Here is a 144,179-nt window from a genome sequence, read left to right on the forward strand (position 1 = left end):
GTGTGGGATTCTGCAAAGGCCCATTTGTTGTTGTTGCTCTTGAGAACAAAGCAAAAGAAGAAGTGGCAGCTGGAGGAGCAATTTTTGTCCATCAAGGGCTATTGAGAGTTCAATTATTTATCTTGTGAAGTGTTCCAAGGATGTGGTCAGCTCATCAGGGTTGTAATGCATGGAGTGAGAGGACATGTGCATGGAGCATAGGGAGGAGGATGTTGTTGTAATGTGAAAAAAGTCAGCTAAAGCTTGTTTCCAGATATCAGTACTCCCACGGTCTCAGTGCAGTCTATGAAGTATTGGAATAGCAAAGCACATTGTTCATTTCTCTGCTGGTGAGGATGGACAAAACTTTGACTGTACGGCACTTGACTAACTTAAACTGAAGGCACCAACCAGCCACAGATAAGAATATGTTTATTCATTATTTTGTTAAAAAGAGTATAGATATATCAAGTCAGACATGATAGCCGGTCAGTGGTGCATGAGCGCAAGCCTGGTGACAACGTGCACCCCAAGACAAAAGCCATTATTGTAAAAGGGGTTCATGCAAATGTTAAGTCATTTTTGAGTTAACAGGCTAGATGAAGTAAATAAAGTGTCAGGAAAATCTGAGGAAATTCCATTTCAGCTTAACCAACTGAAAAACATAAATAGAAACTAATAATTCCTTTTGTTTGTGTTGACTTTTTCAACAAAATGTAGCTCTTAAATAATACAAAGCCTTAAAAATGTACACAATCTGATTTTAAATGTAAAAACCATTCCTTTCTCTCTTCAAGTTGTAAATAATGTGTATAATATTGTTCTTCATTAATTGTTAGAGTGATAGAGGACCAAATGGATTAATAACAGACTTATTTATCTCCAATCTAAACCTCAATCCCAGTACCTCTCACTTCAGGCTTGCACTAAGATGCAGTAAAAGGCAGCAGCAAATGGAGAAAGTTTGACAGGGAGAAGAGACAGGGTAGCATGTTCATCAGTGTCCTCGATGACATCACTGAGTCTTTGTGGTCCATCCTGCCATGTAAAATGCACCATGCAGCATTTGCAGTTAGATCATACCAGATCTATGTTTATTCCCAATCTAATTTAAAAAAAAATACATGAATAATTAATTTTATATTACGTGTTTTATATTATTTTACCCTCTTGGTGATCATATTTTTTATGGCATTGGGGGTTGTACCTAGCTGGCTTAGCTGGTTAGCTTGTGGCCGTTTTTCCATGGTTAACTCTGGATCGTTATGCTGTATCTCCTCCCTGAGTCCACCCTGAATGTGCCAAAGCAACAACACTCAAAAATTCTTACGATGCTCACAATTTGTAGAGGTTCTGAATAAAAAAGTACCAGAATATTATTACTGGCCAGCTCAGTAGTGCATTAGATATTTTGGCCGTTTATATAAAGGGGGAGTTAAGAAAAAAAGGAAGCTGTCATCTACATGCACATGGTGTGTTGTTTCAATAGTCCTTCAGCTTTAAGCCCCCTGTCAAAACCAAAAGTGCCCCCCAGACTGTCTCTGTGAAAGATTTTTACTCTTTCAACCATAAATAGATTATAGTTTTAAGTCAACTTGTAAAAAAAAAAAAAAAAAACATGCAAAAAATATCCACATCCATTTGAGTTAATGCAGACAAAGTAGAAGTGCCCATACAGAAAATGAGACCCAGTGAATTGCAAGCAATTGTTACAGTAGTCTGTGAGCCTGAATCCATCACTAGTTTATTCGCAAAAACAGATCACTTTCAAAATTTCTGGTAATGTCCATCCATTTCTCTCAGTCAAATGGACTCTAGAGGAGTGACTGATTTTACACTGAACTCAATAATCCATAGTCAGTGCAGCTTAAGCCATGGAACTGCACTGCGCGTATGTTAACGCTATTAAATCACCTCAAATGTCTACATGATTCAATCTTTTTCGCAGTGGACGACAACTGAATTGAATTTCCCCAAAGTGGCTGTCCATTTCCTGTCTGCATGTGACGAGCAGCTAGGGGAATTCATACCCACTCTTGCATTCACTTATCTCCTGTATTATATTTAGTGCACAGCTGTTCACACATTTTTCAAAAATTTCAGAAACTACTCACTCTTGTTGCATGAGAATTGAACAAGGAACGTGGGTTAACATTTACCATTTCCAAATTTACACACAGAACTGCATTCATTAATTATTGCCATCTCACATTGTTTTTTTGGGTTTTTTTTGTTTTGTTTTTTTTTGTTTTGTTTGTTTTGTTTTTTTGTTAAACATTTCTTTTTTTTTTTTTTTTTTTTTTTTTTTTTTTTTCATCTGCACATGGTTGAAGCTCTTTCGTGTTTGGACAGTGATACAGTATATTTTCTGTATTTAAACAGCAGACCTGATCCAGTCCCTATATTTTTGCAGTACAGCCAGATGAGGCCCTGGCCTTGTACAAGCCTGTCAGTGGCACTCTATAGCACAGCAGCTCTTAGTGGCCGTGACTCCATGACCTGCTTTCCCGCTCAATCGTGAATAGCTGCTGGCACCTCTCTCCAGCCTGTCTAGTAGATCAGGAGCAAGTCTAAAGAGATACAATGTTTTTTTCAGAACCATTACGATTTTCCTTGATTATGTTATTATACTATATGCTATGTTCACATGTTTCTGCACAGTTTGACAATGCCCTCCAGGTCAGGTATAAGAATAACAATAGACGTCTCCTTCTGTGTTCCTCAAAGACTCTTTGTATTGTTCTGCTACTCTCCATGCTAATCCTCAGCATGAATTAAGAAAAAAAAAACAGAGAAAATATATTTAGCGCTTCTCCTCCAACAACATTTGTATGAGGTGTGGGAACACTGAAGATACTGCATTTGAAAAATGAATTAGGGAAGTCATCAGTGAGAGAAATTATACTGGTGCATAACACTCAGATTTGTGAAAACCTTTTGGGAAAAAAAATGTGTGCTGTCCGTATAATAACAGTGATCACTGTTGATAATAATTCCATTGCTATAGTACAAGCTCTATAATAATTTGTTAGTTAAAACCTTCCACTGTGACTACAGCTGGAGATGGGGTGAGACTGCCTATGTACGTGTAGGCTGGGGAACACTGATTCCTTTTGACAGACTGGGCCTGTTTGCTACCTGCTTAATCCCCAGCATTTTAAAATGGTGTTTGCAATAAACTGACTGAAGGGAATAGAGCATCTAAGAGCCAAAGAAATAGAGAGCTCTATAGGTTTGATTGGCAGGCCCTGTCAGTAAGTCTCTTCCAGTAAGAGGCACCTGCCTCAGCCCTAGTGGGATCCCTGTTCCAAAGTGAAGCGCAAAGGCATTGTCTTAATTATCCCCCTCCCCAACCTCCACCACCATGTCTAAAAAAAAAAAAAAAAACACAATTAACGGTAAGCGTTTAGGGGAGAGAGATTATTTACTGGGGCCCATCCAGTGGAGACAGACGCTCACTGGTCCTGAGAGACAAGCATGTCCGTCAGCTTGGGATAGCCAAGCAATCCAATTAAAGCCTAGATCTTTCAGGCGGTCAGTGCTGGCCGATGGTGTTCATCATCCAACAATGACATTCCATTAGTTTTTCATTTGAATCCATTGTACCCTCAAAACCAAGACAACATGGAATGATGTGCAAAACATATAAGACCATCAGTAGTTTGCACCAAGAAACTAACCATAAAATGGACAGTAACACATTGATTACACTTGTTTATTTATGAGACAAGGTGGGTGTAGAAGAAGAAGGGCTATAGTGGTGTTTTTACCGTATGTGTGGAGCCTAACAGACTGGAGTCTGTAGGTGTATAGGTATCACTGGTTCCTAGCCATCTACATGGGAGGTTGACCATTCTGGCATGAACAAGGGGGATTCTTATTAAGACAACAAAAGGAATGGGGGGATGTGACAGCGGGAAGATTCCAGTGCTCTCTATAGTATGCGGACTTCACTACAGACCCTCCAGGCTGTGGCGAGAAAGATTGCTGCGATTCAAAGAACGGGACTTTACTTTTAGAAAGGCAAACCAAATGAGAGTCTGGGCCTTGGGTCCCCAGGTCAGCTAGCAGGTGGGAATGAGATGAAGCAGAGGGGGAAAAACAGGATGGCAGAGTGGGGACGTCACATCTGGGCTGAATTAAGAAGGTAATACGACGGGCCCAGAAAAGTGTTTGAGGATCTGGGAGGCAGATCTCCTTTCTTTAGGAACAGCAGGTTAGTGTGTCAGCGGGGAGTCCAGATGAGAATGATTAGAGCTGGCCTTTGAGGAGCAGGTGCCTCCTCTACCTCCGCTGCTAAGCACTGAATGGACTGTCATTAATCTTACATTGTCATAAGGCATTTAAGCAGGTGATATTTTATGAGCTGGTCAAATTCAGCCCAATGTATGGTTTGTCTCAGATGTAGATTTTTCCCAATATTGGGTGGTATTGCATTATAGTCAACAAGCCTTGAAGCTGAAACAGAATTCTGTTAGCACCCAGTGATGGAAGAAGAGAAAAAGCAGTCAAGGACCTCTTAATCACTGTAAGTGGATTACCTCACCTAACATTACCTCATGGTTGAATTTGTGAACACATTATTTGACGATATCACAATATAAAATCCTTTGGCCAGCTGATTTAACATCCCCTGACCAGTCACTGCCAACCATTAAGAGGGAGACACATACACTGACAAAATCCTCCAAGAAGCCAAGAGTAACAACAACGTCTCCTTAATAGTCTCATAATTTCCCCTATGGCTCTATCATATTCACTGTCTCCCTTTGCTCCCCCCTCTGTGCCTGCTCCCTATAGCAGGGACAGACACATTTGAGAATTGATTCAGCGCTACATTAAGTAATCTAGTAATCATTTACTCCAACTGTTTTTTGGAGAAACAGAGGCATATTAAACAGGCATTAATGTCACTATGAGAAGAGGGGAATGGCTTGGGTGCAATGTGAGAGCTATCTGACTTGGACGGCCCATGTTTGGGTTTTGCTCTCGGTTACTTCCTCGAGCCACACAATGAAGTGGAAGATCTCTTTTTCACGCCACCATTTCCACCCCATTTCTTTGCATTTCTCTGCTATTGTTATCACTGTCTTCAAAACAGTTCAGCCAGCCATGAGGTTGTACCCAAAAACCAACGCGTGCATCTGCTCACAGGCAAGCAGGGAGGAGCAGCTATGGACAAAGACATCTGCGTGAGAACCACAGTGTAGGGGTTTGTCAGCATAAAAGGCAAGAAATTACCAGTGATACGCAGTCACAATTTTAGTTACACGGAGTGGGCACGGCTTTGTTTTTCAAAGTTTTTAAATGGGTCATTTAAAGGACCACCTCATTGTTGTTTTCATATTCAGCATATTACGATCAATTTCATTATTTTGATGCTGCTGTGACCGGCTGTGCAGAGTGCTAGATTATTGAATTATCATAGTTTTAGTAGTAAGCTATGCACTATTGCTTTGTCAGTTTTCTAAAAAAAAAATAAATAAAAAATATGCTGCTCTCCGTCCTGCAAGTTACCTTAAGTACTTTAATAAGAACTGTATGGTCTGGACAGCTGTGAGCTATCTTAAACCTTGGCCAAAGACGGGGAGATGGAAAAGAAATCTAAGCCGAAGGCATTCTAGTTTGTGCAGCTTTATAGACTTGCCTCAAGTGCACTGAACAGACTTTTTGATGTAAGAGAACGAAAAGGGATACTCTTATCTGGTAATGGCCTTTGAAATAAAACAAAAGGGTTGCCTTTTTCTGGAAAATTTGGGAAATATGACAAAAGAGACGATTATTTTCTTTTAAAAACTGACTGTCAGAGCACATGATACAAAATGATGTCTGAACTGGCAGCCAGTCAAGTTTCGAATGCATGTTGCAGTTATGAAATGTTTGCATTTTGAAACATGGGTGTAAAAATGGCATATTTAAATGCTTCATTTCCACATACAACAACAAGTCCTCAAAAATATATATGTATAGAACTATAACTCACATGCTCACACTGGTGAGAATATAATATTCATTGATATATATATATATATATATATATATATATATATATATATATATATATACATAGCTCCATCACAGAAGTATTTGCTGTGTTCATATTTATCACAAAAAGAAATAAACGTGACTTTTAGCAGCTATCTTAAAAAGCTTCAGCTATGCAAAAGTTTTGCCTTAATGCAGTGCATTATGCCGTATCCTCATGCGTAGGTTTAGGGAACACTGAGGTGTGGGTGCAGATCAGTAATGATTTACAAATAACAATAAATGGAAGAATGAACAAATCAATAAATCAGTAGATCTCTGGATATTTGAGAGGCAACCTTATTCCTTTATTTATCTGGGTGTTTTATTTGTTTTCAGCTCTCCAAGGCAGGAGCAGGAATCCCAAATTATCCAGGGGGTTAGGGGGCGCAGTGCCCCTGAGCCCCTAGCCCCATAGCGGAGGTAACGTATTCAATGGCCTGGGGCGAGTGGAGGAGAGGAGCGGCCCTGCTGCATACTGATGGCAGGGAGAGAAGCCAGTAATTGGAGCTGCAGAGGAGAGGGGAGAGGAGGGCAAGCACTGGGAGATGATGGCTTTGTTTTCTCTCTTCCTGTCTGTGCCGCTCAAACTCCTCCCCCCAGACCTCTCTCTCCCTCACACTCTCTAAGTAGAGATATGGAGGAATTGAATGGAGATACTTGCTAATTGGTCTCTTGCTGCTTGCTTAAAGGTCTGCAGACATTCTTTTTTATTTGCCTATTGAAACTAATAAACTATGTCCATGTGTGTGAGGTAATTGAAGGATTACACAAAGCACTGTGTAGTTCTAATGGTAGCATGGCACTAAGGGAAAGTGTGAAGGACTGCTTCTGAAATTATGAATCACCATGGTTTTAAAAGATGTAGTTGTTAAAATTGAATGGAGGAGCCCTTGGTAAAAATGAATGCGTCCTTAAAAATCTAACAGTGTTTATAATAATATATCAAAGCTTGACCGGATCATTTTCTGCTTTATTTCACTCTCTTGTTACAAAACATATGCATTACATCCCTGAGAGGCAATTTAAACTCAGCTCGTGTCTGACTCTGAGGTTGTAAATTGGTAAATATCATTTTAATCTGAGCACATCTCAGTTAATTAGGAAAATTATTTTGACAAACTGTTTGAAGCTGGTATAAGAGCTCAAGCCAACATGGCAATCAGGCCCGTTCCTTATGGTGGTGCTCCCTCATGTGGGTAGGGAACGCTGAGTATGCCGTTATACATTACAGTACATCACTATCAAATCAGTCATGCAGAAGGTGGCCTGGAAGTAAATCTGTAGCCAGCCATTGCAGTCTACATACTTTGCCTGAAGAGGTCTGTTCTAAGACTTGCACATTATCACCACAGTGTCCTCTGTTGACACAGTTAAGCGATGTGAAATATACTGGCAAATGGCCTGAAAGGATTGGAGGAAGGAGGTTGTGGTGGCATGTTGAAGTCCTTGCTGTCGGCCAGTCTGCCCTTAACAGGTTGAAGCCAGAGCCCACAGGTCATTGGAAGGACGTGAGCAAGTGGAGCTTTCATTTCCTGTCAAAGAGGACCAGGGAGAGGCTTTCCAAGGCATCAGTCGCAGGCTAATTGGGCCCCGGTGGGTGACACTGCAGCATCATAAATAAAACAAACACAGTTGTGGCGTTTCTGCCACTGGACTGTTTAAACCTTCATCACAGAGCAAGCAGTTCTGATGAAACACCCAATCTAATTACTCTGGTATGGGGCTGTTATCTTTTCTGCTTTGCTGTAATTGATCCTTTTTTGTACATGCATTTATGTTTTTAATCAGAAATGAGAGCATGCATTGCCTGAGAGCTTGAAAACCTTGTAGGAGCTGGTAATTAGCCGCTCTGGTTAATAGGCCTAACTGTGCTCCGGTGCTACATGACTCTCTGGTCTCATAATCTGACAGAGCTCGGAGAAGGAGGCTGTGCTCTGAGGTGATACACATGTGGTTAGTCTCCTCGCTGCTTGCTCCTACACACACCACAGCCCTCTTCACACTTCAGCCTTACAGTCGGCTTTGGTGTCGAAAATTACATAGTTCAGACTGCACTCACTAATCAAACCTCCTTTAACTAACTTCCTTTAACAAATCTTCTTCTGACTTCTGACCAATGTATGACCAGTGTCGTGGTCGTATCAGTTTTAGTCACAGAACAACTACACTAACAAAGGTTGAATAAAACAGATGCTCTGAAGCACGGTGGTTTTTACTCCTGTACAAGGAACAGAAATACTGAAACATACAACATGTGTTTTCCATTTATATCTGAGATGTTTGAGCAGAAATACTTCAGTATTTCTGATGAAAGTAGTGTGGCCTCTTTATTATGTATGTATGTGTATGTGTGTGTTTGTATATCCGCATGCATGCTAATTTGGATAAATATACAGCTTGCCCTGGGCAGTGAATTATGAATATGGCTAATAATACACATTTAGTCTCTTGCTTAGTTTAAATTCACAATAGATCAAAATACATCAAATCTTGATTGTCATATTGTGCATTCGCCATTCAACTGGGTCTGAGATTTCACTTTGTTATTCAGCCAGTGGCTCCTTCCTTGGGACCATATATCCATATTCATTCAGAACCTATAGAATGTGTCAAATAGAGGTGTCCTAATTGTGTCCTTGATGAAAGGCTATTAATATTGAACACTTTCACAGTCACCCATGTGCCAGCACTGAGAAAATGTGTTTTCCCCCTCTTTCAGTGAGACAAAAAGCAGATCTGTTCATATCTCTAATGATACCTGATTCCCCAGGGGTTAGTGGCGAGACTAGCTGTGGCTTTAGCAGATTCATCAAACAAAATATGGTGCTCTTTCCTCAGGAGGCTGAGAGTCACATTGCGTTATATCACTGTTAATTAGAATGAAATATGCAGTTCAATTATTCTTTGTATTGTTGCCTGACGCATGTGCTCATGCTAAGTATAGAGCACTGATGTAACACCAAATGTTAGAAAGCTTAACACTTTATTTCCTTTCCTTTTTTCAAAGTCTCAGTCCTATTTTCTTTCCTTTTTTTTTTTTTTTTTTTTTTTTTACAGAGTATCCATATTTCAGCTTAACATAATAAGCCCATAACTATCCCAACAATGGCTGTAAATACAAAACACTGAAGAGTTTGAAGGTTCTTGTAGTTCCCCTAAGCAGTTCTGTCATGATTATGGCAGTAGTTGGCCTGATTGGCTGGGTGGCCGGGGTGTCTGTTCTCATGTGACACTGTTTCCGAGGCAGGCAGTAGCTGTCCTCTGGCCCATGTCAGTACCCACAAACCCCTGATCCAGGAGCAGCAACTGTCAGGCCTGCACCTGTAACACTGAGACCTTGTGTCCCCACATCCACAAACGCAAGGCTGTGCTCAGACATGCTTTGCATTTCACCGGCACTCACGGCCCAAGCAATACTCCAGAGATTGGCCATGATCCCAGCTGTTGGCTTCATTTTAATGCACTCTGAATAATATTAAAGCAGAATCAGTTGAATTTATTAATGCAGCTTGCCCCTTGGAGAGATGCTTTTAAAGGCCAATGATTTAATTTCAGCTCTTAAAGGCCATCTTCTATTCTTGATGCTATAAAGAATTATGGCTTTTGCCATGTCTTAACACCAATGTGTACTGTGGGCCACGGAATGAATTATTAGTAAACTGGGGCTCCTGAAAACAGCTGCCATTAGCAGTCATTTTTCTTATTGTTGTTATCTCAGTCATATTTTCACCCCCACTCCTAGCGACAACATCAATCCTTTAGTCAGGTATAGTTACAGTCTAGAACAAACATAAAAAAGCCGGCTACAGCATCTTTTCAAAAGCTCCCCATGCAGCCTTTTCAGGTAAATGTGCTTATACAGGCAGAGCAATCAGTAACTGTGGACAACACAATCTGGCATGTCATTTGGATTGTATTACTGCTGAGCTGATGCCAGGAGAATCTACACTTTATTAGTGTCAGAGTCCTGTCTCAAGGCAGACCCTAACCTCTGCACCTTTAATTTAGGCCACTTGGGTCTTAGAGCATAGCCACTAATCTCTGTGACCTGCTTTTCAGGTGGTACAACCAGCCCAAATAACACACCCATAAGTGCTTTAACATGTGTAAGTCAACTACGCGTTGTGCTTTTGTCACTTTGTCCTACTGTGAGCATAATGTCTCTCAGATACGAGGTCAGAGAACCTTAACGGTATTGCTCATGTAACAATTACTAAGGAGGTGCTGAGAATAGTGGCTTATTCAAATGAGGCTTTTTGCTATGCATCTCCTTGTAAAGCTGGGTAGACCTGCAACTGAGAGAAAGGGTGCAGTGTTCTCTGTCTCTGCACTTGGTAGTTTGACACCCGCTTCGGGGCTGTACATCAGAGGAGCGACTGCTGAAAAAACAGGTTGTATGGGTCCTTGCACACAGCCTGCCTGTGGTGCTGCCTGAAGGACTGCCATGGAAACAAGGAGTGTGACAGGCTCTGGGGGGATCCGCCACAGCTGCAGGCACTTCCTTTTTGACAGGCTGATGAAGACATCACTGCCACACCATGCACAACAACAACAACTAGTGTAGAAAAAAACGTGATCAGACAATGTTAACTGCTGTGTGGCTCAAATGTTCATTAGCAAGCTTGTAAAGCATCCAGGGATTTTCTCTACTGCATCCAGGGACCATATTGCACAGTGACTTCCTCTGCAGAGATCGGTAGCTTTCCCAGGAGAAAATACATTGATAAATTATTCCTTAAATATGATTACACCTCTTTAAAGAGGGCTGTATTTATGTGTGTGCCCATGTGTACGCAAGTAAGAAAGCAAATCTGTGTGTTGGTGCATGCAGAGAGGATTCAGCGATTGTTGTAACCCTGTCAGACTCTTCTGTTTGATCCGATGACTAGGAATGATATTACACAGGGAACATCCAAGTCCACAACCTCAGTGCCACAGATTTGACAGCTTGGAGGCAGGCAAACATATTCCCACATGACCTCTCATAATGTCACTGGCAGCATTTGCCTCAATAATATTAGTACTCATGACACAATATTATTTCAACTTAGATCTTGCCATGCACCAAAGTCCAACAAAATGTGTCGTGTCTGACATTAAAGGACTTGAAATTTTCAGTCTAACAGGACTGCATATTTCCATTATTAGTAATTCAGATGGTCAATTTCTTATATTAACGTTAATTTACATTGGAGAGATTCAGATGTCCTGATGTGGCAATTTAGATGTTCGCTGAAATTTCGATTAAAAGTACCCTGGGAGTGTTGCGTAATTGTCTTCACCTCTTGGGGACAGCTCATTGGGTCCCGTCAGTGATCTGTTTGTACTCCGTCCCACCACACCCCCACCGTCCACCCCATCTCCAACTCATGCCCTCCTCCTGACACAGCCCAAGCCAGCCCCCAGCCCCACTGGAACCAAGAATGCAGGCGGGTTTCAGCCAGTGTGTGGGATTTAGCTCGTCAGAAGCTCAGGGTCACCTCCACACCCCCTCACTTTGAAATGGACCCCTGGTGGCAGCTCCTGGGAGAGACCAGTGATGTCTCTATCAGCCTGTCAAAAGAGATAGCCCGGGGCTCCACCAGGTCCCCCTGAGCCAATCAAACTCTTCACAAAGCACAGACGGATGCTCTTTCACCAGCGTGCTACTGCAGAGGAGGGGGGCACCCGGCTGGGATGCTTAGTCCCCCTGTCGGGTTAGAACAAACTCCCATTGCTGTGGCCCAATCCCTACTTCAACCCAAATTCAATCTAATCGAAGAATCTTTTAAAAAAGGAGTTTCTCAGTCACCACTCATCTACTATGATAGCGACATGAGAAAACTGTACAAAATATGGCATTTCCAGTGCGGACTGAGGCAGCCATGGTCCAGAGGCAACTCTCATTTTTCCATGCTAACAATTACATTTACTTAAAGTTAAAGTTCAACTGGTAGACATATGCAGAGAAGCTTGCATATCCAGTCAATTAAGCAGCATGAACTTTTGCTATGTAAATATCATGGGACGGATTCATTTTTATCTCAGCAGTGGTAATTATGTGACAAGTAATGAAAAAAACATTCAGCATAATATCAAAGACAATACTATTATGTCTTTGAAATGTCTCTATGAAATTTGCTCAATTGTTGTGAAAAAATAAAAATGGCAAAAGGCCGTCTCAACTGATTATCTCTTTGTATGTAAAGTTAATATTAATGCACAAATTGATGGAAAAGGAGATATTGTACATCCCTCCACTTGGAGACCCATTGTGGGGAGACACATGGAAAAACCTGTGTGTGTCTCTGTATGTGTGTGTGTGTGTGTGTGTGTGTAACCATTAGATAGGCGAGGTGATTTTAATGGAAATGTAAAGCACTAAGTGCTGAGGATGGAGAGAGTACTCTATGAGATGAGCTCTTTCTCTCTCATCTGGACCCTGTTATTGTGAGAAGGCAACAAAGCAATGCATTAGGAAGCACACTGGAACTACACAGCTTTGATGTGAGCTCGGTAACCAAGGCGCAGCGGTGGCCGGTGTGTGAGCTCTGTTCCAATGGCTGTGTTGTGTAATCAGATGTGTTTACTGTGTATTCAAGTAAAGAAGTGGTGTAATCCATCCCCACTACAGTGCAGTTATAGAAAAAAAATAATAAAACACAGGCTAAAACAACAGCTCAAACTGATCAAGATGTTATTTTTATTCAATATTCTTGAAAATCCTCCATTTGATGATACACAAGGCTACTACATAAAAAAAACATATGAATAGAACTTAAAAAATATATGTATAAATCAAACATAACATTTCTGGACGTTTTATCCTTTTTCTTCAGTTTTGAAGAAAACGAAAAGCAAAAGAAAAAATATGTGTGTGTGTGTGTGTGTGTGAGAGAGAGAAAGAGAAAGTAAATGTGAAAACTGATATATATATATAGAGATAGATAGATAGATAGATATACATATAGATATAGATATATATATACACAGCAAATTACTGAAAGAAAACATTAGTAAATGCTAAAAGTATTATTTACATCAAATTCTGGAAATAAAAAGGATAGTAAAATTATTTTCAATTGGAGAAAATATATATTGCAGAATTCCGCATGATTATGAGAAAATGCATTGACTTCTTGACCTTTAATTATATTAATACACACTCAAAAAAAAAAAAAAATCATAGTTTTCCCTTAAATTCTTAGGCTTATGTGTTAACTTTATATTAAGAGAAATTTCTCAGTTTCACCAAAGTCAATAAAAAGCAAGACAGGAGAGGTTTAAGGTAAGCCAAACACTGTGTCTTTCATTCCTCTTTTAAATTGTATCCATGGATGAAGGCTGAGCCTTGCAGCGGCCTCTTTTCTTTACCTCCGGGTCTGTGATTGACAGCGCCATGTGCTGCCCTCCCAGCCGCTGCAGTGCACAGCCCCTGTCAGGGGGGTGGCAAACACACAAGCCAGAGAGCGGCTGGCTGCCCCTCAGCAGCAGGGGGCAGGGGGTAGGGTGGTATGGTGGGGTGCTCGAGGTCACGGGCTCTGCTGGCACTGGAGCATTGTTGTCAGGCGGACTGGGCCGTACCATTTTCAAAAGGAGACGAGCCTTTCATCCAGCATGTCCGCGGAGCTTACCTTTTCCTCCGTGGCTGGCTCTGGGTGGTGGGCGCTCTCAGCTCGCTGTACTGCACCTGTAAAAACAAACAGGAGTTTGGTCAGAGGCAGGTAATCCGAGCTCAGTGGAGCGCACAGTAATGGCTCCCCTGAGGAGAGCTGGTGCAGGGGAAAGCGAGGCAGGCTCGCCTGTAATGAATCATTTTTTAAACACAGGAGCAGAGGGGATTAATCACAGGGAGGAAGGATTTGAAGAGTCAAGGGTTTCGTACCAGCGTACGCCCCCCTCATCCTCCGCCACAATCACAATATTAGAAACAGACATCAACTGTTGAAACAACCTGCCAGGCCAGTGAGGGAGTTGTAAACTGCATAATCACTCACTGCAAGTTATGTCCCCTTAAGAAAACTTTGTAAAAGGCTAAGAATAGCCTCAAGTATGTGTTGTTTAGCTCGAGGGACAACTAACATTGGTGGATGTGTAACTTTCTCTGGGGCTGTCCGGGACCTCAAAATTTGACTTTGATTTACTCAGAAAAAAGACCTGCAATATGACATTTGAACTTAGAAGTTTGTTTCTAATTTTTCAGCTATGTCTATAGAATTATGCTGAATACTAAACATAATTTGAATCTTTTTTTTTTTTTTTTAGAAATTCTTTTATGTTCAAATGGATTTGCAAAATAAATATGTCGTAAAATGGTGTTATCTTTGGCTCTCAAGCAATAAAATGCAATTGTCCATTTTTTTCAAAACTGCCATCGCTATCCAAGGAAGATTGATCATAAGGGAAATTGAAAAGGATAAGGGCTTGAATTTGAAAACTTGCTTTTGAAGCATGGTTGCTGAACTCAAACAATACGGTGAATCTGTTGAATAAAGGTAAGAACTCTATGCTAATTAGCTAGTCTCGATTATTAGAATGGGAGATGGAATGTGGGAACAAAGTGACTGCCGTCTGCATCAGAACATGAAACTGTCCTCAGAACTGACAGATGCTTCTTATTTCAGGACAGACACGCTGTTGTCAGAAGTCCCCGTTTGAGGCAGACTTTGTAGATGTGCACAGGCACTAATTGCCAAGTCACATTTGCAAGAAAGACAGGAGTCAATTTTCAGCCTTTGTGCTGCATTTGTGTCCACACCTATCTGAGCATTGAAGTTCTAAGTCAACAAAAACAAAATGTGTGGTCTATTGTTTTGGGTCTCCTGTGTATATGATGTTAAGGTTATTTTTCACAGTACATAATGAAACGTACTTATGATGAATCTTAAGGATGTTTTGTTTTTTATGATTGGAGCTATTTTCAAGATGTAGTTTCTCTTTTAAACCAGGCTAAAAAGTATTGTTTCCATGGGATTTGAAAGTGAGTCATTTTCAAAGCTTGAACATTGTATCCCATTGGGAAGAGGACATACAAAGGATTCTGAATCAAAATTTATTCACCATCTTGTTTTGCCAACTCAGTCAGCCAAATCTCAAACAACACAGCCTCCCTCCAACAACATCACAGAGAAATCAGCAATGGCTTGCAGCAGGAGGACATCAAGGGTGCAGCAGAGAAAGAGACTGGGGTGAGAGTGTCTTTCCAGATCCAGACTGTCAAGCTTTCTGGCTGAATCCTGTCTGGTGAGTACCTGGGAGATGAAGGCACTGTATGGCACTCGATTTCCTGGCCAAGCGAAATTCTCAGTGAGAGAAAAGCAAGCAGCCAGCACCACTTACAACACCCTGACAGCTCTCCTCAGCTCTGTGATGTAAATGCAAATGACATATCAGCCATGGCTAATATATAATCACATATGGCACCCAGCAGGATGACTAGGGCTCACGACTACATTAATTGACTCTCCCGCCCCAAAGTGACTGAGGCCACGTCAGAGTCTCTGTGCTAACACAACAGCCAGACACGTCAGGAGCCCTCTGCCAGCCCTTGGCCAATCACCAACCTTAATGTCACAGAGCTACAATCAGAGAGACAAAAAATTGCTAATCATGGACAAGGCTGCAGCGATGTGGCTGAGGACAGATCAGAGTGTCTCCACACTCAGGCACTAGGGCGACTACATCAAACTGCACTGAGGAATAATTGGGCCAGGGGTGCTTTAAAGGCGAGAGTCCATTAATAATCAAACAAAGCCAGAGGATATATTTCCTCAACACTTGGGAATTCTGTTAGAGCAAATAATGCAGATATCTTCAGGGAATTCCCTCCCTATCTGTATGTAAAATTGGACCCTTACCTTTTGAACATCAGACGGCACCCTCTTGAGGAAATCCAGTATTTCATTATTGTCAATAGTATGCGGGTTGCGCAGCTTCTTGGTAAATTTGTTAACGCCTGTGAAAACAAGAACACATTAATAAATAAAGGTGTCATACCGACTAGCATATTTTTACACTGGAAAAAAAAAACAGAGAGTTGTGTAACCCTATCCATGTGTAGTGTTTCCACCAATGTGTCTGAAATTGCACTATGCAATGCTATTTCAATTGATCCCTGGGAGACAAATTGAATTCCAGACAGGCCAATACAATGGGGACTTGTTCACATGGAGCAATAGATAAATAATGTCATCTATTATTTTAATTGAAATATCAAGCACACATCCATGAGAACTTTTCAGATGAGACTTCTAGTTTGGCAGCTCAGCACATTTTACTGTATGATGCCAAAGGTGACACGGGTCACTTGGAATACATTAAATAGCCAAGAGCAGCAGCACAACAGCAACTCCACCTCCAACCATAATACTTTTCATTTCAGTGTGCAGAAAGAGTTTTCTTTTCAAATGTGTTGATTTCTTCAATCTGATCATTTCTTGCACATCTATATTTACTTTTCACATGGCCGCATACCACAGAGAAAAAAACCTATCTCTGGGGTCCTGTTGTAATGGGACCATTATATTCACAGCTTGGTACTGCCTGTACCTCAATGTGCAGGCAAAAAACCTAAGGACTTAAATATGTGCAAACAACTTGAAAGGCTTGCCTTGCAACCACAGAGATGGGGGTTAACTGGGGAGGCAGAAGAGTATTTCAGAGTGTGCGTTTTTGTTTGATATGATGGTTTTTTGGTATTGATTGTGTTGAAGGCAGTGTGGAAGTACAGTGGTTGTGGGCTTACAGCTGGAGGAGGAGAGCTTGTTAAGGGCAGCATCTCTCCCTGACCACTGAGATGACTGTCTATTCTGTATGACTACAGCAGATAATGAGAGGCTAGACCAGGAGCCTACAGACTGCCCAAGGACATCATGTATTATATACAGCTTGATACTCCACCTCTTCTTTGTTTTCACACAAACCCTAGGCCTTGCCTCTGCTGGGCTCGGCTACATCAGCCCACACTGTGCAGACTGAACCTCTGCAGCCGTCTGATCTCTGTGCATTTGCAGAGGTGTAGGGATGGCTAAGTTGTTAAATTACTGCACTTCATTAAATGTTGGATTTGTAGTTGGGAAATATGCATACAACATGTCAACTGTAACTCCGCTCTGCAATACTTAGTGCATTTGGTATTGTAATTTTAGAACTTACCCCATATCAGCACAACGTAGCGGAGTGGGATATGATATAATACTGCTGTGGCCACAAACAGCACCAAACAGGCCAGACAGGACAAGAACGGGACAGACCAGTTGAATATGCTGTGGACAAATTAATGTATCATATTATTTAGAATATCTATTCAAATATCATTGGCAAAAAAAATCTGAGATTAATAAAATCAGCAAATACAAAATGGTTAAATTACTTCTTGATTCGTTCTCCCATGCTTGCAATTTCATCCAAAATGGTCTGAACAGTGAGCACTATTTCCTGCACCATATGTATCTTCTCCATCAACCCTTTTTTTCCGGATTCCTAAAAAATAAAATAAATAAAGTTTAAAAAAAAAAAAAAAAAAAAGCAGACACTGATGAGGTGCACTGTATGTCAATTGTTGGGCAGAGTAGACAAAGACCAGTTTATCTCTGCTGTGCTATTATGTGTGATTTATCTATTGAATGGCCTATAATGAGCAAACACTGTATATCTTCAGACTATGCTTTTGAAGATGAGACAGACTCAGTGCTCAGAGGCTGTTATGTGGATGGCTGTGAGATTTCAGCTTTTGTCCGGAACACACAATAGAGCTGTTGCACAAGTGCAGCACAATCAAGATTCTCCGGCAGATGAAAAGTACACAAAATGGCCATCTGCAATCAGGCAGACGAGGCGACCTAGAAAAAAAGTGCAGGGGGCCTCACAACTTAGGAGAGACTCCATTCCACCAACCTACACAGGGCAAGTTTGAACTTGTTTTTACAAATCTGTCAGTCCCGGCTTTGAACAGTCTCCCTAACCTATCCTAACACTTCTAGGCATGAGAGAAATGCTTCACCTCACTCACAGCACCGGTTGGATGTTTTCTTGCTCACACTCTCACTCATGGGATTCTTGTTAAATCCTACATTGCAGATAACATTTGATTTGCTTTACTTTGTTTTAATGCACTGACATAATGGTGACTGGGTGTGAACTGACAGATACTTGTATACCAGGTGGACTTGGCAAAGCAGTAAGTCGATACTGGAGGGTACTGGAGGGGTTGTTCTGTCTTGAAATGAAATAAATGTGATCACATCAAGGCTGGAAATGGCAAAGAGTGTGTGAGGCCTTCCAGAGGCAGAAGGAGAGACTGGAGATAACACAAGTAACACAAACTAAAGAGGGCTGAGAAGCCTCACATCAAAAGGAGGAAATAATGACAGGAATGATGACAGAGGGCGGGAGAGGAAGAGTGAAAGGGAGAACAGGAATGAAAGTGTGGGGGGAGGGCCCTGTCTGATGGACTCTAACAGGAGGCTTGAGGATGTCTATGTGTTTATGTTATAAGGCAGCCGAGTCCCAGCGTGTGTGCATTGACAGCATCCAGACAGAATGCCTTTATCAGAGTTCCATGAGGCAGCCCTTGGGAACACTCTGTCTGCCAGCACAGAGAGACTCCCTACCGCCAGTCCCAGTCTCCTCCACGAAAGGCGCAGGAAGAGAGCAGTTCCCACACTAGCAGAGCCGCCCCCACCGGGCTCAGATCTGGACAGACACTGAAGGTTCTGCACTCTCCAAAAAAGGAGAAACTATCTAAAATATGCTGTCTTTGTGATAGCTAAAGAGATTAACATCTTACGATCTCATTGTGGGGAGTGAGGAGTATACCGGCCTTTATGTATCATCTTACTACACACTGCTACATGGGGGCAGAGCAAACCCTCAACCGCTACATAATGTCCATGCAGGTCCTTTACTACACATTAGGTGTTAATTGAGCTCTTTGTCCCAAGTTTTCACTGAAAGCAGGGAACACTGTTTGAGCCAGCTAAAAGCCATTAAAATCCATGTTGGTGAGTTCCTGATGGACCCAGAGCGCCATACATGGAGAAATGATATCTCGCTAGATATGGAGCCTCATCAGTTAGGCTCAGATTCCCTTTCATGTTTCCATTTAAACTTGTTTAAGGGACCCAATTACATGAATTAGAATTCAAACCTAATAAGAGATATGAACCACTATTTAACTGCAATGGATACACGCAAGGAAAATTTAGCCAGAAATACAGCTCAGGCAGAAAAAAAGAGACAACACTGTGGCTTTCATTTCTAAAAGAAAAACAGACCAATAGATGTACTCTGAAGTATGCATCAAGAGGCTGAGCTCTCATGATTATCATTACTCATCTCCTTTAAGATTCTTGAAATCCTCCATCTCCTTAGCGACCAACACTGAAGTCCTTCCTACATTAATCATTTGATGATATTCTTTATCTTTGTTCATTTCTCTTTTCAGCCTGTACAAGAGTACATAATTCTCCTAGAACACAAAAATAAATATAACAGCTTCCACTGAAATGGAAAGGGATTGGTAAACTGGGGATGGACTATATGAATCCTAAATGTCTACTGATTAGAAAACCTGTGTCAAATCATATTCTCATTTCAGATAAAATTGTAAAAGCTTCCTTTTAAGGTGCTGTAATGGAGAACAAATTTGATCTCCTGCACAAAGGTAAACATACTCTCGTAGGCATGTGGGGCATTATCAAAAGCTGGGAAAAGCTCATTTAGCATCATTTTAATTAGAATAAATGGTGCCAAATTTGAATATTCAGTCAAAGCTTGACTGAATATTTTCTAGTGACTTTTTCAACAAAGACAAGAAGTGCATCTAATTGAAAAACACCTGTGTTCCTGGGAAATCGTCTCATATGGTATTAAAATGAGCCTAAAAAACAAATTGATGCACAACACAAAAAGCACTTGGAGGCTTTTATGTGTTAGTGGGTCCATGCGCCGTAGCTCTCGTAATGCATCGCCACAGATTATGACATGGGCAGTCTGTCTGACTGGTGCTCTCAAGGAGACCCAGCGGTGACTGTGGTCTATGGGGTGAGAGATAGAGTAACCCCCCAGCTCAGTCTAGCACCCCCCGCTACCCCTCCTGCCCCCCAACTCCCCTGGGCTGTGCTATGGGAGCAACTCTACCCCAGACCAGCACTGCCAGCCGGGGGCAATGGCAGGGCTTTTTCATCTTGCCTATTCATTTGTATTGGAGATCTATGGACTTGTTTTGCCTCTCTGTTTCTTTATGTTATGATTAAATATTGTCTATCTGCACAATTGATACCTAAGGCCAAAGGGAAGTCACTTTGCCCACACATAATTTGTAAGCTGTCTCTTTCCCTGAGGACAGATTTGTTCACAAGGAGAGGATCTGTTCTGTATTATACTGCTGTAACACTGCCTTGCCTTTCGTCTCTCTTTAACGTCATGCCTTCATATTCTTGGTGCTCTGTCTGAGGTTTACATATTTCCTTCCTCAAGGGGAAAAAGGGGGATAAAAACATATTTGAGTGGTAATCATAACCTTCTCAGAGGGAAAAGCTTTTATTCATGTTAGAGAAAAGACTAGGGGGGAAAAAAGCAAAGCTTTTGAAGTCTTCAAATTTAACACTGATCACTCTTTAACCCCAAATATTTTTAAAGAAGACTTTGATAGGAGGTGTGAAGCTACACTGCTTGATCTTACTGCATGATATCACATTCAAGTGACAGCAAGACCATAACAAGACTTTCAAATAAGCCACTTTAAATTAAAGCTGACAGCTTAAAACAAACATGGGTGACTGCTTAATTAGTAAATGAAAGGAGATATTTCATTTCCTCTTAGTGTGAAAGGGCTTAGGAGGCTCATGCAAAACCTTTCCAAAAGCCTTAAGAGGCCAGTGTTGAGTTCTGAAACACGAGCAGAGAATTCAGAATTTCTCCAACCATTTAGAAAACATTGCTGTTTCTCAAACTGCAGTAAGAGCACAAACACTTCTATTATGTACAGAGAGTTTCAGCAGTAGTGTAAAGACACTGATATTAATGATTCTATGAAGCAATGACATTGTTGAATTCAGTGCATAAAAGCAGCAGTGCCTGATTCAGTATTCATAAAAACATTGAATTCTCCATAGCACTGCTGTTTGTTTAAGCACCAGGTTCCCTGTTCTTTGCGACGATGGCAAGTGCAGCTTCCCACTTTGTGTGTGCACACATATCATGCGAGTTTCATCTGTGAATTAGCCCATCCTTTCAGACAGGATTTGGTGGATGGGCCTGTGTTTTTAAAAGAAGCTGGCTTTCTTCGTAGCCCCAGGTCATCACAACAGAATATATTGAGCACATTATGGATATGAATCCTGGGCCTAGACATGCAGCGCAAGGGTCACTGCTTGGAGGCTTTGCGTTAGTTCCACACTTCATTGCCATAAAGCAATAATACACATCCCTGTTAACTCTTTCCTTTTCACAGAAAACAGTGGGATCAGTGTAATTGAATATGTGCTGTGAGGTAGTACAATTTTCAGGGTGCTTCAAAATTTCTTGTAGTAATAATACTATCCCATGAAGATATATTACTAAAAATGACAGTGTTGATTTCTTACAAATGAGCAACTGTGAAAGTGATTGATAAACCTTTGAGGACCGAATTGCTTTATTGCTGTGTTACAGCTCTTAGCTTGATTTGTTCTGGGGGTAACAGGTCATTCTCAATGTAACCATTCCATTTAGACGAGTCTGGTAGAAAAATCTGCTGATATTATCCCCAACAGCTGCACAAACCTCAATTAATGCCACAGTTTAAATTTGATTTATAGATTTTCAAAGGGCTGGGATATCGCAGCAGAGTGACATTGTTTGTAGAGTGACATTGAATACCCAGAGGAGCAGAATAAAGTGCTGAATGGAGAGGTATGTGCTCACATGCTATTACTGTTTCATAGATACTGTCCTCCTTTCTGTTCATTCTATTCTTGGGTAGAAGTTAGCTTCTGAGAAAAAACTGTCATTTTAATTGTGCAAAAGTCCCAACTAGAACCTGTATGACTGCCATACATCTCTACTTTTTACCAGGCTATTGTATATGTATGTGTATACAAAAACAATGATCTGTGGCATTTGTTGATCCAGGAGTTTGTAATCAGTATCAGCATGCACGCAATTTTGTTTGTTTGATTAAGTCATCAAGAGGGATATATTATGAGGCTTCACTGTGCTACTGATATAATAAAAGTATGAGTTTTGTGCAAAGTGTCCAGTAATGTCAATATGAAATTTGGAACAACCAGTGTTGACAGTAAACTGTTTATTAATTCGTGCAGAAAACTGAAAAGTGATAATGTTCTACTATAATATATTATCCCTTAAAACGATGGAAAGAGACAAGATAAAATACCTTCTCATCTTCTTCTTCATCATCAGCCATGCTCATGTTCACCTAGGAGAGAATAAAGGGTACTGGGTGATTTCAAATGAACGGGACATGTGGGCACTGGAGCATTTTTAACAAACACCTAGTAATGAAATTTTCTTCGAGTACATTCACCCCTATTGGGAGAGGCCGGTTTCCATAGAGACTGCATCACAAGGGTGACCTCACACAAAAGGAGAGGTGAAAGAGGGCCTTCCTCACAAGAGCACTGTCACACCAAAGCAATCTCATTTCTCCACAACATAACCACACAGAAAAACAGAAAAAGGAAAGGGGGAGGGAAAAAAAAACATTTAATTTCAATGCTGTTGCCTAGATCACTTTATATCAAGTCATCCCTGACCCCGCTGCAGTGCACACTGTGACATTGCCTGGGAACAGAGCTGTGTCATTGCCGGCCAGAGGGTCACAGAGAGGTGACAGTGTCTCCACACTGGATATGAGGGTGAGCCTGGGTTTTAACATTGCCCAGGGACAACATCTTTGCCAGCAGCCATAAACACAATCACTGGGCTGGGGATGTTGCTCTGGGGAGGGTGTGTGAGCAGGCCAGGCCCCTAGCTGGCCGTTGAGATGGCTTACAACATAGTGAAATTGGGGGGCAGTCAGAAGTGTGAACAGCATTAACCTTCACAGACATGTGTAGGGCAAACATAATTTCCATAATAGTGGATAGAGAGGAGATAGTAGCATGTTCTGGAGAGGGCTATAGCCTTGTCTTTACAAGAGCAGTGAAACCAGCCAGTACACCAATACACTATAAACATGCAATTGCAGTGATTTAATTTTAATGGTGGTTTTGCTGATTCACTGGGCCTCTGGAGACGTTGCGGAAACTAGTCTAACAATGTGGAATTGTGCCACAATCAACCCTTCTGTGCTGTGCATTTAATTAAACAGCTCCTGGGTGTTTTAAAAATGTATTAGCAATAATTCCATTGTACTATACTGCAGATGTGTAATTGTAGCAGTTGCAAGTGGACATAGATAAAAAAAAAAAAAAAAAACTGGCAAACTGTGAAAAAAGTATTAAACCATTAGCATCTCACCAGTGGTGGGCTAGCAAACAGCCCGAGCTGGCGCTGTAACAACATGCCTCTATAGATCTGAGTGGATGAATCGTGCAGCGCTCAGAGCGCACGTCACTCACCAGGTCCTGGTTGGAGGTGACCCTCCCTGTGGTGAGCTGGAAGTAGTTCCAGCCTATGAGGAGAAGCAGGAAGAGGGGCAGCATGAAGAGCTCCCAGTGCCATACCGTCACCAGGAAGATCTGAGGAGACAAGAAGGGATAGTATAGAGCACAGACCATCATACCATGGCATTATATCCTCACTATCAAATCTCAACAAGCTTCTCCCAGAAAAAAAAAAAAAAAAAAATTCTATGATCTTCTCTCTCTACAAATCGCTTCACATCCCACTATAGCTCAGTCACCATTCTTAAATATGCAGACGACACAACTATAATTGTACTTATAACCACCGACATCAAAGACTGATACCGAGAGCAGGTAGCCCCAGCAGTCAACAACCTCGAGCTCAACACATCTAAAACTCAAGAACTCATTATAGATTTTCAGGCACAGACCCCTCCCAAAAAAAACCCCACACGTCTCAGGAGAACCCATAACCATCACTGACTCATTCAAATTTCTTGGCACACACAGCAGCATCACACTCAAATGGAACATCAATACAGACCACATCACCAAAAAAGCCCAGCAAAGACTGTTTTTTTTTTTTTTTTTTTTTTTTTTACAGCCATCATTCAGAGCCTACTCATCCATAACAGTTCGGTACAGCAGCATGGACAGTCACACACAAAAACTGCAGTGAATTGTCAATAAATCATCTGAGATTATTGGCACCCCAACTCCCATCGGTTGAATCACTATATCACAAACGCACAACCAAAAGAGCCAATAAATAAATAAATAAATAAATAAAAATCTCTGACCCGTCTCACCCTGCTCGCCACCTCTTCCAGCTGATGCCCTCTGGCAGGCGCTATGGGTCCCTGCCCCCCCCAAATCATGCCGTTTTAAAAACTTCTTTTTTTCCTCACTGCAAGTTGAACGTTTCTCTCTAACCCTGACCAATGTACCTAGACATAAAACTCCTACAGCAGTCTTGTAAATATTATCCAAGAAATTTGTCTTGTGGCAATATGTGATTTCTGTCTGTTGTGCTGATCATTCTGTCCAAAGTGATGGTGATATCTTCCTGTTTGTGATGTTACAGACACTACCGGAACCAAATTCCAGCGACCATGGTTGTGTGATCCTTAATATATGATTGATTGACTGATTGATAGATTGATTTATCCAGATCGCAAATCTTATGAAAGCACTACAGACTGTAAATCCACTGCGATCTACAGCTGATGGCAACACTTTTCACTAACGGTTTGAAAGTAACAGACATTTGGGGACAATTTTTAATATCTTTAAATCCTATTTATATACTCCAATAACACAGCGCTGGCAAAGCGCCTCGCTGCTGAACAGAAAGTATGACATGGGTAGGCATGGTATGCTGTCTTTTAACTAGCACATCAAATCCTCTTAGACTCAGAGGCAGTGAGGGTCTCTGACTAGGCACATATGGCAACTGGAGGAGCATTTGCAACATTTACCCCCTCCGTGGTGATGATACTGAGAAAAGCCAAGACCCCTGGTAGAAATAAGATGGATCACACTGAATGAGTAATCCCTCATAATTCTGTAAAGGAGTGGTGCTAAGCACGTTGCACAACACCCACTGCATTTCACAGCAGAGCACTAATTGGACGGCTGCATTTAAACCCATTTAGTGACAGCCTAATGAGTCTGTCTCCAACTGAAATTATCAGGAATGTGTGAGGAGGATCACACCAGCAACTTGACAGGAATGAAATAAAAATGTTCCCCACAGCAAGTTGAGTCTCAAAATCTATTATAGTGTGATTATGTGCCAATATACGCAACATATGGTCCACATATATAGAGCGCATAGTCCTGTCATTCTTTGTACACTATGTTTTCTGTAACTGCATCCTCTGCATGAGTCACATTCATTCGACTTGTTTTTCTCAAGTTTTTATTTTTGACAAAGTTTGTTTGTTTTGAAACTTTGAATACGGCTGCTATTCTAAACCACTGCTACTGTATGGTAGCACAGTGCAGTCTAAGCTCAAAGAGCTGGAGGCTGCTTGGAGTTGGAACAATATGTTAGAGTTAAGCCTGAGACAGGATGTGAAGCACTGGGGCCTTCAGGCCCCAATAGCAGGCCTGTAAACAGCAGACTGCTCCTGTCATAGCAACCAAGCGGAGTCCGTGCATGTTGCTCTGGGGGCCAACCTACCTACTGCCACACCAGGCCTAGGTTCAAACGGCCACCAGGGAAACGTGAACCGTGAGTAATGCACACAACACGGTGGCCTAACTGCCCTAGGCTTCACCACTGTACCGCTTATTATCCTTCAATACAATCCGGGAGATGGTGGATGAACAAAAGCAACATGCAACAGCACAGTGGGCTGGCCAAGATGTAAAGAAATAATATGAACAATATGTTATTGTTATTTTTCTATAACAGCTCATTTGAATTATACAGCCGCAAACTAGAGCTGGTGGGGGAAAAAAGGTAAACAATGAATATGCATGATGTGCAGAGGTAGCTGCAGTGCGTCTCCTCTCGGTTATGAATAACCTACGTCATATGTTGTCACCTCAGTTCCCATGAGGCTATTCTAAAGCGACGCTCTCCTCACCCCAGAGGAATTCAGCTGGCTGGTGGACAGGTAGCCTGTCATATCCCCAGCATTCTCATAAAAAAGGAAAAAGAAAGGGGGAAAATGTGCCTGGAAACTGACATGAGCCCAGCAGGAATGTTGAACCTCCTTGCCCTCCCTGCAAAAGCTGCTACATTAACCACTAAAGTCTAATTGCTTGGTCTCTGTCTTCCTGTGCAAGTCAACAGAGGGAGCCAATTCATTTCCGCCCAGGGAGCCGGCAGAGAGAATCTGTCACAGGTATTCATAATCGCCCACTAATGCAAATTTCTGCTCACCACGTTCTGGCTCAGTGGACAAGATAAAAGCCTACAGAAATACAATGCCTTGTGTCTAAACTGAGTGCTTAAATGAGGGTATAAACCAAAACTGTCAGAAATATCTTCTCAATTCCTCCCTCATGGTATGTCAGCCCATGTGTGCAGGATTTACATGCTTTTTTAACACTAATAAAAACGTTAGAGAGAAACATCTGGGAGAACCTCTCAGATTCCTTCACTCAGGTGCGCAGACTGAGAGTTTGCCGTCAGATATCCCTCAGTAATGAGCAGAGGCAGGACTATACCTTTTCCTTGTCTTCTTGCATTCTCCAGAGCCTCTGTGAAATGGAGACGGAACTAATTCCGCACTAAGTGGTTTATGTTTTATTAGCAAGCAGCTGAGTGATTAAAGGACATGTCGGACAAAGTGCAACCTTTCAAGCGTAAATGTAAATTTGTATAGAAAAAGAATCCACATTTTAATTGCTGGCAAAGTTAGGCTCCATTTCTGTCTTGCGGGCCTGACTCCATTTTTTTCTTCTTTTCATCCGTCAACAAATTACACATGACAAGTAAAACCTTAAACACTACAATGCTAATATCTAACATGGGTGGTAAAACAGTCATTTATTTAAGCAAAAGGACATAAAGCAACAAACAAAAGGAGGGGAGGCAATAATTAATGATATACACGAGCATTTAGGTTTACACACAGCAGAATTGGATAATGAACGACTTGTAATTGAACAAGTGTTAGTATGTGTGTCTGGGAGGAGTGTCTCTAATGTAGGAAACCTCCCTTGACAAACACCATTTAGCTGAAAAATGTCTGTATGATTATGCACAGGGTGTCTAGGGGGAAAAAAAAGAATGAATTAATAAAACTATTAGCGCACGGTGGAGTAGGTGATGGAGATGCACTCTCCTTAGCCACCTGTAAGCGCCTGGAGAAGGGGCAACCCTGGGCAGAGCAATTCTGCCAGCAGGGTTAAGAACAGCCTGACAGATTTGTTTTATAGTGCCATTAATATGATTCCACTAAATGCATTCTGCGCTTTCTCATGCAGATCCCCTGGCCAGCAGAATCCAGCACCTAATAATAAAGCACTCAGCGATTAAAAGTGTGAATAAAATAACTTAAAGCTGAGCAAGCATGGCAGCTCCCACCACCCACACTCTCCCAGGAGGGGGTGAGATCGTAGCAGGAACAAAGGGACAAAGACACCCTCACTAAGAGTTTCTACCATCCTGTAAATTGATTAATAGAGGAGGGGGTGGCCCAGTCTACCAACCCAAACTACTGACTGGCAGACTTAACACCAGACTGCAAGGCTGCCAAATGTTCCTCTTACACCCGACAGCAGATAAGAGGCTGTAAATACAGGCATCACATCAGCATGGAAAACATAAAACTGTATATCAACCATACAATGTTATTGCATGCGGGGCCATGCGAGTACATTACCTGAGCCGTAAAAAATAAAAACAAAAAACAACAAAGTTAAAAAAAAAAAAAAAAAAAAACTTCTTTCCCTTATTATTTACTATGCAGCAGATTTCAAGAATGCCCATATTTTTTAAATTATCCGCAGTCCAAAAACAGAGAGGATTTAATCTTGGCTGTATCTACACTATTTCTCTTCAGTTGCACTCCACTTGGAAAGCTAAACAAAGCGAGGAGAGCGCCAGCCAGCATTATGAGGGTCAGTCAAGGGGGCTGTGGATGGGTGCCAAATTACGTGAACATATACTGAAAGAGTTTAACAAGACTGACTACAGGCTGCAGGGTTTGTGTATGTGTGTTTCTCTCTGTGTATGTGTGTGTGTGTGTGTGTGTGTGTGTGAAAGAGAGAGCGAAAGAGAGAAACATGGAGAATCCATGTTTGTGAAAACATAGAATATGTAGAATTTGGCAATACAAATCTAAATAATAATACAAGCGGGTACAAAATCTTGCATAGTCTTCACTCTGATATAGATGGACTTTTTCTGGGTGAAATCAAGGGCAGTAAAATTAATCTGCATTACTTCCTCAATTAAAATACAAAAAAGAGATTAATAATGAATCAAAGGCACAAGTGGCAGCTTAGCTCACGCAGGTCTTTTTCTTTTTTTTTTTTTTTCAGTCGGGCTGGAACACAGTCTGGCTGAGGGCTTATGCTGGGGATGGGAGCGGCAGGCTTTAAAGTAGCTGTAAACGCAGAGCAATGAGACATGTAATTTGTGGTGAGCTTGGGCCAGTGTGGGGACAGGCTTTCAGGGGGTGTCAGAGGCAGAGGAAGCACAGATAAGATTTCTCTTCAGGGCAGGTAGAGTGTGTGGGCAGCCATGGTGCTCTGAGCTAACACTGAATAAATATTTCACATACGCTCAGCTCAAGTCTTATCGACTGGGGAGAGAGAGAGGGAGAGAGACAGTGGAAGAGGGAGAGGGGGAGAAAGAGAGAGAGAGAGAGAGAGAGGCTGCATTCTACTGAGAGTAATAAAACAGGGAATCTCATTTCCCTCTTGAGCAGGGCTAAATCAGCTGTAGCAGCTCTGGAGTACAACACAATTTACAATTCATTTTAAAAAATCAAATACTGATATACTAGCCGTTATATTTATTTTGCTTAGTTTTATGCTTATTTTTTCATACTGGTGTCACTTTTAAATGAAAAGCATATGCAAGAAAAGTCAAAATTTTAGCAATGTAATTTATAAACCATAAACATTTACATTTATAATGTAATTTCAAAACTAAACAATAAAATAGTGTAATTTAGTGTATTTTGTATAATTTAGTGTAATTTATTTGAGTGAATTAAGTTATTCACTAATTATCCTGTTTGGTAAACAGAAGGCTAGCCATTGAGGAATGATAACAAAATGCGGCAGCTTGTAAGGATGCATGCACAATACAGTGCAATAGTGATAGCAGGCTCTTTATCAAAGCACTGAGAAAAAGCAGCCGTGCGAGGCAAAGCATTAGCATTTGCTCACAGGGCCGTCTCTGGTCGTTGTCTCCCCGCCTGTCTGACACATGCCAGGGCCAGAGCAGTGCCAGTACGGGGCTGGAGCAGGGCGGTCAGCGGGGGCCCTGTGGTGCCTGTCAGTGGTGGCTACTCTGACCCTGCGCTCCGGCACTGGCCACGAGTGTTTAATCCGTGTCGGGAGCGTTAACACTGAGCGACCTCCTGGGTGACAGATCTGCCATGCGAGCCTTTTCCCCTGAGGAGGTGGGGAGGGAGTGGCGTGGACTCTCTCTCCCTGTCAGCTCAGCTCACACACACGTTAACGTGCCGGGGCCGAGACCGGCCCTAGAACAGCCACACACAGGGGCGGACAGGTCGCCGGCTCAGCTGCCTGGGGAGAGGTGTCCTCTGTGACTAGGAAGGTGGTGAGTATGTTAGAGGCAGTCATTATGATACGGCACACACAACGGGGTTAAACACGGAGCGCACTTCATCTAGGCTGAAAATAAGTACAATACAACACACAGTGCAACAGAGGCACAGACAAAACCGTGCTGTTGAAGTGCCAGCACAGTTATTTAGTGCAGTGAGCTGTTATTCAGCCTCTTAATGTGTTTAGACTTAAAATGTACATTATGCTACTTCATAAATTTAAACAAAAATGAATGTGGTCAGGTTAAATTGAATTAAATGTGTTGTCAGAACTGAAATCCATATCTTAAAGCATATCGGGCACTTTCGAAATGGGCACAATTCTGCAGCCATAATGAGGTGAATATTAACAGAGAAAGCTTATTAATACCACTAATACGGGGACATGCTTCAAGGTTACATGCTCTGCATTCAGCAAGCTTCAAGAGCTGACAACTGACACATAGCCATTCAGGGCAGCTAAATAATAACGCTGTGTCAAATCAGAAGGCAATGCTGAGCAGTTTACAGGTACCAATAGCGTATCATTTAATAATTAATAGATCTCAGACTGTTTTCAAAACCATGAATATACACACACACATCACCATCACTGCCATCTTTTTTCTCTCTCTCTCTTTCACTCTTCTGGATACATTCCCACTACACGCTCTGTGAGAACTCCCACAGCCATGGAAATGGAGAGTATAACCCCCATGAGACCAAAGAAATCCACTCCTTTAAGGCCTCAAACTTTTTCAAACAGAGAGAAAACAGATGCAAAGCAGAAACAAGCAGACAATTCACAGACGCGCAGACTACCCTCGCCACTCTCACAAAAGCACGGCCACACTGCATTGCAGTAAACCGCAAATGGGCAGATCCAACACTCACAAAACATCTCATTTTCAGGGACAGTGTTAACAAGAACAATTATGACAACTCTGATTATGGCTTTGATCTTGGCCATGCTGGTATTCTGGTTAATGGCCCCAACTGCCATGGCTCTACACAGGTGGTCTCCTGAGACCTCTGGAGCCAGATCTGACCCTGTCCTGCCCTCATCTGGGGAGACGATGATTCTATCAGCCCAAAAAAGAACCCGTTGCAGCTGCCAACTGTGTTTACAGCTGCACCGCATCAAACATTCATCAAATGCCATCTTTACAGTCTGTGATGTGAGGCAATCAGCATTTCACAGGCTGTCAAATGATGTCTAAAGCGGTTGCTACCTGGCAGTGTCAAAAAGAAAATGGTTCAAATACTCACATAAGGTATACAGGTTTCTTTCTAGTCTAACTCCTGACAGATGAGGTACCTCATATGTTAAAATATTAATTCTACTTAAATACTTAAAGCGGTCTAATGACAGCAAAGCTCAAAATCAGCTTTCAAGTGTAAATGATCCCTTTTCTTTTTTTAACTTTCATCCATTTCATCTAAATCAAAATTGTTCTCAACTTTAAACTTCTGAAACAGATTAATTTGGCTGGCTAATACATGCTCATTTAGCTTTTTTTCCCTCTTTTTTTTTTTTTTTTTTTTTGGAAGAAACTTGTGTCTCTCGGTCTAATGCACAGAATGGAGGATTTCACTCCAAGTTGTTCCCACGAACGGTTCCTGTTGGGAAAAGTAACTGATCTCCTTAGCACCTCCACTCGCACTTCCAGCAGTGCTATAGCTCCATCTACAGGTCCCATCCTTGTCTACAGGAAAGAACTCTGGGTGACCCCTCTGCAGTCAGTGCTGATGTATAGCACATTCATCTCGCTCAGTCTTAGTGAAAAGCACATCTAAAGGCCGTTATTTTATGAAGATTTTAGCTGTCACATTTTCTCTCTCGCAGAGAAAGGAACATGCTGTTGTCAAACTCCTGAAAAGCGCAGATCCTAGGCTCATTACTGTAGCATAAACAAGCAGAGAAAAAAAAAATCCAAATTTCTTGTTTGTATTTCCGTTCACTGATGAAGATGTTTATGAGGATTTGCCAGAACTTTGTTTAAATGCGTGAGAAAGAATTTTTTTTCTTCTCCTTTTTTTTTTTTTTTTTTTTTTTTTTTTTTTTTTACATTACCTAATTAGAAAGGCGCTATTTTAAAACTACAACCCATGGGTGGAAAACTGAAGGAAACTTCAAACAGTACGGACTCTGCTTGCTGAGGAGATTGCACAATCAAAACAGGTAACCTCCAGCACCTGCAAACAATGACAATGCTGCATGACTTTCCAGTCTTTACAGATTTTTCCTCACACAGTAATACTCAATGGCAGAATAATACCAAATGAGCCATCAGTCTGGATTTCATCACTGTGCATACCCAATTTATGTGTTCCTGGATGCACAGTTTTCTGATTGCCCCTCATGAGGGAAAGTTATCTTGCTACAAGACTGCAGAGAAGTCTCCAAAAAATTCCATCCATTTTATTTTTTTTTATTTATTTATTTTTTTTTTATATTCAGAAACACTTGGTTAACATGAAACAGACCAATGATCTTTCACGTAAAAATTTGAATACCTTACACACCACACGGCAACAACCACTTCATAATGCATACACGAATCTACATAAACAGGATAGAAATGTAGACTGCATGCTGTGTGGAGGTCAGAAAATTGGCCTGCGGGACTGAGTGATATAATGGCTAAGTATTCCTGGTAAAGCACTAGGGGAGCATCCCGCAGTCCCAGTAGAAACCACAGCAGCGGTAATGCATTACAGGATGTATATGGTGTAAAATGGTAGGACTGGTCTGCCTGCGTGATAAATAATGTATTGTAATGTATATTAAAGCTAGGCCCACCACTGCAGTGGTTCCTACCGGCATACCCCGAGAAGCCTTGCGCTGCCTGCCACTGTAGAAAAGAGCAGACACTAGTGGTATAATTATGCACATCTGAGAGGCAAGCAGAGGCCATCTGTCAATGTCTGAATCAGTTACCTTATTACCACTGCCTAAAGATATAAATATAGGAGTGGGAGCTGCTTTCATTAAGGCGCATGGTGGCATGCTGCTTCAGACAGCTCCGAACACTAACTTAATTGCAAATGATGACTTAGAGGAGGAGGAGTGGCTGTAACCGTGGCTGGCATCGGAGTGGGCAGGGGCACTAGTGTGTGTCGCGGCGTGGCACTGGGATTGTAATGACAGTCAGTCAAGACCTTGTGGCTGCCTTCTTCTTTTCACATCTCTGTCTGGTTTTAGTCTAATTCAGGATTTTCTCCCTTTTCATTATCAATCACAGACAATATTCATATGTGATATATGTGCTGCTGCTTGCTCAGGATATAATAAATCATTGAAAACAGGAACTTTTCACTGGTTGAACTCTGTCTGCTGACGAGTGGGTGATGAACACACAGTGGCTGATTCACTCTCTTTGGGCGATTCTCACGGTGCACCTTCGACACTTCCACTATTTGAAGCACACCTCGTCGCAGACAAAGGCATACTCCAACTACTCTGTGACTGTCTGCTTTTAAAAATAACAACCAGTGTGCTGGTGTTTCATCCTACGGTATTTTTTTTTTTTTTTTTTTTTTTTTCAAATGAATAAGACAGCAGACAAAGCCTATAGTTTAAGAATATATCATAAGATTTTATTCATTTCACTAAGAGGGTTCACATGACATGCAGCTAACACATATAAGGTAATTTCATCACTGGGGTGTATTAAACTACGATGATCATGATGAAAATAGCATGTGTGAGAGTCAATCCTTTCCCTTCTTCCTAAGATCTCTATTTGTGTGCTGCACTCCTAAACAGCAGGTGGAGTGGAAGTGGAAATGAAAGATTAGAGTGTGCCACCACACACTCCCATCGCCTGCGGAGGATCTAATTATAGGTGGAAGAAGATGGCCCCATCCCGCTGACCTGTCACCTGTCAGCCTGCCTATCCTCCTGCTCTCCTGCCCATATCCCTGCCTCCAAGTCTCTCGCTATCTGCCTTCATACACTGCACTCCACCTAACTGTCTACCTCTCTTTTCTGTGCTCCAACTTTCTTTCCCAGATAGTAGCCTGCCTCCCACTCTATCCTTATACAATCACACACATTGTTCTCTATCTTCCTGTCTGTGTGTCCGCCTGCCTGTCTGTGTGCCTTGCTGTTCTAAAGGCTGTGATACATTGAGCCTGGCCATTGCCTGAGGGGATTTGCACCTCAGGATCAGTGAGAAGGGCTTAAAGAATACACCAGGTATGAATTGCATGTCATCTCGAGACAGAGCAGACAGAAGAAAGGCAGTGAAAGAAGAGTTCTTCACACACCCTGTCTGTGACCGCTTCCTCACCCTGACACGGCGCTGGCAGGGCTTTCATGGCAAGTGTACACTCTTAATCATGACATTACATGTGCTGTACGGAGGGGGATTCACAGGGTGATTTAAGATTATTTAAGCTTAGGACCTTAGATCACATACCCTCATTAAAAACAGCTAAACAGAGACATTTAAACAAGGTTCAAATCTCGGAGGCAGACTGTCACTCCTCCACCCAAGGAAGCTGAGACTGTGATCCTCCTTACACCGTCCCCCGGGTTAGGAGGCTTTGCTAAGAAGTCAGATGTACAAACGCCCCAGCCCCAGCCCTTCAAATACACTCTAATGTCATCAGAACTGAAGGAAAGCCAAGTGGGGTTTGATTTAAAGGATAAAGCACATCCATCACATACACATTGGATAAAAACAGAAGGTAGCCATTGTTTTTCATGGGAAAAGGAGTAGCAAAGAGAGAAAACGGCTAAACCAAAGAAACTCTTCACCGTCTAATTCGCAGAAAATGAAAGAGTTAAAACTGGGCTGCAGTGAAATGGGACAAAACTTGTTCGCCCCAAGGCTTAAAGCGAGTTCATTAACGTGAGGCAATGACTTACCAGAAAGGCTATTAGACTCCGTTGCGTGCTCTCCCATTGAAAACAGCTTTTAATGTACTGTAACGTGTACAGAACTGCCGTGCTGATTTTGCGAACCCGATATATATTCTGGGCAAGGACCTAATGGGAAATAATTGGAACAAAACACCAGTTAGTATCATTTGATACTGGACATAATGTTTATGACTTTGCAATCAGGTTGATTCAGCTTTACAGTCCCTTATTTGCTACTGTGTAATTTGATGTTTAAAGCCAATTAAACTAATTTGTGTGACTGTGACCGATCCAAACTATGACCATGTGCAGCTTTGTTGTGGCCACTTTATTAGGAGGATGTTAGGGGATGCATTTTGGCAATGTTTTCTCTTTTTTGTGTGTGTGTTACTCTGTTTTTGATTAAGACTAAAATATCAAGGCAAATAACCTTTTTAGAGAATTTTAGGTTTTCCTCCACGTATTTTGTCTCCTTTGGTTTGAAGGTTTGGATGCCAGCTCTGACCTAGGAAAAAAAAAAACAATGGCAAAATAAAAACAGCACCACCACAATAACAACAACAAGAACAACAGCTTTCGAAAAAGCTTCATCATATTTAGTTTGACTCTTACTTTGTTATAGATGATCTCCGGCACCAGCGTGATACTCCCTTTGGTCAATGATCCCAAGTCTTCTTTCTTCAAGAACCGACACACCTGTTGTCCATTCTGAACCTTTTGCATCAGAATTACAAATACAATCAATATCTAATCATCATTTACAGCGTTATTAAAATATGTGTATTATAAATCAAGCTATTTATGTAATAAGTTACGTTGAAGTGATAATCTAATGGTGAATGATCACAAACTCACAGCCAGCAATGGAATGGCCACTTTCCCCAAAAAGTTTGGGGCTCTGTCTCCGTTCTCATCCAGGACAGTCAGCTCAATCACATCGTGAATGTCCTTGATTGGGCTGTAACATCAGATTAACGTGCAAGTTACAGACACTCATCTACACAATATTATTACTAATGCACACTTATGTTCATAATTGTAATTGTATATTGTATATTGTATATAGGATTGTATATAGGAGTGTATTCTTTCTATTTTTATTTCTTTTTTATCCATTTTACTTGCACAGTGCTGGAGTTGTCACCATTGCATTTCACTGCTACTGTACTTGTACATCAGGCATGTGACAAATAAAACTTGAACTTGAACTTGAACTTGAACACAAGACAGATTTTTCAGATGTCTCACTCACAATGTGAAGACTTTGTTCCACTCCGGGTTGAGGGTCTTGTAGATTGTCTGAGTTTGAAGCCTGCTCTTACCAAGTTCAATAACACAGAAGGGGTTGCTTTTTCCTAGAAATGACAAAGCCATGTCATTATTTAATCTGTAGGAAAGCCATGGCCATGAGGAACATAGTCAGAGAAGTGAAGTGCTGTCTGAGATTACCATTGAGATCTGTTGCTGGAAGATCTGTTGCCTTTATGACCTTGACCTGAAGGTAGCCAACCTCTTTCACACATTTGTGCGAGTTCTTTAAGGACTGCAGAAAGGAATATCAAAGCATGAGATGATGAATACAATAATCTATACATTAAATTTTATGATTACAGCCCCAAATATGCCATAATCATTGAGTTATTGTTAAAGTAATTGTCTACTATAACAGTAACGTCAGTACAACCGCATTACTTCTACCTCAAACCAGCTGATATTAGAATCTTTACTAAATCTTGAAAATGGGCTATTGCATTAATAGGTGGGGACATCTATATATCTACAAAATGTAGAAACAGCACACTCTATATTAAGTAATAAAGATTACAGGGCACAGCTGCTTTAAGTGCTTTATGCTTTATGAATTTTCCACACTGATTTGTGAATATTTTTTTAAAAATATATACGTATAAATGTGCCATTCTCTAATAAAAAATATGTCATCCTGTGATATTTGTTAAAAAATGTATAATGATACTAACAAATTTCTCCATTATTGTGTCTCTCTCATCAGGTTGCTCCAAAGGAGCTGCGCTGATGTCAGAGATGGAGACTCCCCAGCAGGGCGTCAAGGTGACCAGAAACACCAGCCTGCCCTTCCCGGGGTCCAGCACATGGGTGTAGAGCTGCCTCTGATTTTCTGGAAGTCTTGATAGGTCAATCTCAAACCTGAGACACATAAGGAAAATGGCTCCCATTGGAACATATCAGAAATACTTGTCCTGCGGAAGAGCAAATGTGAGCAAAATTAACACCACCCGGTGGGAAATACTCACATCCCCCATGACTCCTCACACTTCCTCCCTCTCTTGGAGAATACCTCCACCTGCAGAGGTTCCTGGTTATCTTCAAACTGATTGAAGTCAAACTGCTCTCTCCACTGGGGATTGGCCTGAATGCATAGGTTCTGAGGGCGTCAAAGACACAGATTCAGGACATACAGTAACATGGAAACGCACACACATGCACACAGATAGACTCATTGACGCAATGTCAGGTTTAATGCATTGTCAGACTCCAGCCCCTGCATGACAGGTGGATTAAGTCTTCATTCAGTTCAACCAGAACGAGGCAGGAGAGGAGAAGGAGAGGTTGGTTTTGTGTGTGTGTGTGTGTGTGTGTGTGTGTGTGTGTGTGTGTGTGTGTGTGTGTGTGTGAGTGTGTGTGTTTGAGTGCATACGTGTGTCTATTTGTGTTTGTGTGTACTTGTATGTGTACACCTCGGTAGCCACTCTGGGATTGTAAACACTGACAGCTTCCAATTAGAATCAGCTTTGTTCAACAAACAAACAAGCAGAGAGGAAAGCAGAGAGGTTTACAAAGAAATGACACGACAACACAAGACAAGTGCACCGCAGAATCATCAGGGGGGAGGCCAACAAGTAGAGGTAGATGAACAGGGCATGCTGGGTATGCAAATGAAGGCAGTGAAGCCCAACACCTGAAGCATGGGGAGAAGCGAGTGGCAGCCATGCCCAGTCTAATGAGCTGCCTCTGCCATGGCCCAGTGAGCCAAGGTGGAGGTGAGTCACTGACAGGCACCTGCTGAGAGAGAAGCAGGAAGGAGAGAGATAGGGGCTAGAAGGAAAGACTTAGATGAAGTACACAGAGTAAAGACCTGAGAAGACGTAAAAAAAGACAGAAGAGCATGAGAAAATTGAGGGTGGATAGAGTAAAAAAAGAAAGTCTTGTAAAGAACAAGACCAACCTTGCTCTTGTACTTCTGATCACCCAGCCGGAAGCGGACGTAGATGTCCCCCTGGCCATATTGTGGCAAATCCTGTCCCTCCACCAAGGTGATACCAAACACCCCGCTCCACAGCTGGTTCTTCAGCTGATTCTTCTGCATGTCTGTGCGTGGAGACTGTGTCACTGCCTGAACCTGGTTCTGAACACAAATAAACAATTACATTATTATTATTATCTTTTTTTTTTTTTTTTTTTTGGTGGTGGTGGTGGTGGTGGTGGTGGTGGGGGGGGGGGGGGGGGGGGGGGGGGGGGGGGGGGGGCGCAAAAACTTTGTGTGTGGAAGCCCTGCGCACCTCACTCTGTTTACCTGTTCCTGCCTCAGCCTGGCACCTCATCATGTTCATAGGGTGCATAAAAGTAGGACAAGGGTTTACACTATACAGCACATCTCTGCTGGAGCACATTAGCACATCTCTACTGACAGGCAAGCCACACCATGGATGCTCCTGGAGAGAGAGGGAGAGAGGGATGTCAGCAAGCAGCCAGATGTCCCTGGCTGTGACAGTCCCACTCATCACTGGCTCCCAGACTGAGTGTGGGGAGGCAGGACACTTGGCATACTGCACCGGAGACAGCAGGCAGCAGTGAGTAATGATGCAAACCACATAGCTCTCTCATCAGCAAATTATGCATACATGCAGTATGTATGGCCAGCATATATGTTTACTGTATGTTGGCAGTTGGCATATTCTTCCAATTTTAATTTAACCAGCAGAATGACAAATCTCGGTGTGGAAAAATGTCATAATCCTAAAGCCATCAGCGAAGCGATGAAACTAACAAAATGTCCTGCATATGAGAACTCTTTGGAATCAAGGACAGGCCCAACAAATAATCCTCCTACTCCTGCCGTGTGTCACAGAGGGAGTGAGAGAGGGAGGCCTTGATATGTTTCCATGTGTTAGAGTTCCCGTGAGGCCATGCGGTGATAGGCCAGGGCTGTAAAAACAAACAGCAGAGAGGTTGTGTAGGGCTGACTGTAATTAAAGAGCAGGACCGTAATCTGCTCTAGCCTCTTTGATTGCCCAGCTCCTTCGGCTGCCCCGGCCGACGCTGCTTCAAACAGCCCCACTACGACTCCCCTGCCACTCTGGCCCCTCCTCTTCACTATAGGGTCACAACCCACATTGCCACCCAATCCGGAGGGGATCAAAGCACATCTCAGGGACCTGAATTAACATGGAATACCACAGGCACAGCCCTATAAATATCACCCCCTTCAAAAGAAGAGGAACAGAGGGAGTGGAGGAGCGATATAAAACAGGCCTCAGCCAAGTCATCCCAAGTGTTTATCTTGGACACATTTCTATCTCAGCGGCCAATAAAACAATTCCACTTAACTGTAAGTGGCCCCTAAAGAGAATCTATTCCTGGTCCTAAAAGGGCTGTGCGATTGCTTCCATATGGTGGGACAGCATGGGGACAAGCAGGATGAGCTCAGACCCAGGTCCATTTGGCTGGTACCTCAGCTCTGTCCATCCACAGCTGTGATATTACATCCTAACATCTGGGTTATTGCCCGCTATGCCTGGGAATTATCAGTCTTGCCGATCTTAGGCATCCCACACTGGCAACATGCCTCAAACAGCAGAGAGCCCCCACACCCCACCCCGCCCCCTCCCATACGCCCCCCTCCTGTTTGAAACACTATCACACAGCAGAGTTTTACTTAGGCATTTGCCATTCCCTGTCTCCGTGGTGGCAACACAGAGGGAGAAAACGATGTTCCAAAAAGAGGGGGAGTAGAGCTGTAAGAGCTGTGTATTCAGCACCTCCAGGATAGGTGTTAAATGCAATAAGATACTGTATGTTTGTCAAAAATGGAGGAAAAAAAAATAAAAAATAAAATGGCATTGTTACATTGTTAAATTAGCACTGTGATTTAGGCAGCAGAACATTGTGCAGAGTCCCATCACACATTTCTGTCTCCCTCCGAGTCCCTTTAACCATCTGTAGTGGATAACCTACAACGTGTATGAAAATGGTTTCATTCCTTTGTCATCTAATATCAAATTGAAATTGTCTACTGGACCATCAAGAGACTGAACAGTGGCAGATGTAGTGACTATATAGGTGTGAATATAAACCCGCAGCTACAATCATTGCGATGTGAGTCCCAAACAGCAACCCTCCTATTTCACTCTGAATCTAATTACAGCTACAATATATTGAATACCACTTGAAAAGGGACAGAACTTTGTTTACTACAAAACCCAATATTGCAATATAATACTCATCTAAGGGCTTTTTCAAGACCACATATTCTGTCAATATCATTATTTTGACAAACTTTGATCACTATATCATGTTGCTCATTTTTTTTTTTTTTTTTTTTTTTTTTTTTTTTTAGAAAATGATAAACCACTGAATATAATATGCAATGCAAAAAAGGTTCGCTATAAAACCACAAAAGAAATAGACTGTGCTGAAACCAAGGTTACACACAAAAGCCTAAGTCCTGAGCATACACCTCATTCTTTGTTGCACTATAGTACAGTGAGCTACTGCCCCCTAGTGATCGGCATCAAGGAAACTGTAAGAACTAACATTAAACAATGTTGAATGCTAGGGTGCTGATTGCATTCTGGATCCAATTTGGAAATGCAAATCTAAGGACATGTGTGATGATGATATCAAAATCCATACCTTATTCTTCCTTTGTGGCCATCTCTGTGAATCAAAAAGAATTAAATCAGTGCAAATAATTCAAGGAAGAGTACTAGAGACAGAAAATTTGATCTACCAAAGCTTCTGCGATCAAGAATTGTCTTACTGGGCCTCTTTTGACGGTGGGATCTCTAAACATTAAGCAGACGTCAATGGTGATGACTCCCATGTAATCTTCCTTACTTTTTGGATCGTCTAGACGCAGCTCCATTTCATAGGTTCTGGGCAGAAACAGAAAGGGCATAAGGAAGATTAACAATAATGGCTACGTATGGATATCCTAAGAATAATCTATTCCCTTTTATATTATGCCATAAAAATGTTCCACTCACTTGTATAATTCAAGGTTTTTTAGGGCAATAGCGCAGGAACCCATGAAGTCATCACTGGTGCGATTCTTATCATAGACCTACAACAACATTACAAATGTAATAAGTTTAAGAGACATGTACATATTAGGCTCCTGTACAAGACTACTGTTGCAAATAAAAAGTCTTCAACAAAGAGTTGATACCCTGCAACCATTTAAATATAGGTTTTTAGTCAAACTGGTAGGAGGCCTACCCGAGCTTCCACAACATGCTCTCTGTCTCGTAGAGGATGAGAGAAGGACTCGTTCCACTGCGGATTCAGGTTTTTATACACCACTTTGCTCTTATAGAATTGCTTTCCTTCAAGTTTGAATTTAACATATGGATCACTCGTTCCTAGAATGAACAATGAAACAGAGCAGACAATATGCAATTAAATACAGTATGACACAAGTGGTACTTAACATAAAGGGTTATTTTAATATACAACCACAGTGTAAAAAACACTGCCATCATAGCAATATAAGTACAAATGATTTACCTAATGCAGACTGTTTATTTCACTTTGAATATCATGTCACTCTTAAAACCATACACAGTGTATGAGAACACACACATGCAGACATGTATATACACCCTTCCCCCATGCTGGTTAAATCAAAGAGCTGCTGTGTGAGACTGAAATATGTGAGGAGGAGGTGCACCCCTCATCTATTGGCAAAAACAGAGGGATGTAGCTGTTTAATTGTGAAAGAGTAGAAACACTCGCCAGCATGAGGCAACCAGAAACCAAAATCTAGAAGCAACCAGTGTTAATCTCCCAAGCCTGTTAAGAAAGTCTGTCTGCGAGAGGGGTGGGGGTACGGGACTTCTTTGTCTCTGCCATGGCATGCAGATTGGCCAAAAAATGAAAGCCAGTCCCATGCCTTCATTTGTATAGGGGAATAAAGGGGTGCTTGAGAGAGCCTGCAGGGAGGCTTGAATCACATGACAAAGGCCCTGTGGGGATGGGCTGTCAGGCCTGTCAGCTCCCCACTCCAAATGAACATCTCGCAAAGGCAGGCAGGACCCACAGCAGCTCCGCCCTGCCAGCCTGTGACAGGGAAACCTCCAGGCAACTTGACAGGAGGAGAATGTGGCAGCTAGCAAGGAGAAAAGCTCTGGCATGACTGAGAACGGTGACGATGGAAATTAATGGGAAAAAAGGGGAGAACAAAAAACCAGGGAGTGGGGGCTGGTGGCGTGGGTCCTTTCAGAATATGTAATGACAATGTATGCCATTGGTGAGTCTTTGGCACGGTGTTGATTGTTGGGCAAACAGTGGAAAGACAGGGGGCGTGCGGGGATTGCATCATCATGGTGCCATCTTGTCAGGGAAAGTAAGGTCTCAACTAGTAGGGAGTAGGGCAGTGGGCTCGGAGGATCTGCTGTTACCATACTGGGAAAAAAAAACAAACTTCAGCATCATTCTGAGAGAGAAATCCATTTAGCCTCACTCTTACAGGTGAGTTTCCAATTCGGCAGGAACTAGACCATAATAAAATAGTGGTTAAAACCACAGCATGTGTATTCAAAGGGTTTATTAGTTCAATAAAAAGGTAGATCTGGCTTTAAAATATTTATATCCCTTATTTCTGCCAGGAAAATGCCAATCTATAATGACCAGTGTAAGACAGTCTTTGACTTTAAGTAAATTAGGCTACATAAATAGCTCCAAAATACTCATAAGCAGTCAGCAAATAGCCATACTGTCTGAGGTCATCAGGCCACCCATAATGCCTCTCGAATACTGTGCTTCCATTTATGGACACTCGGGGTCGCCGCTTTCCCAAAGTAAACCCTACTGGGCCTGTGGGCCCCAGGGAAGGGTCAAGAGGAGCATGAGGAGAAGACAGATGGAGGTTTGTATCTGATGCTTGCTCTCTCTCTCTCTCTCTCTCTCTCTCTCTCTCTCTCTCTCTCTCTCTCTCTCTCTCTCTCTCTCTCTCTCTCTCTCTCTCTCTCTCTCTCTCCCTCTCCTTCTCTCCCTCTCTCCTTCTCTCCTTCTCTCCCTCTCTCACACACACAGATCAATATCACAGAGCCACTGGGGACTCAATTCTCAAAAGAAAACTCATAACTGGACTCAAACGTGTTAAAATCTAAACCATTATTCACAGTCCGTATCAGATTTTCCGTCTGGATATTATACATTTACTCAACCCTGCAATGAACCAAAGTATGGACTCATATGTTCCATTTTAAATCATGTTGCAATGACGCTAGGATTATAATAATAAACATATTTTACAATTTCAGCAGTCCCCCACAAAATAACAGTTTATATTTCCAAGTGGGGAATAAATCTCAAAATAATCTATGCGAGCTGTCCATGAATAGTCAAATACAAACAGTCAAATGTATATAGTACATGTTGCAAAAATTAAAATCAGATTTATTATTCTAGATTTATTGTTCACATTTGAAGCTGAGTGTGAATACAATTCTTTCCTTTCTTTTCTATCTGTTGTTGCCATGAAAGCTCTCTTTTCATGTAAATTTTCCATAGCGTGCAACTTAATGTGGTAAAGTACTGTGGACATCAGATAATGTATCAGATGTTGGAGTGAATCAGCCAACATTTCAAACTCTTTCAGTTCAACATAATGAAGAAGGTGGTGCCTTCTTGTAGTTGCTTGGCCTCTTTTTGGTTCAGTACAGCAGCGATTGTTTTTGTTCTGGGCGGCTGGCAGTGTATGCTTTATTCAGGTCTGACTACATACCTCTCTAGTTTTGTTTTTTTTTTTTTGCATATACAACACTAGACAGGAGACCTCAGTTTCGCAAGTCAACTGTGGCCTTTATTAAACATATGTCACCCCGCCTTTATGCAAAGCAACGCACAGCATGGACACATTTTCAATTTCTCATTTTCCACCGTGTGAATGGCAGGTACACACAGCCGCATTAACAAGATGTGCATGCATTTCCAGTGTCATGTCATCCTTTTTGCAGTGGCCAAAAGCCAACACACAAAGAAACACATTCTTTTAGGAAAGGAATCGGTGTCTGCTCTGTGGAGGTGTACTAATCCATCTAAGGATGTTTCAACTAAAAAAAATGATAAAGGGAACACTTATTTGATGTTGGATGCTACAAACAATCAAAATATGTCTTCTCCAAATGTGTGTGAGAGAGTTTTAGATTCATAGTTCTGTGTAAGGATCGCCTGCACATATTTCTTCACCTACCTGAGCGCTTGTCTCGGATCACCAGGTTCCTTCCCTCCTTAAGGTTGATGTTGAGGAGGTATCTCTGGAAAGGGACAGGCGCTGGGACCTCAAGACCGGTTGTGACAACCTGTAGTGGAGAACCATTCACATTAATTTGCTATCTCCATGTCAGAAGGTTGTTCTGTTTCAGTGTGTCCAGTAGTCCAGTACTCACAGAGTTTTCTGACAGATCCCGCACAACCTCGTCAGAGAGATCATTCTGCTCACCTGATATCTATGTAGGCAAGGTACATAGCATTAATAATTTACAGTGGATTAAAATCCAAATAACAAAACAAGCAAGCTTGGTCAGGGAGTGTACTGATCTGTACATGATACATACAGGCTGACATAAAAAAAGTTAAATTGTTGCACTGGTAATCCATTTCAAGACTTAAATGCTTGACATTGTTGTAGATATTGTCCTACAGAGATACAGAAAGCTATCTGTCAACTGTATGTGAATACTGCTTACTGTAGCAACAAACTGTAAGTGCTAATCAAGTAGCAGTAGTGTGATATGATCAGCTACATCGTGTCCTTTTTGTTGAACTATCCTCGCCACATTGTAGTAACACAGGTTTTGGACTGGTTTCCTTATCAGAGAGTGATCTAAGCAAATGTGCATGAAATTATTTAGTTTCAGCTATACCCATAGGCTGCATAAAGTCAAATCCCAAGGGCTTGGTTTACGTTTAACACCAAACATCTGAGACACAAGATGCTTTGGATATGTTGTGTATGCTGTTCCAGTAGAGAGTACAATAGCTACTATTACACCAGGGATATGGGGGTATTGTATTATGTGTCTATATGTAAATGATAAAGGCAAATGAAACCACCACTCTGAGCATGGGCTCAGATAAACAATGTCTACTTCATGCAGCAGACTGTGTCAGAGCAGAGTCTAAGGGAACCTCTTAGCACAGCAGTGTGTGAAAAACCAAGCCACACAACTGAATGGGAAAGGATAGCTTGCAAACATTCAAGTAAATGTGACCAAGGTTAGTGTTTTATGTGTTACTTCTGTAATGTCACTGAATATTATATTGGTTTAAAAATGACATGTTTTCCTGCATAATACTAGATTGAAGTTTTCCATCACTATTAGTGCTCCTATATAGCACTATGGATGAATGCTTCATATGTAATTTCTAAGAAATGAATTTCATCTAAAATATTTCCAGGACTTAGACATGTGGACACAGAGATTAGGACTGACATGAAATGGAGTAATGGCCACTAAGGGAAGCTCTGTTGCATTTTGTCACTTAACATTGCATTTTCCCTCATAATATCAGTGGTGCAACGGTTCACCTTTTTAACCGTTCTGTTTCTACTTTGGTTGTGTGACCATGGTTCTGTCTGTATCATGATTTGACTTTGAAAAAAAAACTGAATGAAGTTAAGTATACAAGTTCTTTCTTTTTAATTCAATCATACCAATAATTTAGCATTACAGCTGGGACTCTTGCCAACGCTCTGTACAGGTCATGCAATCCAGCAATGCCTTTGTATGCAGCTTGTCGAAAAGTCAGTTATTAGGCCTGACATTATCATTAATCAAAAGGAGTGTTGAATGTTTTACATTATGAGATTCTTTGCTGTAAATTTGCACCATGTTACCAAAAAAAAAAAAAAAAAAAAAAAAAAAAACACCTCTAAGAACTATAGTGAAAACCACAGTTCATCACATATGCACAGTTTGGTGAAGTTATATATATATACATATATATATATATATATATATATATATATATATATATATATATATATATATATAGACTTTGAATAACATCATCCACCTCTAGATATAATGAAGGCAGTGAAAAGAGCCTTGTCACAGCAGAGAAACTGACCTCCACTGGTTCTCCCTGCTCTTCCAGCTGAGGCTCTTCCATGGAGAAGACCACAGATGTGAAGGGGGAGAAGGGCTCCCGTTCCAGGTCCTCAGAGTCTGTAGTCCAGGGCATGTTGACTCGTTCCTCACTGGGGGTGCCACAGGCAGAGTCCAGAGAGATGCCATCTGCACTCTCCACTAGAGTCTCCACAATGTCTGGAGGCAGAGACCACCGATCTGAAGGAATATTTTCTCTGTTCGCTGGTGGAGTGCCTCTTTCAGCTGGTAGCTTTCTATGCTCCACTGGAGGAGTCTGCTTTTCTATGTTAACGTTTACTGGATCAGTTTGATTGGTGAGAGGTCTTTCTGTTGAGAAATCTTCTCTGTCCCCTGATAAGTTTGGTCTTGGTGCAGACGCTTGTGTGCTGGTCATAACAGATCTTGGTAAGGGAACAGGAGTTAATGAAAATGTTGGTATGTTCCCTTTGGCAACATTGGCTCTTTTGTTCACTTGTGCGTACAGAGCTTCTTCTGTCAAGTTCTCTTTGCTCACTGAGCTTGACATTTTCCCAACATCTTCCATTTCTTCATAGAGGGCAAATGCTTCCACAGGTGCACTTATTCTATTGGCAAATGGATAATCTGTGGGAACATTGTACCTCGTTTCTGGGTTTACATCGGTCAGTTTATCTGCAAAAAGTGGTCCACTGCTGATCGAGCCACTTGCAATGGAATCTGTATCACTCTGACCAGGTGAGGTATTAAAGAAGATAGCATCTGAGGCAGGGGACAGTATGGCACTATCTACAGTACAACCTTCACCTGGCACAAACCGTAGATCTGGCACGGAAATACTGCGCCGATGGGCCAGCCTCCTGCCTTGCTTGAGCGGGGTCTTCTTCCCTGGCTTCTTTAGGTTGGGTAGCTTAGTTTTGATACGCAGGTTCTCCAAGAAGTTCTTTTTCTTGGGATCCATTTTGAGTAATGTTAATTTTGCTTACACCTTTCAGATGAAAAAACAAGAACAAGAACATTGAAATCAAGATTCATTTGATATGTGTCGTGCAAAACTTCACCCCACAGTAATTCTAAAGGCAGCTAAAAATGAAGCCTATATCAGTAGAAAGGTGTAAGGACAGAAAAGTTGCTTATTTCCTGCAGGCATAAATTAACTGGCTGACACTAAACAACCCAGTGGCAATGGTTATGAAGAAACAGGTAAAGATAAAATAAAATGACAGAGAAACTACCTCATGTTTTGTAAGTGAAAGCACGCAAACACAAAGCCACTGCCTGTCTGGCATTTGAAACCAGTTTCTCACCATTCTTTATATACTCCTCCTCCATTTTTAGTCCTTTATATAATAACAAATACTTCAGTGCTACTGTATTGAAGTATTAATGATTAATGTACTGAATCATAAATACAGAACACAGTTCAAAGTGGTTGGAGAAGATACATCATCATAATAAAATATCTCTTATAGCTAAAACTGAGGCAATATTTCACAAAATATTCTCAAAAACTTTTCTCTTTTACCTCCTGGATTACTGTAGCCTTGGTTAGACAAGAAATCCTCCTACTTCTGTTGAACAGCGTGACAGAGGCGCTCACTGATGCAGTTTTCTACAAATTCAGAGTTTTCAGAGAGCAGCAGTAAAAAAAAAAAAAAGATCCAGTGCAGCAGTGTAACCATTCTCACTATGATGAAAATGAGGAAGTGTTTCAGCCACTACAACATACAGCAAATGCACTTTCCTGCTTGAAGACAACTGTAATGATTGGTGGAGACTATTGAGAGTCCAGACTGAGACTGGGTAAAACTGGCCATACCAGTCCCACAAGGTGAGTTTCAACGACTGTGAGACTGTCACAGTAAAAGCTAACGTGGCATCTACCATCTAGGACAACTCTTTTAAAATCAAAGTTGTATGATGTGTAAGTTACATGTGATTTCAGCTGAGTTAAAAAATGTATTGACATAAATATTATCAGGCAAAGTCATTCTAACATCAGATTAAACACACAATCAGCATCAAGGCTATGATGAAACAGAATTGCGTACAGGAGGTTGAAAAGCCGGTTTTGTCTGGCTGTCTGTTTGTTTATTATTTATTTGAATGTTTGACTATTTATTTGCATTTGAAGCTATTTGTCTGTTTTCTTGTAAGACTTGTATGCATTACACTTCTAATATGCGCTTTCTCATTGGCCAAAGTATTTTGAAAAAACAAAAAAAATCTTAATGCCATAATCTAGCCTAATTCTAGGATACAACTATCCTTATTATCTGTCCAAAACAGTCCCAAAATACTGCTGATGGATTCTGCAACATGAAGTCTGAGGCATATGAAATGCTGGTTATCTGTTCATCTTATCTCATCCCTGATCTTCAGCATGGGCCTGGCATTCACTGGCTGCCTTGTCAAACCAAACTCCATTCCTTTCATGCAGGCCTATATTTGTTTACAGTGGAACATGGTTTAGCCTAAGCTCGTCAAAAGTGAGCATTTGTGTTTGCAGAGTATAAACTATAGCTTTCTGTCCACACATAGAAGCTAATGCAACAGACCCACTGGTGTCCACACTCTCCTTGTCTGCGCCTAACAGTGGAGACTATATGTGACAACAGATGTGTTTGAGTCTGGACCGAGCCTTGTTCAATATTTGCTGATGTCTTAAGGAGCTCAGGCCCACATGAAAGAACCCCAACTTGGCACCCAGTTGAAAGGCAGGGCTGAGGATCCGAACAGGGCAAGCCCCGATGGCAGGTGGCCTGTCGCCCTCCTTCTCACACAACTCAAACAGTCCAAAACCCTGCTTGGTTACTCTACACATGCACACTGGACGCCTTCCAGCCTCAAGCACAGCTGGTCTGGTCGACAGGGAGCCAAGAACATGCACTTGGGGACGGATAACTGAGTGATGCACATGCAGCCATCAGACTGAATACGGCCATCAAAAAATGAAGATGACTGGCACAAAATCCCTGTTTGTCTTGTGTAGTCAGCAGTACGACAGTAGTGCTCCTTTATGATCGGCTTTTTGACGAAGCCTACCGCAGCCTTTAACACACAGGTAGAAATAAAGACTGCAAAGCTGAACTTCCTATCAAATGACATTGACTCTGCAAATCAAAAGTTGTGACACCGCCGTTTTCAAAATGCAATAACTTACCACTTTCAAATTAAAAATTCTCTGCCTTACGTGCAAAGTGTGCTGCTACACATCTTTACTTGGCTTCCTTCTTACCTTGACATTGGCAACCTAAACAAAGTGCAGCGAAAGGCCAGCACCACCTGTGTAATTTATTGTATTACAACGCCACCTGGTGGTATCATAATGAAAATGCATAATCTGTGCTGTAAAATAGCCTGTAATGAGAACCTCCTTAAGAATTGTTTTGGAAAGAATAAAAATGTGAGGAAAAGCCCAACATTCTTGATTTAGGAACAATGTTAAAATCACCTGGTTATAAAAGTTCCAAATCTGATTGAACAAACTTCTACTTTTTAGCAAGTCAATCAACTGAAGGCTAAACTTTGCTATAACATCACACTTTGAAGTCTTCTAGCTGTAAACAAGGGCTAGCAAAGTGCACTAGGCCATAAGAATAACATAATTAAATTTAAATTAAGTAGCACTCCCTTTTAAATGGTTCTTCTATAAATTATAAATTGTAACATGCAAGGCAGCACGCTCTGGATGTGGGAATTGAACTCACAGACCATGAAAAAGAAAATGTCGTGAAAACAAATGTTATGACTCATTAAATCACTGGGTTGATGATTTGAACCACACTGTGCCACCTGTGCACTTTGTTGGCACTACTGTATGTGAAGACAATGGATGCGGCCTTAAAGTCATGACTGGTGCATGTGGTCAATAAAACACAGTTTCTGAGCAGAATTCAAACATGAATAGACATTGAGTTCTGATTGAGCATACATTGAGGTGTTTAATAAAGTTTGACAGTTTCTACTGTTTGGGACTTCACAGGAGGACAAATTCTATGTAAGAGTTGTTCACTTCATTTTATACAGAATAAGAGAGATAACCTAAATTACACATTAAAAGCCAATATTTGTACTTTTGTGAAGGTAGAATACAAATTTTGTACAACAATATCTAGCATAGTATCTTAATTGTTCAATAAAAAGTTCACTTGAATATTTATTTATTGTATGATGAAGATAAAACAACACATTCAAGGGAAAATAAAATGCAGATTAACTTAAAATCTCCTTTGATTTTGAAACAAATAATTTCATTATTGGCAACAAAGTCCAGCTTGTGCCGCCAAACGGTCTGAGCGCTCAAACCGAAAACAGCTTCTTTAGCTATGTGAACTATCAACTACAAACATTTACCGAACACATAAGTCTGTTTATAAAAGCCATGAAGCAAAGCAGTGTACTCTTGCACAGCAAAGTGAAGAAAGTTCTCTACAAAGATTTGTTGATTACCCTTTCCTTTCACATTCATCAGTTGTGCACAATTTGGATATAAACCAAAAGAGTGAGTGTATCACATTGCATTCCCTATACATGCATCTTGTGTGAATCTAATCTGAGGAGAGGCAGGGCTGGTCAAGTGCGAGTGATCTCTGCATTGTCTGGTACATTTTTGTAAAACTGAGAGAAAGAGTGGTGTCATTTTTTTTCTTTGGGATAAGGCATTTCCTAACTGTGCATATAAATAGAGAAACTACAAAAATTCCCTGATATGTTATTAAGTGCTAAAGTGTGTGCTCAACTATGAGGTGATGCTGTCAAGACAGACTATATTTTGTTCTAGTCATTATTGCTATTTTCACCTGCTGTATTAGACTGGATTACGTTATGGAGGATATAAATAGGCAATGCTCTTTCCAAACGGTTTCCAAACTATGTCTACTACTGTGTGTGAAAGTGAGAACATTTCCTCAAAGGATCCAAATCAATCATTTTTTAAAAAATGTGATATGTGCGTAACTTGCAGTCCAGCACCCTCTGGCTGTGGCACTTAAGGCTAACAGTCTACCTTCAGATGCTCAAGCCATAATAAGTTCATAATCTTCTTTCTAATGCTTTGCAGACTAAATGTGACCTATAATGACATCTTATTCTGAACCTGTTATGTGACCTAGTGGGGAGTGGATCTGGGCAAAATATTGGGTTCAAAACTGCATAGATCATTATGGGCATATACTGACGGCAACCATGGAGTTGATGATGGGGCGGAGAGGACAGAAACCTAGGAGACACACAAGATATGCCATGGCGAATGCAGAGTGATACTCCTCTCATACAGCAAACTTCTCATACAAATGTGTGCAATCCAGCAGTGAGATTAAGTCAATGACATTGCATTGTTCTTTTTTTGTTTTTGTTTTTTTAAATGACTTAGCTGCTGAATTCTTTGCTTCTATGATGATGGAACAGAATACAAGTCAGAGCCCTCTTCCCTTGTAACAGACACTTGAATGTCTCTGCATGGTCTGGTAACGCAGGCAGGCAAATATCCCAGCCTCACAACACCTTCCCTCTACATGAAAAGGTTTTCACTTTTCCAACTCCTAAGTTTCCTAGGCCTACAGTACTCTCACTATTAATGGGGTGTGGGTATAAGACAATTTCTGGAGCCAATTAACTGAACACATGAGTTTTTTTGTACATAATCATGACTGACATTTCAGTTAAACTTGTAGTATTTACAACGTTTTATCAACATATTCAAGAACCATTTTGACAGCGGAAAAGTTTGACCAGATTTATGCCTTCTGCTTTAATTCTATGAACCAATAAATAGGACTGTGCAAATGGCTTGAGAGATGGCATGTCTTTCAGTTGAACTACACACAGTAACAATGGATTATTCTTCAATATGTGGGGTTTGGGACCTTGGGTTTGAATGTTGGCAGTGTATTCAGCAGCTGCAGGTATACAACACAAGCTAACACAATAGGAGGGAAGAAACTCTATTTCCCATAGCCTTGTGACCATCCTTCACAAATACGAAATAGTGGAACTTCAGCCTCACAGCATTGTTATTACAATTTCTTAAGGACAAACAATCACCACTAATAAAGGGAAACAACCCCAAAACTAAAAGCACATGGATGATTATGTTGGTAATTCAATTTAGAAGAGATTACAGTAAAAATAACAAAATAGCAAATATTGACCAGTGAATGATCTACTTTTTTTTAAGGGTCTACTCTTGTAAACTTGGCTGTAATCCACAAAAATATACTTTTCTTGAAAACGGTGATGGTACGATACATTCAGTATGTACTCACACCCTGGTGATATATATTAAAGTTGCTATTTACATAACAAAAGAAAATGTTTGGCTCAAATTTTCAATTATACAAACAGAACAGCAAATGTTCATGGCTTTAGATATTGATTCAAGATCTGGTTTACATGACTTTACACTGTTTGTAATAAAGCACGATAAAAAATAAAACTATGATGGAAAACAATGGTGCATTTGAGAGAATCGCTAGGAAACCATAGCTACTATACAAAACAACACAAAAGAACAGCTTTGGCTTATATTACTGATGAACTGTTGCACAACGTGAACGTCTTGATTTTCTCACCAGTTCAACTGGACAACTTCTCATTATCTTAATTGCACATTATATATCCTTACTCTTTTAAATTATAAAATGAATGTTATGTTATTATTGCAATAAATTCTTTTGCTATCTCATTTTTAACCTCCAACAGTATTGTTTCGTGTATACAGCAAGGTTTCAACTGTTGCAGAATTTCTATGATCAAAACTGTAACTCTTGTATTATGTTAATTATCTCCATGTTCTCTGTATCTCTGGGCCTGATCAATTGATTTAATAAATTAGAAGAGGCCACTCGAGATAATGGTCTTGTAAGGTTACAGCGTAATTTAAAAAGAGAGTTCTTGCAGTGAACATCATATGTACTGTAAGGGTCCTCAGCCTGAAAACAACACAACTTTCTTTGATTGTTTGTAACTTGCAAGCACAACAGCAAAATAGCAACTACATGTAAGTGTCAGACTAGACCAGTGACTACAATAATCTATCGCCTATTGTTTAACAATATTCCTTGAACATCACTCTTCTGCAAACATCATCCGATTTGCACCAAGTACCTGATACCACCTGCTTGTGCATATAGTTCAGTCCAGCTAATTGAGCTTTTTTTTTTCTTTCTCACTGTATCAGTTTGAGAATTTACTTTAGATATGTCCTGACACTTCATATTACATTTGCCACTCAGTCTTACAAATTGAAATGGAGTTAAATAAAAGTAACATAATGACAGTTCTAAGGACCCTTCCACTTTCTTTCATCTCCATGTCTAACTCCTCCCTCTCTCTAACTGGCTGGTGGCTGGAGGCTTGACCGGGGTTTCTTATGTCACCCAGGTGTCCATGCGCATGCGCTTAACTGAGGGACTCTCCCTGTCCTCAGAGCCAGCAGGGGGTCTTCCCAGCCCCAGCGGGGAGTGGAAGTCTGGCCGGTGGTCCTCACGGTCACTGCCATCGTAAGAGCTACAGGAGGAGCTGAGGCTGTCGGCGGGTGAGCGTCCCATGTCCTGTCGAGTGGACACCTGCTGCTGCTGCTGAGGGGGGAAGCCAGAGGGGGTGACACGCTCCCGTGGTGGGGATATGGGCTCTGACTTGATGTTTATATTCTGGCTGGTGTTGATGGAGAGGTTGGAGCCCTGAGGTAGGTGACCTCCACCACTGTGGAGAGGAGAAGCAAGAGACTTGGTGTTATTGAAAAAAAAAATAGACTGGACACAGAGCAGCCACGGAGACAGGCAAAAATGAAAAAAACAAGCTACAGTTTGTGGATATGCAAATCAGCGTGATGCCACAGAAGACACTGGATGTTTCTGTGCATGTGAGGGTGTCTGGAGAGTGTGCCTTTGTTTGGAAGTGTGTTACTCACACCAAAGAACTAAGAGCTGCCTGGCCCAGTTGATGCTGTTGCCATGCCGACATGGAGCCGAGTGAGAGCCCAGGAGAGCTGAAGCCCTGTAGGGAAGAGATCTCTGCACTGCTCAGGGAGTACTCTGGAAAAACAAGAGCAGCCGCACACAGAGAGAACTCAATACCGTACATCAGGAGAAAAGAGCAAGAACCAACAGCTTGCAACAAAACAATATCGGCTGAAGCTGTTTCCAGTATCAGGGGAAAGAGAGGCCCGACGTACCAGTGGGGTTGTAGGAGGTTGGCATGCCTGAGTAGACCAGGCCCTGCGGGGGTAAACTGGGGGTGGTGACCGACACCACCGGAGTGGCCAGTGGCTGGGTGGACTGAGAGCTGCTTATCCTCTGGGTGCTCTGCAAAACACAAACATAAAATACAAGATCACATTACAGTACTCACAATTAATGGGAATTATTGAGCCTTTTTTATTTCAAAGCTTACAAATTTTGTTTCATAAGCTCTCACGTGGACATCGTGCTGATGACAAATTAAATGTACAATATATGTTGTAGTGCTTGCTGCCACAAGGTGGCAGTGTAATTTCATGGCAGTGAGCTGAATCTTTTCTTATTACATTACTGGACCACTCAACAAAAATGATGCTTTGACAAAGATATAAATAAAGATAGAATAAATCAAATACAAAAATAATAATAAAAAAAAAACAAACAAACACAGCATTCAATATTGACAAGTGTGTGGTTTTTCACATTCAATTCAGAGATTATAAACCACTAAAATCCATTGAGTAGAAAAGCACCATATCAAAATGATGGTCTCAAATACAGGAACAGCACATCTTGTTTACTACATAAATCTCTTATTTCTCCCATCAAGTTCAAGTGTACATATATTTCATTATACAGATGTAGCCAGTGCAGAAATCCCAGTTTTTACTGCAAACACTACATGCAAATATGAGTTAGGGGCAAGGGATTATCCAGTTTATTGAAACAAACAAATCTTTCACAACATACCCAATGAGTTTTAGTTTATTAGACTTGAAAAAATGAAGAAATAATACAGTAACTGAGGTGCAGGAGGCAACAGCTACAATGGCTACCACTGTATGAATATAATAATAAGTGAGACTAACATTAATTTAAGATAAGTAAGGCCCATCTCTACAGTAGAAGAGTCACACTTTCACAACAAACGCATTAAAGGATGATATAGATTATAAATGTTCAATTCCCACAACAATGTTGTCATGAGAATAAAGCTCCGGTGGTTTTAGTGCAGTGACTGGCATGCAGTCCACCCAAACCTATGTGGTGTGGTCATGCAGCAAGACTAGAAAGCTGTCATCTACAAAGCACACGCTGGTTTAGAACAATACGACAAATCCTGAATGTATAATACAGCAAACATATGTGCAGCTGTTGGGTGTTACATTTGAGGCAACACTCCATTATGATCTAGTTGATGGCTTCCTTGCATTGTTCCAACACTCTGCAGCCAGATGACTTCACCAAACCCAAGTATCTCACAGAATGACATCATTCAAGATGAAGTAATCTTCTCTTGTTCAGGAAAAATTATACATTATTTATTTAGTTTTTTTTTTGTTTTGTTTTGTTTTGTTTTTTGCGCAACACTTAATTTCAAAATAATTCCTACTGTGAATGTGATATATCCAATATTTAAAACAAAAAAAAAAACAGCACCCATGTTCACACAAAAAACTCTCTGACTGTCTCTCTGTCTTTCACTCTCTCTCTCTTTCTCTCTCTCTTTCCCTCTCTCTCTCACACACGCACATGCACACACACAAACCTGTTGTGGTACATGACTAACACTGAGGTGTTGGGAGTGGAGGAGCCAATTTAGCAGGCTGAGGCAATTTTCACAGACCAATCCCAAAACATGCAGTGACAAACTCAAAGTTTTTTTTTTTTCGTTATTTGTTATTTGTGGATTCTCTGGGAGCCAATTTCCGGTTCAAGTACTGCCTTTAGTCTAGCGTGTGTGATTACTGGAAGCATGTTCACATAGCCATTAGTCCAGGCATTTCTCAAAACTCACCAAATCCATTTCCTCCTCCTCCGACTGCCCTCAACAGAAGAAAAGAAGACAGGCAGAGTTACAGAAAAAGAGGCAGAGCGGTTGTAAATCGCTCTGGTTAAAATTGCCAGCTATATCTCTAGATTGTAAATTATAATATGGAATAAAAAGGTCTGGATGATGTGTGCAGTCACTGTGAATTCACACTCATGTCTAAAGGTCATACAAAACTCCTTTTGTCCCAATCTTTAGCACCAAATTCATTGATCTTTATTATCCCTGACAGAGCAGAACTGGCATTATGTTTTAAATCCATTCTGTCTGTTTGCATGTTAGTAGTCTATGTCAAGACATTATGAGTGGCTCTGCAAACTTGGAAAGGTTGGTCATGGACAAAAAACAACTGACCAACTTATCACATCGATTGCCCAAAGGGGGCTGTGACAGGGGACATGGCTTCTCACAAAAAAGGGCATATAACTTCCCAACAAATTCACACAGCACCATCAAACTTTGTGTGCTGTTTAGTAATGAGAGGAGGCAGACCTTCCTTTACTGGCCCAATCAAACAAAAAACAGGAGGACCTGGACAGCTCATTTCCGGCTAATTTTTCCAAGTCTTGCTTGTATAGCAGCGTGGCTCTGCCAAAACACTGATCAAGCACAGTGTGGTTTGGCCATGTGGTAGTGTTGCGATGACAGACTAAAATACTGGTGGCCGGAATTATCTCACCAGGCCTATCTCATATCCCATTTCTGGTAAAGTCATAAAAATGCGTTCATTTCCTGACATGAAACAAGTTGCTGAGACTCAGTTTTGTTCTCTGCTTGATTCTACAGGTGAGAACTCGTCCATCCAGGAAGTTTTTCCTGTTTTTTTTTTTTTTTTTTTTTTTATGTATTCTACATGATTGTTGAACAACCCTCCTAAATTATAGTGGAAACTGCCATATCCTGAAAACTGGTATGCGCTCTACCAAGTGCCATATAGTTAACAATAGAGTACATGGCTACAATCTGCCATAACAAATATTCATACAAAATAAACAGCTTGAATTATAGCTTTGTTGAGTGGAAAGTGCAGTTTTGGAACAGTAGTTTGTTGGGCTATAAAGTTAAACTAAACTAGGATGAAGGAACATTAAAGTTGTGGAGGAAAGCCAGTAGGAACAAAGGAAATGACAGAATGAAGAATAAGGCTGCAAAACCATGCTTGGACATGGACTTGACCTCCAATTAAAAATGTGCTTAACCTTTTTTTACTGAAGCCACATCAATTTAGCACTCTGCCTATTGGTCGGATCGACTCGTCCGATTCCAAATGTGTCACTGCAATAAGCTTTTAACAATCATAATAAAAAATGCACTAGAGATAATATATTGGTATCATTTTGCACACTGCTTTACATTTCTACCCTCTCCATAAGTGAAGTCCATTGTGCTGCTTTGCTGTGGGAGAACTGGAAGCCCGTCTTCCATCTTTCCTGTGCTGTGGGACATACTGTGCCCAGGCCAGGGCTGTCTTAATACCCACACTCAATCAATAGCGGCAGGAAGACACGACAAGGGCGACAAGATATTATCTGGCTCACACCCTGGGCCCCTGATTAAGTCTTCATCTACACTCTGTCACACTGAGATGTGATTAATTTAATACCATTATGGCCTAATGACAGGCTGTCTGCAGACCTGCCACAGCCAGCACCCTCTGCAGCCTCTACCAGTCGAGAACCCTTGGTTGGCTCAGACAGAACAGAACCAACCTGCTAGAACTGTCTCAGCACCTTAACATGTTTCAGACCTCTGAGCCTCTTCCAACACATCCAATCCTACTTTACCAATTCCACATGCCGGCATGGTAACACACACTTGTTTAAACATTGCCCCAGGCTAGTGGAGGCTCAGCAAAGGTAGATCACCCACAGTAACCCAAGGTTTATTTACCAAACACAATCGTTTTCTTGGAGAGGCTCATGTTGCTGACAGCACCAGCAACACACAGGTCGGAAAGACTAAATCTGTTGGCCGGTCTCTGAGAATCTCCCACTTGCAGATTTTGAATGGTGATTTATGACCATGAGTGTCTAGTGTAGCCTCGGGTGCTCACAGTGGTCAGAGCTCTCTGCACTTTAATTATTATAATTAGAAAGAGCCTCTCATTCCAATGTGAATAATTGAATAATTGAGTGAGAGTTAAGGCACCTGGGCTGCAGGTTCTTGGCTCAGTCCAAATTTTAATGAAGGTGATCACACAAGAATGCAGCAGGAGAAGAAGACTGCCTGGTACAAATGGGAGCAAATGAGGCCTACAAACTGGAAACGAGTCCCATTCAGCAGAAAAACATCAGTCCTTGGAGAGGTCTATATCCTGAGGCAAGGAGGACAACTCCTTCCCCAGTGACAACCTTTCTTGCATGGCATGCTACATCACTGTGGTAAAATAAAAAGTGTTTGTGGAGAAAATTCTGCAAACTTTCTTTATTCCTTGAATGTGGGGGGAGTGTAGACTAACATTAAACCAAACCCTCCTCTCCCCTGGAGCAGAGATACTTAAGGGTCCCTCAGCCGGTGGTGCTGGTGTGCAGTGGTGTGCTCTATACTCACCAGTGGGGGCATCATCCCTTTGCTCGATGGAGGGATAACAACCCTTAGGTCTGGCTTGCGGCCGCCCATCCCCATGTTCCCTCCAGGGGGTGGTGGAGATTTGGTGGGCATGACTTTACCCAGGCCATTGCCGCTGGGTGTGCTGAGGAGGCCTGGAGAGCCCCTGGGGTTAACAAAACCATTCCCTGCAGAGGCACACAGCGACAGAAACACATCATCAACCCATGAACTGAGACTGACAACACTCCCAGTCATCAGCCAAACCTCTGGCACACTTTTGTTTTCTAGCTTGCTGTGGCATGCAGCGTTAAGTGTTTCCATCCCTCTGGGAAGTTTTAATAGACTTGGATAATTATCCTGCACATTTACAAAAATAAAACGTCCATTTCAAAATTGATGAGCCTTTAATTTTTACTGTGAATGATTACATTGAAGTCAGTGTATCTCAGGATGGGGAGCAGTTCGCAAACAAATGTACTGTGACTGCGTTAAAGAAATAGTTGAAGGCGCTGTAAAACTGTAAAAGATCACTTCCATGTTCTTTTTTTTCTCTCAGAAGCAATAGGAAACTGGTAGAGTACGGTGTTCTCCCTTCAACATTCACACCTTAATGTGCATGTGTTAGTAATCATTTCCTTATTTGCTGTAAATCAATATGAGTCACCCCCACTATTCTAGGAACCCCACCCCTTCTCACCCTTATTTCATCACTGGACAGCCGGTCATGCAAAGAATGAATGTTATCATTGGGAGTGAACAGATTATCATAACTCAGTGGATTTCTCATACCCATGATAAATACATTTCTCCCTATAACTTGTGATCACCTATAGATTTTAACATGATCGGCCATCTGTGTGGATTTACACTATAATCTTCAGATATTGCACTACACCATATATAATTTAGTAAAACATGTTATAATATCATGACTTTCAGTTTTTTTTAATTAATATTATTATCATAATCTTGTTATTTTAATTCTATAGGTTTGTACTTTGAAAAGTAAGTATGGAAGTGCTTTTCCAGTTCAGATAAAAACCATTCTGATGAAAAAAAAAAAAAAAAAAAAAAAAGATTTTAAGAAGCTTTTTAAAAAGGACATCTCACAAAAATCATTTCCTTATTTTGCCAACATACATTGCATTTATTTTCAGTGTTAATATAGCACCCATCTGAACAAGACCTGTGCCTGTTTACCTTAGCCAGGCAGTGCTGTGAGATTGTATTGGTGCAAGAATGCAAAATAAATAAAACAAAAAGTCACATTTTAAGTGCACTTCAAATTGAAATGCAATTTATGCTACTTGCTAATATGTCTTACACAACTACCATAAACACTCTCTCTGTCTGAAAACTGAAAACGATGATTATAAAACCTGTTAAAGACCCGAAAACAGGGGGAAGAAAGAATGAATGCTATCTAGTATTGCATCAACAGATCAGTGACACTTCAACAAGTAGCTTACATTTCCATTGTGTTCCATGTATCCCAGTGAAGCAAAAACTGTGTGCAGAATGAGCAGGCTCTTACGTACGAACATAATGGAACAATAGCCCCTCTGACTACAGATAAGGACCCCAACAATACATGCTCAAATAAACAGTTATGGAGCCTACAATAGTATCTCACAGCTGAATCAACAGTATATACAAGTTAGTATCGCTCTCAGCCATGGCTTTGATCACACAAGACATGGCTGCTGCAAAAAACAATGTTTACAGAATTAGCAGAGTAAATGTCCAAGGCCCTAAAAATAGCAAACCTGCTTAAAAGCATCCAAGATGTCATTCAGTGGGAATGAGATGGTTGAGTGCAAATACAATTTCATGTGTGGGAATGGGTGGCAGTGAGGCAATATGGCAGGTGTCAGAAGAAGGTGGGATGTTTTGTATGTCTTACTGTACAAGGTCCAGAAACAGCATTCTGATTACAATCAGAGGGCTGTGATATTATACTGTCACATGGATTCAGTCCAACATGAAAAGCTGTTGCTGTAATGTAATTCTCTGGAATGTGTCCTCCAGAGAAGAAACATATTCACTCATATGCTTGTTTTGCATAACCCTGTACCAGTGCAACAGGAATATACAGACAGTACAGCAAGCATAAACTTGCACTCATTTTCTTTACACAGTTAATCCTTACAGTTGCAGTATGCTGGAGACTATACCAACATATACTGGTTGCAAGGCAGGATAAAACCCAGGACGCGCTGTCAGTCCATCACAAGGCAAACACACACACAGACACTCACTCTCACATTCACAGGGCAAGTTAGAGTTTCCAACCCACCTGACTCGCATGTCTTTGGAATATGGGAGGACACCAAACAGACAAAACCACACAACACAAGGAGAGGATTTAAATTCCGCCCAAGCCAGGGGGTGATACTGGTTCTGTCTTGCTGTAATGCAACGGCACTGGCCACTTGGCTACAAATGAGGCATACTCGCACTGCATGTGCAGGACAATAAACACACACAGAATTTCTGAATCCTTTCCTAAGACAACAAACAATTGGACGATAGAGTTAATTTTGAGCCAACTTAACAGCCACAGGTTCAGACCAAAATATTCAGCAGGGACATTTCAGTGGGTTTGCCTGCTGTCTGCCCTCATTCCAGATTCAGACATCTCTAAAAGATTGGTTGTCCTGCTAAATCCTCTCTGAATGAACCCAGTGCATGTAGAAGACTGTTTGGTTTCTGTTTGGGTAAATAAATAGATTCATTGCCCTAAATAATTAACATGGCTTGAGGAGTGGCATTACATAAGTGCTTGTCTTCACAACTCTAACATTCAGTTTTCATTTGAAGTGAAGAAAAAAAAAGAATTAAAAAAAATAAACAGTGACTACATTGTGCTTTCACTGGAATACACTGCACAGAAAGTGACACTGCTGTGACCGGTTGTCATGAGCCAAACATCCCATGTGCCCCAGGTTCAGAGAAAATAAAAGTATGTCTCCACAAATGAGAATAAATAAATGCCTGTGAATTAAAGGTCTCTAAAACAAGAGCAATTTTCTAATAATAGAGCACATGCACAGTCCTATTGTTTTATCTCAGGAAACTCTGAAGAGTAGGCAGGATGTGCAGTGGGCACTTTGTTCAGATATAACACAGAGGATGGTGATCATGTTGTTTTGATGGTAATCATTTGTTTTTGCCTTTCACTTTCCTAAACACTGGACTTGAGGCATGTATTGAGTAACTGGATGGATGCATGGATGCGATTTCTCTTCATTTTCATCAAATCCATAAAACTAAAAGAAAACTATTGTAAAGAAAACAAACTAAAATATCACCGTGAATTCCACAACACAGACCTGGAGAAACTATTAGTGTAGTATAACTAATATGGGCTGATGTGATAAACTTCACACAAGCATGCTTTGTAATACACCATTCCGACGCTGGCAGCACGCATAGTTACTGTTGCTATGTCTCACAAGCCACTGCCCTACCTCAATGCAATCACCTGGTCTCACTTCGGCAGTTGCAACTTCAAGATGTCAGATGATTTATCTTTAATCCCCGATAATATAGGGCTACATTATCTAACGACTGACATAACAATGTTCTCCAAGAAGGTTTTAACTAAAGGGCTAAATTATTTTACCTAGCTAACTTAGGCTAGCGACAACAAACAGCTAACGTTATAACGTTATAGCCAGGGGTTAAAGTGGGCCGGAGCCCTCCGGAGCTGAGCTCCGCTACCTTAGTCAAATAAATAAATAACTCAATTCAAACTGGCAGTAGCGCCGCGGACTACAGATCATTTTCGCATGCACAGTCTGCATGGCTCTCTCAAAAGCGCCAAGATGCGGCGGGAGGGGCAGGAGTAATGGAAGTTTAGGGCTCCCCACTTTAGCGCTCCACTTTAACCACTGGTTATAGCTGGAGCTAACGTTGCACTGTTGGACATGTCATTACGTTAGCATATCCCACTGTAGTACTCAAGGCTACGTTACTTCTAAACAAATTCATCTGCTTACCTCTGAAGTGTGAACATGCTCGCAGACTGAACACACATTAACGTTCGTTACGTCCGGAGCTAAGACCTCCTTGGGTGAACTGAATCCTCACCTGAAACAGCCTCTGGTTTGGGAGCGGATAGTTGGGCGGTCTTAGAGCGCCTTCTAGTGTCAAGGACTAGTAACGTTACTAATGTATTGTAAATGCACTGAGAATAATTTTCTTCACCGCAAGACTTCAGTCTAGTAGCCTAGTGATACACTGTCGCTAAAGCAGTTTGTTTGTGAGACATTAGTTGGACGTGGAATTATGAGGGGCGTGGTCTTGTGAAATCGGCCAATCCTATTGGCTATATTTCTCCGGGTCGGAATCGTGAATTGCATTTAAAAGGCTGTAATGCTTCAATATTGATGAAGGGATGCACAAAGCCTGCAGACACATTGCACAACGGAGAGCATTCTTGCAAATGTCTCACATTCTCATAGGTTTTCACTCTTAATGTTCACTAGAGAGGGAACAGAGCTCGTAATTAGGCATAAGGGTAAAGATGCATTATAGGACTGCACACTGGAAGGAGAAAATGTTTCTCAAAGGGATGTTTTTTATTTGGGGTGTAATAGCTTTAGAGTCACTATCTGAGCCAAAGACAACACACCGACAGCAGATGGCTCGTTTTAAAAGGAACAAGTGAATTGATTTGCTAACTAGAAGAGCACATTCAGTGGAGTGCAGATCTCCACCAGGCGTGTTGTCTTAACTTGGCGTGCAAATCTGGACAGGAATAATTCAAAAAGATCAACGGCGTAAAATGTCATTTTCAAAATGAATATGCCTACATTATCTGTTCATACTATTATTACTACGCATACTACTGGGCCTATCAGCCTGACATTTTTTGTGCACAGTTATGACTGCATGATCAAGGAACTCTTGAGGTTGCGATCATTCAAAAAATCTGTTTTATAAAACAATTGAGTTCTAACTCCTATGTTGATTTTTCACCGAGCTCCGGAGATGGGAGATACAGTGGAGATATGGAGACACTGCCCGTGTGTCCCCTTCACCAGGGATCGGACTTTGGTGTAAAAAAGGCTTTGAATCACCACAACCACAAGAGGTCCTTGATCATAGAGTCATTACTGTGCACAAAAATATTAGGCTGATAAGCCCAGTACTACACCTGCAAGATTAGCTGCAGACAGATATATGCACACACAGACAGATACACACAGCTAAACATGAACCCCTCCAGGCTGCCACCTGGCAGAGATAAAAATCTCAACAGTAATGTTCAGTTGAAGAGCGATACAATCTATATATGTTTGCTTGTAAGCAAGGCAATTTTTAAGAATTAACCCATAATAAGACTTCTGCAGTCCCATCACTGCCCATAATTGAGATGTTATATGGAAAATAAGATGAGGATTATTTTTCCTTCTATTTGGCTTATGTAAAAATAAATAATAATTGGTTCTGTGTATTTTTTCTGCAAATTAAAATTTTCTTGACAAAAACTGTTCATTTAACTATTCAGTCAGTGTCAGTCAGTATAAGTTTCAGTGAGCATCTCCACTGGATCGAGTCAGTGCTCCAGTATTTCACAGAACATCCTTGCTGTCTGTAAAAGCTTCCCTCAGCGATGACTCCACCAAACTGGAGAAGAGAGATCACACAGCCCAGGGCACACCAGTCCATCTGGGCACTTTGAAAGGCTCCTGCACTGGCCATAGCTGCTACTTGTGAAAAATCAGAGCTATGTCAGGAATGGTCATCTGACAGGAGGACTGGAGAGGTTTCCCCTCCCTGTAGTCTCTGCTGTTCCACACACTTGGTACAAACAACAGCTGCAGCATGCTCACACTCTGCCAAACGCTGACATCCCCTGGCAAAGGATCCCAACTCTACCCCTAGCCCCATACCACACCCCAAAGTTAAAGCTTACTCTCCAAAATGCTGTCTGCAAACCAAAGCGAGGTTGTCTCAAGTCACTCTCTATACTTTCTAACCAATGCATAATCAAACATCTCCTTGTCACAAAATATCAGACCAAAATGCCTTGTGGTCTTCCTTAACTTGTAAATATTGCATATAGCAATGTTTTAAAACTGCATAATGTCTTTGATCAAATACTAAATAGCATACAGCAGGAGTGACAAGGAAAGAGTTAAACTCCACCTGCCTCCGCCTCTCACACAGTACATTGCAGCCATGACAGGCTGTCCGGTCATTGTGTACTAAGGACTTAGAGGGATGTCATGGCCCGAATACCTTCAGGGTTATGCTGGTCTAGGCATCTTGCAGACCCTCTCCAGCCTTATAAGGGCTGCCAGGGTACAGGGAAAAACAGATGCACCTGTCAATAGAGGGAAGGAAACCGGAGGAGGGAGGACTAGATGGAGGTGACAAGTTTAAAGGAAACACTATGTTTATTTACCTGCCAAAGCCAGTTGGGAAGCTGATTGCCTTGCCTGGTTAACCTTTTCAAGCACAAAAACCAAACTAGCTGCTGAGCGGTTTCCCATCTCTCAAGCATGCATTTGACAGGTATATCATACATTTCCTCTCTTGAGAGGAGAAAAACATGTATTACCTTACTGTAGCATGCAATGAAAATATAGTCAGACAAAGGCACTACCAGTCAATGGCGGTAATAACAGTCTTGGACCAATCACAGATGGATACGTAACTATCCAGCTCGCGTGCTAAGCAGGAGGCCTATTGGGCAGAGCTACAGAGAGCTAATGAATCTCTCCGGGAGGACTTACCCGCTGGGCTGGAGCCCGCACCACTTGGCACTGAAAGGTCTGTGGTATCCAGCATGCCACCTAATGAGATGCACAGAGTGATATGATTAACCATCTGCATCTTTCTGCCAACTAGCAGAGCATGTGATGGAGATGCCAGACCAGACATGAAAATGTCATGTAGATCTATCTTCACAGTGCTCAAAAGGGGGACATGTTCTCCCGCCAGTGTCCTTATGGTGGGGTGTATGGAAATAGGCAAGCTTTCAATGCACTGTATGATTAAAGGAAGCAACATCAAGCTGCCATCAGTAGGGTGTTTGTTATCTTTATAAAGTATACACCGAGATGGTAAATGCAACCTTCCGCTGCAAAGACACATCTGCAACCAGCAGGTATTCATTCTATTGGAAATGAGGCATTTGCCTTAGCCTCGCTCACTATATGCACTCAGTCAAGTTGACTCTTTCAAGAGGTACACTTAAGTCACAGCATGCAATGCCAGTACGCAACCTGGGCTTAGAAAAGAAAAGTCTCCATATTTATGAAAGGATCTATTTTTTTTTTTTAAATGAGATAAAAAAAAAAAAACATGCAAGCCTGTGAAGAATGAGGAAATATGAGGAGTTGTAATAGAATGCAGCCACTGAATAAATTCCCTTTGAGTAGTTAGGTTTCACATGAACGTCAGCCGACTCTAGTATTTGCTTTAACTTGAACAAAAGATCTCAATGTATTGAATTACTTTATGCACTAGTCCTAGTCCTTTGGACTGGGCTGTCACACCAGTACTTGTGTAGAATGACATCATTTTCCACATTGCATATACAGTAAAAAGGTGTGATGATGAGCATTTCAAGGGGTGTGAAGAATAACAGCCAAACCACATAAAAACACAGCTTCAGAGGTGTTAACATGGCCTCACATCCTATACGTCCAACACTTCCTTATTACTGAAATGATTCAGTTTTTAGAATAATTTTGAGTGACAACTCTGTATGTATTTCACTCAAGTATATTTGCTTGTGTGTTTGTTTTTTTTATTCTGTTGTATTTCTGATTGTCTGTTTTACTATTTTTACACCACGTGCTTTTGCTTGCTAGTCTTTGTCATTTCCTGTGCTTTCGCATGTGCATTCTCTAAAGCACTTTGGGTATGTAATTATATAATTGTGTTATACAAATAAATTCCCCTTGCCTTGCACTGGATTAGAAACAACTAAAGTTCTGAAATCATCCCCAATCAACCAAATCCACCATTTTCAGTGAAATGAATCATCCGCAGTATGGTTCTTGACCAATATAGAAATGAGATTAGGGTGTTGTCTTCTGACCTGCATTGCTTGCACTGGTTGGCCTCTGGGGGCCTCCGCTAGCGCCCACATTCCTGTGCAGAGAGGCCTGAGGCGGGGACAGCATCCCACTGTCACTCAGAGAGGCTGTGGCGGCTGCCAGGGCCTGGGTGCCCAGAGTCCCTCCTGGCTGGTACATAGCATTAGGGTTGGACACTGGCACTGCCACATGCATCGAGAAGTTCTGCTGCGGCAATGCTGTGGGCTACAAGGGGGAAGCAAACACGCACGCAAATGCACAAGCACACACAATACACACACACAGACACACACACACACACACACACAGACAATAAAAGGACTGATGATGAGCTTAAAAATACTGAAGTTATTTTTCTACTATTAACAGAAAGGTTCCCTAAAGGGTTAGCCTGAACAGACCACAAGATTCACAACAAAGTCAGGCCACTAACCCAAGAGAACTGAAGAAGCAGAATAAAGAATAAAATAGGATATATAGTTCAATATGTACATTGCAATATACAAGAAGCTCACTGAATGCAAAAAAATAGTGAAATTTGTGCTGCCTGACAAAGAACATAAGTTCAAATCACATAGCTTCATGCATGTAGATATTACAGCCTTATGTTTCTTTAGCTTTTTGGTGTTTTTTTGTTTGATTTTTTTGTTTTTTGTTTTTTGTTTTCTTTTTTCATTTGCTGCCGAATGTAACTCAGAAAAAATTCACTATTTTTCATCTAAGGACCTTCCTGAATGCATATGTTCTGTTATCCCAGGCTGGTCGAAAGCCCTTTTTACTTATTCTTGTGGTGAAATGCTGTATATTTCCAATTAGGAGTGTTGCTGTATACTGGTATTATATATAAGTGTGATATTTAAAAAAATAAAATAATATAATAATAATAATCATTTAATAATACCAATATGATAACATCGTATAAATAATCCAGTGCCTGTTAAATTATTTTTGTTTCTTTAGGTTCCCACTTTGTCTTCCTTCCCCACACACTGCCACACACACACACAAACACACATACACACACACACAGAGCGCACACACCTAACATGGTTACAGACTCTCTCACCACATCCCTACATTTGTATTTTGAGTGTAATTCGTTTGCCAAAAAAGAGGCAAAATTCAATCAATATTGCGATAACATCCTTACTGTGAATTATTTTTTCCCACGATAATCGTGTAGTGACAATATGATATTATGACATTATGATATATTCCAATATATCAAATATTCAGAAACATTGATGGCATGAAGAAAAACACATTTATGAAAAGGTTTCTGAAGTCTCATTAAGATCATATATAAAAATACACGTATGATGTCTGCTACAACAGCTCACATTAAAAAATAGAGAGAAAAAAAGAAAGAGAAAACAAACAAACAAACAAACAAGAACAAAAAAAAAAACATTCCAAAACATGCAGTCAGGTGATCACTTCGGCATTACAGTAGTCAGCACTACAGATGTACTTTCTCCTTTTAATCACAACATTGTGTCATGTATTTCTTGGCATGGCAATCAAAGGGGTGGGTGTTCAACATGAGAGGAACCGTGACTCACTTGTATTTAATCCATACCTACAAAGTGCTGACTATGCAAAGCTTAAGTGAGAATGACAGGTGGCAGTGAGAACATTTCATCATAGCATTATCCAGTGAGGCAGTCAGGTGTTATCATTAGTTTGTTAATGGCAAACAGCGATGCTCTTCATGTCAGGAACACAGAGAAAACAACTGCTTGGTAAGCACTACGTTCTTACACAATTCTAATATTGTCACGCATGATAAGATCACAGTAGATTTGTGGTGTTTTAGAGGATGAACCTGTGTGGCGCTTGATGGGGGAGAGATATGATACAGAATGATAGTGCATCATCATTGTGCTCTGGAAGCACTGCGCTGCTGGGACTGCTCAAGATATTGCAGGGAGCTACAGTACGGAGATACTTCAGGCTAAATGGGGGAGAGATCATACAAGGACTGATGGGGGAGGGGGAATATAGAAACACAAAGCATAAAAGAAGCGTTTCCCTCGCTTTCCGTTGTGAAGGAACTGCAATACATGCAATAGATGTAAGGATAAATGTGTTCAGCAGTTTATGTTGCACAATCTAAAATGACTTTTTTTTTTTTACATGACACTATGTGTAAATAAGGCTTTGTAGTTGCTGTAAGGTTTATTTTTTCACTTTGATGGAGCCAGGCTAATGACTCCTATAGACTTCAAGTCTTTATGCTAAGCTGACACAAAATGCTACCCATATGAACTGAACCACTGGACATACAGAGGTGAAAATGCTATCAAACATCTTGTCTCAGTCTGGGTAGGATGGAAAAACGGTATTTTACCCCAAATATTGGCATATTCCGTTAATATTTCCCTGATGTGCTCAATTTGCATTTCATGTTTGCTTTAGGATAACATGACTATGATACATAGTATGATCTTTCCACAAAAGGTGCATAACATTTCACCTGTCAATACAATGTGATCTTATCAGGGTGCGCCAAAATATCAGTTGCAGAACAAATAAACAAAACAAACTAATGCACTCCTAGTGAGGGGGGCAGAAATGTTATGCCAGAGTAGTTCTGAAAGAAGTTGACAGAAGTTTTGGGGGTGTAACAAAAACAGGAAAATTTAAATGAAAAAAGAGTGAAAATCCTTTGTGCCACAAAGCCAAGCAAAAACGTTGCATTTACAGTACTTACGATTTTATGATTTCTCATCATATTATCAAACTCCTCATTAATTTTTTTATACTTTTCTTCTGTGTGAGGAGTGAGGACATATGAGGCATCGGGGTCCGGGCTATCACAGCCTCTGTGTTCTTTCTTGTTTAGCGCCTGTAGTGAACATCAACATAAAGACAGGAATCAACACAAAATAGCAGGAGATGAAGGAAGTACTTACACCACAGCGCTTGTACATTAAATCACTGTCTTCGCTTAGTTTGCCGTAATGGTCGTCGATGAGGGGGCTGTGCTCAAAACAGTCATCAGGATCAGGACTAGCACAGTCATTATGGCCTTTGTTTCTTAATTTCTGAAATAAAATTGGACAGTTGACAAAAAACAGTATACAAGAAGTGGATCTTTATTTTACCTTGTAGAAACAGATACATTTCTAACATAAAAAAAAAATCCAAAAATTAAACTTAACAAAATTCAAATGATATTTTGTCTGTCCTACTTTGTTAAAACTGCAGATAAAATGTCTACTACACTAATACTAGGCTAAGCAGTTGATAAATATATGGCTGTGGAACAAACAACTGAACAAACTGAAACGTCACACTATGTCCTTTCACCCTTCAGAAGTGTTCAGCACAAGAGAAATCAAATATTGTCCTCCTTCCGTTTTGTCTCTTTCTCCTTCCCCATCTTGATCCCTCCCCCCGGGCTCCCTCCCCTTCTCTCCTTCCCTCTCTTGCTGCAACTGCGTGTTTGCATTTTTCATTATATTTCAGTTATCATAAGCCACCCAGCTGGAAGACACCCCAGCATAAGAAGATCCCACAGTAGAGCACTTTAGTATGTCCCGCTCCTTAATTCAGTATGGTTGTCACTCTCGGCATCTTATCAAAGTTAATTCATGTAGGAAATAAAATGGATTATCAAATGTGGTCAAAGATGGTTATTTGAGCATGAAATGGAGCAATTATTGTAAGAGCAAAGAGCACATAAGCACACAGCGTAGTGTGTTGTGGTGTTACACAGACCCTATTCTAACTCTAGAAAAAATATATATATCATGCAGTACAGTGCAACTAAACAAATAAACGCAATTTTGTGCTTCTTTGCCAACTCTCATAGAGGCTGTTCTCTGCTCCTCATTAGAGCTCTGAATAGCAGTGTTAACAAGACTTGCTGACAGCATGTGACAGCTTGTGATATCGAGGCAGTGTACATCAAAACATGATTTATGTGAGGCTCTCTAGGTTTCTCTATCAGGCTGCTGCAGGTCCACAGCAGCGCCCTGCCCTGTCTGTGGGCTGCCTCTGAGGCCTTATGTCTACAGGAAGGTCACTGACTCCTGTGGATGTAGGGGTCACCGTCTGAGCCAGAGGAGAGGAGCCTACACACACTAATGAGACCTCACTCTCTGTCTCTTGTCTTCATCACCCTATAATGTGGAGGATTGTGTGTGCACATGTGCGTGTGTATTTGTGCATGCGTGCATGTCTGCGCTTGGTGTAGGGTATGTGCATGTGAGTGTGTGCATGTGTGTGTGTGTGTGTGTGTGTGTGTGTGTGTGTGCTTAGGAGGTGGGGTACTGCAGCTGCTGCATCCTCTGACTGATCTGACACTATGGTTAGGTCTGTGCAGACAATGTGGCTAACCCAGCGCTGCTCACCACAACCTCAATGTAACTCACATTTTCTAAAACCTGCATCACGGCTTTGTGAGAATGTTACTTAGAATCATCTTGTCTTTCCAACGCAAAATCCCTCGCTGCTGAGTCCACCCCTGCATACCATTCGTGAATCAGATTTGTACATTACCATGGCACAAGAAGGATGTTGATGTACATCGTATTGACGGAAACATGACGGCTGACGGCTGTGCACAGCTGAGACAGAAATAAGGGAGCTCTGAAAAGCACCCACATCTCGACAGACACAACTGTCTGTGATACCCGGGGGAGAGAGAGAGAAGTCTTCTGGATAATGAATGGTAGGCCCAGTACCACAGATGCATTGCTGTTTGGTGTGGTACAGAGCAGTGGCATTCTTCTCATTCTAAGAAAACGCCTTCCTAGTTCATTTCCTGTTTACTGAACTAACCCTCTTTAGTTAGTGTCCTGAAAGGCCTGTGTTTACTGGGGGGAAACTTTGCACTTTCTCAACCAGCGAGCCAAAGATCTGATTTGAACCTGCAAATTTAAGTCCCAACCTGCTCATTATGGGAATAACTTGGTCGGGCTTGTTGGGCACGACTGTGTGAGATGGGTAGGGCTGCACTACTTTCACAACAAGCCTGGCCAGTCTTCAGCATGCCGCACCCACAGGCCCAGGCCACTTAGGAAGGGGTTGCAGCAGTGCAGTGGGTGAGCTGGAACCAGATTACGCCAGACGAGGACAAGCAGCACTCAAATCAGCACCAAGGCATACAACATGTACTACTATGTTAATATTTTTCTTGGAAAACTGGAAAGGCGCTGAAACTATTGAGCCATAATGCAAGCTGCTCTTAAGTCATACGCAGTACACACGACATTTGGTGCACACTGGTTTGCAGCGCCTGACTCACTCTATGTGGTGCTTCTATAATGCATGTAAGAGACGGACTATCTGGGAAAGCATGGCTGTAATTCTTTCTTAAATGACTTGGCATGTTTTGGGTGTCCCGCAGACGCTGCTCACAGCTCCCAGTAAATGGATCACTAAATCAGCACATGGCCAAACAGGTGTCCCTCTCCCAAACACCTGTCAGGACCTGGCTCGCCACGCTGGCCAATCAGAGGCAGCCGCGCATAGACATGGCCGTAGAAGGGACCACATGGAGCCCTGAAGGCCACCCAACCCAAGTCCAACTTTGCTCTTTCATATCAATGCTGTTGACTGCTCCAAACACTGTAGTGTTCTGACCTAGAAAAAGGACAACCTGCTTGAGAATTGACACCCCTCCCAAAAACAGATACCGTCTTTTTTTTTGCTTTATGAATAGCTCGATAAAAGGGGGGTTCAAAATGCTTTTCAAGGGTTAGATCAAGCTGTGTGGTTTACAATTCGGAAAGTAAAGTTGGATGGATGTGAATGCAGTAGAGGCTGAAATTTTCAGTAGCATTTATGATGAGAGATATGGGCTGTGTTTGTAACGGGAGCTGCAAAGAGTACAGACAAGGGAACTTGTGTAATCTGTTCACAAGGCCCTGAGAGGCTCACAAAGATGAGTGGGAACAAGGCCAGCTGCTATTTTCTCACAGCAGTCCAAACCTGTATTGATAGAAATTTGGCTCTACAATAAAAATGAGACTCTGAGTGCCTGACGTCAAACCAGCAGGGCACTATTGTGCGTGTGTGTGCATGTGTATGTGTGTGGGTGTGTGTGCGTGTACATTTGTGCATGTGTGAGAGCATGTGTGTGCATGTTGGTGTGTGCTTGTCTGTCTGTCTGCTTGTGTGGTACTTCGACTTATCCCAAAAAAACATTTTCCATTGTGGGAGGGTTTGAAGCCTCCTTGTGCTGAAGAAAACATCTATCTGTCGTCTCCACCTGAGCCCCGACTGTTAGCCTAGCTGTAACTATGGGGAACAAGCAGCACAGTAATTGCCACTCCAGTTTTGCACTATATGTTCAGCACAGAAGGATAAAATACAGTCCAAGTCTTTCAGGCATACCACCTTGACATAATATCAAAGCTATTTCTATTCTAACATTATTTTGCACAGTAAGTACTTTCTGGACAACTGCATGAATTAAAACATATGGTAAACGTTCCAAGCAGGACATGGATACTTTGAAATATTTTTGAAAGTTCATTATTTCACTTACCTCGAGTAAGGTCATCGGTGGACCTTAACTGAACAATTTTGCATTATACACACTACTTTTTTTCATTGAAAAATTGAAGCAAACACTATTCCATGAATTAAAAATAGAGCTGAAACCATTGCATAAGCCACCTACATCACCTACTCCTTGAGAAGTACTTTCACTGAAATGGGCTCAAGCAATTTACTCTCCTGTGTATGTCTTGGAACACCATTTCGCTCTGATGTCCTCCCTCTCTTGTGTCAAGAGAGCTTTCTGTGTTTAACTTATTCATGTACTGTACAGTACTGTATGTGAATAGAACGCAGGGTGAAAGGATACAGATAGTGGTTAGGTATAAAAGCTGAACTTAAAAATTGTGGGGGAGATGGCTGAAAGGAAGGCATGAAGAGGCTGTTTCCATAGTGTCTTCCATTGTGCCTGAATCACAGCAAAAGGCTATACTTAGCTTTCACTATTGGTAGAGTGCCACCTGACCTATGACTAGTACACCACAGCTCTGATTACAAGCCCTTCAACTGCAAGTCAGTGGTGGAGCAGCAACATAACAAGAAATTATCAAAATGTGTAAAACTGGAGTAGATCATGAATGCTGATGAATGCTATGCTTCATACAATCTTAAGTAATATTCTTAGAAGCTATATTTTAACTGGTTGTTGTGCAGAGGCCTTTCCTCACCTCATTTCAACTGGGTGTCCCAGCCTCTCTCGCCCTGCAGTGCTGTGAATCAGCCCTTGTGCCCGCTGCCACACTAAGCAAGGTAGCGTGTTAATCCTCATGACATCACCATTGTGTCCAGGCCGTTCCATCTAATGTGCTTATCAAAGGGCCTCTTTGAGTGTGAACGCACTAGGAAATCAGCATGGGAAGGCGGCTGATAGGAAGGCTTTTATCTGCTAAGGAATATTTCTGCTCTTATATAACATCTTAAGAGACAAGTCTTTCACTACCACCATGTTCCCTTTCCCCCATGGTGCTGCAGTTTTCACTTGAGGGGAATAAAAGCCTCTGTTGGTTGTTCTTTGGGCACTGTGTGCCATGGCCCAGCACTGGGTTAATGTACTGTAGCAAGGCTGCCACTGCCTATCTCGGTCTCCCCTCACATACTGTGCTGAGTCGGGAGTAAAGCAACATTAGATAAGGAAACCTCCGTAATTCCCAGACAGATCTTGTTTAATCGCCTGACCATTACACATCAGTGAGTGGACTGATATCAGGATATGAGGCTGGATTCATGTCCTTCCTTTGGCTCGCTCCATTGTCTAGTTACTCAGTCGACAGGAAAAGCAGTGGCAGGGGGCAGGCCCTCGGCTGAACCGTCTGCATTTTATTTTGATATTGTCTTAGTGCAGCTGTTAGAAAAACAATATACAATATAGTGAGATCCAATCCCTCCTGACATTACGATGACAATGGACAGACCACAATAAACTGAGAACTCAAAGTCAGACAAGAAGTGGCTCGGTAATCCACATTAAAGCATGCTCTTCAAATTTCTATGGAAGTGCATAACAGGAAAAAAGCTGTTATCTTACTTCAGCCCAGTATACTGTAAAGCAGGTGATTACCTGTGGCTGACTAACATGATTGTCACTTAAATATAGCCCATCCATTTTATCAAGAAAGAGGCAACTGCAGCGCAGTAAGCATCCCCTTCCCTTAGAGAGCCAGCTGCTCTGAGACTGTGGTGAATGACTGATGTGACAAAGCTATTAGCTGCCACAGTCAAAGAGAACAGTCTCAATCAGTGGACTGCATATTTTCAGTATAGACAAGAGGGAATTAAAGTACAAATTGAGGATAAAGGCATACCAATGTCATCATTATCTACAGACTGAGAAGAATGGGAACACAGGCTCTGTTCCCACTTCACAGGAAGTAATGGTGGCAAATGAATACAACTGATGAAGAAAAATTACAATCCAACCAAAAAAAGGCATTACTATTATAAACAAAGATTATTGAAAATAAACTAGCTTTGTCACCCTTTTACTCTCTGTCTCTCTGCCTCTCTGTCTCTGGTCATTGAGTGGATCATTAGCTGTCAGGGCCCTTGAAACCATACCCCCAACCCTCAACTCCCATTCCTGCTCGCCTCTAAAATATTCATAAGGACAATTAGGAGTTCCGATAAGGCGAGTACGGAGGGCTGGGGGGCGTGCGGCAGAGAGGGCAGGATGTGCCAGCAGGACGTCTGTTCTGCAACACTCTATACCCAGACCACAGACCTGTCCTCATCAATCTGAGACACAGCAGCCTCCCTTTTTGCCCCCAGTCAGACCAGGCAGCCAGGGGAGGGTGGCGCGGTGCCAGCTAACCCCCAAACCCCTCATCCCAGCAGGTTTTGCTCTGTCCTCGCCCCTGGGCAGGAGGGGCTGGCCACACAGCACTCACACTGGGAGGAGGGGGGCACAAGGGCAAACTGATTGTTGCACAAGCTAACACACAGAAACCACTGTGCATGAATGCAAGGTCTCATTTCAGTCATTCTGCCCACAAGGTCATTAAAGAACACAGGAGCTGGACTCATGAACATTAACGTAGCTTGTATCATTGTTCTACTGCCCAAGCAGGCCGCAATGATATCTGCGTTTCACCACAGAAACAGCATGGTGATGCATTCTGACTACAGCTCTTCTGTAATTTAACTAGATCAACCAAATTAGGCCAGCTCAATGTCTGAGCCATTTTAGGTGGCACGCATTGCATGACAGGTGTCTGCTTGGGACTCAGATGAAAAGTCATACATAACAGTGTAATGTATACCTAATGTATACAGGATCATTCTCGCCAGTATGTAAAAAATGTATGTTAGATAACACTTTATGAGATTATACTGTACATGCTTTACAATAAAGCATTTTATTTGAAGAGCATACCAAGTACAATAATTATGTTTTAGACTACGTCAAAGTTAACATCAAAAGAATTCCAGCATCAACTAGTCAAGAGTGCAAAGAAAGAAAAAGAAAAAACAAATCGGGAACAAAACATGGGGCAAACATCTCAAAGCTTCAGCTTAATCTGTTATTCTTCGGTTGTAATCATTAAAGAAAACTGATGTGTCAGACATCTTAATGTCACACAGAAGCTATTTCACAGAAAAAAGCCCTCTCTGCCTCCACTCTGGATTGACTGAAATACCTGCACACGACGGGTCCTGGGCGAGATTTCTCAGGACCTGGAAGAACTTGGGTTGAGAGCTGGCTTAAACTCTGTTCCTGCTGGTGAGAAAGTTGAGTGCTTGACCTGTCACTCCATGACAAGTGTGCAGAGTGATGTTGTGTGCCATGCTAAACATAAAATGAAAAAATGCCTATTGATGGAGATCTAAAAAGACAGTCTGTGAGACACTCTGATGAGGTAGGGCGATTAATCAAAAGTTATTCTCAATCACGATTTTGCCTGAAAACCAGATAGTCGAGATAAACCGATTATTGTGCCGCATTCTGTCTCACAATGATACTCTAGTTTTGTCTTGTGTTGTAAAAACAGCACACCTCTTTCCTTTGCAGCGGTGCACTTTCGCCCCTCCTTAAATGCCTAAATTCACTCTCTGCCAGGCTGTGGCTGTGTTTATATTTATAGTTCATGTAGATTCAAGCTGTTGCACAAGTTGACCAAATGCTTGATGTTTCAAGCCAATGAGCAATGTTGAATTTGTCGTGACTTCTATATGACCAAAATAATCGATGATAATGATTTTTTCCCATAATCAAGCAGCCCTGCAACAAGGTGTGAATAATTTACAACACAGGTCAGAGCATACTATTGTATTCCCAGTTTATATGTGAGGGGTATACAAAAGGTAGTGTCCCTCTGCTGATTGCAGATCAGGTGAATTGTCTTATCTACAGAAACGTTAAGATCTATTTACTAGGTTTTGCACTTGGTTAAAGGAGAACTCTTCACCCATAATCAACCAGTTAAAATGCAGTATCCTCTGAAACATCTGTATTGGAAGCATATGCTGCAACCTATTTAATTACAATCTAACCACTCTTTCAGAGATCAGTTAATACTCTACATGAGACACGTGACACACTTAACATAAGGAAGTAGAAAAATGGACAGAACTTAAAACACAGAGATATTTGTTGCCTGGTTAAAAAAAATGAACTGTTTGTCTTGTTTCTCACTTCCTCGGTGAATAAACTGCAGTGTTTTGTTCAGGACTGTGGGCGCATGCACAAGCATTTGAAATTAGAGTATGTCTGATTAGCGTCACTGGAAACTAGAGGAAGGCACCATGGCTGGTGGTCTTTGTGGTGTTGTGCCTCCTTTCATTCTATGCTCTCTAAGAGAACCTAGATTTGAAATGAGAAATGCACATCATAGTTGAGAGGATGGAAAAAGAGCTCTGACGTCAATGAGGCACGACATGTGCCAAAAACAAAAATCTCTTAGCAGTAACCTGGTAACAAGCATCACACACAGGAGTGCAGAGACATAATAAAACAATGGGAGCATGGATGTAAAACACACAGAGGACCAGCACTTGATAATGGGGCTCAGCCATTCAGCAATTCCCAGGATAACTACTGTACAGTATATCCCTATAGCACAAAATTACATATAGACAGACTCGCCGTTCAACCATATAGAATTCACTTCAAGTAATTTCAGATAATGGGCTCTTTATTTTCAATTATCAAATTAAATTTTCAGTTGGAAAATTATATGTATTTCCTTAGCAACCAACCAACAGCTACTAAGTTGTTTCCGAACAGTGGACAGAGATGACAATATTCTGCAGAATACTTAAAATTTTCACCTCCATTGCTTTCACTTCTCTCAGAAAAACTCCAAAAGAGGACTGGTGACCCTTTTTCACTAAAAGCCCAGAGGAAAAGGAGTCCTTGTCCTATAAAGAGGGGCACTTTGAAACCCAGCATGTTGCTAGCAACAATACCATTAGTGCTGCTTCACTCACTGTGGCAAGAGAAGACTTTTCAGACAACTCACACTATGCTGCTTGGACAGTGTAACAGCTGGATCATTTAGAGCTACAGAGGACATGTAAGTGTTAAGGTAGAAACTAATACTATATGCAGAGAGGAAAACAATAATTTGCTTATCATTTCCTCAAAAATGACCAAGAGAATTTGCACAATGTCATTTTTAACCTCATAAAGAGACACATGAAAGATCATTATATCATTCCCACATCATGTATGTATAAAAAGCAGCAGGTCCCTGGGAGCAAAACCCACTTATTCATTCATGGAAAAGCCTGAATGTCTGTAGTGAAACGGACTGTTGAATGTATTTTCAAAACAACCAAGAAACTAACAGTGATTGCCATGACCTGTCCTCTCTCTGTCTCTGAAAATAGTACTAACAGCGCCTTATCACGCGGATTCTAGCAGTTGAAGCCACATAAATGTATGCAACAATCAGCAGAGGAAAGGACACGGCTCCTATGTATTACTGTGGCTGACAAAGATAGCCCTCCTCTTTCTGTTTTCACCATACACATTTGTAAGTCCTCATTTATTTTTATCTTGTCCTACTGCACTATTCTGAAAATAGACTGTGGTGCTGTAGAAATACAGTGCCTTTGTTTTGACTACAGAGGGGGAACATAAGTAAACTCTGGACCTGACCTGTCCTGAAATGCGCGCCAAAAGACTTTGCGCACACTGGAAAGAGGAAGTTGCTGATCGGCACAACATGCTGTGTTTGTATGAGCACCAAAATGAATAGTGAGTATTAGGTTTTACAAACACGTACAGTAAATTTATATCTGCCCGTTCTGTTACTTCACCACCCACTCCAGAGACAGAATAAACAGTGATATTCACTGACTGTGGCATGCTTTGTATAATGTATTAACACAGAGTAGATGCTAAAGCAGAGGCTTCTTCCTCATAAACCAATAATACAGTAGACCCCCTCTCTATAAATGCATCCATTCATTTCAGGAATATAGATCCAATCCCACTAACATGCACCTCCACTGTATAAATCAAATCAACATCATGCCAAAAACTGGACAGTGCCTGATCTAAAAAAAAAAAAAAAAAAAAAAAAAAAAAGTCACCCACACTTTAGGTAAAAACTCTGTAATCTACTGTATAAGATAAAAAAAAAAAAAATACAGAAAAACAAATTAATATCACTCCAATAAATCACTGGAGGCCAGAAGTACATATTTGTTTTCCGTCTGTAATATTAAAAATGGGCTGGCAGAATATTTCACATATATTGGAATGCCCTGGAAAATCAACATCAACCCAATAAGTCTATGTCAATAGCAGTGACATTTGATTTAGCTTAAAAGGCATTTCTCATCATCGCTGTTGTGAGTTAGCTATAGCCAAATACCAATAAGGATGGAAGCACAGCATCATGGGAGAAAAGGAAGTGAGGAACCTGGTAATGTGCCTGAAGCGGTGAGCGATATTCTGTTGTGCAGACTTGTCTATATGACTAAGATAGCTGACACCTCAGTATTAATTTCAAAACGGAATAGTTATATGCAAAAATACAAGTTATAGTTTGCAGTGACATACACAAAAATATCAAAACTTAATTCACAGTAAGGACTTGACTGGCCACAGGAAATACCTGGTTACTACATTGAAGGCAGAAGATGCTTCTGTGTACACGCAAAATACACCTTTTGTCCTCATTTTGACTCATTTATATGCACAAGATACTGTGCATAATGTTCCCTTCAATTTGGTTAATTTGTAGCCTCACATTATTTATTTTTTATTATTTATTTTTTTTAATTTTATAATTTGTGCAAATTAACATGTAGCCACAACTTCATATAGAGCATGCATAGGTTTTTAAAGCTTGCACTGGATTTATTTTCATTGTTCTCAAACTGATTTAACCCACATGTCATGATTATTTGAATTTAGTTGACTGCATTTATTCAATTTATTTAGGGTGTTTAGGGTGTTTTTATAATTTGTACACAGTGCATCAAGATGTGTTAATCAGATTTATGTTCATGTAACTCAGGGGATAAAATATCATAGCATTGGTATAATGAGAGTTAGTGAGCTATATCACTATCAGTGCAAGACTTGGGGGGGCATTACAGACTTAGATCGTCAACCACATGCATGGATTTGTATCAGTGAACACTTTGTGGTCCGGTGAGAGAAGGGGTTTTATGAATGCACTGGCTCTGTATATTAACTTAGTGTGCATGTTTGTGTGTGCATGTGTGTGTGTGTGTGTGTGTGTGTGTGTGTGTGTGTGTGTGTGTGTGTGTGTGTGCATGTGTGTGTGTGTGTGTGTGTGTGTGTGCTTGTTTTGTATATACAGTATATGTGGATGCTCTTTATGCAAATACATGGCATACTTTGTTAAATACTTTGTTATCTCATAATGAAAAAGTGGGACTACTTTGTAACCACAACAAACACCAACAGAGCAAAATCTAGATACCTCTCCACGCACTGAAGTCACAATGTGACATTAACCTTAAGATGGGATTGTACAATTTTTTTTAGCTTACTGTGGGAAAATAATAGTAGCCTTTGGACCAGTCCCTGACATCAGTAGAGCATACTAAATTGCATAAGCCTCAGGTAATGTCACAAGCTATGAGGTTAACATTTATCAGCATACCACAGGCCCTCAAGTATCTAACTACAGTATGAAACACACTACAATTAGTTTTCATTGTCTCACACTAACATCCAAACCACTTCTGACACACTTAGGTATCATCATGGGTGTCACCAGTTCTGTGACCCTGTGTACTGGAGCATGGATGTTTTTCTGGCATTTTTATCTGGTTATTATCTGACTGACGCCCTGCAGATCATTCTTGTAAATATGCAAATATATTATTGTCTCAAGAGCTAATACAGTCGGCAAGTTGCATAAAAAGACGGGCGAGCAGTGACAGTTTCCCTGCATGCCAGCCAAGCCTCATTTAACCGGTCCTGTCATTTTTTTTTTTTTTTTTTTTTGTATGCCACTACTAGAAATACGCCACACTCAGGACAATCTGCCTCTGATACGCTGCACAGAGTCACACCAGTGTGCTTTGATATTGTTTACTATTACAGAACCAACATAAACATGCTGAGCACCATAAAATCCTCAAAAGAATAGTGAGGAAGTCCCAAACTATATTTGCATGGTTCAAGCTCATTTCTCAGAGGAATATTGGATCAGAAATTTTGCTGATGGGGAATCAGAGTCGAGATTTTCAATGCAAATGGATTTTTTTTCCCTACTGGTAGTGTAACACTTCTGTATTTACACAAAAAATGATGAAATGCAGGAACAAAAATCAATAAAAAAGATACATGCTCATTATTTTTTATTCTAATGGATTACAGTACAGCATACAAAACTTTCTGCTTCTTTTTAAAGAACCATTAACATTTAGGAGCCACTTATGTGAGGTGATACAACTATTACTCAGAGTTTAGCTGAGCCACTGTCACCTTAGGATTCCTGACCAGGCTACAGCTGATAAATGCTTACAGGGATGCAAAATTATTTGTTCAAAACATAAAAGCATGTTCAAAGATAAAATAGCAATAATTCCTATTAGATGCCGCATCTTATTTTTAAGAAATATACATTAAAGTAAAAGCCACACCAAAATCCATCATTGTTTAAGTCTAATCAAATGAGGAATCTGTATTGTGATGGGTTTAGTGAAGGTTCTTAGACAATCCTTTATTGATATTTATTTATTTATTTAATTATCTCTCGGTCTCCCTCTTCCACAGCCTCCATTTCCAGAGAGCCACCAGGAGGAGGATAATTGATCAATCATGCTAATTGAAGAGTCTGGACAGCTAGCCCACCATAGCAGATGTGCCAATTTGCATTAATTAAGATAGAAATGAGTCTTAATCACTGCTCATCCTTTGACTGACAACATAAACATCCCCTGTCTGAAATTCCTCGGTTCCATTCACATCCAACATCTCTTATGGAATTCTCTTCATAAATGGTTTATAAAATTGATGATTTGATTTTCTTGGTAGATTATTGCAAATACTTTTGAAACACACCTTCTCCAGTTATAGTCTCATCTCTAGCACTTAAAAGTTAAGTATTGCGAGATAAATAATAAGGGAGAAGACGACTGATGTTATTGCCAGATGTGAGAATTGTGCAAATGGCTTTTGTTAAAGCTTGCATAGGGCAATGGCAAATTCCAGCTGCACAAAATCAATGGGAGAAAAGGTAGGATTCAGATGAAAAGCTCTGAAGAAAAGTAAACAGGGCCTGACATTCGGTAATGGTCAACATTTACATATCTTATTGAATTATTAATATAATCGGTAATCGTAACAATAGCTGATAATAATAAATAATGAAATAAAACCAAATGGAAATGGTAACTTCATGCTGATGTCCTCTAAGTGAAGGAATGGCCAAGAAGCCGACTGTTTATGGAAATGCAAAGAGAAATTATTTGTGTTCCTCAGATCAGATCAACAATGGCCACCCCCCAGAGTGCAGAGAAGATAAGCAGAATTTCCCTATGAATGCTTCGGGGTGTTTACCTCCTAAATGGAGACTCAAAAGAGCAGTGAAAAGTCAATTCTTTGCATCCGCTGCAAGTCCAGTTATTTGCAGTCGCAAGGCCCTTTGTATTTGACTAAAACCACATTCTCAAATTGAGTTTAAGCCTTATATTCACAACCCCTATTTTATAAGATTATTTTAAAGTGTTGACTTCACGTCTACTGTATTCCTTGTGCATGCAACCCTGCTTAATCCTGGCCTTACTATATACCTTAATTGTATTGAATTGCTCAAAGAGAGGACAGATAGACGCCAAATAATGCCTGTGAAGTTACTATCTGATTTGAAGGTATCTTCTGGAGACAGTGATCTTTCTGTGCACAGGATAATGGTGAGAGGTTACAGAGAAGCTTGAGCAAAATCTTATTACCTCCACTAGCGTAGGGCAGAGGAAGAGTAAACATTATTAGATTAATCTAATGACTAACGGCAGCATTTTCATTTGTGGTACAAATAGAATTCAGTATGAAAACACAATAGAAACTACACTGTAAAACATTTACTCACTAATATGTTATTTTGTTCAAAATAGCAGCAACACATTAAATACCACACTGATTTGCAGTTAAAAAATTATGTTGGTGGGAATGATATTACAAGACTCTTCATTGGAGAAAGCCTGCCTTGAATTGTGGGGAGACAGGACAGCAATGGAGAGATGAAGCACCAGTAAAAGTGAATGCATGAATGAATCAGTGAATGAATTAAAAAAAAAAAAAATGGGCCTCTAGTAATTTGTAATAATCGTAGAGGTCACCTGTGATCTTAATCCCGTGCAAAGCAGCCATTTCCGTAATTTGTAAAGTAAAAACTCCAGCACAAATTACGTACCATTTTTCGGCAAAAAGAGGTCATCTGATATATAAATCACAGTCTGAATCTGTTATTTGGGCCATATTTTATTTATTTATTGTTTGCAAGCTTTTTTGTTTTCTCTGCACCTTTTCCTGCCTCTTTCCTGCTCAAGAACTATAGAGGCTGCAGTGGAAATTATAAATGAAAGTTTTGACAGCATTTCAGTTGCAAATTCAGGAGTGTCATCACACTACACGGCATGGAGACCCATTCGCAGAAAGATCACACTCAGATCCATCAGAAGAGCGAAATCTCAAAAGTTGATGAGATGGATGACGCGCATGGCAGCATGTGGTAAGGAAGGTTTTTCTAGCTTTCAAAAGGCTCAGTACAAACACCTTTAGTGCTGTTGTTGCTGATGTTTCGCAGTGCCTTGACATTTTCAATGATATCCAGGGGGATAATGTCAGTAAACTAGGGTAAAATACAAACTTTGCCTATCCTGTGTGAATGTGCCACATGTAACACAGACATGGGAGGTTCCCCAGGTAATAGGGCTTTAAAGTTGTTTAGTCACTTTTTAAATGGGGGATATTTGATTGCAGACATGCATGAGTGAACACAATTGACAAAGAGCGACTTCATGCAACAGTTCACCTGTCGCCAGAGCTCCGGTAAGTTAAAGACCACCCTACACTGGTAGGAATGTACACACACACACATACACACACATACACACACACTCACACACCTAGAAGTAAAAATCTGAGCCTACTGCTCTGCTTTGGACTGTGAGCCAAGTTGGAGACAAAGTCCATAGCCCTCCACTGGGTTATCAAACTGTGGCCCAGGCATGCATCCATCTGTGGAAAACATGGAGACTGTTCTCCCGCACTACACAGCCCACCCTTTATCTACAGATGGTACTACTGAGCAGGAATGTGACCTTTGATTTGGTTTCTCACACGGAATGAGAGCGTATGCTGCCCAATGAAAATTGGGAAAAGATTCACTGGCGTTCCAAACCAAGCAAATGAGCACATGATTGTTTGCATGGCAAATACTGGTTTAATGCAATTTAAAAATTTAGATAAGTGTCCAGTGTAAGTGTCCTCATGTGAGGCCCATTTCACCAGATAAATGAGGGGGGAGGGGCAGCATCCCATCCACTCATAACAAACGCATGGCCTTATGCATGTAGTGTACACGGATCTCTAGCTGCAGAGAACAATGTCATCCTGTATTGATGAAACACAGTGCTCACTGACAGAGGCAGTCAGCAAAACATGGAAAGAGCCACAAAACATAATTTGTTGTTATTTTTTTCCTTACAGCTACAAACATGACATGCATAGATAGACAAATTTGATCTTGGCTATTCAAATTAAGGTCCGTGCCTCTAATTCAGTAAAAGAAATGGCAATTTTCTCTACATAATAATCTTTATACAATAACCTGGCATCAGGATTTTGCTAAAACTCTTAACCAGATAAACCCACAGGTCCTGAGCTTTTTCCACTACTGTACCGCTAACATTTGCTCTTGTGCTCTAGCCAAGTGGATACTGGGGTTGTGTGGTAATGTTGTGAAGTGTACTAGGTTGGTTACTTCTGCTCTGCTTCTTCACTTCTGAACCCTGACCACAGAGCCAGCAGGCCGAGGGGGATTTGCGCATATCTGCACAGATGCTGGCCGAGTGAGCAGGGACAACGCTACATTGTTCTCGCCTTTCGTGCAGCGGGGCAGCCTCCTTGAGAGTAGCCAGAGGGGCTAAGTGGGAAATGAACAGATCACTACCAGTTTGTCCACCAATTTGTGTGGCAAAGGACCACTAGTGCTCCTCATGCAGTCATTACGTACCGTGAAAATATCAATTACGCTATATTTGATCACAAACACATCAGCAGACTACAGGTATACAGGGTACTATAGGCCATGGGAATGATCCAGCTGATGAGCAGTAAATAGCCCATAATCATTTGACTATGGTAAGATGTATCTGCAGTCCAGTCCTGGTTAAAATAAGAAGACTTCCCAAGTCACGACAAAAACAAATTTGTGGTCGCTGTTACGTAAGTAAAGAATGTATCCATGTATTTTTTATGCAGGTGAGCCCCAGCTCTGCTCGGAGGGCCCCTGATGGAGGACTGACTGCATGGGTCTACAGGATGCCAGAGCACTCTTTTGCAGCTCTGCCAAGCAGGTAATTCACAAGCAGCAGCAGCATGAATAAAAGATAACGGGCCACAGCTGACTCCTTTATGCTGCATGTAATTTTACTTGTTCCTCCAAGTGAAAGACTTTTCCAAATCTAAGATTATTGAATTTTTTAAATCTCACCCATCTGAAGCCATTAATGTCTCTTTATTGAGTAGTAGGAATAACAAGGTATGTTTCAGTGGACAGTTGCTTGTAAAAACACTACAGTATAATGACGCAGCAGTGCAGAAATCTGGGAACAGTCTGCATTGTCTAATAAAATCACCTCAGACTAAACATCAGTCAGCCTATGTCTACATTAAATATTGGCTATAAAAAACTAATAACAAACTTTTATTAGCAGGATCATGAATTTCTCATTGAGGCATAAATATGTTTGCTTTTCATCTAGACAGAATGAAGACACAAGCCTCTGAAAGCAGATCTTGAATAAGTTGAGAAACCACAATTGCGTAACTGAAAGACATTTGGATCAGGATGTATCACCCATCATCCCCATTTACTTTTCATTGATGCTTTTGGCTGGCAATTTTGGAGGCTGGCATAAAAAGGTGGATTATGTGACTATCTTCCGATAGTGTCTGGGCATGCATGGAGACATTAGCTGCCAGTGAGACCAAGTGCTTATGGAGTTTTCATAACATGTGAAAGGAATATTTCAAGCATGTTCACTGCAAACTACTAGAGTAACAGCCAAGCTAACTGTCTGTCATGAGCAGTGGCACAAAGTGGCTGCGAGAGGACTAAGCCATGCAGGTACAATATCTAAGGGAAACAGTGTGGACTTGGTGGTCAGACACTACTGTGTGCAGGCCTGTGCAGAGATAGGTTCTCCATGGCCGTTGATTGGCCCACAGGCAGCTGAACTTATCAGGCAATGCAGACCTCCTGTGCCCTATCTGAATAGTGACTAGAGGGAAACTGTTACTTGTTCCTCACTTTGATACATCTAAAACATTACCCATGTCACACATAACAAGGGTTTACGCCTATTAGTTGTTATGATATGTTCTCACTGGTGGTCTAAGGCCAATATCAAAATAATAAAAACATTATGGTTACTCATTTAGCCTAAATAACAACCTGAGCTTGTGCTTGTGTAATAATTTGCAGCGAGGATAATTATGATGTAAAGAATGAGGAAGTTTTTCCCCCTGATAAAGTAAGAAAGCAACGCTCACTCACCTCTACAATGTCAGAGTTGGTTCTGCTCTCATGGGGCTCGTTGTACTCTGTATATTTCAGTAACACTTTGTCCATGTCTGTGCTGGCGTACTGGAACAGTTTGTTAGAGCTGTTGAAAATGATGAGGGCTATCTCACAGTCACATAGTACGCTCAGCTCGTAGGCCTTTTTCATCAGGCCAAACTTCCTCTTTGTGAAGGTAACCTGAGGGAAACACAGAAGACAAAACCACTAATTACAGAGGGAAAAACTTACATTAAAAGATTAATGAATAAATACATCGACAAAGATATTAATTAGTATTTCTATCCTATCGTTTGTATGTGTAGCAAAAAGCAGTTAAGTTTTTTTACTCTTTTTTTTTTTAACTCCATATCTATATTGTGCATCTATAAAGATTAAAAAAATGCAAAATACACACAAATATGTCTGGAACAATGTATTTTCCAACAACTGTTAATTTATGACTAAAAACAATTTAAACCATTTAGGTAAGGCATGCAACTACATATTTTAAGAAACACATACTCTCATCTGGAGTTTACATAATATAACAAAAAAGTAAAATTGTTCTTTCATTACACACGATGGAACAATTTTCCTATAACCAAGATGACAGATGACCATATAAGTTCTACCTTATCAATTGTTATTGCAGTAACATAGTGCATGTCTAAAATGTCCAGTTATCAGGCCAGAGGTCAGGGTTAGAGGCAAGTCAATGAGCTGAGTCAGAGCTTTGGCAACAACAGGGGTCCATACATTACTGTAGCCCCTGACTCCATATACGGAAAGCTATCTCTGTAGTGCAGCATAAGCCTTGTAACGTGAGCCCTCAGATGGGACTTCAGGTCATACATCACTCCAGTGGTAACCCAACCCTCTCTGCAAAGTGACTTTATGTCCTGTATCTCTGCAGCTCTGTCTCTGTGGTCGCTTTAGACCCATACACATGTCATTATGTTACACTGCTTCTATATAGCTTGTTACACCCCTTCCTCGTGCTATAGACTTATTTCAGGAGAAATTTGTAATGCACACATTTTTCACTTGGTTTCATAGTAGCTATGTATTTTTACAAAATGCATTTAGAGGAATCTGTATATTTGTAAGCTCAACCTATACATTTTTTTTTCTCACTATGAGAATGACTCTTGTTAAATGTGCATTATACGGTGTGACTGGTGAATGTGCTAGTAAAAGCTGTGCTCACAGCCATGGAGATGTGTCTGTATTCTTCATCAGTTTCACTGACCTACTAAGAGAGGAGTTGAGCAGATGAGCTGGCTTTGTTCAACTTTAATTGGTCACAGCTTGCGGCTATACCCTCATTTAAACTGGCATAATGCAGTATAATCCTATGTGCTGTGTAGTATCTATGTAACCACTCAGGCAGTGGGGTCACTCCAACTGTGAAAAATGAATTTCAAATCTTCCACACTACAGGTAATTACACAGAGCTATTATTCCTGCTCTAGACACACAGGAACCCTTCCTTGTGTCATATTCTATTCGATGCACCATGAGTTGAGCTCATATGACAAACCAAATACTAAAATAACATTTCTTGAAATGACATGGTTTAAGTACAGGAGCAGCTCTATTTAATAACATGTTTCCTTGCAAATCTCTGACACATAAAGCCTTGGAGTACATATGGCTGAACGGGAAAAGCACTTGTGTGGCTTTGCGCGTGTCATTCTGATCATGTTCTGAAGGTGGATTGCTGCATGGAGGCAGACAAGGGTATGACCAATCCCTGGACCTTGGAGGACTTGTTTCAACTCAGTTCTCATTAGAGCACCGTCCTCCCTGGTTCACCTGCAGGTCTAACCAGCTGATACTAGCTGCCTCTGACTAAACACTAGGGCTGCCTGCTTGCTCACTTGTTTGCCGGCTTGCATATTTGTTTGTTTGCTTAACCATCTGGAAAGCAGAAAGTGTCATGTGGGGAAATGATTAACAAATTGTATGCTCTTTAGCAGATGAACGTGGCTGTTAAGCCATGGAGATGTCACCTTTCAGCAGGAAGCCCAGGATGAGGCGCTGAGTGAGGACTTTGTTCCACCTGGATGCATGGCAGAGTGCTGAGTGCAGGGCTGCTGACCCAGGCACCGCTTCATTTCACCCTCAGCAGCAGCACTGAGACTTGGTCCTTGCCCCAGCCCCAGACACAGTACCTCTACAAAACCAGCTGCTGCTCACACTGTCATTAAAGGTGAGAGCCATGCAACTCATTGCTTATATAATTCTCTCTAACAGGAAGAAAAGGCAGCTATTTTGTACAAATGCCATCTTCTCTTATTTTCTTGTGATATCTAGGAAGTGCAGCTTCGTTTGGTAGGGCATGACACATCATAGTTCAGCGCATGCACATGTGTGGACATGAGGGCTTTAACTTCCCTCCACCCCCATGTTCTCTGGGGTGACTGGTGAGACAGTGGAAAACCACAGACATCCTTGAGGTCAAGTGGGAGGTTCATTGGCAGAGTTTTTCTATGATACACCAAGTCAAAGAGGCCCACAAAGACACTCAGTGTGGGTTGATCTTACAGTAAAAGTTGTAAGTACACATTTAAACTTCCAATGAACTGGAGAGATTCCAACTTTCTCAGCCTTTGATAAGGTCATTATAACAACCCACACAATACCGGCCAGATCACAGCAACTATACTAGCATTTCATTTAGTCTGTGCCAGGCTGAAATCTCTGACCTTTTCAGATGTTCTTACGATGTGGAGTTGAGGTGCTAATTTTGCTCTCACAAAGACTTTCTCCATATCTAACTTTTCCCCTAGTGCCTGCACTACCACCATTTTTACTGAACTCGGCAACTCAGGTTTTGCACTTACTGTATTTAGCACTTTGGTAGAGGGTTTTATGTGTTTCTGATTTGACAATGGTAATATCACAATTGCATTATGCAAGATTTTTATGCAAAAACACACCTGTCTTGTCAGCTTAAATCACAATGTGGCTCCAAAGAGCATCCCATCTCCAAATGAGATGATGAAGATTTGCCCTGTATTTGCCCAAATGAAACTCTGCTGTAGTCACTGATGGGATAATCTTCCTTACACACAGGAAATGAAAAATTAAAATTTAAGGTCAAATTTCAAAATGTTCTATTTAACAGCACTGAGCAAGCAAACACTCCCTCAGCTGGTCTCACCAAATTCAGTCGCCTCTCTCGTCACTTTGGTACCATATGACGTTCTACAATCACAGATGGGCTGGGTTGCTAAATGTGAGCATTGTGAGTGTAGTTAACTGGCATCGTGTTATTTTTGTTATTTTTGCATACTGAAGTCACTGTGTTCCTAACATTCTTTTGTTCATATTTCTTGTTTTTCATCCACTAATACACAGAGGTTGCCATGGAAAGTTGTATAGTATTTAACAGCATATGCTCTAACAAACCTCGACACACACATACACACACAAAAGTGGATGTGTCAATCAAAGGGTCTATCAATGTCTGTCCCCGGGCAGAGGTGCCAAGATGACAAACAAGACATCTGGGACTGAGACTGAGGCGGAGGCGAGGGCATGGCAGGAGATGCCTGAGTCACAAACACCTTCAGAGGGGTGAGGAGCTAGCGGCCTTATGAGAGCCTCATGTCACCTCTAATGGCCCCAGTGGCAGACATGAGAGTGGGCTTGAGAGACAGAGAGGCCTGGCACCAGCTGGCAGAGTGACCCGGGCCCTGTGGCTGCTGCCCTGGCTATGCAGTGCCACAATGCTCGGGCCTGGGAGACAGGCCAGGGCCACCCTGACTGTCTGCCTGGATCAGCTCTCCCAGGGAGAGAGGACAGCCCCAGGATCCCGATGTGGACAACTGAGGGCAGAGAGGCTTCATCCACTGGGTGAGACTGACCTTGAAACCTACTGTGGCCATGACTGATGCTGTCATCTAGAGGGGGATGATAAGCAAGTTAACAAAATGTAACTAGTTTTCCGTAAAATAATACTAATCAGTAATAAGAATTGTGCAATAAAGTCAACACTGCTCATTGTCAGTTTGCGCATTTGTTTTATTGATTTGTTTAATTTGAAAACAGTGATCAGTTGGGGTGTAAATCTTTGGCTTTACAAAGATTACGTACAACTAGTTGGCGATTCAGTCCAAGAACAGTTTCTATTTTTTGTAGAAATTCAATTTGACTTTGTGAAGTACAATATGATTTAAGAATTTTTACAACTTTATATCATTTGTAATAAACCTGCAAGAATTTAATACTATCCTTTTTCTTCTGAAATAAGAAAAACTCAAGACAACAAAATTGTTAAGCTTAATTCATTCTAAAAAAAAAAAAAAAAAAAAAAAAAATATACATTATTGAGAAAAAGTCGCTTTTTTTAGTATTCTGTTCTACTATATTCTAAGAATCATGAATGAATCAATTTCATATTGATTGAGGGCAAATTTGGAGAAATACATTCTATTTATTTCCTTTGGCAGATCAATGCAGTATGTCAGACATAATTCATAATTGATGCAACAATGCAATGCATAAGATAAAGCATGCTGAGTTGATTAACTGACCTCCTAGTCTGCATCATCTAATATTTTAGCAAAACATGAAGAGCGGGCCACAAGATGCGACCTCTCTGTCCACTGCTGTACCCCTCTACCTGCTTCATGTTTTGCTTCTTCAGTTTAGTTTGGCGAAAATTATATATCATTTTTAACAATGATTATATATACACTGACTGTCACATTTTTTAGTTCGCCTCTGTTCTATCCATTCTATATCAACAAGCCTTTTACCTGTCAAAAAATAATGATGACCTTTCAGAACTATAGGAACGGGTGAGAGCTAGAAAATGGGAGATATGTGCCGTGTTGCTCCCTGGAGAGAAAGAGAGAGAGGGAGCTGCTCTGTGCCTACAGGCATTTGACGTGCCAGAGCAAAATCCAAAATGAGCCACAGCAAGGGCAGGCAACCCTCCACCCAGCAGCAAAATCATCAAACTTTTAATGACTTGGGCAATTACCCCCAGTGAGCCTGCTTAATAGCATCCAAAGGACGTCACTAGACACTGCTCACTAGGCTATAGCAGCCAGCCTCTTCCCCTACCCCATGTTACAAGGCTAATGTGTACCCTCACTTCCTCATCATCATTCCCTCTTTTTCATTAGGTGAAAGGCCCTGCACATGCTCATAGAGAGCAATGCCAAAGGCTCTGCTATTGTTATTTTGTACTGTCCATGAGTCCCAAATCTGTCACAACACAATCAAGCCACAGCAGCTCTCCTCTCTTTTGGAAGGCCAAATTTCATCAGGCCATCTGAGTCCATTGCCATAATAAAGACCAATTCTTCTTCAGGGGGGAAGGCTAGGTATCTCGCTCCTCCTTCTAAATCATCTGCCAGATTCTGCCTAATGAGACAGGCAATGTGTGTGTGTGTGTGTGCGTGTGTGTGTGTGTGTGTCAGGCAGACAGAGAGAGAGAGAGAGAGAGAGAGAGAGAGAGAGAGAGAGAGAGAGAGTGAGAGAGTGAGTGAGACAGAGAGAAAAAAGAGAAAATGAGAAAAATATGTGAAAGAAAGTGTGTCTGTGTGTGCATGCGTGCATGTCTGTGTGATCAAAAAGGGTGATAATTGTCGGCTGTGAATAAATCAGGCCTTGCAGTGGCTGGGCTGAGAAGTGGGTGGGTCCACCAGAGTGTTTCTGTTGTCTGGTTGTTATCTAGCATTCATCTCTAACACAGGTTTGCAATCAGCATGTTTGTCTGGCCGATGACTCTGCCTCTGTGCTCTAGGACCACTTAAGCGTTGGCTCAGGAATTGGCTCTTTAAAGTCGTACAGTATGCATGACAGGACCTCTGCTGTCTTGAGTGCTCATGCTGTACACCTCTGCACGACCACACAGCAGAAACACTGACTTCTGTGTGAACGTCAAACTGTACAATAAGGTCAACATGATGCATCCTTCCGCTGCACAATGCCATACTTGTTAGCATATCACACTTGTCATTTTTGTACAACACTTCATGACCCTAAATTATGAGAATGTGTTTCCGTTATCAAATTATATTATACCGAGTGACTGACTTGAAAAGAAACATCCTACGAAAAATGAAATGAGAAAAAAATGGTAACCAAGTTCACTGCTTGTCCCAAGTCTGCACTCATGGTTGGCGATGTTAATCAATTTGTTTTGATAGATTGCGCAATTGCATACGTTCTCAGCTCGTGTCACACTGTATTATAAATCCTGAAAGGTTAACAGCCCATCCAAAGCACTTGCAGTGATAATGCAGGGAGCCCCCATTGTCCCCACGCAACATCCCATATTGCAATATTATTTAATTAGCTCACTTAAGGCCTCCTTTCACTTTAATGCTATGAATACGGATAGCTAGCAGCAGAGCAGGGTAGATAAAGATTCAAATTGTCTCCCGACAATGGGGACCATATGCTAATGGATATTCCCCCTTGGCTAGGAGCACACCCCAGGGAGATGGTGCTGTGTGCTTCATGGCCCATGGAAAAAAGATACACACACATACATCACATTATACCAAAGCTTTATTTTACCACAGTGGCCTATTGTCATAGCACATTCTCTGCTGAGCCAGCTAAACCTAACTGAACACAAGCAGTAAAGCCTGTGCTCTACTGATAAACTTTCTCACAAATGATATAGTGAGACATTTCAAATCTGATACAAACACTAGACTTTGAGAGACACGTTAATAATAAGCAATGTCGCTCTCTACAGCTCCACTTTTCAGTGTAACAATAGGGCAACATTTCGTCCAAGTGCACATTATACAGCATGGATGACTTCAAAGGTTTGCCTGCTCACCTAAAAATCAGTGACAACGTCATTTCATGTAATTTCTATTCTTTCCTCTTTGTTCCCTCTGATGTTGCAGGTTATTGCATAAAGTATAGATACCAGTATTGTGCCAGGAGCACTGCCACCCCTGCCCTCCTGTTTGGATCCCACCCAGAGCCAGGTGTTATACTGATAATTGGCCCATCGTGTGGATTTTTGTTTCTCACTTGGCTGAACTGCTTGCCTCACAGCAGTCTCAGAACCCACTGGCTATCATCTGACGACGATTTATCCTCTGGGGGCAACAGCCAATTTTTCGGGGGTTCCGGTGTAGCTGCCTGCTGCTGGCTTCTGTTTCTGTTTCAGTTTCTGTTCCAATTTCTTTTATTACACGAGTTTCTGCACACAATACATACACATCAATACTTTTGGCGGGATTTTAGGTTCAGACGCCATTTCGGCCAATGCGTTCCACCTCTTTCGCTCCCCGCACAGACTGCCTACCTCGGACTACAAACGGCAAAAATCTTGCCCCTTGCCTTCTGTACCTTGCCCTTGTACAATTCACTAATACCATGAGCTATCATGTTATCACACTCAGTAGAGGAGGCATAACCTCCATTAGCTTTCTGTGTGCACAGCAAAAAAGTTGTTCCACCTGTGAGGGAGTGCAAATGATATTTTGAGGGAGTGTGAAGATGCGTCCTATTTGGCCAGGTATAAAGAACCATTTGTCATTACTGGGTATAATTCATCAAAAGGCGCATCCACTGTTTCTCAACTTAGCTCTCAAATCAAAGGGTGTATACTGCAGCTAAAAAAGAGACAAAATGGACATACTTTTCGTACTATAGATATCCAAGCCCGTTATTCTTGTTCCAAACAGAGCCAGCCTGTTTTGTACAGTGTTTTGCTGTTTAGGAGTTTATATTTAACAGGAGCAGACAGAGTGAATTCCAGCCCTCTCCCTCTTTGTGGCTAGCCAGGGCCAGTGAAGCTGAGGCAGAGAAGGGTGCTGTGTGTCCTGCTGACCCACCCTGCAAATGAGAGGGTGCTGTGGTGCAGTGGCTGCTCCTAATTACTACCAAGCAATTGCAAACACATAAGAGTTACAGCGAGGGGCCCAGCCATACTGCCAGGCCAGGGGACAAGCCCTGCAGTGTGGAGAGGCCGCAGGCGGCCCGCTTTGCTCCTCTCTAGCCTCAGTTCACTCCCACGCCATGAGGCCCCCACTGCAGCCCAGCGCTCCTGCTGCCTCATCAACTTTGCTGGCTGAAATTGCAGGGTGGCAGGGGAATCATGTCTGTAAATACGGCTACACTGACAAAGAAATGTCATGGTCCCTGTTCAGCTGGCTGGGACTTTGGGGAGGGAGGTTTGTCTGTTTAGATCCATGCACACCATGACAGCTGCTGAACTCTGGTCCATGACAGGAAGGGAAAAAAGCAAAGTATAACCTTCAGACAGGTACAGTGCAAACATTTTTTCTAGATAGAAGCAAAACATAGATAGCATCTCATGCACTAGGCTAACTGAATTTGAGCTTATCAGTCCATATATTTGATCATACTCTATTTGAGTCATACCTGAATGTAAGCAAAAATAAGTGCTGTTGAGAAAAAAAAATATATATATAAACAAACAAACAGCAAATAAATAAATAAATAAAGTCGTACTACTTGGCTTACATATAGTCAGATGCTGTAACTGGATTATTTATTTTTCTTTTTTTTTTTGTATTTTCTAAAAGATTTAATAACTAAAAAAAAAAAAAAAAAAAAAAAAAAAAGTTTCTATTCCCTATATATTTCTATATCAAATATAAACCTGCTTCTCAATGAGCCTGCTTATCCAGACTATATTCTTGTGATTCAGATCCCTTTCAGATGCATTTTTTTCATTTGTCTGATTTTGTGTTCCAATGCATGCCAAATAATATTTGATATATTACAAACAAGTCCACCTCATGTGGGAATAATCAAGGTGAATCTTTTTTCACCGTATTAAGACCAAAAGGCGAATTTCCATTCCCTGGTGTGTGTAGAGAGGTGTCTGTGTGTGAGACAAACTTTGTCAACACTGACCTGCCTGTTCCTCTCATCCATGATCCTGGTGATCTGTATCTTCTTCCGCCCCATGGCTGCGTCCTGTCCGGTCTCTCTGACACCTCGACAATATCAGAAAAACAAAAAGCTTGCCTCCTTCACTCTCCTAGCACATTGTACAACACTCTCTCTTCTCTTGTTGGCTCTCTCGCTTCTTCGTTCTTCGCTAGACCACACCACAATCTGCAAGAAGACAAGGAAAGAGAGAGAGAGGGAGAGAGGGAGAGAGAGAGGGAGAGAGGGAGAGAGAGAGAGAGAGAGAGAGAGTTAACATGACACTCACTGATGTCTCCTTAGGCACATCAAAGTATTGAAAGGCTCTGTGTTCTGTTCTCAAGCGCATTCAGAAAGTATGAGACCCACATGATGTGTCCTTATCTCTCCTGCTTCTCTTGCACAGCTGGAGTCAATGGGAGAATGTTTCAGACAGAACAGCAGCTTATATAAGACCTGCTGAGCACAACTTACACCCATTTATCGTACTGTACATAATTTCATGTGGAACATGCGTAGAATATGGATGGAAAAAAGGCTGCGGTGAAACAAGTTTTTTAAAGTGGCAAAAGTGATCAAAAGGTCAATTTAGCAATTATTTAAGGGCTATTTTTTTAATGTTTTTGTTAATGTGACTGAATTGATTTTGTCTCTTTATCTGTTACAAAAAGAGTTTTGAAAAGCCAAGTTCACCTGAAGTGAGAGAAAGTTTGTCTCCCTTCGACTGCTTGCACAGACAGAGCAACATTTCATAGCTCTTCCTGAACCGACCCACCCTGATGCCAGCTCTTAAGATGATTAAGAGAGCACCCAGTCTGGGGTTGACAGTAGTTGAAATCCCCTGGGCAGGAGGAGAGGGAGAGGTATATTCCCACGTGAGCCTGTAACCTGGCCACTAGCTCAGACCAAGCTGTTTCCCAAGGGACACCTAACTCTGGCCTGTCTCTGCTTCTTTGCAAGAAGAGCTATAGCCCCTTCCCTGGAGGAGCATCCATCACTTACACCCAGACACACAGCAAATAGAAAACGTCTAAACAACTACATTTCCCCTATGAGTACAAATGGAGAAAGGTTAACAACTCAGTAGTCACTACAGGCTGTTAGATGCAGTCAGCAATTGTGAGCTGAGGAAGCCAAGGGCCGAATTGGCAGTGAAAATGAAAATGACCGGTTGCAATGGCACACAGTCATTATGGGTTACAGATGGACTGGCATTATGGTGTCTGGCTGTCTGAGTTGGGGCTCCACTGTAGGCAAACTTGACTGAGATCACCTAGCTAACTACCCACGCATGGCTGTCTAGGCCAGGAAAGAAACCGCCTGAACCCCCACAAAGAATTTCCCTAAACCACATCACAACAAGCCAAGGAGAATGACAGCATTCTTGTTCATTCACCATTTCCAAATACACACACTGATATAGTGTGTATCTGTGCAGGGTGGGTGCATGTGTGTATAGAAGTGTGTGGCTTATCAGCTATCTTCTGAAACGTTACGATTTTACTCATTTTACAACTGCACAGTGAAACTGCATATCTAAGGGAATCTAGAGATTAACATACACAGGCACACACACACACACACACACACACACACACACACACACACTTTTGAGTCTTTATGCAGAGGAGCTGTCACAGCAGGACAGTTCACGTCTAGAGGCATAATAGACTGTGTCATGGAATTTCTCTTACACAAATATGGAGTGACAAGCTGAGACGGCCCTCAGACTGCAGGTGTGCTGCATTCTGCACTCTCAACTTACCGCCCGTACTCAAAAAAAGTTAGTCAAAAGCGGTAGCATCTTACTGATAATCACGAATCATTGTGAATTGTGAATGCAGCATACCATTGTGCTGTGGCTGTATCGCATCATGTTACGGGGTAAAATACTTTCAACATCAACATGTGGCAAAATGGTAATTTCCCAATAAACTTATTATCTACAGTAACTGTGCCGTCCTGTACATCATGTGTACGTTATGCAACTGCACCTATTCACACCACTACCCACATAGACGTGTCAGAAGCTGGTCAGATTACGAATGAGGACAAGGTCTGTACTAAAATGGTCGTTTGTGGGAAGCTGGAATTTCTACCAGGTACAGGCTTGATGTGTGATGCTCAGGACTTCTCCAGAGTGTGTGTGTGCGCATGTGAGAGAGTGAGAGAGAGAGAGTCACTTAGCCTCATATTCAGTGTTAAAATCTTGTTTTTCGTCAAAGAAATGAAAAAATCTGCCAGCCGAGTGAGATATTTCTGCTTGTTTCCACTGCTAATCAAGTTGTTGCAAGAATTTCATTGAATCAAGCGTCATTTCCATAGTGGGCTAATATGGGCCTTATTCTGTCTTGTTTCAACATAAATTGTTCCTAGGAGTGAAAATGTGATGAAAAACAAGTAGGATGGCCTCATCCCACTAGCAGTTTTTTAATTAATTGAAGAAAAAACAACATTATAACACTGAACATGGGATTAAATGAGATGGATGTTAACATGGAGATTTTTTGTAACTCGATGAAGGACACGGGTGACGTTGAGCACACCGTGCAAGAGGAATCCTACTGCACTACTTCCACTTCACCATGTGCATGCCATGATCAACGGGTCCCTTGCAACATTATGTCAATAAAGATAGACAGAATAATAGTTCAACCCATTAACCTTGTTTGTATGTACAAAGCAGCGCACTGTATAACAGTATCTCATCACCCACTCTTTAAAAAGACCTTGATATGCTACACCTGGCGCTCTTTGATATAAACCAGTCCGGCACTTCTGAAACGTGCTTACCAAACATTTGTACTACAGAGATCAATGCACGGAGAATATGTCTCCATAGGAACACCCACATCAGCTTGACACAAAAATCAATAAGACATGCCCAACAGAATGAGCAAGTAAGACCAAGCTTTGCTCAGGACCCTCCATTAAACATGTACATATATATATGTTGGTATATATATCTGAGAGACTAAGCGTTACAGCTGTTTTTGACCAGAGTCACACTGCTCCTCCCTGGCGTGGTGTGAGACTGATTCAGCGGGAGGAGGTCCTGTCTGTCTCCTCATCCCTGAAGACAGACCTTTGAGAGATGGGGAGGCTTGGTGACAGAGCTGGCCCTTTCACACTCAATAAAACATGCTCAATTCCCATCATAATTACTGAATTCAGCACATCCTCCTCCCTGTTGGTAGCAAGCTTGTGTGAGCTCAATCATTAACCACAATACTGAAGCATTACTTCCTCTAATGTAGATTAGATTGGCAGCTGTTGTCCTATATAAAACGATTTTACCAGTTTTAACCACACAATGTGAAGCCAGTTATAGTGTAATCAATACCCCTACACTTGTATGTAATTAAAACAATTCTGAATCTGACTAAATTTCTGGCTCTACAAAGCGTAAATCAAATGTCCCAGTAAAGTCACACCTATTGACAGCTACTACCCGATTGGAACTGTTTTAAAGTGGTGCCCGCTACGTGCCGCAGGCGTGCCTCCATTTCTCTGACGTTGATGGACAGCAGCCAAAGTCCTGAGCATAGCCATGACAGTTGAGCTTCCTGTGCAAGGCGGCCTTAGCCTCAGTATCCTACCACAGGCCGTGGGCAGACAAGACTCAAACTTCCTGCCTCTCCACTTCCTGTTATTCAGGGCCCTTCTGCATGCCCTCCACAGGGAGTCAGAGGGGTCGGAGCAAGGGAAAAGGGGGAAGAAAGGGAGGGACCGCCTTGGGGACACCCTTAACCCTCTGATCCTTCCCCTTATTACCTTCCTGACTGTAAGTCTGAGACTAAACAACAACAGAATCTCATCTCCTGTGGCTTCACTCTGCGTGCTTATTATGTTTACTGGAAGGATCATTTAACAGGCTGGACAACGTGCACATGCTGCACTCAGCCACTCACTTTACAATTAGTAGGCAGAGGCCTTTCCTTATTATGGCCAGAGCTGATAATGACTTCAAACACTCTCTCAGTTATGTAAGTATGAATCACAGCTCGAGCTCGCTCAAGTAAATACACATTAAACAACATGATTATGAACTAAAATCCTGACAAAAGAGCACAGCACTGATGTAGGGGCTCTCTGAGATAATCCACGATAACAACATTAGGAATCGTGTCAAGCTCAAAGTGTCAACCTCTGGCTCGGTTATGATCAGCTCCTGGCAAACCGAGGACACAAAGCGAAGTAGCCCAAAACCACGGTTATGCTGCTCTGTTGCAGTGGAGGCTTGACATCAGTGCAATAGGAAATGAACATCCACCTCTTTGTTCTTCCTTTCATCAGGCGGTGCTGTACCTGTAAATGAGGCTGTTGGCCTGGGGGGAGTGGAGGCAAGCCAGCCCTCTCACGCTCTCCCTGTTCCTTTTGTGAGAGCTCGCTTATCTCCCTCTCCAGCAGTGAAAGGCAGGATTGTGGCCCCAGCAGCATCACTAGTGTTAATGTCTCCTGATGCTAATCTGACACACGGCTGATCCCTCAACAACCACTTTCTCTATTCCTCTTTAAACCCATCCCCTTTTTCCTTCTTTTATTTTCTTTCTCTCTTTCTCTCTTTCTTACTTTCTTTCTTTGTTTCTTTCTTTCATTTTTTCTTCTTTCTCAATTTCTCTCAACGTACACTATACATTCCTTCACCTCAGTTTCCAAGGCAACTAATGAGATATAATTAATAAGATCTATCAAAGGGGCATGTGAACCAAAAAAAAGTGAAAAAGAGGCTTTGAAATCATAGAGAAACATAGAGCGAGGTGGGGCAATCTGCAAAATGTGGACCTTCTGCAGCACATCCTCTTCCTCTGTAAAGCATTGCTTCGGGTGACACTATCTCACCAGGCAATGATTTAAACGTTTGAAAGAGAGGCCAAAATGGTTATGACATGAAGGCTATGACAGTGTTAAGAAAAATCAACACACAGGCCCAAAACTGAGACAAATTTTACAATTGAGATTAGTAAATTTGAAAATAGATCGCTTGTAGATTTAGAGCCGTGTAAGAATGTTGTTGTTGTGGACTGTCCCTGTCCTATTTCGTTAATTAATATGTTTTCCCCGACATATTAAATCAGACTGAACCTAACTCAATCAAATAAGATGTAAAAATGCATTGTTCAAGAGGAGACTGTGACCTGCACAGTAGGGACAGTCACAAAGCCAGCAGTGAGAGCCTGTACTGAAATGGCAGCCAAGCAGGCAGTGAGTGGTTAATCTGCCCTGATGACTGCTAGCTCAGTCCAACTCTCCAATGACCCAGCTGTAATCCCACATTGGATCAATGCAAGTTCAAACAATCCTCCATGCTGCTAGCACCTTGCCTGGGCTGGGGGATGGTGCTGCAGACAGGGACCAGGAGACATAAAGCTACTTATCACCTCCAAAATGACATCAAAAGGAAGGAAAACCCCACCGGATGAACCTGTTCTTGTATCTCAGCGAGAAAATGTTTCACTTTAGGCAACATTTATACTATGGGCTGAATGGGAATTGATGCTGCTCCTCAGACAAACACTGGACATGTATCCTATCTATGCAGCAGGAATGATGATGGGTGGATATAGCAACCAATAACCAAAGGGACATCAGATGCTGACAGCATTACCAGACAGACATCCTCCATCTCACTCTCTCAGTACTGTCAGGGGATGAGAGGACTATACAAGGTGACTTTGACTAAGTGCCTTGGGGTTCTATGAGAAAACGCCATTGACATTACATTAATTTCATGTCTCTTTTTTAACTGACTTAGCGCCACAGAGTCCTGGATACCGGGGAAAAAATGAAACAGGCATTTCGCTTAGGCTTCAAGGCACAGAGAGATGGATCTAAGGCCAGGAATACAGCAGTGGCAAGTGCGTGACATGATCAGCTACCAACTTTTTTTTTTTACTTTTTCCTCACTTTAATGTACATTCAACAGAGCCACGAGACAGTCGTTCAACAGAGCAGTGTAAATGTTAAAGTCCAAAACTTGCACTTGTGTTTGTGTTTCGTAGCTGTTACTATGTGTGTGTGTGTGTGTGTGTATGTGTGTGTGTGGTTGTGCAAAAGACACACACAGAAAGTTAGAGAGAGAAAGAGAGAAAGGGAGTCAGACAGAGAGAGTGGGAGAGAGAGACGGTATGAATGTGTGTTAACTATGTGGAAAGATGTAAGGGAAACAAGACTAAAAGAAGCACCGCACGCCCATCCCATCCCACCTCTGTGGTAGTGTGCGGTAGCAGCGTTGTAACATAATTACTGCTGGGACACTTCTATTCCCAGTGATCCATTTGCGTCAGTCAGGTTTTCGAGCCCAGCCAATGAATGGATTCTCAGTTTCTCAAGGATAAAGAGATGACCCTCTCCTAACAGTTATATCCATTTCATGTAGAAAAGCTACTCTCCTTCTCAAGGTAAATCCCTTGATGCATATTGGAGTGAAACTTTTATGAACAAAGAAAATGATAATAACTTCCTTGATGCAAGGGTAGGGTGATGAATTATGTCTCATTAAAAATGAATGTGCTTGACAACTGAGAAATCATATATGTACAGAACAGTTGCAATGGAGTACCCAATTGCTAGAGTTTCAACATTTGAGTGTACAATATCTCTCATTCATATTTCCACAGCACTGCACGACAGAGTAAAGTCATTTCTGCTACATCATTGTCATCAGAGAAGCTTCCCTCGTAATTGAACCTTCTGACCTCTAGAAATCATTTCTAATCAACAAATCTCAAGTGTGTCATGCTACATCCCGAAAATGCAATTGACAGACTAATAGCTAACTACTCACTTCATATTAACACCAGTGGTTTAACAAACTATATCTCTGAGCAAAAGCCCCCCGTCACCAACATTCCTTATGACAGTATGTCAGTTTAACAAGTCAATTTCTTGAGATGGCGCAACGTCAGTGTTCAACATTCTTTGTGGATGAGCACTTCCTGTGTCACACTTAGCTCTACAGTCTTGCTGATGAGGTTACATGTGACATATCAATGTGAGGTAAGTTTTATTCAAAGTCAACACAGAAATCTGTTAGATCCTGGAGAGACACCGACACATAATAAATCACACAAGCGCACATAAAAGTAATCTTATAGAGGTTTAGATATGTGCTTGGTAATAATTTGAGGTCTGATATATGGGATGATGGCATGTGTCCATTTGCACGGTTGTCTATCATCAGATGGACTTTTCACCAGGGAACAATAATAATGCCAACACCGTGGGGAGCTGCAGTCCCCCCCCACCCTCCCAGGAACCCTGTGAGCTGTGTTAAGTGGCATGGCAGCCTTTTGATGTTACGCAGACTGCAACTCAGAAATGGTAAACAGCAAAGATGAATCAAGATCTTCGTCCTGGGGGAATCCACAGTGTAAGGATATTAGGGACGTCATGCATTAATGTGTCTCAGCAGTAGCACATTTAGCAGAACTCACTGCCTCTCTGAAAACACTGAGGATCCAGATTAGACATTGAGATTCAAGATACTTCACTCTCCCCCAAATACGTTGTTTGATCATCAGCCGCCAGACTTAACGAAATAAACAGCGAGCGAAGCAGAAAGACAACACATTTTTGTTGTGCACAGCCTATATTGTTCAGAACTTACTGTGTGCCTTCAGAGAATGGCTGCTTCACTTAATGGAGAGAAAAAAATTAAAAAGGCTTAGAATAAATATTTGATTTTCTCTTCCCATTTTTATCTTCTACTCGATCCCTCTTTCCCACAGTGTTCCATTACATAAAAGGTTTATGCAATCCAAGCAGCAAGGATGGCCATGACTCATAAAAACAGTGAAAGGGCTCGCATTGATTTATTTTTTATTTTTTTTTTTTGTTTTTTTTTAGATTTTTTGTTATAAAATGATGGTGCTGATAATCTAACACAGGCTCAAATGAAGGATATGGAGCTGTAACATTTGGTTAATATACGTATGTAGTTTCCTCCTATATTAAAATGACTTGCACATTTCATTCTCTTTAAACAATTTTCAACTGTATAAAAATAAAGTTTTGTATGAGAGATGAAAATAACACGTCAGGTCGCTAAAAAATGTACAAAATCTAGTGGGTTTACAAAAGGTTTGTAATTGGCTTCTTATCTGTTTCTTTAACCGCAGGCCAAAGCTGAGAGATAGTTTCACTTTGAATTACAGATGTGCTTGCTGGCATTAATATCTGCTTTGCAAACAATCTGTGTTTTCATAGTAAATAGAGGCATTGAAAACATCCTATCCTTGAAAGTGCTGTGATTCAACAAGACAAAATAGAGAATGGCTTACTGCAAATTATTTATCACTGATATTAGGTTGTAAACTGACTGCAGTATGAAAGATGATGGGATCCATTTTTTCAGATAAAAAAATCTATTGACATTAGTGAATAACATTCACTGAGTAATTAATGCAAGGGCTATTTCTGCAGCTAGGGCCCACAACTCCTCCCAAATCAGATGATGTGTGCTTGCCATCACATGAACACTGTATGCAAACACAGAGCCAGTTGAGAAAGAGCAAGAGAGAGAGAGTGAGACACAGAGAGAGAGAGAGAGAGAGAGAGAGAGAGAGAGAGAGAGAGAGAGAGAGAGAGAGAGAGAGAGAGAGACCCCCACAGGCCCTGCTTCTTGCCTCTCCAGGAATCTTTTCAGTCAAACTGTTCGCTGATAGCCTGTGGCCCTGACTGGGCCCAACGGCTGATGATGGATATGCCTCTCCCCCCATACATGTTGTGAACACCCCTGGCAGTTGGACCGGTGACAGAGGTTGAGGGGAGGGGGACAAAATCAAGAGAAACATGGTTTGACATGAATACAGGCAGGCAACAGCTCACCGGTGGTAGCACTACACCATTTTCACCTGGATTTGCAGCCCACGGCACACAGATGGAAAGTGGACTGGGAGAGAGGGAGAAGACAGACGGGCAGACGCACAAACAGCGGGCAGACTCAACACCTCAGTCACAATCTCAGTCACACTATAGCGAGCAGGGCTCTGGAGGCTGAGGATGCAATGACAACACTGCACAAACGCCCTTGATTAAAAGGAGCAATTTTAATTGAAATAAAATCATAAAGCTCACAAATACAGCTTGACAGTGTCCTTAAATGCATGCCATGACCCGCTTTTACTGCTGTCAGCATGCAAAGTGATTTAGAAACTGTGTTTACTTTTACTAGTGGTGTAATGTTTTCCCTGTTAGGATGCTGCCAGAACTGTTAGGGCCCAGGGATGATGTCATGGCTTTTAAAAACGATATCTGTTGACTTAGAAAGCTCTGAAAGTGGGCGAGATCAAGACACATTTACCATCTATATACTATATATCTGTATCTACTATATAAAAATTCATGGAAACAAAACAAAACTAAACTAGAGATGGTGTAGTGTTGGCATCTTAAAAATCTAGGCTTCACTTGCAAAAATGATGTACGTGCTTGTGCTCTAGCTACAAAGAAAATGCATAAGTTCTGCTAGTCCTTCACTCTCACAACAGAAAGAAACACAACTTTGAACTGCAGTCTGAGCCCTGAGGTGGACTGCAGCAGCTTCCAGAGCAGAGGGGGCTGCTGGGTCACTTCCCTTCCCTGTTCATAAGGCTGGTGTGAGCTGCAGGATAATGGGAGGAATCACATCCCCTCAGCTGCCCTGGTTCAGAGGGCTTCTCAGACAGACAGAAAACAAGGATACAGCAGTCCGGGCCCTCTTCCTGCAGCCCTTGAGGCCACAGGGCCCGTACAGCTGCAGAAGACCCAGCTCTTCCTACCAGCAGCTACTGGACTTACTGAATGGGCTCGCCGTAGGGGTCTCTGACCTCCAGGTCCTGCAGCTGCATTTACTACACCGACCATTCATAAACATTTATTCATATGGATTCTCTTTCATACTATGTAGGGATAACATATGGAAAATTAACTGGCTGTAGCTTATGTATCAGATTTAACTACTTCAATATTGAGAAGCAACAGCAAATATTTTTATTGAGATGTTTTATTCTAAATATATATTTAAAAAATATGTCATGCCTTCAAATATGTAGTGTTTCGTTAAGCAGGGCCTGCCAGACTTTGAAGAAAGTTTACTTTGTTCATAATTCAATTGTTAATTTGTTTGCTCATGATGCTAGCACTTAAATGCCTCTATGCCAAGCCAGAGAACTTAATTCTCCAGTGAGAGATGCTTTTTAAGATGTACAGTAGAGCATCAGAAATTCAATACAGTGGGGTATATTAGCAATCACGGGAGATCTTTTGATCTAGTAAATTAGATTTTAATATATTCCTTTGATTTATGTTTTTCAAAGTCTCATTAAAATTCAGTTAAAATGCAACTCAGCAAAGAGATGTCTTCCTTAACTTCCTAAGCACAATCCAACAGTTTTGCCCTACGTATGATTCAACTTAATAGCTATCTCAAATGTATTGTGCAGCCATTATCAACTCTATGCAGGAAGGTGCACATTTCATGTACACACGACAAACTAAAAAACAATAACTAGCCAAACCACAGCATACACGTTTTTAGGGTCTTTTAGGTGTAGCCCAGGCACTTTCGAGATGATGCACAGCATGATTCTGTGGTTTCTGCTCATGCCCCGGAAAGCCAAAGACGAAGAAGAAGGTATATAATGAAGGTGTTAAATGACGCGACTTCTCAAAGCCATCACCTTTGCTCCACCACATGCTTCCACAGTCTGGCCTCGCAAACCACACTTTGTGTGTGCATACATTTTTGGTTGTTGTTGTTGGTTTTTTTTTCACATTAAGAAAGGTGGCATGATGAAATTTACAATAATAGCAAGCAACTGTGGGAACAAAAAATCATGTGCTGTGTTTAATTTATCAAAGATGAAACATACATTGTAAGCATAATTCATGTCTCAAACTACAAGATAAAACCGTGTTGTTGTTTCAAAATTCTACTATGGCTACGGGTCTAAAACTAAAAAAAACTACCACAACATAACACAGCAAGTTTGTTTGCATTCAGAGTTAAGTGACATTCTTAATCAAGTGAGGACCAGTGTGGATGTAAAGTGAGACAGACACGAGGATCATAGTGGTGAAAGAGGATTAACAGCAGATTTAGACTGCTGCTTTGCTTGAGGATCTTATTGCTGATTTTCCTGCACGGCCCAGGTGAGGGGGTGAGAAGACCTCCAGTCAGGCCTCGTTTGGAAGAGCAGGGGAGACAGGAAGAGACGGTGCAGCCTTAAGCCGCTCTGCCCTGCTCAGCAGCTCATGTGCTGAGTGGGCCAAACGGGGTGGCTTACCACCAGAGGTCTCAGTCAAGGGCAGGACAGTTGAAAGGTCACTGTTAGCTGTCTTACTAGACAAACAGTGTCTCAGCAAGTCAGACATTCACCCTCGTAGCTTTCACCGAGATATTAGAGGACTTAAACTGTTACCGTTTCCAACTGTTGTTCATTAATTTCATCTGAAGGTTATTTGTATTTTTATTGCCTTAATCGCAGCATTTATTAAATTTTAGATGTTAGGAACATTAAAAAAAAAAAAAAAAAACACTTGTAAGAAATGTTAACATCTGAAAATAACATTTCAGTGTGCTGTACCTATTAAATGCAACACAGTGCTAGCACTGTATTTTAATGTGTAAATGCAACTTTGAAACCACAACTCCATGTAAGAAAGTAAGTAGCATTTAGCAAGTTCATGCTGTCTGACATCCACTGCCAGCTGTGGATGCTAATGCCCAGACCAATGGTTTGGAACTCATCATCACAGCACATTAAGGGCCTGTATAATATGGGGAGCACATGTAAACTCCACACAGAAAGGGCCGAAGCAGGGAAGTAAGCCAAGGACCTCCTTGTGGTGAGGCGACAGCGCTGACCACTGAGCCACTGAGCCACTGTGACGCCCACAGTCTGTCTATCTGCACACTAAAACAGATCGCATTCTGTGTGATCCAGGTTCAGAAAATAGCAAGAATTTTGAAACAAATTTGAAATGATGACCTTGCAAGCTTGCAGAACGTGCAAAAAAAAAAAAAAAAAAAAAAAGTGGTGCTGTGGTCAAGCTCAGGCCCAAGAAATTTTGCTGCTTTTGTTACCGCATAAGAAAGGCACTAATCAAGTAATATATTTCCATGGTTTGGTGCACTGAAAAGGGCTTCATTAACAGGTCAGCTTTTTGTTTATGAAAAGTAGCCCAAGTATTTTCCCTTTAGTCCACAGGGGACTCAAGTTAACTGTGGTCTAAAACATTATCTGCCAGGCTCAAGATTCTGCATCCAGCCTCCAGGTCTCACAGGAGAATGCTGAAATCTCCATATTGATGAAATAGCTCCAATAAACAATGAATCATGTTGCCAAGAGCCCTTTGTTGGTTAAACAGAAAGTTAATGGACACTAAGTGATACTAAGTACTATCCATGACAGTGATCTAAAAGAGATCGCGAACACAACTGCAAGTGTGCCTTAACAAAAAAAAAAAAAAAAATGAGAATTAAGATTAATGGGACAAAAGGTTAGAAAAACACTAGGCTGAGAACAGCAAGACAATTATTCACTTTTAAAAAGTCTATTGTAATCTTTCAACATACAGTTCTTGGCGCAAATCTTCCATAAAATTTCTGATATTTGATTTATTATTTGCAGCGTGGCGTGCCTATTATGTGGAGGATCGCATTATAGCCTGCCTTACTAACAAGAAAAAAATGTTTCAAATATGTTTTAGCTCCGTGCCACAGAAGACAACTGCAGCTAACACCAGCTGAGTTGCCTTGTATACAGTGGTCTAACTTAGTGAGAGCAACTATAGCCCATGAACAGTCATCACTTCAATGCTGCACAAAATATAGTCACATAAGCATCGAAACTCACCATCATGTCAAAGACTGAAATAATAATAACAAAGATAATAATATATAATTGTTGCAAAATTTATAGTAAAAAGAACATTTCGGCTTACCAAACAACCAAAGAACCACTATCCTCTTTACTGGACCAAGAATATTCAGCTCCTATCTCTTGTTTATTTTTTCTTCAATGTATCCTTTTCTTTCAGCTTTCTGGCGTTTTGTCCTCCTTCTGAAAATGTCCTGGGAGGAGGAGAGTGGAGGAGAGCAGAGTTTCACTCAGTGATTCAGAGGCATCGTATAAACGCCAGCATTCTGTTTCTGACAACCAGCGTTAATTGCAGATCCGACTCGCCCACACACTCCACATTTCTCCTGGAAGGAGAAGCTGAGACCAGCTTGTGAGATTGAAGTGCTATGAGGAGTGCAGTAAAAGATGCTGCAGCTGCCCATTCCTCACACCAGTCACCACCTCGCATTTCCCCATTTCCACCGACTACTTATACTAAAACACGAAAAGATGCGCTTGCACACATTTACATGAAGGGCACACAAACATAACATGTATATGTAACAAGGCTAAATCATTTAATGAACAAGTGTGTAGGCCCTGCGGTGGTAGTCATCACAGAAGTCCAATATCATACATCTATCTTGTGTTAGCACTGCAATGGCAACACCATCCTACTCTTCTTAAAATGTTAAAGGGTAGAAGTTAATAGTCTTATTCTCATGCTTCTAAGATGAGTCATTTTGTGTTTGGATTACGACAAAGGAACAATCTTTGAATATCCAAACAATTTCTCTTTGAAGCTGGAGCAACAGTTCAGCGCATGCTTGAAAAATTAAACTGCATTTGTATCACAGCTGTAACACAGCTGTATGAATAAAATTATTAAAAATAAATTATGGAAATTGATAATAATAATAAGCATAATTATAATAACAATTTTCAGGGATCCCAGAAACCTCCCCATCCAGATCAGTTTTCTCAAATAATTATAATGGTTATTGTTACTGCTATATCTGTATTTTCACTGTCATCACATCATTAATTCCTCTGCCTGACATAAATTGTTAAAATGATATTCTCCTCAGCAGCATTGACAGAACCCCTCATCCACACATTAGACATAAGAGCTCACGTGACATGAACCATGAGCAACAAGGCCCATTACTGGTTAGGCCTGGGGCAGCACACAAGCTAATGACTGCAGATTGGAGAGTGCTTTACTGCTTTGCTTTAGAAATCACTGTCAACCTACTGGCACGGTAATGTAAATGCAATCAGAACAAAAGTAAAACAGACAGTGCAAAAACATAAATAGCTCTGCCTCGGTAGTGTCACCACAGTGCCTGTCCCCGAAAAATGATTTAAATTTGTCATGTGTTCCATCTGATCACTATTACCATACAGCGTGGTCATTTAAGGGCTCGGGCTTGAGGCTAAGTGAAAATAATACAAAGAGCAGTCCTCAGTACAGCAGATCAGGGTGCTAGTAAATTACTGCTCATCCCTAAAACAAAACCGAACACTTCAAATGATTCGTAATCTTAACAACAAAGGAAATTCACAGCTGGGCAACGCTTTGGGTGTACTTCTACAAAGGCGGCGAGTAGGATTCCTAAGCATCCATATAATTAAAGGAATCTTATAGCTTATGTTAGACAGCTGTCAATTATCAATGACCAAATTCATATTAAAAAAAAGGAGAGAGAGAGAGAGAGAGAGAGAGAGAGAGAGAGAGAGAGTAAGAGAGAGGTGCTATTGAGAAACAAAAACTTTGTTTAAAATAAGGTATTTTTCTTTTCAAATTAAAGGCCCTGTATTTTCAAATGCAATGAAAGCTATGATATGAATGAGGAGTGTATGATGTACGATTGACCTGAGAAGAAACACTTGAGAAGGTCAGGTTGCTGTTGGCCATTAGCCACGTTGGCCATAGGTTAAGGTCACAAGTCTCAAAGGGAGTCAAAGAACCACGACACAGCAAAGATCCACATGCACACAGGCTCAGTCCGCCTCATGCTGAGTTACAATGGTGTCATGCACATTCACTGTACAGCCAAGCTTCAATTTACTGTGTGCTGTCCCACATTATTTTAGGTACATTGTGTGATCCTCCATTGTACTTCTTATGTACTGTAAGGTCTGTCCAGGCCCGGATAATATTCAACATAAATAAATCAATCTGATAAGGCAGATTGATCTTATTTTCTTTTTTAACCCCTTAATCCCCCCATCATCTGCCTTAAATAACACATGATTCTTCTGTCATGTCTGGAGTGTTTACATTCTTATTTAGATGATATTCTACCAAATACAGGCACTTTATCCACTCTATATCTTCCACAAAAAAATGTGAACTTTCAAAACCTTTGGTAGATAAGGTCAGAATCCGTGTAGCTCACCCTTAGAGACAGTTAAAATAGTTTTACCTGGTGGAGGTTTGGCATGGAAAAATTCAGTTCAACGCACACAAACATGCTGCTGTCCGGCTTACAAGCATGCAAAAAGGTGATACTGCACAGTGCACCGCCAGCTGACCAGCACCATCTAGATTTCAACACCGATAATGTGAACCATTTATTCAAGTGTCATTGCAACCATACACACACACACACATATGCAAAACGTAAAATATAGTAAATAAAAGCCTACTCCGCCTGTGGGGGGGCTTTCAGTTCATTTTACAAAAGTTGCGTAATGTCCTGTTCCAATGCCAACATACAGTAAACTCTACGCAAGTCTTCAACTCTTATTGGCACTGGGTGGAATGTAACCCACTATTATTATGAGCGTACAGCGCTATTAAACATTTATAACTGTGTTGCAAAATTGTTCTCACGTTACAAATTGAGTTTAACATTTCACACTCTTGATTACACAATAAAAAAAATGGGTTTCGTGATGATAACCCAAAAATGGATCTCGGAGGACCTCGAAAGCTCACCGACCGGCGTCTTACTGTTTACGATGAATCCTATAAAAAAGTTTCTCGCAATTAACTGATATCAACACCTCGCAGTCAGACGGGACGTTGTAGACAATTTGAGCGTATTGTACCACGACACAGCGCACTGGTAAACAAAGGCTGACCGTGTTTAATGTCACTGCACAGTATTTTTGATACAGTACAAGCGCAAATTCTCAGTGTGCATGTAGCCACCATACAGCCAGCTCTGCCTCCGTTTCCCAGCGCCACTCTACGTCTCCCTCTTGCGCTTTTCTCTCTCACTTACGGTACTGCTGCCACACTCCGCAACATTGTTTCTATTTCCGTTACTCACCTTTACTCCCAAGTCAGTCGCTGTATATAGACACTTCTATATCGGTGGCTCCAGTGGATAAACGTAATTTCGGTTCACATTTACACACTGACTGCTATTTTAGGGGTAGCTGACAAACTCAGAAAAGCCAGTCTCCCTCTTGTCAGTGAGAGACTCCTCCCCCTTTTCTGACGAATGGTCTCTCTCTCTCTCTCTCTCTCTCTCTCTCTCTCTCTCTCTCTCTCTCTCTCTCTCTCTCTCTCCATCAAACCATTAGAACAAGTAGTAAAACTGTCATATAGGGAAAAGCGGCTCAAACTCATTCCGGACGCACAGTTACAGTGCAGTAAAAAGTTATGCGAGAAGCTGAAATGATTTTGAATTTGAGTATTGGGAGAAACAGGACACTTCATACACCAGGCCTTCAGTGGACAGACTAACATACATCATAGATTTCATATAGGCCTACTGGTTTTAAACATATTGCTATAATTTGTCTCAAATATTTATCAAAATAACAAATAATAACATCCTTGAAACTTTGAGGGGGAAAACGTCCATGAACTACAGGCAAAAAATAGAAGTAGGAAAAGCATGACCACTGGTTAATCTATTTTAAAAATAGATATCAAGAAGCCTATATATGCGTCTACCCAAAATATGGTGTGATTTCTGATTTGGACAGCTACTTTCCAAATTACTCGGCGCAGCCTCATCACATTAGATACAACTGACGTCATCTGTCTAAGACAACACCAAAGGAATTTGGTTTAATGGGCACTCCCCTGGTCCAATTGAAATGCGCAGCGTCTCTTGAGCAGCCAATTAGAGACGGAGGGCGGGATGTGTCCGACTCTCATATGGAAATGTCACGTGTATATGCAGGATCTGAGGAGGAGGTGCGGAGCCGGTGTTATGTCAAAGTCTGGAACTTAAAGAATCAGGTGCGACAGAAAATCCAGAATGTGAACTTTTTCGCTCGCCATGTTTAGTGTGGATGGTGTGATATTTAAGAAATCCCCTTGATTAAAATGTCTCGATGCAGACAGTCTAGGAGATGTCAAATTTTCCTGTAACATTTACCAGATTATCTGACTTCAGATGGGGGGCTCAGGAGTGCAGGGGAAGTTAAGCAAAAGTTGTCACGCTGCTGGCAGAGTCCTGGCTATGTAATGTGATTCTTCAACATGGAGCAGTCAAAACAATCAGATTCATGTGCAAAAAGATGGAATAATTTATCAGTACCATGGCAGTGATTAAATATAAAAAAATAAATAAATAAATAAAAAAAAAAAGCACAATCCTCTTTTCAGGAGTACCTTGACTATTAAGTAACAAATCCTTTACTGGATAAACATTCTGTTACATTACAACATATGCACATTAATGAAGAAAAAAATATATTTTTAGAAAGCATAACTGTTTCTGTGTCTATAACCATTTTTAACCAGTCTCTCAGAAAAAAAAGACTGGATTCTTAGAGGCTCTTGGCCAAGGGGCCACAAGTTAGCCTGGGCTTGTGGAGCCAGTGCAGAAGTACTTGCATACAGTAGAAATATAAATTCAGTGCTGTTTTCTACAAGAAGAGAAATTCACAATATCATATTCCATGTCTCACCTTATGGTAGTTTTAAAATAATATTGCTATTTGGAAAATTTCTGTATTTATTTCAGAATATGTCAAAATAACCCAAATAAATGGAATAATCCCGTTCTCAGCAGTGATAATGGTTCTGGTTGTGCTGGGCATGCTTTATGACCTGGTTCTTCCTGCAGATGTGGGCTCCACCTGCCTCATCTTTCACTTTACCACGCAAACTGTGGCATTCAAAAATCCCACTTCCCCGGCTTCAGACAAGCCAATAGAAAGTCAGTGGGGGATATAAAAATCACTTTGTCCATTATGTTCTACAGTGTATGGCTGGTGAGACTTGAACTGTGCTCAGTTTTAATATATCCATCACATATGTAGAAAGAAACACATTTACTTGGCAACAAGGCCACTGCCACTTCCCTCATGGTGGCCACAATAATAGTTAATTTACAATAGTCTTGACTGTGCTAGTTGTTTATAGTTATACAGTGTATTGATTGCATCTAAGTTGTAAAGCATGTACTGTTTTTGTTTTAGATAGCCCTCTATGTTGTTAAAAATCGTTAATTAAGGTTTTTCCACTTTCCAGAGCATCCTCCACCATGGAACTGCTGAATTTTGGAGATTTCTCACCAGGAATATTCAGTGTAGTCACATTTATTTGTAATCAGTGGAGGACGGGCCAAAGAGTTGCAGGTACCAAGAAACCCACTAACCTCACTTCAAATTGGTCCATGAGGGATGAGTCATATATATGGTGCCAAAGTGGATATGAAATAGTATTTCCACCAGAAATTCAACCGCACCTCTTAGATGAGCCAGTAAATGTATCGGCAACGTCTGTGGGCTCTGGTGTGTACAATTTTATAGATGTGCATTACTGAGCAGCCTCTCTGCAACCATCAGACACCCCGTTCTGCGAGCACCATTACCATTCAAGTATAAATTAAAGAGACTCATCACTTCATCTTTTCTATGATGGGTTTTACAAGCACACAAAGTAACGATTGCAAGGGAGACCTGTAGTCTTTACTGAATCAACATAATGTTAGTGGTTTTCTCATGAAAAACGGTAAATTTCAACATATCAGACTGAGTGATTTTAGATGTTTACTAATCTTTTTTAAAGTTTACATTTATGAATTAATTCTTAGGGTCAAGTTAGTTAATCTGCACATTACAGTCTGCTTGGTGCTGTACATTTAATTACTCTGAGGGTACATATTCTTGATCTCTGTCTTGATAATTGGTCACTCTATCTATATCTGTCTCTTCAGCTCCCTTTTTTACTACAACAAGTGTAGGATTTTTCCCTCTGTGTCACCGGCAAATGTGTTATTGCAACAAAAGCTTTTTTTTTTTTTTGCCGGTATCGTTGTTTCCCACCTGAGGTTTTTGATGAGAGACTTCCAGAAGTGATTTCAAAGATCTTGCAACAAGTCAGTCCCAAGAACCCGTAAATTTCACCAGATATATAAGAGAAAAAGAAACAGAGCACAAAGCTTGAAGCGCAAAACCAAGAGCTCATGCTACTGCTTGTATCAGCAGCAGCCAGTGTAACATTAGATTTCATAATCACAGCCAGTTTCACTGTGATGTATTAACAAGACAGATCTAAACATATCTTTTTAATAATGTATCACTGTAAATGCTGTGCGGCATTGGTAATTATCACGATTACAGTTTGCCCATGCCACAACCATGTGGAAAACCGTGTTTATTGTAAAGGTACACAGCGTCAAATTGCTGAGGGTTGAAATAAGGACATTTAGACTCAAGTGGCTAAAAAGGTGAAATAAAGACGTATTCTGTCAGTGAGCTGGGCCGACAGTGAGCGCCACGTGGATTCAACCATTAAATTGTGGGCTTATTCCATGTTTTTTTAAATTTCAGTTGAGTCTGAGGGGTCTTCACTTCTCTCAATCCTCAGCAATTTTGCATAGTGCAGCCTTAAAAGGTTACTTTGATTAGGAGCACATGCATATTATTGTGTCTGTCCGTTCCTGTGCACTGATCAGTGTATAGCAATAGTCTTGACCAAGAAATGACAGAACTATCAGTGTTTTTGTTGGATAATTTTCAGTCACTAAAGTCTCCGTCGTGATATAGTGTTTGTGTATTAGCTTGTGAGTTCAGGCTGATGCCGTCTGACAACAGTGGATGCTTGGCATCAGCATCACCTTTGTCTCCACTTACAGAGAGGACACCCTCCATGCTCCATCCTCAACAACCACTTCTGCAGTACAGAAAGTGATACAAGCAAAACTGCTAACTTTAATCAGAAAAAAATTGAGACAGTAATTTGCATCAGCTTTGTTAGCCTCAGCTGAACGTGCAGCTGTACGCGGCACACTATTTTGTGCTCACATAATCACACAAAGGATAAAATTGCATGCATATTCAGTGTGAAAAAAGCTGATGCAAACTTATTTTTTAAACATGAATTAGCATTAGTCGGCAATAGATTACATATGGCATTACATTTTCATGTTATGTGAGGAGTAAAGACCTCCCCTGGCATCTGTGTCTCACCTGTTTGTTGGTGTATAAATGCCTTCACAGAACCTGCTGTTAGGATCTCCAGGGTCTTTTTTCTCTCTACACGTATGGACTTTTATTTATCTCTTACTTTCGTTCTACCTTAAGCTGCTCCTCTTCTTTCTCCTGCCCTTGTTTCCCTCTGCCCCTTGCTTTACCTCAAAGCCAGACCAGCTGGCTTTGGATGCTTTCCTTCGAGCCCCTAAGAGGCCCGACTTCACACCCTGCTCCTCCTCTCGTCCCTTGGTCTCTCTGCCGGGAGAGAGCAGGGGGGCAATGGTTTGAAGGGTAGGACCCCAGATGGACGTAGACATGTTGGGCATGCGTTATGTGACGGGGCTTGGCTCAGGGCACTCTGGACCAGCCACAACTGTCAGTCACAACTGTGGAAGGAGTTGAGAATTTTTTCCCTCCTCTATTAATGAATAAAAGTGTGAAGAGATGTGAACACTGTCCTTTCCTTAAACATAGTGGCGGATATTAGTGAAGATGCTCAAGAGCTTGTGCAAGATACTTTTTTGGTTGATACTGTGGACTGCTTTACATAGTCTTCAAAGTCCACAACATTTTCTTTACTTAGTTTACATGTAATCAAGCCAACTTGTATTTTTATTAATCAACAGTCTGACAACTATTTGATGAAATGTGACTTCTCAGATTAAGAAAAACCCGGAAATTATCTGCTATAACTAAGTAAGTGATGTGTTTCAACCAGTTGCAGGGGCACACCACATAACAGCTCGTTCCAATAGGGCTTTGATGCGAGACAGCTGGCATTTCCAACATTGCACCAGACCACAAATAGACCCAGACACTCTTTCTCTCCAATTAAAAAAGGGACTAAAACATGCTTCTCATGCAGTGAGCTTTATTAGGCTATATAAGTCAAGTTTGATCCACTATATAGGCTAATACTGAGGAAAGAAATAGATGTTTATTTTGTAAATGAGAACAGCACAAACAGATCCCTGTGTCATACAATTTTCTGAGACACCAATCTGGCCACCGGGTTCTGAAATAACATTTCATTATCTGAGGCTCATTAAAACAGCCTTTCGGAAAAGCCCTCAACACCCTTCTCCAATCCCTAGTCCTTCACGCGCTGCACACTACACATTCAATCATGGGACAGATACTGCCAACAAACACCATACTGCAATATGGCCCATGACTTCCATCAGTTTCAGTGACTTTTGTGATAACTACTCTTAAATCTAAAGTTACTCATGGTGTTTATCTTCTGCTCTTTGCGTATTATAGCAATTGGTTTTATTTGTCCTGGCTATTAATAATCATTTAAATTGAGAGCACAAAAGACATTGCGACCTAGAATGTTGGAATGATATGAAGTATCTAAAAAAAAAAACCATTGATCTGTTTAAACAGACAATTTTAGAATGACAAAACCTTCCATCTAGATTGATTGTGAGCAATAATCACGCTCACTCAGAAAAGTCTTCCAACAAAGTTGTATCTGAGCAGACTGCAGCTATGTGTTAGATAATCAAGTTGAGGATCTAAAAATACTCCATGTCTCACAGTCTGGATCCCTTCTCTCATTACCCAGTGTAATTAAAACTAACCAAGGCCTGCCAGCTCCAAATAGCATAGAATAGCACACAATTGTTAATGTGGAGGAATGACACATGAAATGAAAACCTTTATGATATCAGTTCCCTAAGGAAAGTGGAGCAAACAACATGGAGCTATAATGGAACTCCTTTAAACATGGGTTAATGGAAACATGTTCATTTAAAAACAATGGTCAAACATGGTCTGAGATCCTACAGTAGCATCAAATCATAGATACATTTTTTTTTTTTATGTGATGTCGTTCCAATTTTTTTCCCAACAGTTTAGTGACAGAGCTGACTTCCAAAGTATTCTGTTATGTTGTTTTTCCCTTATTTATAGCAATGAAGTGCAACTTTGACTCTGCAATAGTTTTGCATGAGTCTCTGTGCTCTGGAGGCAGTGTGGTGGCATACAAAGGACCTTATGATGAGGTGACGATGTCTCTTGAGATTACCGATCTCCTGGGACTCCGTTTCTGAATGTGTTTGGCTCTGTTTATCACACTTCTGAATGCTCATCAACTCCAAGGTGAGTTGGCCTTAACACCCTATTGTTTTGTTTGTTTTGGATGGACTCTTTCCAACTCAGTGGTACAGAGATCCAGATAATAACACAAGCTCTGTAATTATCTCCAGTATTCACAGACCCTATAGCTCCATTTATAAAATGTAGTCTCTGTCGTACTGAGCTCATTAAAAATTGAACAAGGTCAGAAATGAAACCGCTCTTGCCATTATTCATTTTGTCCCTAATTTCAAGTATTATTTAATTAATCACCTGGAATGACTGTCAAATAATTCACAATGTCATATGTTGCTAGGTGATATTAGCTGATTTCACCAACAAACATGCTTGTTCTATTCAAACACAACAAGAGACCTCTGATTTGACAAGTTACTGTTTTTTTGTTTTTTTGTTTTGCTTTTCTTTTGTTTAGTTTTTTTTCCCCCAAAATTGGAACAATGTGAAAACTTTCCAAAAACAGCATTAATTGAGGTTTTTGATAGCCATTTTTCCACGGCCATCTATGGGATGCAACTCTGATGTTTTATGAGGCATAACAATCAGTTTGCACTTAATTTTTTTTTTCCATTTTTGCTCAATTTCATGGATTTCTGACTCTTGCAAATGATTCGATGATTGCATCATAAGCAAAAAAAAAAGAAAGAAACCCAGCTGTTTGTGTGTTTCTGTGTGTGTGTGTGTGTGTGTGTGTGTGTGTGTGTTTTCTGACATTGCCATAGCCAGTCAGCAGGTGCCATCACTTCACATTCCCACCATTTTCTGTGTAAAGACATGCTGAGGAGGAGCAGGATCAAGGGAGTCTGCCAAAGGGAATGTGTGGGAGAGGCCACTCAAATTTCTGCCTTTCAACCAATTCTCCTTGGCATTTTAGCTATGACTCCACATCAAGCTATTGCTACTGTAATTCATTTTGTCAGATTGTATAGCAAGAAAGCTAAAGATATCAGCATATACTGTCAGTGTTTCCCTACAGGCAGTGTTTAGCAAAGACATGATGTTCCATGCTGTTATATTTCTTAAAATATTAGGCCATTCTAACTGGATGTTGGTACACGAACTGAGCTCCAAAGACGAAACCAAATGCACCTGAAATATAATGTGAGCTGTAGATGCATATGCTCTCAGTCTTTGAAAACGATGCTCAGAATATTTTAACATTATTATACCCACACTGGCTTTTGTGTTTATATTTTGCCACAGTATATTTTGAAGTGTCTGTATTTAACACGTTTGAATGTGGGCATGGAGCAAAATATCACAATCCTTCAAAATGTGAAATTGCTGCATGGATGATGTTTTGAAACATACGCTCCCATGCAGTTACAGGTAATAGGTGCCCAGTTCCCACTAAGCATTGTGACTCACGCAAGGCATAAACCTGCTATCCAACTCTAATCCACAAGAAATAATTTGGCATCCATGTTTTACAAATGTGCATTTGCTACAGTATGCTCTGAAGTGTCTGTATTTGCTACTTTTGAACATGGACATGGAGCACAATATCACATGCATATTCCTTCACAATGCCCTATTACTGCATGGCTGATGTTTTAAAACCTACTCTATCATGCAATTGTAGGTAGTAAGTGGCAGTGCCCAGTTCCCACTAAGCATTGTGACTCATACCAGGCATAGAGCAGCTATCCAGCTCTAATCCACAAGAGATAATTTGGTATTCATGTTTTACAAATGTGCTTGAGAAAAATCCCTAAATCTTTTTGGCAAGTGCAGTCGAGAAAGTCGCGCAAGCATGTCATCCACCATGAAAAGGCAGCGGAGTAGTTGAGCAAAGCGGGGCTTTGTCTCATGAATTCAGCTGAAAGACACCGCCATCATCAGCTTTCTTTGTTGGAGACTTTGTCTTTCCAGTATTTTACTGTTTTCTCAAAGGTAAATAGAGGCTTGACTCAGTGGGGCACATGCAGTTTTCCTACAACAGGTAATAAATTTGCGTGTCAGGCCTGCGCGTCACAGATTAAACATGCTTTGTTTAGGATGATTTATGAGTGCGATGTCGTGCTGGGTGCACTTGGCTGTGAGGAGCTGAGGGTTTGATGGTGGTGAGGGGGTAGCAGGTGGGGCGGTGGGTTGGTGAGTGTCAGATTTGTCTTACAGGAAGACTGATCTGTAGCTGCTCCGAGGGTGCCCACTGCAACACACACCTCTGTCATTAATCACATACAGCCTCAGAGTACAGAGTGCTTTGTCTTCTCTTCCTCTCAGACCAGTGCTACAAGCTGTCACCATCCTTAGGAAAGCTTACTTCAGAACAACTATCAAGGAGTAAAAGAAACTGCCTGCGCCTCCTGAAGCAGCGGGGTATAAATGTATTCCAGCAGAGAAAGATATAAAGTTGCAGCATTAAAACAGGACCCCATACCCATTTTCCTCCTCATAACATCACAGCCTGTTTGATGCCAGCATTCCTACCAGTCACCAGAGAAAAAGAAAACCAGCGATAAATGACCCTTAACAGTTCAACACATCATTGTCATATTATGGGATGCTTGTCATTGCCTGACGATACAACATGCGCTATTCTTAAGTTGTTTCTCCTTCAGAGAATGTCCCCGGGATACACAGGATTAAGATAATTCACTATCCTCACGAAGAAATGGCTGATTCAGCGGACAGTGCAGCTAAAAGCATGTTGAATTATAAGCCAAACACAACTGACCACTGGTGCCCCACTTCTTAGCTATCACACACACGCTGCTTGTATTCTGAGCTTGCATTGGTGGAGCTGTGGCATAGCAACATGAAAATTAAATGAGTGATGCTCTTTCTTGAGGCTGAATATTTGTCCTTGGCCTAAAAGTTGAACATCAAGGAGAAATATGCAGTATTACTGGAAATTGACAAGCATTGGTCCTAAAAGATTTGCTGAGACTAAACTATTGTCTCCAAATATCTATGCCTGAGTCTTATTATGAGTGTTTACATGTACAATTTGATGCGACGAGTGTTTTTATGGGGCACTCTGCAAGAAAAAATAGATGATGGTCATAATGCTGCGGCAGTGTAGGGGAAAAAAAACAATTTTATGAGGTCTTGATAGGTGAACAAAGAATACAATACCGAGAGAGAAATAAACCTTGAGATGACAACAGTCTCTCAAGGCCTGCATAATATGGCAAATTGGCTTAACATTGGTCGCTATTGCTTGCTGGTGCAGTAACGGTGGGGGCATCAGAGGAAGCGCCAACAAAAGAAAATTGATGGTAAAAGGGAAAGAGACAAAACAGCAGAGCATACAAGAGTCTGGGGAGCTTTAAAAGAAAAACAAATATCAGGCAGCTAGGGAAAGCTCAGAAAGACGAGGGAAGCTGATAGAGCCTGGAAGGGTTGAGAAAGGCTAGTTCAGACCTATAGGCAAACTCTGTCTGTGGTTTGTAAGATCGGCATGAAGCACGTACCTGTTTTCTGCATGCATTTCATCATATGCTGTCCTTCCTAAAACTGTGAAATTTTCATGTCAAAATTAATATTTTCATCAGATTGAAATATGGGCTAAATTTGCCATCTACCTTATAGGCATCTCATAAACAGTTAATTTTTGAATGTAACCTTAGGTGGTCAGGAAGGGGAATAACGATCTGTCAAAATAGAGCTTAGCTCCACAAAGGCATGCTTTCAGTGCGGAGGGCCAGATATGTGAAGTATATAATTGCATGCACTGTTTAACATTTATTACATTCAGTACACCATTGCGGTTTGTTTATCGTAACATACCAGGCAAACAGAGTTAATGTGTGCCTAAGCAAATATTTGCAGCACTATATCAAATTCAGCTACCAAATTAAGGATATCAGAGAGGCCAAATAGGGTCGCGTGTGAAATAACAACGTTGTTAGGCCATCCGCTGTTCCATACACAGATTGCCCTATCACAGGAGTGGTTGAAGTGTTTGCACACAGAGCTTTGCCGCCTGCAGGCTCATATATCACACTGTGCCTTATTAAGAGCTTTAACAAAATCTGGCTTTCAGAAGCCCCCCTTAGTCACCACTCTAAGGCCAGCAGTCTTCAGGACCTCCATTTGTACACAGCCCTGACTAAATGCCTAGTCTCACTAAACAGATTGGAGCAGTGTACATTTTCCCGATAGATAAAAGGTAAGAATGGAGATGTTACGGTTGAGCTCAGTAAGCTCAGAATAGAATTGATCCAAACTGATCTCTTTCTCTCTCTCTCTCTCTCTCTCTCTCTTTCTCTCTCTCCCCTTGTCTCTCTCCCTCATTCTTTTTCTCTTTGGCCATTTTCTCACTATCCTCTTACCCACCCCCCCAACTCTTAAGTGGAGCAAGAGATCAGACACGGAGAAATGCGATTGATACAGGCAGCTCTGGACTAGACAAATACAAACCACTCAGCTTTACGGGATGTCATGGCTTGGTATGATTCAATTTTATAATTCAGTATGGTATTATAATATATTTTGTGAACCACAAACGCTGCTCATTATGCCTCTAAAATTCAGAAAGAGGCAACTATTGAACAGTTGCGTTTTTTTTCCCTCTCAAAATGTCACAGTGTCATTTGTGACCATATTGTACAATGACAAGCTCTGATAACCATGAAGAGAACAGAGGCGGTTTCATTCATCTGCTCACATGGTACTAGCTAGAGTCAGACAAGGCATTTGCTTCTGCTGAAAAGTAATGAGCAATGGTCCAAAAAAAGGGAACCACCGACCCATAAATTGATTATCCCTAGCTGCATGCTGACCCATTGAAATGACCTCATTGTAATAACTGAAAGTTATGATGTATTCTGGGCGTAGCCTATAGTCTGTCCTATTCCTTCAGTCACCAAAATAGAAGCCTCCATTTTATTATAGTATGTTGGGAATTCCCCTCCATTTCCCATGCTCTTGACCTCCCACCCTCCATTGTATGCGTGAGGAGAGGGTTTGGGGCCAGAGTAGCCCGTGCAGCTCTGCCAGGCTGACAGATCGGCTCTTCGTGCCCTCTGCTGCTCCGTCTGCACTGCGGCTCCATTGTTCTGCCCTCCCAGGCTCAGCTATGGGGCACACCGCCTCACCATTGTGCCTGACAAACCTGCAACCCGATACCATGGCAGCAGGCGCCTGCCTCTGTCCCCATGGAGAGGTGATGCAGCATGTATGTGTGTGGGTGTGAGTGTCTGCATGTGTGTGTTGTGTGAGAGTTTGTGTGCATATGTTTTTAGTAAGCTTGATTGAAAATAACACAGCAAGACCTGTTAGCTTTGATGGCTATAAGTTAGAAGTGACAGTTCTTAAAAAGGGTGTGTGTCATCTTAAAAACATTCATGCAAATTGCCTCTTAAATCTGATTTTCCTTTAAATTTCCCCCTATGAAGCTTCATAGTCAAATATTTTCCATATTGTGTGACAATGTCAGATATGTACATCCTGTGTCTGCTGGTTGCAACACTTCACTGAAGCAACATCAAACTTGCACTGAGTGAAATATAAAAACCCAAGCTGCTGTTGTTTTATATTTGCACTATTACATTAAACAGAAAATATCCAGATGTCTTGTGCGACTTTTTATACACAAGTCTCTTTTTAATTTCAGTATGACATATTTGGTATCTTTGGGAACCTCCACTAAAATTTAAAATGTACTTATAGTTCTGTGGGTTTGAACAATTGCTAGGCATGCGCTTATAAAGGCAAAACCCCCCTTGGGACTGTCTGGGTTAAAGAGAATAGATCTGGATAACACATTTTCAACACATTTCATACTCTTTTACGCTATATAATATAATAATTCATTGACTTAACATATGCTATTACCCTGTTTTTCAAAAGCGTGTAGCTGAGCTGTTGTAAATATATATTATCAAAAGGGGCCTTTTGTTAGCAGGACTGTACAAGTGGTTTTGCTCACATACCAGAAGTGAATGTGATCAAGGGACCATAGGCAAATGCAGGGCATAAACCTGGGACTACTATAGCAGAGTGTATGTCTACACAGGCCCTCTGTTCACATTTAGAGAGAAACAAAAAAAGAGCTATACACTCACAGTCACATCTTCACTGCAAGAGGAAGACTGACATCTTATCTCACCTCCACAGAGAAATGGAAAAACTGAACCTGAAGAAGTCTATAGTGCAGACACAACACAACAGCCTATGCACATCAAAGCAAGCCCCAACCAAGCTGAGCATGCCGTTGTGTTTCACAGAGGAATAGTCCTCTTTTTATGTAACATACAGATGATTAAAGAGTTCAACACAGCAAGCAGACTAATGACTCCACTGGGTTGTAGGGGAACTCAGGAGAAAAGAAGGCAGGGCCTCTGGAGAATACTTGCTGAAATGGGGATAGGTTCTAAAATATACAAATTTATTCATCAAAAAGCAGTCTTTTTATGTGGTCAATGTGTGTGTATGTGAGCGTGTGCAGGTGGCAGAGAATGAAAGTGAGCCAGCGAGGGAGAGAGAAAGAGATAGCGAAAGAAAAAGAGATAGGAGGTCTGATAGTGTCAATCTTCTCTCAGCTAAAAAACACCAAACATGTGCAGCAACAACCAGGAAAAAAAATAATAATTCAAATCCGCCATGAATCAACCACACCATAAGAATGTGTGTTTCCCTTTCTGAGTTTTCGTTCTATAACAGTATAAAGGATATTTTAAGTGCCATTAACACGTAATTCTACTCCATTTTTAACACAGATGCAACATTATTCCTTTCACAGTGAAATTTTGTCTCTGCTATACATAGTCAAGTAGGCTATGGTCTTTTTTTCCCAACGGATAAATGGACACCTTTGCGTCCCTTGCAAGAGGTGACAGAGTGATGAATGGTTGTGGTGTCTCTGGGACAAAGTGCAGGGATTATTGTCAGTCACTATAGTGGGAGGGATTAATGACCACAACCTATAGTGGCAAAGGGTAATCATAGGAGATTAAGAGCAGGCAATCTTACAGACATGGAAGGTGGGAACTGTGACCTGATAATCAGGTGTAGGAGGATAAAGATTTACATTTGACATCAAGATCCAAGCTAGGTCTTATAATAATCTGACGCACTGTACATATAATGTTTCATTCCAAAACAGTCCATACCCATTTAAAGAAAAAATAATTATGTGCAAAGGTCTTAAAATGGCCTCTAACTTTCAGAGTAAAAAATAGTATTCTTTACTTTAATGAGAGCAAGTGTGCAGATAACTACTTTTGTAATTTAACTGAAAATTGGTTGTCATATTGTTTCTTTCTTTTCATGAAAACCACCACAAGGGCCTGCAGACAATGCAACTATTCAAAATGAAAGAGAAAATCTGAAATAAATAAATTATTTTAAAAGCAAATCATTTTAATCAGGTCGCTGCATATTACTGATTTCATCCCAGTTGATGCCTTTTGGACTACTTCTCAATTCAATCTAAGGATTTTTTAATTCAAGGATATCTAATAGAGCTTTGCTGCCCCCTTCTCTTTGGTTAATGGCCTCTTTAGAAAGAGAACATAATACCCACAACATCATTTCAGCAGAACGTTTTCATCCATGGATATGGCATTGAAATAGTAAATGCAAATCCACTAAAATGGTTTCTCCCCATGAGTAAGATCCAGCAGGGATGACAATATAAACAATGGTGCAGATACTTGTTCGAACCAGCTGCACAGTGCTGTTGTTAGGATTAGCATGGTAATCTCCAGGCTGGAAAAGCGCACTATAGAGACACCTGATCAGCCTGGGTGGATAAGTGTTTGTCCCTCTTACATTTCACATAATTCTTACAAACGGTGTTCATCCATTTTTGATTTTCCTAAATTGCTGAGATGGTCATTTAGTGTGATATTTCTCTGAGGTTGAAGATAGGAAACCACACGGCATTGTGAAGAGAGGGAGAGCAAGAGAGAAACGATGTGAGAGACAATCCAGAGGACTGTGACAAGTTAAAGAGAGGGAAAGAAGAAGGAGGGAAAGTAGAAAGGCAAGAAAAAGCAAGAGAGCAGAATGAGAGCTTGTGTCTGTCTGGATGGGCAGAAGGCCTGCAGAGCTTGGCAGGACTCCTGCTTCTGACAGCAGCTGCGGCTTCAGTTTTATATCTTAAGGTGGTGCCTCGACTCTGCACCCGCCATCCTATCTCCAGCTCTCATGTTTTCAATCAGAGGGGACCATAAATTATTGTCAGCAGCAATCACAGCTGTCCACTGTGGGCCTGCTATGGGGTCCCAGCCTGTCCTGGTGCATCAAGTCACACTGGTTCCTTGCATCTCTGATATGGGCAGCATGAAGAACCTGCAGCAGGATAGGACAGCAGAACACAAATGTCAGGGAGGCACTGCTTATCTAAGAACCTGTGGCTAATGAAAAGAGTTTGCCTCTCTGCTGGAATGGAGAGACTAAATTCAGGCTTAAAAGAACAGCGTATCCCCAAAATGAAAATTCAGGCATTAATTACACACCCCCATGGCAGTCGAAACTCCACTGAAGTTTGTTTGAAAACCAAACACAGAACGAGTCGCTGCAGTTCTCAGCCTTCCTTCACAGTTAACGGAGCTGCCTTTTACAACTCAAAAAAAAAAAAAAAAAAAAAATTAAATTAAAAAAAGTGTAAAATGTAATACCGTCACATGCCTGTTAGGAAGTTGAATGTGTGACTGTTGGCGCATTCCAGCATCCAGTAATGCCAGTGAACAAATTAAAGGGGATAATGAGGTAAATATTGGACTTTTGGACCCACAGTGCAATCGTTTGGCTACAAAACACTTGGATTGGAGAGCTGTTTTGGAGAAATTTGATAGCCTTTTCATGCAATTTTTTGAGCTGTGGAAAGACTATTGAAGTAAAAAAAAAAAAAAAAAAAAAAAAAAAAAAAAAAAACTTCAATAGTTTGGGAGAAAGTTGAGATGGAACTGCAGGGGCTCTGTGTTTGGTTATCGTACAAACATCACAGGCGTAGTGACTGACATGGGAGCTGAATTTTCATTTTTGAATCATTTCACCTTGAACAGCAACACAAACTAACACATTTTAGACTTTTTATTATCTAAAAAGCTAACAGACTGCTGCATTCTTAAGAAAATATATGGTTTGAATGAACTTTAACCCTGCATAGAAAAGGAGCGGGCCTGTTAGAATTGCACTAAACGCTGGCACATCGCTCTTCTCTAAAGTCATAATGCAGACCAAGTGGGTTTTCCCTCCTTTCTTCTGTCCGCAAAACTCATCTGGCTCCTTTGGCTAGCTGCCCGGGTAATCGTGGCACGGTCTGTGTTTTTCACAACAGCACTGTTATTTTGCTGTGAAAACTCTCAGCATGGGGTGGCACACCCACCTCTGGCAAGCCACTGCTGTCAGAGCTGATCAGCAGAGAGCAGCCTTCCCTTTCAATTAGCCTTGTCTGTCTAAGAACAGGGCCAGGAGCGCCGGCACACAGCCACACAGGCACCCAGTGAAGGAACAGCAAGGAGAGCAGGTGGGAGGAGAGGGGAGAGCTGGAGAAGTAAGCCCCAAAACTCCAGACGGGGACTGAAATACCCTCCACTGCTGTGCGCTAAGTCCCTCTGTACCAGAGAGGGCCCTGCCATGGCACGTCACAGTAAACACAGGCAGGCTCCATGGAAACACAGCCGTTTGGCACAAAAGCATGGGATGAGATATGGCACCAATGAGGCAGATAATTCCCTGAATGACTATATCTTCCCCCTCATGTGTTATCACAGAGATAAAGAGAGAGAAGGAGAGAGAGAGAGAGAGACAGTGTGTGTGTGTGTGTGTGTGTGTGTGTGTGTGTGAGTGAAAGAGTAGAGAGAATAATGCAGGGCAGGCGTTGCAGTAAAACAACCATGTCACATGTTACCAGTAGAGTAAGAGATGAATCCACAACACACCACAATAAACACGGCACTAATCAGAGGACACATGAGTGGCTGTTTAGGGAGCCTGTGTGAAGGAGCTGTATGTGAGGAGGGGTCTTGAGGCGGAGCACTGGGAGTGCAATGAGGGAGGGTGGCAGCCCTGCCCCTAGGTTGTTTATTACAAATGCCACATCCAGGTGGGATTTGCAGAGTTGCACCCCAGCCAGCACTCATTCTCTCAGTGGAAAGAGCCTGAGGTGGAGCATGGTAAACATGGGCAGCTGTACCATGAGCGTAAACGTCCCAGTGGGCACTGCTGGGGATTTTCAATAGAGATACAGCTAGGAGGTACTGCTGTATCAATAACCTTATCAAACCTCTAGACAATTTAGCATCCAGTGTACTGCTTTGAATATTCAATTTACAAGTTAAAAAGGGAAAAAAAAAAGTAAACTACACTGCCAATGCAGGGCTGTCAAAATACAGCTGAATACTGACCAAGGGTCCATCTGAGGTCAAAGCAGCACACTTGTCTCAGTCTCAACAACCTTGAGCCTTTTCTTCCTGTTTCATTTCATACAGTGTTTAGCTCACCAAAGCCAAGTGGTCTGAATAAAAAAAAGGGGTTCTAAGAAGTCACAGGGAGGGACTGCTCCAATTTTCCAAGCTCCATTTTTCCCTTGCAGCTGAAGAGATGTTCTACTGTAATGTGTATCATGTGTTTAAAGCTGTTGCAGCAGCTCTATCACACTCGGCACACCAGCACCTGGAGAACACATCACTGACCTGCATTTGCAAAACTTCCAAGTGAGAACTATGACACTACAGTTGATTTACAGTAAACTCGTGATGCTCCATGGGATTTACAGTGAAAAGGTTTAGACTATAAGAAGCAGAGTGATATGGCGAACAGACAAAGTGGATAATTTTATGACTCTGTTTTTTTGATCACATCTTTGTTTATTCTTTTGCAGTTTCCAATCACAGATTTCTAATTGGGGTAAGCCCATTTAATTTGTGTAGTTGGAAACATGTGAATGAGAACAATGGTGAAATGAGAACCAGACAACTTTTCTAGATGAGCAGTAATAACACCAATGAGGGCTCTAAATCAACAGCAATTATGCTCTGTATGCAACACATCTAGGCTAAAGCAATAAGTTTCAATTTTTAATATGCTATTCCTGCTGCACAAAACGTTACATAGTTGTTGTCAGTGCTATTGAAAGGAACATCATGGGTTGCTGATCATTTTGCACTGATGGAATATGCCTTTGTATTGATGAGTGTAATCCTATAAGTAGTACAATGTAATCCAGACTGGCAAAACTAAATGACACTGTCATTATCACTCATGCTGCAGTGCAACAGGACCAACGCACTGCTGTGAATGGGAAGTGGCATGGACTTCTCTGTCTAGGTTATGCTTTTTTGTTAGGGGCCAAATACAGAATCTCAGCACACTTTCAAGCCATGCCAAACTCCAAAAATCCAGCTGCTTTCTCATCTCTGGTTCCATGTGCATCCTGTTCAATCCATATGTAACTGAGGATATGACTCGCTCTCTTTGTTCCTTTGCCATTCACAAAATATCAATATGACATTTGGTGGATACTTCATTTCATCCTCATTTGACCAAGCATATCATGCTGATATGGTTTGCCTTTCACCGCTGGACCCCAAACAAAAAAGACTGTATTTTGAATCTTGATGCAATACAGTACAGAACAAACATGATGGGATAAATATATCCATATCTAAGTTATGCATGTGTGTGTCAACAGAGCATTTCTATTCATTATTCATTTGCTCTACAGATGCTACATTGTATCACATGAAGCAAGAATGTGATAGAAGGTCTGCACAGTTCTACATGTGTTGATTTGATCAGCTTAACCTCATCAGTGTCATGAATATGTAAGAGACGCTGAAGGCGTTTTTTTGTTTGAAAATGTTGAAGTTCATCGTTGAGCTATACACCATCACACTTTGAGAGAAAATCGTTGGAAATGGATGGGGGAAAAGAACAAAAGTACGTACAAGAATTTAGAAGGAGGGAAACAGAAGGACTATGAGTACAGAGGGAAGGACAACGTCTTCTCTTGCCTTTCCAGCTGATGTGTAGAATGGGGGCCCCTTTGGTGAACACTGTTGTCAACCGAGACAAACTGCAGCTCCTGGGAGTGCCCCAGATCTGACAGAATCCTCCCCCTCCATCAGTCACGTCATCTGAGTCAGTGAAGGAGTCTGCGCCCTGCTCGCGGTCACACTAACCAGGAGACACAAGCTGTTCCTCTCCAGGTGCTCATTAATGCACTTGTCCTTGATACCTCTACTATACAACAACACAAAGACAAACACAGGCCTGCCGTGTTCTAATTACACTTACACACATACACACTCACAAGGATGTGCATCATGCATTTCACTAAGAGACTTGTAAATGTCAAACAATGGCAGACGCCCCGTTATTTCCCCCTCCTGCTGTTGCTGCTGCTGTTATTGTTCTTTTTTTTTTTTTTTTTTTGTCTTTTTTTTTAGGTACCTCTGTCTCACTTCAACACTGATAGTGGCTGTTGTTGTGAGGCAGGGAGAGAGAGAAAGCAGTGCTGATGTAAAGATGGTGTGAGGCTTTGAAGTGGGGGACGTTAGGGACAGCTGATAGGAGTGCCAACACTGGAGTGGAGAGCGGGGCTGGAGGAATTCATCAAGCTTCCCCAGCAATTAGCATATGGGCCTAATTATCATATGAAACCAATCCCCCATAACCAGTCTCTGCCTCCAATATGGCCTCCTATCCTCCCACATTATCACCCATCCCACTGAAAAATGGTGAACACGGATGACCCTAGCGTTGTCTTATACCTCCTCTCTCAAAGGCCTGCTTGAATAACTACCATACCGCCAATGTTCCTTTTTCCATTATGCAGTTAAGCCAGACAGTTAATTATCCAGGAGCAGGGAGGCCGGGGCTCTTTGCTGGCTGCGATAACGATATGCTTTGCTGGGCAGAGAATGAAGAGGGCCAGCCCATAGGGAGCCATGCTGATGTCAGGCAATCTTTCAAAAAACAGCCTAGGCAATTAGATGCACCAGTGCTACCAGGGATGACTAGTGTTATTGAGGATACTGGCTAGCTTCTCTAATGGGGGTATTTAGGGCAATTATGATAAAGATGTCAGGGCGACCTCCCTGCGACTGCTGCTCTTACATGTGGTACCTCTAAGTGCAAGATCACAGAGCAGAAACAAAGAGTGACTAAAGATGTGGCCAATCCCGTGTGGAAGTCCTGCCACCAGCAGAACTGCTCTAAATTCTGATCTCATGTCAAAAACACTGCAGAGTGCTGCTAAAAGGGCTAATTGGCCAACAAAGTTGAGTTTTACATTGAAATTATCCTCCATACTATCATGACTGCAAAAAAAGAAAATAAATAAACACTCTAGTGGTCATTCAAAGAGCAAGCCAGGCTGATTTGTTCCCTTTAACACCATTCTGATTCAGCACATCTGGCCTGGGGAGAGACTGGAGGACTGTTATTATTTAATGGACGTGGGAAGCTGACCATCTGTGAGGTAGCACAGGCCCACAAAGACGCCTTTCATGTGGCTACTGTTGAGTACATTGCTTGTGTCTGAATTGTTTCCATGCACCCCTTCGCTTCAGTCATCACCTTTCCACCACTGGCACCCACCCCGTCAGATCAAAGTCACGGCTCAGGGACATAGAGCTACTGGTCACCACGTAGACCTTTAACTGGCCAGCTTAATTCTTTTGCGTTGCAATGTTAGCATATGCCATCCACATGGCTGGCATGACACTAAACACACGCTGGCCATTGTTTGAAGTAGGTTCAAAGAGGCGAAAGCAAAGACAAAGTACAATGTGGAATCAACCCATGTATCCTCCTTCCTCGTTTAAAACAGTCATACAGCCGGTCATGTTCTTATATGATACATTTGTGGGGTTATTTTTGAATTATGCCTGTGAGTGATGCACCCTAAGAACCCTCCCTAGTTTTCAATCTCTGAAATAACCCCTCTGGATGGATATTTGACTGTCTTCGTGGAAACAAAAAAATCTCACTATCCAAATGAAGAAAAGCTCTCGAGTGAAACACATTCCAAAAGTAAGTGTGTTGTAGATGATGGAACTCAGCCATACACCGTTCAGGAGAAACTGCTGAGATTAGATATGGAGTGTAATGCAATAACACCCTCAAAACACAGTGGGCTTCTCATTACCACCCTGTAATGAAAGGTTGCTGCTAGAGATAATTAGCCAGATGAGAGAAAGTTTATCTAAATAAACCAATAATTATGCCTGTTTGTCTTTATGTGCAGGTATTTATGGCATTTTTGTCACTGGTCTTGATGCTTTCAGGTTTATAAATTAGCTCATATATGCTGTATACATTTTAAATTACAACACAGCTCCCTCTTGCCACTTTTATTATTCATTTTCCATATGTATGCTCAATAGAATAATGGAAAAATGGCTCTGAAGTAGATTGTGTTTTACATATGAAACACCTACATCTTTTCCCTTTGAAATAAAAGAGAGGCAAGTAAGATAACATTCACACCTTATGTTGTATTCATTTTGCTTAAAATGTATAAATAACAGCATTAGATGTTATTCTGGTATCCTTTCCTGCCATAATTCTGCTGTTCTCCTGATTCATTTTTCGATTCTTCAATTCACGTCAGCTACTTCATTGTTTGTCTTTCCTCCTTGTACCAAATGTTACCAAAGCATTTCAGCATAATAAGCAAATGGGCATGGGGCCTCTCTGAAATACTAGCCAATCAATCAGGCCAGGTTTGCCCTTCTGGAGCAACAAGCCCCCAACTCACCCAGCCATCAGTCATACGCCACCTCTGGTTGTCCTCTTGCCTATTTTCGCACCATCTCTTTCACTCCACAGCTAACACGATGACTTATTATGTTTTCCAACTTGATTCCCCCCGATGTTTGCGCTCTAACTCTCTCACTGCCTGTGAGTTACAATCCCCTCTGCCGATTTTCCATCACGATAGCTGAAGAATTACCTCCAAATGTCTGGCAGTGTGTCAAATGCAAGTAGAAGGAACCTGGAGAGAAAAGAGACTGCTTTGAGAGATTTTGATCTTAATTTTCCAGCTATTTGCCTCTGTCAATAATATTCATCATGACAAGAAACAGAACATCTGTTCGTTTTGAATACATACAGAGGGGGTTGTTAAGAGGACATAATTCCAACAAGACTCACACAATCGCTGCAGTGCCTTCACTTTAAAGTTCAGGTAGGAGTTAAAAAGTTTCCATGTATTATTTTGCACAAGGGCAGTCAAAAAAGAACAGTGTGTTAAAAAGCATTCAGTGACAAATTGCCACTTGTGCAAATCAAATTTATAATGCCAGGACTGGGTAGGGCGGGGATTGTCTTCTCAAGCGTAAGGCCTAATCCCAGTGTAATAAAAATGAAACGAAAGTCAAAGCTTTTCCCAAAAGGGTAATACATATGCCTGTACTGTATAAGGTCACCTTTAAGACTGCTCTGCTACGCTATACACCCGGGTAAGAAGTACATTTAAAACAACAGCTAAGCAGCAACTAACAGTGCCACAGCAAGTGTTTACCTCTATCAATTATTGTAGGTTCTTACTTCACATGCATACTTATCAGCTTGTGAGGTGTTCCTTCACCCTCTACAGATATAGAGAGATTAGGGAATGTTGACACTCTATAATGAGCCTGAATTGCAGGCATGTCATCTTGAACATTACGGAAAGCAAAGCATAATTCGAAGCCACATAGATAGCAACGCCATAAAAGGGAAAGCATTCTTCAGAAACTGCAACAATTTGAGTACTCCTTTTGGGAGCGATGTTTCTCCTCATGCAAATGGGCTAATGTGGAGCTGTGCAGCAGGTGTGGACAGAGGACTAGCATGACCTGCTGTGTGTACATAAACTACAGCTGAAGTGATGGATGTTTTGTTTGACAGAGTGTTGTTCAGTGTTGCAGTGGAAGAAGATTCCCACTGTGTCCACACACCTAGCTGCTCTTTCTGTCTCCCATACACCCACACACAACTCTCCTCAAATACAACATTTTTTTCCCCCTATTCTAGTTAAGTCAGAAGGGTCACTTCAGTCGACTTTCATGAATTTTGCATAACACACCTTTTACTTGTATATTTAATGAAAGGTTAGATGTGTTTGTATGTGTTTCGTCATAAACAGGAGCACAGGCAGCTCACCTGTTTGCTTACATCTGTGACACAGCAGGAGTCAAAAACACAGCCACCGTCTTTATTCCTCTGCTGCTTTCCTTTGCGTGTATGGTCAACCAGGGGATAAGGAAAGCAGAGGAAGAAAGAGAACAGGATCCACCATCCTTCCAGGAAGGACCCTGAAGGGTTTTCGGTTTCTGGGGTTTCTGAAAAATAAGGCTAATTTGAAGGTCGTTTAAAGAGCGCCAGGGTGTGCAGCTCAGGAGGGGGCCTGTGAACAAGTGCAGAGGGAGCGGCTTGGGTTGCACTGCTCTGAGGTAGGCGCTCCGATGCTCTCCCTGGTGCTCTTCATCAATCTCCCCCATCCGCCGAGAGCCTCCTCTGACCCACATAGCAGCCGGAGGGAGGGGTTTGCCTTTCTTTCATTATTGATACCACTGCATCACACGACCTGCACTTACCTGAACCAAGTCAGCAGAGGAGCCACAAAGGTCAGAGAACCACAGGCAGACATTTAGCCTCTCATTCACTGTCACACATTCAGCAACAAAAATCCCCCTTTGAGATTACTATTGTATACAAACTATTCATGCAGTTGCCTCAAGAGGACAGACGTACGCTATGGTCTTAGCAATTTATTAGAGTTTAGGGCAGCGGGGATTTATGTCTTCTGCCTTCAGCATCATGTTCACTGATTGTATGAAAAATGCCAAACAGAGAGATTTTTCTCACTGGCACTTCATTTAGGCGCTGAGGAAAAGTATCATTGACTCCTTACGCATTAAATCTGCATCTCAGATGTGCTACGTGAAGAGCGAGAAAGCAATTGATCGTCACGTCACCGGACACACTCATTTTATGACACACTTTTTGCCCAGACACATTTTGCACATGTGGTTAAACAAACATGGGAAATGTGTGTATTTATGCTAGATCGTTCTATGGCATAAACACAATAAACTGTGAATTCCAGCACTCTGAGTGAGCGAATGAGCATCTTGCATATTTTCCGGTGGTTAACACCAAGATGACAGGGGGTGTAGGGTTGAACCACAGTGTAGCACGGACAAGGAACTGCACCATCGTCATACCATCATTTTGGGGGCCGTCCTTGGCAGTGCTTTCTGTGTGTGTGTTCGTGTCTCTGTTTTGGTTGAGGGGTTGCAAGGATACAGACAAACCACTCGACATCCTTTTGAAAATGTCTGGCGAATAGTCGCTGATCTGTCTGTGTTTCGGCAGCTAAAGCTTGATTGCAGAACCATTGGTTGGTGATCAAACTCCCCTATACACATATCTCCCTGTCACAATGTTGCTAAAACTGCTATTGTAAAGGAATGTACACGCTGTCAGCAAACAAAACACTGTTATTGGTTTAGTGCACTATTGTCTAAACAAAGGAGGGCGATATCACCTCCAAAGCTCTGCATAATCTTTGATTTTGACATTGAATAGGAAGGAGAGAAGAAGCTTTAGCGGAGAAACAATGGTAGATTTGTTCTCTGCATATGCCTCAAATTAGGCCGAGGTTTGGGTAAGGATAAACACAAGTTTAAGCCATTCAGTCTTTACCATAGTGGAGAACAATTCACATTTGAATGTGAAGCCATTGTTGAACAAAATACAGGAATGGGATGATGCTGCGGGATGGAAAGAGGGCTTATCTTATCGTCACTATCGTGTAGTAGCCGTGGACAGAATCACTCTGTTCAAAGCAAGGGGTGCCTGGCTTAAGTCTGTCTGGCTTTGTTTCTAGTCCTAAACTGCTGCATTACTTGCACAAATACTTTGATTAAGTTACTGGGACACATATGTGTGAAAAACAAGCTTTATCTGAGATGTAGCAGCTGTGAAGACATTAGCATATTTGCTGTGAGTCAGAATAGGACACCTTTGTTGATGTGTTAAACCATTTATGCATTTGATAGCCATGGGATCTCATCAGTTTTTCCAAAATGTGAAATTTCAGATGAAAACAAATGATCATAAGATGGATAGAAACTCTAGAGTACATCATTCCTACATAAGTAAAAACAGGAATATAGGAAACATGTCTTCCCCATCTCAGACAAGTGGTGCTATATATCAATTTTATCAGGGATATATATGAAATGGCAGATCTATTAAAGTACTGACAATGAGATGTAAACAAAGCAAAACAAACTGCATCAATATTTTGTTGGCATTACAGTCACATCCAAGATAGGTGCCATATAATGAATTTGTCATTATGCAAGAATATATATATGTGTGTGTGTGTGTGTGTGTGTGTGAGAGAGAGAGTGTGTATAAGTAAGTGTGTGTTGCAGTATTTAGTGTATTAGATTCTACTCTAAACACTTTTTTCGGCAGGGGGATCACATTTATTGCTGGGAGATGCATGTCTGTGGGTAAACTAACACAGGAAGTGGCAGCAGCTGTATGAATTTTAGGTGCTAGTTTGTGGTTTTGACAAATAACTGTGACATATCTGACAAGCATGAGCATAAAAATGATCAATGACTCTTGTTGATCGAATACAATTCAAAGAGAAGCAGAATCTGTGAGCATTCATGTGCCGATATTGTCTTTGCCGTTTATCTAATGGTTTCATCGATGATTTTCTTGAGATGCAAGACCAGCATATCCACGATGGCATGCAACTGTAGCATTGAACAGCTGTGTATGGTCATAGACGCAGAGGTGATAAATGATGTCACCTGCCTTGAAACAAAACTATCTCTTCGCTTTGCAGTAATGGCGCTTAAAAAAATAACACTATTGGCATATATGTAGTTTAATCTCCTTTATTGCAGCAAAGCAACATGTGTGTGCAAGGAAGCAAGAAAGATGCATTATATCAACTCATCCTACTACCTTGATGAAACGTAAATAGATTCAAAGCTGTAACTGATGCGTAACAGACAAAAATAAAAATGTTGATAGTTTTTATACTGTAAGTCAGCACCATAAAGAGGGTCTTGCTATCATAGCTGGTCCAGTTAGTGTATATGAATCACACTGCTAGCCTACAGGATCGGTGTTTTTTTTTGTTTTTTTTTTTTTCTATTTTGTACAAGCTGGGGACAGTGTGGCTTGACAGCTAGCAGGTCTCTGACTGGGTGGCAGTGTGGTAAGAGTTCAGAGCACAACCACAAACTCCCACACATTTCCACACACACACACACACACAGACACACACACAGACACACACACACACACACACACACACACACACACAAAGCATGCACACAGGTGAAAATCTACAGCTTGAGAGAATTCACCATGACTCAATTCATGACTCTAATCATTTCAATTTGACTCCCAAGCTTGGTTAATTTTTGATAACTTCATGGAACTTATGATGAATTTTGACAAACTCATGACGCCACCGGTGGTTGTTAAGCTGTCTGCAGATTCTCTGCTGCTGTCACCTTCCCGACTACAGACAAGGGGTTTTTTCATTTGGAGCTTTGGGGTGAGCAAGTGAAGTTGACAAGGTTGCTATGAGCCTCTTCAACTGTGAACAGGAAGGGCAAGTGTTAAAATGCTTCAAGGCAGATTTCTATGGTTTGGTGCCTTGACAGATGAATGGTGTAATTACGAGCACAGGAAAACTGGCAAAGTGACGGAAACTCTACAGCGATGCAACAATGAATTGGAGGATCGTCACAATTAAATACTCATTTCAAATGGGGGATCACGCTGGGTATTATTTCAAAGTAGGCTGTGCAGTTTATGACAAAAAAAAATCAATCAGAATCAAGGGTTTAAGAAAGCCTTTATAAAATTTAACAAAATTTACTGACACAACCTCTTTCACCCAGGTGATGACAACATAGCACTGAGTTTAGTTAATAACTTCACCTTTTTCATTGTCAGTGTTACAATGGATCATATGGAAAATTGCAGACTTTGAGATTCTTAAATGCATAGGATAAACTAGTATACATTAAATAGATGTTTGTTTGTTCCCACTGGCTTTTTCGGTAAAACTGTGCATAGGGATGTATCAGCAAAGTCTGACAGTTCGACCTTACATATAAAGGGATTTCCCTACAGAACCAAGGGCCTGTCAACGATAATGAGTATCACTACAGTTATTTACAGGGTGCAAAGTTTACACTCAAAACCATAAATATATATGTAAAATGAAAAGTGTTTCATAGATAAGGTTAAAAAAAAGGCAGGGTTGACATACTTTGACGGTTGCAGGAAGATTATCGTTCACTTAAAGAGATTCTGTTAGAAATTCATGGTTTTACTGTCATAGCTGATGGGTTTTTCATTAAACACAGTGTTATACTGTAAATTCCTATGACACAACTTATGATGGAAAAATACTAATAAAACCAAATTAACTTATTGGTTAGACTGTGGGCACTCAGAAAAGAGCTTTGAAAAAAAAAAAAAAAAAAAAAAGCAGCTGAAGATGGTTGACAGTACCGCTAGATAGCAGCCGCAGAGAAAAACTTCAAGCAATTTTTCCAAACTCTTCTTCAGTGTTGTAACTCTTAATCCCATAAGCCTTGGGGTCCCAGATAACTCACTGCCATAACATCACAACACAAGCCTGGAATTAGCACAGTATGCAATACAGTAGGTTTGCATTGTAGACCCGCAATGGACTTGGAGTAAAAGGAAAAGAATGATTAGAAGAGCTTGAATGGAGTTTGGCAAGAGTGAGAAATTTTAAGTGTTCACCCACCACCCCCACACACACTCCCCTCAATGTCTACACATACATACACGCGCACACACACACACACACACATACACAGATGTAACAGAAAGTCTGAGTGACTCTACTCCTGTCACTGGGAGCCTGCTGTGAAAACAGCACCCCTCCTCTCCTCTCTCCCCCTCTCCCTCTTCCCTGGACGCCAGCCTGACATACCAGACCTTGTTCGTTAGCGCATATTTTTACCCACCGTTACTAAATTAGGAAGCCAGAGAGAGCAAACGGAGTGTGGCTGCCAAGGCAGAAGAAGAAGGGTCTGATCAGGCCTGGGTTTGCTGAGGGCCCATGCCAACCCTACCAGCTTCATTAAGAGCCACTTGGGTTTCAGAAATAGAAGCCCAACAGGGACCGGGGCCAAACAGAGCCCTGAACGGCCAGCCAAAAACTCACGGGACAAACAAACAAATAAACGGGTTGTCTCATGGCGTGCCAGAATCCACCGGCAGCAGCCACCCCAAGGAGCCATAAGAAGTTATCTTAGGCAGTCTTGCACACAAAGTGCCCTGCCCCAACTTTAAAACCGGTGACAGTATACACACACTGCCAGCCCGATACAGAATAAATTAACCTAGAAAGCTGTCTCCGGAGGCCAATTTCTTAAAGCAGCCACAGAGACGTTACTTCTTGTTTGTTTGGCATGGATTTTGGGCACTGATGTAAGAAAGGATATTTTCATGAGGAAATGTACATTTCCTCCTCTCCCAATTGGCATATAGCATTCATGTCTGCTGAAAGTATAGAGTGATATATGGAGCACAGGCATTCCTTATCCTCTGTCTTTATACTGACTGAGGTAATAAATAACTGCTAGACCACATTTAAAAAAATAATAAAAAATAACATGTTTAATTATATACTTGTTTTCATCTGAATCTTTTTTTTTTCAAAGGTAAAATTGGGTTCTGTGAATTTTCTTAGGATTAAAAACGTTTTTGTCTTTAAGATGAAAAGGCTTACAGATGACACTTTTTTTCTTCTTCAAGATTGAATCTACAGCCGAAACATAGATCTTCACTTCTCCAAAATTAACAAACAATGCAAAGGAAATGAATTGCCAGGTCCTTGTCTGATAAGATCACAGCCTGCTCTCCAAATCAGATAACACACTGCACACACCTTGCAGAACTTGCCACACATATGGATTACAGAATCACAAAGTCAGTCAAGATAAAAAAAAAAAAAAAAAAAAAACTAAATGGAGAGGAAGGCAAGATATTGTGTCGGTGTGTAGAAGATGGGAGTGAGGGGAGATCCAGGTTGTGTTTTATTTTAATCAGTTTTATTGAAAGAGGATTTGGACTAAAGACAACATCTGCAAGTGAATCCAAATAATTTTAGGAATTGAATTTTAGAGGAAGGGCCTCAAGGTCCATTGCCCAATTGTTGCACCATCTAACTGGCTCATTTGTGCACCACAGTGACAATTCCAGGGTTTTAACTTCATTCTATTTAACTTCCACCCAGTTAAACTAATGATCCCTTGGTAATTGACTTTGAACAGCTTCAAGGTCACTGCTGCTCAGCCTTAGATTTTAATCTGTAATATTGGGATCACGAATTCGACGTACAATGAAGATGCAGAGATTACTGGTCCTTGTATCCATTATCGTGACAAAACTGCACATTCTTCTGCAACATTTCAGATAATTAGCTTGGGATGCAAATGGCCAGTGTTGATACTGACTTGCAAAAATGCTATTCTTTACTGGCATCATATAATTATTAATTCTTACCATTTTGCACACGTTTACACTGCGAGAAGTCTGCAGATACAAGACATAGATAGTTTGGCATATTTCACTAATGGCAAAGCATGGATGAGAATGTAAAAAGGGGGGGATTTGGGGGTTGAGGTAGGGGCTTACGGATATATTCTCTGCTAAATCTCTCAGTGCCTGTCATCTGCTGGAATTTGGTATCACATCATGTAAATTAATCATTGTGGATCACCAAAAGCCAAATTCTTAATCCAAACAATAACAAAAGGGTACTCCACCACGGAAAGTCCCTTACTTATTATAATTTGTCCTGGATAAGAGCATTTGCAAAATATAAAAACATGTCATTTAAGATGTTTGTATGGATGAACTGATAAAACTCAAGGGGGGCAAATACTAAATAATTAGTGACTGAAAAAAAAGTCCTGAATCAAAACAAGCATCCCTTTATCCCTTTCTATTTTCTGTGATTTTTCAGGGGAAAAAAAATATAAAAATGCGCAGGAATTTTTGCGAAACACTCGGACAAATGAAAATGTTTTGATCTACAAAACAATGCTCTTAGGTTTTTTATATTGGCGGTCAAAGATTTTGAAATGCGCATGCCTGAACAGCCCTGCCATCACGAGAGACACCAGACTTGTTAAAAAGCACAACCACACAGTCGAATATGTTTCAACTCGTTTGGAAGCATTATATATTTTTGTGTTGCTGCAGTGACATCTTCTGGAGTGTCTACAACATTACATCTCACCTGCTCATGTTGGTTTAGTAGATGTAAAAAAAAAGATTTATATATGTAATGAAAGCCTCAGGCTCTAATGGCACAGATAGTCTGGCTGTTATTAAAAAAAAAGGGTCACAGTTTAGTTAATTTTAAATTCAAGAGAGAAAGAAAGAACGAAGGAAAGAGGGAGAAAAAGAAGTGTTCACCTTGCTCAGAAGTCTGTTTTAAGTCTGTTATAAATAAGAAATTTTATCTAACTGTTGTGTAATTTTGCATGGTATATACTGATGCACCCCCACCCTGATTTTGATTAAATATAGATTTAATAAATTACATTTTATCCCCAGGCTACATTCAAACTCACAGCAAAGATACTATATGACACAATTTTCCCAAGAATGACTTTGCTTTTTGATTGAGGGATTTCATGTCTACTTTGACATTTGTTTGTGTAACTTATGTATCAATGTGATAGGTATAAATTTCACCAATAATCCATCCCTCATTTCTACTCAGGTTCTGCAGTTTTTCCATGTATGCACCTGTTTTTCTTAATATTTCTTTTGGGGAGCTTCTACTTTTGTGTTTTTGTTGTGTGACCTTTGACATTTTGGCACATGCCACTTCCTGAGCTCAGGGATGGTTTCTCTAGTGTGGTCTGCTGCTCTGTTTTTTGCTACACATCACATACTAACGAACTTTTTTAGTGCTGAAGAAGTGTTAAAGAGATACTATAAAAAGGAAACTGTTTTCTGTTGAGTTGTTCTGCACTTCTTGTTTTGAGAGCTATTTTGCTATTTTAATATATTTTCATGTGTACAGTACAAGAAATTGAAAATGACATGTTATTAGAAAAATGGATGAGGACAAGGTTCCAGCTGACAGTTTTAGTTTTGTAATTGGACGAGGGGATTTTAACAGTGGGTTACCTTATTCCCCAGTTAGAGGTGCAGATAATATTCACAGATTAACATAATATTCTCAGATAAGATTTACCTACTTTCTGTTCCACTTGCATACCTGGTCATGCAGCTTCTAGTCCCGGTCAGGGAGACACACTTTCAGGCCTTCCAGCCACAACCGACCTAGCTTTAAATAACCTGATAACACACATTGCTGAACAGGTAGGACAGACCATAAGAGATCAGTTAAAGGGTAAACGTGAAGAAAGGGATGTCGGTGCCACACAAGCTCAGAGCGGTGTAGGCCAGTTATCCAGTGACTCCACTTACCTCAACTTGACCGGTGCAAAGTTAGTCCTACAGTCAGATGTGAGAGAGCCTCCAGTCTAAAAAGATGGGTCTGACAAAAACACAGTCTGTGAGTGGGAAGAGTTAATGGAAACTTAAAGAAACGAGCCACTCCCCTGAAAGAACAGCTCTCCAAAATAATGTCAAAGTTAATGAACAAGGCCAAGGATTTAGTGAGGATAACCCTGAGAAGCAGCCCATCCATGAAACCTCAAGAACATTCAAAAATCCTCTAAGACATCCTCATGAAGAAGCCAGAATTGCTTAAAAACATGCTATCTATGACCTGAACATAGGAGACACGGTACTCATTGTGAACAAGGGTGACAGAGGAAAGAAAAAAAAAAACTAATGAAATGCAACACAGTCAAAGACAGAAACCTAATCTGCAGGTTTCTGTCTTTGACTGTGTTGCATACAAGCTGAGGGACAGTCAAGGTGACATAAGGATAGTGCATCGCAGCCTGGTCCTGGACATCAGGTTTTCGCCCATGGTGACAACTGAAGAGGATTTGCACGATGCTGGATCAGAGGAAGGGCTGTGTGCTGCTGACCCCCTGGACTCTTTGAACTGGGCAGATACAGGGGATAGAACAAGTGCATGGATAATGAGCAGATCCGAACACACTCAGGGTCAGGAGATTCAGAGTGGAGAACTATGTGAGTCAGATTAGTCAGGACAGTCTGTAGATGATCAAACCCAGTGCTCCTCATGTGACCAGAGCCACTCAGAGACAGAAACTTGGACAGTTTTAGTTGCAGAGCATGACTCAGACTCACCACTCACGTCAGATGTACCTCCAGCACACCCAGTTACACCCAGTTACATCCAACAGAGACAGATGGTGACACAGAGACCCAGTTACACCAGCAGACCCAGTTCATGACACACATACTTAGGTGCATCCAAAGGACACAGGCCATAACACATGCACACAAGTTCACGCGTCATCAGGCACAGAGCATGTAGTCAGGACATGAGTGTGCAATCCATATTTCAGTCCATAGTTCAAAAGCTTTTTGGCTTCATGGACATGGCAAGCTGAGTTAGCAGAAAGTCTCAGTCACTCCTTATGCTGGTTTAAGGGACAAACATATGTTTGGTGCCTGTTGTGTGTATTTTTGTGAAGATATACCTGCGGGATGACATGACAAACGATTTCACATGCAGTATACTTTATGTGTTTGAAGATGGCAGGGAGTTTGTATGGTGTAAAAGGCATTATCTTGATCTAGGAGGGACTAAGGCTTGATCACCCTTATGTTTCCTCTGAACCTATAGGTAGCTACTACAACACAGCTGATGTGTTGTAAAGCTGGAGTTGTACAGCACACTCTAGGTTTTCACCTTTTGCATTGTTTGGCTGTCCGGTTGTTTTAAGTGGTTTATTCAAAGGTGTGGTCTACATTTTGGTGAAATCTAGGAGGGGTGGATGTAACTGATGTATTAATGTTGTAGGCAAACTTATATTTCACCAATAATCCATCAACATTTCTGCTCAGGTTTTGCAGTGTTTCCATATACCTGAATTTATTTGTTTTTTGTTCTATTCTGCTAACTTTTATTTTGATAACTGTGTTTTTGTTGTGTGACATTTGATATGCCACTGCCAGTGGACTGGCATGGCACTTGGTTGGCGGTAGACCATGCTGAGGAGAGGTGAGACTACACCGCTGCTCCTGTCAATATAGTGTTAAAATGTGGTAA

At 41.3% G+C, this 144,179-nt stretch overlaps 2 protein-coding genes across 10 annotated transcripts; both read right to left on the bottom strand.

Moving 5' to 3' along the window:
• Positions 1 to 13,052: 13,052 nt before the first annotated feature.
• On the bottom strand, positions 13,053 to 49,194 carry mctp2a (multiple C2 domains, transmembrane 2a). The gene is made up of 24 exons (XM_030053898.1): positions 49,158 to 49,194; positions 47,520 to 47,606; positions 45,999 to 46,982; positions 44,315 to 44,374; positions 44,119 to 44,227; positions 41,142 to 41,284; positions 40,910 to 40,986; positions 40,684 to 40,798; positions 40,557 to 40,580; positions 37,870 to 38,049; positions 36,938 to 37,068; positions 36,644 to 36,830; positions 36,114 to 36,207; positions 35,917 to 36,019; positions 35,520 to 35,622; positions 35,277 to 35,378; positions 35,095 to 35,169; positions 34,671 to 34,790; positions 23,550 to 23,669; positions 22,364 to 22,405; positions 17,357 to 17,466; positions 17,140 to 17,249; positions 15,843 to 15,940; positions 13,053 to 13,675 (listed from the first exon to the last, which is right to left on the bottom strand). Exons 3-24 carry the CDS (start codon positions 46,953 to 46,955, stop codon positions 13,616 to 13,618), a joined length of 3,120 nt encoding a protein of 1,039 aa, XP_029909758.1. The 5' UTR covers positions 46,956 to 46,982; positions 47,520 to 47,606; positions 49,158 to 49,194; the 3' UTR covers positions 13,053 to 13,615.
• A 718-nt stretch (positions 49,195 to 49,912) lies between these two features.
• On the bottom strand, positions 49,913 to 111,971 carry mef2aa (myocyte enhancer factor 2aa). Of its 9 annotated transcripts, XM_030053101.1 has the most exons (12): positions 111,826 to 111,971; positions 108,648 to 108,777; positions 95,706 to 95,909; positions 86,832 to 87,035; positions 69,326 to 69,460; positions 66,615 to 66,837; positions 65,302 to 65,361; positions 58,556 to 58,740; positions 55,973 to 55,996; positions 54,171 to 54,300; positions 53,907 to 54,030; positions 49,913 to 53,698 (listed from the first exon to the last, which is right to left on the bottom strand). In XM_030053101.1, the coding sequence occupies exons 3-12, from the start codon at positions 95,757 to 95,759 to the stop codon at positions 53,365 to 53,367; spliced, it is 1,473 nt and encodes a 490-aa protein (XP_029908961.1). In that variant the 5' UTR covers positions 95,760 to 95,909; positions 108,648 to 108,777; positions 111,826 to 111,971; the 3' UTR covers positions 49,913 to 53,364. The 9 variants fall into 9 exon arrangements, with proteins under 9 accessions (XP_029908961.1, XP_029908960.1, XP_029908962.1 ...); XM_030053100.1 differs by lacking the exon at positions 108,648 to 108,777; XM_030053102.1 differs by lacking the exons at positions 69,326 to 69,460; positions 108,648 to 108,777 and adding an exon at positions 69,528 to 69,659.
• Positions 111,972 to 144,179: the final 32,208 nt, after the last annotated feature.

Source organism: Myripristis murdjan, chromosome 6 (genome assembly GCF_902150065.1).
Source record: "Myripristis murdjan chromosome 6, fMyrMur1.1, whole genome shotgun sequence".
NCBI lineage: Eukaryota > Metazoa > Chordata > Actinopteri > Holocentriformes > Holocentridae > Myripristis > Myripristis murdjan.

Coding starts and splice junctions, on each gene's coding strand:
- mctp2a (XM_030053898.1), bottom strand. CDS start 46,955: ATGGATCCCAAGAAAAAGAACTTCTTGGAGAACCTGCGTATCAAAACT. Junction 44,228..44,314: donor GGGATCTGTCAGAAAACTCT/GTGAGTACTGGA, acceptor TCTCCACTACAG/GTTGTCACAACCGGTCTTGA. Junction 34,791..35,094: donor ACCTAAAATTCTCTAAAAAG/GTTATTTGCCTT, acceptor ATTTCCCATTAG/GTCCTTGCCCAGAATATATA.
- mef2aa (XM_030053100.1), bottom strand. CDS start 95,759: ATGGGGCGGAAGAAGATACAGATCACCAGGATCATGGATGAGAGGAAC. Junction 58,741..65,301: donor TGCGGGCTCCAGCCCAGCGG/GTAAGTCCTCCC, acceptor GTGCCTCTGCAG/GGAATGGTTTTGTTAACCCC. Junction 54,301..55,972: donor AGGAGGAGGAAATGGATTTG/GTGAGTTTTGAG, acceptor TGTGTTTTGCAG/AGCACCCAGAGGATAAGCAG.